Source organism: Eublepharis macularius, chromosome 2, assembly GCF_028583425.1.
Source record: "Eublepharis macularius isolate TG4126 chromosome 2, MPM_Emac_v1.0, whole genome shotgun sequence".
Lineage (NCBI taxonomy): Eukaryota > Metazoa > Chordata > Lepidosauria > Squamata > Eublepharidae > Eublepharis > Eublepharis macularius.
The window spans coordinates 68,497,170-68,641,348 of NC_072791.1; the positions used below are offsets into that span (position 1 = coordinate 68,497,170).

Below are 144,179 nucleotides of genomic sequence, written 5' to 3' on the forward strand. Positions count from 1 at the left end.
TGAAGTGGGAAACCCAAATTTTTTGGGCATGCACACCCCTAGCAGTAATAAAAAGGGCCAGTTAACCAGTTCACAGTTATGCTACATTTCTACTGATGCTAAACCATACCCTTTAACAAAAACTTGAATAAAATTCTGGCTGGGTTGAAACAATTTGGAGGTGGGGTACATATTTCTAATAAGGAGGGCCTGGCAGCCCACATAAATAAGCAGTGATACTCAGTGAGAGGACTGGTGCAATCTCTCTCTTTAGCCCCACATAATAGGAAGACATTACATTAATGGACAGAACTGTGGAAACAAACCTTTCTATGGACAAAATTATAATGCATTTTCACCATACATGACTTAGAGCACCTACATTTTGGAACTTACCTATATTGAACTTTATTTGCCACTTATCCAGTTTAAAGAGATCCTCGTGGAGCTCTTCAGAAACTGCCTTGGTTTTTATCATTCTGAATAATTTGGTATCATCTGCAAACTTGAGCAGTACATTGCTCACTAGAGGTGCACACTGAGAAAATTTTCATTCTAGTTTCAAATCTGGGCTTTCCAAACAAACTATTTACCATTATTAGTGTTTTCTGGACAAGGTATTATTACCTGTTCAGCTCAAATCCATTTGAGTTTGTTTTTGTTTTGTTTTGTTATCATGAGTTTTGGACTGTTTTTTACAATGAGGCCGTCAAGGCTTGGGCAGGGGGAAGGCAGCTGCTCTTGCACTTAACAGCACCAAAATTACACAGCTCCATCCAAACCATCAACCTACTGAGTCTGAGCACACACAACAATGGGGTTTGGGGTTTATGGAATCTGAAAAATGCTTAGGCGAGGCAAGTGTTGGCTTTTTCATGCTCACACTGTTCTTTTTAAGGGGGAGTGGGGAAATGAGGCTCTGGGACAGCTGTTTTCATACTGAATGGCACCAAAATTGCACAGACCTGTCTTTCCTCTAATCCATTGGTCCACTGAGTTTTTCCTCAAGTACACTACACAGACAAAAAACCAACAACAGACCACAAAGAAGGTGAGTATCAGCAGGCAACCACTATGGCAGGAAACTGGCAAGGCAGAAGTGAGTGACAGCTGGACAGCACTCAAGCAGGAGAGCCCTCCAGTGAGCGCAGTGAAGCAACATGGGTTTTTTGTTTTTGTTTTGTTTTTGCAGGGAGACTTAACTCTGGTTAACTCTGTTATACTGTTTAACTCTGGTTAAACAGTGTATCTGCATTTGTACATTGAAGGCAACTGGTAATAGCTTCTCACCAGGATTCTTTCATCACAGTCCATGAGAAAAGGTGCATGCACAAGCCCTACAACAAGCACCTTCAGAGGCTGAATGTTGGCTTGATGTAATATCTGAATGCAGCCTAATACATTTAGCATAGCATTTTATTTCTTCTGTTTTCGCTCTACAGCTCTTTGTAAAGCCCAGTGGATCATGTTTTTATTATTCTGGATGTTGTAGCTTGTCAGTTCCACCAGTTTATCAAACTCCTCCTCTGTGTATCTCAAGTTTTGTAATCCATATGGGGAAAGTGGACTAATCACATCAACTTCACCTTCTTTCAATTCCCAGGGGCTGCGTTTCACACCTGCAAAGCATTAAATAAATAGCACTGTAGGGCTGAGACAGTTCAAGACTCCATTACATTTGAAGTGTTTTTGCTCTGTGTTTCTATTCCTCACAGATTTTGCTGGCCATAAGAACATATTCCTCTTACATTGCTGAGAGCCTGCTGAAACCCACATTTCATCTCTCTTCTCATTTTGTGAAAGCTGACCAGTATAATTTTTGCTAATGATATAGGCAGTATAGCAGTTACAGAAAGAATAGAATTGTATGACCACTGTTCCATGTGGAAATTTCTGTGTGTGAAAGGGCTCCCTACATAGATATGGTGATTTTAACCACTACCATCCCAAAGAGCCAAAATTTCATGATTTTGTGAGTGGGTGGGTTTGAAGATATAAAATCACGTGGAGGACCATTCACACACCAACAGTGCAACCTTAAATAAATGGACCTTAATGGACTTAGAACAGCTTAGTGTTGTTTAGTATTGCATGGCTAATTTCCCACAAGAGGATGCTACCTGCATGGTTCAATTGTTCTGCGGCAATCATGCCCCAAGAGCATAATGAGTACTGGTCCTAGGTTCACACTGATACATTCTACTTAAGCTAACTGTATTGTAAACTTAGAATGTAAATTTATGCTATTGTTAATGTGCTTGATTTATTTTCAACCACCCAGAGTGGTGGGCAATCTTCAATTCTGACAATAGCTAAAATGAGATTTCTTAACCTCTGGAACGCAACACCTTAGACACCTATAGACTATTCTCTGTGCCAGACAACTTCAACAATGCTAGAGCTATCACTTGATCAAAAAAGGTGGCTAATCATTTGAATTTTAGGTGATTAATTAAAGTTGCCTTAATTTGCATATGTTAAAATAACCATTCTGAAGAAAAAGCATATTTTTAAAAAAATTTAAGCAGTGCAATCATGTATCACAGCAGTTCTTAGATTAGAAGTAGTATTCTTTCCCTTGTGAGAGAGGAAGGGGAATGCTTCTTCTAAGATGGCATTTGCTGTTTTATAAATTATTATAATAAAAATACATTTTTGTAAAAAAAAATCCAATAACAGAAACACCTTTTTTTGGTTGATATATCTCTTTGAATCAAACATCACAGCCTTAGTTTCTATCAGGGATGCCTGATCACTACCTGATTTGGCTCAGGGTCTGTCCGCTGGTTGTGATCAATACAGTAGGGTGTACAGCAAACACTGTAGCAATTTCCCAATAGTTTGAACATGCCCATATTCAAAGGAAGGATAGAAGAACTGGAAAATGATTTAATGTGCCGTCCTAAGCAGAGCTACACTTTTCTAAGGTCACTGAAGACTACTATTATGTTTGACATGCAGCTAGGAATAATAATAATTAATAATCTTGATAATTTACCTGGTGCTTTATATTTTCGGAAGGAGTCATTTATCAGAGGGAAAAAAACCACAATTGGGGCTCTTGAGTCTTCAGCATCTTCAAAGACATAGCACTCCTTGAGATCCTTGTCTTGAACATTACCCAAATCTATTTTGGGGAATGGAATTCCTTGCTTTGCAAAGTACTGAGAGGCTCTTAATAAAGACTGGGTTATTATGGGGGACGGGGAGAACAAAAAAAAAAGAGTAAGACTACATGCAATGCCTTTAATCATACCAAATACAGTTTAATTCATAATCATTTAAAACATTTTTTTTACTTAGAAGAAGAACCTTTGTTTTAAAATATTTGCAGGTTTGTATTCTTCCTAAAGAATAATCTGCAATGGGGAAAGAATTTGGGGGTGCAGAAGGTATGCATGTGGCAACATGAGAATCCTCCATACAAGGGTGCTTGCTGCTGCCATAGGACTGAATTGTGCTTCACATGTATATTATCTCAATAATCCTCAGAACAACCTCAAGGTAGGCCAGTATTATCTTTATAGTGCAGATGGGGAGCCAAGGTTGATAGAGTACTAGTTTGCCATTACCTAGTGAGTTAATAGTTGAGGTAACAATTAAATCAGGGAGTTGCTGGTACACAACTTTCTCTGCCACTATGTTGCACTAGCTTTCAACTAGTTAAAAAGGATGAATGGAATGAGGAAAGAGCATGATTTTTAAGGTGTTAGCTAAACAATCAAGGGAGAGACAGCCATTATGGATAAGAAATAGGAAAGATTTGTAGGGATTAATAAAGTTAGAAGAGGATGACTTAATACTGTCCCTTTCCACAGGTTTCAGAGTGGGACAAACCAGAAAGTTAGAAAAATAGAGCGGTTAGAGCATCTGTTTACTCCTTACTGCTCTGAACTATCCTTCAATGTACAGATTGCTAATTTCAGGACTTCCTCCTCATGACATTCTTCTCTTCCTCCCTTTGTCACACTACTATCTCTTCTCTCCATCTTGCACCATGGATGCACATCTTGTCCTGCCATCCATGTCCATCCATGTCCATCCTGCCATCTACCACTAGATAGGTAGATAGGAATCTATCTCTCCTTTTTCCTAAGAGTATGGAGTTCCTATAATAAAGGATTCTTATTTCTTTTCTAAACCTATGCTGAGTGTAAGCTTGTTATTTTCTCTCTCGGACTCACACCAGCCACCAAGCTCCAAACACCCATCATGTTTTCTCTGCAATTTGATACTACTCGGCTAAGGCCCAGTTATGGATACCTTTCTATGGGTTCTGGGCTTGGTTAATAAATAACACAATTCATGATCACTTTTCAACAGATATCTATGTGAAGAGCTAAGTTGCTGGGCAGGTGTATAAATAAAAGTGGCAGTCTTCTCTGTGTGGGTCTCTGGCCTGGAATTGTTAAACTGAGTTTCCAAAAAGACAGGAGGCTGATAAAGCCATTTCAGAACTCATCCAAAGGCTTAAAACATCATGTCACAACCCCTTTGCTTTTTCTAGCTGGTACTGTCCCTTCCCTACTCAGAGGCATAATTTTCCTCCCAAAGCGTATGAAGTTGTTTACTGTGCTCAGAAGACTTCAGTAGCATGCTTGTGTTGGTAGAGCTTTTACTTTCCTTATTGTTCCAACCTTAAGGAACGTATACGTTGTGATGTCACCTAGCCAAGTTTAAGTAGAGGGAAAACAGGGGTTTACACATCTCTTTGAAATCAAACTGGCACAGGAGGCTTGTTGACATTTAAAAGAAAGCAGAAGTTTTATTCAAAGGTAGGATGGATAGTTAGATAAGTAGGCAGATACTTAAAAGGTGAAGTAAAGTAGGAGGGTTTTGCACAGGTTACTTCACTGGCACAAGGCACAAAACCCTTGGTATGATTTATTAGGCTGCTGACTTAGATGAGAGGGCTTGGTGTTATCAGACCTGAACTCTTTAAAGTAAAGTTCTTTCTTTGTTGGACACCACTTCACAGGTTAGGTGCTCCAATTTATGCACACATACAACACGCCTTCCCTTTTACTGCAGTGCAGACCTCAGGGTACTCCAGAGAGACTGCATCTTTCAGAGATTTTTTTAAAGAGATAAATAGCTCAGAATCATCAACAGATTTATGGCATACAAACAATCCATATCATTATCTATACATTCTTATTCATTAGGTACTAAATAACATTAGAGAATGAGCAGAACCTTATGGAACACTACAACACAGTTCAATGATGCAGATATTACGTCCCTGATGGATATTCTGTGCCACCTATCAGATAGAAGCCATCTGAGAATTATACCCAAGATGTAAGACTCCAGTCCCAAACAGACCAATAAAATGGCATAGTCAACAACTCTCTCAAAAGCATGCTACAAATCTACAAATGTGCTGCCCTTATCAATCTATTAAACTGAGATAATCCACCGAAGCTACTAAAGTGGTTTCTGTCTCATAGGCTTGCCAGAAGCCAGAATGAAACTAATCTAGCTTTTCTTGAGGGTCTCTTGACATCAAATGTTGAACTACCTCCCCATCCCAGCAAAGAATGGAAATTGGGAAATTAGTTTCTAATTGGCCAGTTTAATAAACCCTCCTTAAAACCCTACAAAAAAGTTCCTACCAGAAAGCTATTAATAATTCTGGCTGCAAAAGGGGGCCATCAACCTATCTTAGAAAAATGTAACTAGCCAAGCAGGACAAGACAATGGGTTCACAAGAACTCTATAAACATCCATTAGAATGAGCCAAATGATCCTAACAATCTGGCTAAGCAGATGCATCTGATACCTCAAATGCTGGATCAATTAACTATACACCTGGCATTCAAACAGGAATAGATAATAGAACCACCAACAGCAAAAAAAAAAAAAAAGCATCATAGCATCAACCAAAGCTCCCCCTTGACAAGAACAGCAATTAGAAGTCAGGACGGAGCCTCCAAATGACTTAAACAGCTTTGCTGGTTGAGATTGCTTTGATGCAATGGAGGGGGAAAGATTTGTTTATCAGCATTACTGTCCCCTCATAGGTCCGTGCATGGACATCCTCTGCCTGGTTCCTCATGAGTCTTCTGCCAATGATGCCGTATCCACGCCTACTACAGCTTCTTGCTATACTTCAGGGCTGGTTATTGAAGAAGTGTTGGAAGGGGGAGCAGAAAATGATTTTATCTGCTTTCCTAGACAGCACCACATTCCAGGCTGCCTCAATGGACAAGAGTCATCCTTGAGATTCCCCACACCCTCAAGAAACCATTAGGATCCTGATGTCCCTGAGGGTGGCCACTCTAATGAGTCTGCTGCTCCTGCAGGACAGCCCGTCTAATACCTGTTGGGCCTCAGGCCAGTCTGAATTGTTTAACTCAAGCCCCTGAACCAGATCATCAGTATGCCACTCAGTGGAGAAATGTAAATATAGCACAGTGATACTCAGTGGCTCAGGAACCACATTTGACTATTTGACATGCATCACATTTCAGGAAAGTGGTGCATGTCCAATAGTGATTGCCCGGTGGACTTGGCAGGAGGCAGGTGGCTTCTATCCACCCCATCACTTGCAACACGAGTCCATAAGGACTTTAACATAAGGAAGCATTTATCTTTTAACACCCAGCCTAACAAGCTGTACTGAATAACCAGAAAGCCTGCAACAGATTTGTAACAACAACAACATTCAATTTATATACAACTCTTCAGGACAACTTAATGCCATACTCAGAACAGTTTTCCAAGTGTGTTACTATTATCCTCATGACAATCACCCTGTGAGGTAAGTGAGGCTGAGAGAGCTCCTAGAAGCTGTAACTGACTCAAGGTCACCCAGCTGGCTTCAAGTGGAGGAGTGGGGAATCAAACCCGTTTTTCCAGGTTAGAGTCCTGCCACTCTAAACTGCTACACCAAACTGGCTATGTCATAAGCCTGATGCATGCAAGCCCTTCCTTTCACTCCAGATATACAAGGGCTGGTCCTAGTTCAAAAGTGGATGGAAGGGACAACCCTACATACCCTGAGGTACTCTGGTAATTAAAAGATTATAGTTATACATTTAATATTCATAATTATATCTTATTGTATGTGGGTGTTTGGTGGGGTAGCATACAGGCCATATAGTAGTCATGTGGCTCTTTTGGTTGATGGCAGTTGTTAATGTGGCTCTAAATGAGCCGTGCAGTGAGTACCACTGATTTAGCATGTACTGTCATTACTTAGGTGTAACCTGGAATAATGGTTGTCATAGAAACCATAAAGTCCTGCGCATGTCCATACAAGGTTTATTTAGTATGGATGCTGAAATCTCTCACAACTACAAACTTTGGGGATTTCAACACCATGCTCAAGACCACCTCTGCCAGATGAGCCAGGTAATTCAAACTAGGTGGGTGGTGGTGGTAAACCAGCAAGATCTGTAACCCATCCCTGAACACATATAATCAAAGCCATCAGGATACCATAAAAGAATAATTATTCTCAGAGTATAATAGCCATATACATATGCACATGCATCCTCCTACTCAAGGCTGATGAAGGACTGAATAAGCAATCAGTTACCTGAGACTGAGACTGAACCTTCATCCAGACATGTTTAAGTCACATATGCCCGCTCAATACTCCCCTCCATAATAAAATTAGACAGATCTTGTCATTCAGATACTTGGAATTTAATAACATCAAGGTCAAAATAGAGACTTATCAGGGAACTCCCACACATGTACATGAGCCTGCTGTCGAGGCGAGGGCAGAATACAAATCTAATAAATTAAATTAAATAGGGAGAGATTGAGCCAAGTCCTTACATGACCTTACAGAGATGGACCAAGTCCCTATATGACTCACCCTATCATTACCTACACTCCTCCCTAGCTCCCACACTCAGTTGCCACAAAATATAATCATTCCCAAGCAAAGATAAAACCTTGTAAATATTCCCAGACACCTATCCCTCCATCATGAAAATAAAAATTACCAACCACCTCAAAACCCTCAGACAGACAAATTGGATTCTTAGACTCACTACAGTTATGACCTGCCAAATGCTATAAAACACACCAGAAAGACATTCCAGAGGCACTTCCAGCAACCTCTATGCAGCACTCATCATCATAACACAAGAACCTGTGCTTATTTAAATTGGCTCTTAGTATTCTTTTCTTTACAGTTTATAAAAATAGAAACTGTTAAGAGGGGAACCTGCAAGGAGCCGCAGTGGCCTGCATCCCCTTCCACACACTATTTCCTCTTACACTCCTCTTGGCATCCCCAGATCCTCTTTCCTTTTCCTGCTTTCCTCTCTCCTTCACCACTCACCAACCAACCTTTCTTTTCTCTCCACTATTTTCTCTTAACCTTTCCTGAAAGCCCTTATACCCTCTCCCTTTTCCTGATTCCTTCTTTCCTGCCCATCCACAGGCTAACCTACCTTTATCTGGCCCAGCTTCAGTTTTCCCTCATTTCCTCCCCTTGGCAGAGCCAAGCCCAGTTGCTCAGTGAGGAAACCTCAAAGACTTATGGTGGGCAACTGCATCCATCTTTCCCCTCTTTCCCTCCCCCTGGTAACTCCTACATCCTCACCTTTCTTGCTTTCCCACCCACCAACCTACCTCATCTTCAGCTATATTTATGTATTTAGTTTATACTTGGGGACCCAAAGCAGCTTACATCATTTTCCTCCTTTTTATCATCACAACTGGGGGTGTGCAATTCGGTTATCATTACCGAAACTTTTCTTGATTACCAAAACATTTCGGTAATACCGAAACAGCAATTACCAAAACGTTTTGGTATGTTTTGATAATCGTTTCGGTAAACCGAGAATAACCATTTTGATTTTGCTAGCCGTTTGCATTGCAAGCGTCTAGCAAAATCCTGCAGGAAGCCTGCAGGCTCTTTGAAGAGGGGAGGGGGGGGAGAAGGAGTGAGTGACTCACTACCTCCTTTCACCCCTCACCCCTCTTGCAAAGGAGGGAATCCTTTTGCTTTGCAAATGCAAGGTGCTTGATTGCTTGCTAGCATTGCACTTTGCATTTGAAAAGCAATGGAAGCAAGCAGATTCCCACCAAAATTCCCAGGTAGGGGAGGGGGAGCAGGAAGGAGTGATAGAGTAGGAGTGTGGGGGGGTAAGGCAAGGGAGGGGGGACTTAGGAGTGACCAATCCCACTGCTGCATCCTTCTTCCAGCCAATAGATTCAAATCTTTGGCAGAAGCTGCATCAGGGGATTTAAATTTGTGGCAGGACTGGGTCAGCCTCTGTTGCTGCTGAGAGAGGAGAGAGACTGCTTCTTTGCTGCCTGCCTTCGTGGACTTCTGGACTGCACCTGGTGGACATCTGCCTGGACTTCTGCCTGTGGAGGATCAACTGTGCTGGACATTCATCAGGAGAGGAGGACTGGTAGGATTTTTTTTTTCTTTAGGGGAATGATGGGAGGAAGGGAAGGCACAGATTTTGTTTAAATTAATTGATGCTGGGCCAATTTGCTGGCCTGGCCTCTGCTAAAAAATGTTTCAGTTTAGTCTTGTTTTCTTATGGCTTGGCTTGGGTTACTTTTTCAGGTTGAGAAAGAGGATAATTTTGGTGGATGGAGGGGTTTCAACACTGCTTGCTTGAATGTTTCCTGCCTTTTAAATCTCTGGCCTGGCTCTTCGCTGTGCTGCCTTTGGCCCACAAGCCTGCTCTGCAGGGTGGGCCTTTGTTTTTCCCATGGCTTGGCTTACTAGTTCTGCTTGAGAAACAGGATTATTTGCTTGCTTGAATGTTTCCTGCCTTTTAAATCTCTGGACTGGCTCTTCACTGTGCTGCCTTTGGCCTCCCTCTCTTCTTTTTCACCCCTCATAGGATATAATGGAGAAAAGGAGGGGGGCTGAGAGCACCTACTTGGGGAGGCCATAAAATGCCCCCCCCCAGATGGGAGCAGGCTGAGCCTTGGTGGAGGGTGGGAGGACAGGTGGGAGGAGGTCCCCTGAGGGTTGGGGGCATTTTGCATGCAAAATGCCACCCCCAGCCACACAAGCCTCTTCATTTTTCCCCCATAGGAAATAATGGAGATCAGCAGCAGCAAGCAAATAATAGGGAATAAGGGAGATCAGCAGCAGCAAGCAAAAAGCTTCCCGAGCTAGGTGAGGATAGGGGCACCTTGTTTGGGGGGCCATAACATGGCCCCCCAAAGTCCAATCTTTCTGAAACTTGGGGGGGGGGTAGTTAGAGGATAGTTAGAAAAAGGTCCCCACCTAGTTTGTCTTGATTCGATGGGAAAATGCTTCCCCCAGGCTTCCTGGAAGCCTGAGGAGGGTTTCCCCATTGAAATCTATTACCAAAACAAGCTGGAATACCGAAACAATTACCGAATTGTGAATACTGAAACGGCTTGCCGTTTCGATATTCGCGATTACTGAAACAGTTTCTTGTTTCGGTAATAACCGAAACAGGAATACCAAATCGGTCTGGGTTTGCACACCCCTAATCACAACTCTGTGAGGTAGGTTAGGTTGAGAATGTGTGACTGGCCCAAAGTCACTCAGTGATCACCATGACAGAATGGGGATTCAAACCCAGGTCTCCCAGATCCTAGTCTAAAACTCTAATCACTACAGAACACTACCATTCACGTGGTTTCTTTTGTTGAACAATAGTGAGCAGCTGGACCAGTGTGAGTAATGGAATTCACCCTGTAGTTGCTATTGGGTCTGGCCCCAATTAGTCCCAATGAGTTCTCCGAGGCCAAAATAGCCCTGCCCCCTCCCCTTGTCTTTTACTGACAAAAACCAAGGCTTCCACTGGCAGTACTGTTGTGGTTGCCTAGCAAAAGCTGCAGATGGCATTTGTTTCTTAAAGCTACAGGCATTGCTTCTATTATTTGGGGCGGCTAAACCTCCCTTTTTAAAATTTCAGATTTTTTTGCAAACCTGGGGCTTTTCTCAGGTTTATAGAAAGATATGTCTTGTCTATTCATGGTTCTAATCTCTGGAGTTTTAAATAATCACAGATATGGCAATTGAGAATTAGATATATTGATAGGTTAAAATGTATAATCTCACTAAATTTTGCGATCCTGAAGAATAATTTAAATGCACAATGATGTCCACTTTTCTTTCTGGCCTCATGAGTGGGGGGTAGCTGACGTCAATATAGGCTGCGGTATCTACAAGGGACAGGTATTCTGATGTTGTTGTCAGGTTGTTGGGAAGAGTATCGAATATAGTATCTGAAAAGCAAATACTATAGTTAGTAAAGGCCTGTTTTAAGAAGAAATCTGCTGCTTCTTTGAGATTATACATTGCACATAGGCTCTAACAAAGTTCAGGTTTTCAAAAATTCAGATCCAGTGCTGTTTTTTGTGTAGCTACCATGTTCAGAAATTCTACAAATGAACACCTTGGAATCCTGCAACCTGAACATAAAACTTGTTCTGCTGCAACATTGTCTCATTGAGCATATTGTGTCAATGTCAAAGAATTAAAAAATAGAGTGCGCATGTATTCATTTCTGGAAACGAGAAAATATGCAACTCATATTCTTTCTAAAAACATTCTCCTAGTGCCAAGCTGAAAAGAAAGGGGAATTTCTTGGAAATTTTTGTGAGAATCCTATTCAAAAACTTATATGTTGGGAAATGTCTACAGAAGTATTATTGTTTGAATAATCTTCTATCATCTAGGACTGCCCATGAAACCATTATAGGAAAATTATCCCCACTCAAAATGGAATTTGTTTGCCATTAATAACATTAGACATAAGGTTAATTTTATTGTCATAATGTCATCGTACCAGCTACATGATCCTTGACTGTTGTGTGTGTTGTGTGCTGTCAAGTTGCCTCCAACCTATAGCAACCCTATGAATAGATCCAGAGGAGTTAGCCGTGTTAGTCTGTAGTAGCAAAATCAAAAAGAGTCCAGTAGCACGATGTATTGTCGAAGGCTTTCACGGCCGGAGAACGATGGTTGTTGTGGGTTTTCCGGGCTGTATTGCCGTGATCTTGGCATTGTAGTTCCTGACGTTTCGCCAGCAGCTGTGGCTGGCATCTTCAGAGGTGTAGCACCAAAAGACAGAGATCTCTCAGTGTCATTTTACTTCCATAATTTTACTTATTAATTTCTTCTCTCTCTTTTTTTTCAATTGCCTCGTTAAATATTTCTTAGGTTTGTTGGCTCCTTCAAACGATTTTTGCTTCAATCTTTTCAATTCCCATTCCATTTCTTTATTTTCCATTGCTCTTATCTGCTCCTGTAAAATTCTAATCTCAAGTTGAAGTTTCTTCTTATCCGGTCTTTTCTTTAGTTGTTGCTCTTTTTGCTTTATTGTTTCTTGTGTTTCTTTCAATTTCATTTCTTTGCTTTTCTTATCCCTGGCATTTAAATCCATCAAAACTCCTCGAATGACCACTTTATAGGCATCCCAAACTTTTTGAATTGACACCCCTTGGTCCACATTATGTTGAATAAAACACTTTGTTTCTTTCTTCAGGACATCCAAATTTACTTGATTGTATAAAAGATCTTCATTTATTCTCCATCTCAGCTTTTTACGTCTCATTCCAAATCTCCAAAAAATAGGATTGTGATCTGAACTAACTCTTGGCATGATATCAATCTCCTTCGTCCAAACCGCTAGTTCCTTAGATGCCCAAATCATATCTATTCTTGATAACGATTGATGACTAGCCGAGAAATACGTATATTGTCTGATCTTCGAATTATATTTCCTCCAGATATCCTCAAGGCTTTCCTGCTTTTGAAGCTCAAAAAATACCTTTGGCAGTTTCCCTGTTTTATTTTTACTCACACTAGTTTTTTTGTCCAATTGCAAATCCACCACTCCATTAAAATCTCCTCCCACAATCACTTGATCATATGTCATTTGACCCAGTTGGGCCATAACTTCATTAAAAAATTGTTCTTTTGCTCCATTCGGAGCATAAATTCCCAAAATTAATGCCTTTTGGGTATTACATTTAAACTCCACAGCCAAATATCTGCCATTACTGTCACTCACAATCATCTTTGGTTGTAGCTCTTCTTTTATATAAATTGCAACTCCTCTCTTTTTCTGCTTTGCCGCTGCCACAAATTCTTGTCCCAATTTCTTATTTTTCAAATATTTAATATCTTGATCTTTTATGTGGGTCTCTTGTAGACAAATTATATTACATTTTTGTTTGGCCAACCAATGAAATAATGCCTTACTCTTTGAAGATGAATTAAGTCCATTTACATTCCATGATATTAATTTGTACTCCATATTTAAAGCCTACTTGTGTCAGGTAAGTCTTTCTCATTCTCTAACAAGAAAACCTCCATGTCATGCCTTGATTTAATCACTCTCCTTACCATTTGAAATTCGAAGCTCAGACCTTCAGGTATCTCCCATCTGTATCTTATATTCAAATTTTTCAACTTCTGTGTCAAATCTCTGTGTCAAATCTCTCTCTTGTGAAATTTTCCTCGGTAACTCTTTCATAATCCTGACCCGCTTCCCTTCAAGTACCAATGGGGTCTCAAAATGCTTTCCAATAATTTGTTCTTTCATTCTCTTTGTGGTTAATTGGACAATAATATCTCTTGTTAAGTCTTTTTGTTGAGTGTATCTTGAATTAACTCTATATGCTATATCCAGATTGGCTACCACCTCTTCTATCTCTATATTTAAAAAATCTGCTATTATTTCAGTAATTTGCTTCAGGAATGGTTGTGCCATTGTCTCCGGAATGCCTCTAAATCACAGTTGTTTTTCAGTAGCTTTACACTCCATAACAGCCATCCTGTCACTTAACACTGATGTCTCCGCTTTTAGGTTAGTGGCCAAATTCTCCGTTTTCGTCTCCACCTCTTGCACTTTCTGATGGGTAGACTGAAGCTCTTTTTTAATCTCAGCAATATTTTTTCACCAACTCTGCAACTCCTGACTTTATTGCCTCTTTAATATCTTTTAATAAATTCTGCTGTGACTCCAGTAAATTTTTCTGTGACTCCTGCAACCTTTCCTGTGTCTTTTGTATAGTCTCATTTAATTCTTTATTGCCCTCTGTCACTTTTTTATCCAAATTCTCAATTGCCATCTGCCAATCTTTATCCTTCTTCGACATCATTGGGCTTGCCTTAGCACCTGCCCACGAGTCCGCTTTCTTTCTCAACTCCGTTTTCACCTGTCACTTTTTGCGCTCGTGTCAGGTTTAAAGGTTACTAAAATCTGTACCTTTTCCAGCAATCAAAATGTCGGGCGTCTTTTCTCTATGGTGAACTCTATTGTGAAGTCTCCAGTCATTCCCTTATCCAAAATGGCGAATTTCCGCTTCCTCTTCAACTCCTCCTTGCCTCTTTGTTGTTTTTCTTCCGCTGCTACTCCGGCACACTTCCTGCCCTTCTATACGTGGCTCCCTGCTCCAACAAAAACTCCTTCTCGCGATATTTCCGCCGCTTCCCACACTCCTTCCCTCCGCGTCGCTTTCTCCAAACCACAGGTACGTAAACAAAAAGTTCCTTTTTGATCTTTTACGCTTTATATGTTAAACAGTCTCACAGTTCTCACTCCCAAACTCTTTACTGGCTCTTCTGCTTTAATTAACTCTGTCTCTCATTTAATAACTTTTGGTCTTTGTTTAAAAATCAAGCCCATTAGGGGAGATAGCAATCTTTACCTCCTCTTCTTTTCTTGGGGTTGTAATCACTGTTTCTTTTGCTAAATTCCGATCAAATCCGTAACTGAAGCTTGGGTACGATGATCCTTTGCCAATTCGTTGACTCCAAAGCTGCTGCAGAGTTATTGGCTCGCCCTTCTACAAAGGGACCTCAAGGCTGAGGGAGAATCCTTGATTCAGAACCCGCCCCCCTCAGCCAAGATCACTCACTCTTGGGGCTGCAGAGCGTTCCTGGCCAATTTCTCCCTGAAATCAGGGGCCTGTGGGTGGTTGAGGCACCTCACCAGCCTAAGAAACAGCAACTTGGATGATCCAGCTCCCTGGATCATGTCAGACTGCCATAACACCAAGCCGGAAGTCGGAAAGGAGAAGACTTTGAAGGGAAGAAGGTTTCCCGCACCACTTGCAAGCAACGCAGGGAGCCTCCTTCCCTTCAAAGTCTCTCACCCCTTCCTCCAGCTGCTGGGAAGGGGGAGACTTTGAAGGGAAGGAGGTTCCCCACACCTCTTGCAAGCAATGCGGGGAGCCTCCTTCCCATCAAAGCCTCTCACCCTTTCCTCCAGCTAGCTGGAGACTTTGAAGGGAAGGAGGTTCCCCACGCCGCTTGCAAGCGGCTGAGTTGGGAGTGAAATGTCCCTCTCCCTGTCGCTGAGCAGCAGCAGGGAGAATGGCATTTAACCCCAGCAGGCTGCACTCAGCCACTTGTCAGGGAAACCTCTGACAAGCGGCTGAGTTGGGGGTTTAAATGTCCCTTTTCCTGCCGCTGTGCAGCAGTATGGAGAGGGAAATTTAAAGTCCAGCAGGCTGTACTCAGCTGCTTGTTGGAAACCCTGACAAACAGCTGATTGGTGGTTTAAATGTCCCTCTCCCTCCTGCTGCACAGCGGCATGGAGAGGGACATTTCTTCAACCCCTTACCCCAAAGCTTCCCTAAGCTACACAAATAGCTCCAGGAATCTTTGATTCAGGGTTTCCGAAATGGCCCGGGTATGCTGGGGCTGTTTCAGAAATCTTGAATCTTTGCAAATTGGGTCCGATTCAGGTATTTTTCCTGAATTGGAAGCCCAAAGTGCACATCCCTAGTCATTACTTTTGTCTTCTTGTTGATCAGCTGTAGTCCTGCTTTGGCACTTTCTCCTTTAACCTTCATCAGTAGTCGTTTCAATAACGTGCTGTCATCCGTATATTTCAAATTGTTAATGTTCCTTCCACCAGTCTTCATTCCACCTTCTTATAGATCTAATCCAGCTTTCCTTATGATATACTCTACATAAACATTGAACCAGAAGGGAGATAATATGCATCCTTGACTGACACCCTTGCCAATTGGAAACCATTCTGTTTCCTCATATTCTATCCTGACAGCAGCCTCTTGTCCAGAGTACAGGTTGCGCATCAGAACAATCAGATGTTGAGGCTCCCCCATTTCTTTTAAGACTCTCCATTGGTTTTCATGATCCACATAGTCAAAAGCCTTGCTGTAATCTATAAAACACAAGCTGATTTTCTTCTGAAATTTCCTTATTCCATATATAGTAAGTCTTTGCTGAAGAATTTTGAGCATCACTTTGCTTGCATGGGAAATTAACATAATAGTCCAATAGTTGCTGCAGTCTTTGCCATCCCCTTTTTGGGAACTGGAATGTAAACTGAGTGTTTCCAGTCTGTGGGCCATTGTTCGATTTTCCATATTTGTTGACAGATTCTTATTATGATTCTGATGGACTCCATTTCTGTAGCTTGAAATAACTCTATTGATAGTCAGTCTACTCCAGGTGCTTTGTTTCTCCCAACTGCTGTGAGTGCAGCTTTACTTCATTTTCTAGGATTTCTAGTTCTCCCTCTTGGATACACACCTTAACGTGGTGAGTGGGACTGAGTGTGTCAATGAAGCTGAGAGCAACACCGTCAGGAGCACAGGCTTGGTCAAGAGTCTAAACTTCTGGAAGAGTCACTCAAGGCGGAATGGTCAAAACTGAGATACCAGACTAAGATGTATCCACCCCCTTCAATAATCAACAGTCACATCAGCAGAACAGAACTGAATGTTTCAATGGTGATGGGAGCGGAGGAATTCCTGAAGGTTAGCTATTGGGCAGCAGCAGTAGTGGAAGGTGACACTGGTGGAGGATCTTTCACAGACAATGGTAGTATCACTTCAACTAACCCTGGTTAGTACTGGGAAGCAGAAGAGGGCAGTGGTAAACCACTTCTGCTAATCTCTTACCTTGAAAATCATATGATGAGACAATCCTTGATTGACTTGGGATAATTTCAGAAGGAATGAAGTGTGTGAGGAGGGAGGGAAGGTGGTGGTAATGGCTGTGAACAGCAGTGAAAAGGTGGAATTAAAGGTTTGGGGGAAGTGATCACCTGGCAAGCACTGTTTTTAGGTGAAAAAGAAATAGAGATACATTTTGGCTAAAGTCTAAACTCTCATAGTACTGTTAAGCTCATATCCGCAAATTAGAGAAACAATCACACTTTGTGCCAGAGTACAGACTGAAGAAAATTATCAATGTGAAAGCTGAAGACAAAGAACTCCTAGGAAGGAAAAACATAAGAACAATAGCTTTGTGGGCTGTACAAAAACCTGTGGACTTTTGCACTTACCAGATGCCAAATTATCCACATAGTTTTAGAGCTGCTTACCTTTCCATATCTCAAAGTTCTTGTTATCAAGGTACCCATCATTCAGCTGCAATCCCTGTATGAAATTGTATATCTCTGATGTCAAACTTTTTGTTAGAACTTCACGAAGGAACTTAGAAAATTCACAGGCAGGGGCAACCAGATAAGTATCCAACTGATATGGTGTTAGTGGTTGAGGAGGCCTTTCTTCTGCAGATCAGAAGAAATTATGAGGTTAATTATTTGAAGCAGCTAAAATATGGAGTACCAATGATTTAAAAATTGTTTTTGGTTTATATCTTTGTTATATCATGAAAAATCTTATTTAAGCCAAATACATGCATGACTGAACCAAAAACCACAGCTTCACCTCTCCTCTTCCTTTCTCCCCTTTAATTTATAGCAGTAGAAAATGCATTATGTGACATCACATTGTGAATCTCCCTTCCTCTGGTCAACTTAAGTGGCTTAATCTTTTCAGAATTTTACCTTTAAGACAACAAATGCAATCAGTGAGGTGTGCCAGAAACTGCGGCCTTTGCTGAGATGCAACCTAGGGAAGGTCAGTAGCCACACTAGAAGAAGGCACTCAAGGAGGTAGCAGAGGTAGGTGGCAGTTTTACAAGTACCATTTAAGTGCACAGCTGCCAATAGTGCTAACGGGTCAGAAGTTTCAGCACAAATAGGGCACACTGACATTAGCTGGTTGTGCAAGGTGTTCTCTGCACAGAGAGATTGCTGGATTTGAGTTCATTCATAAATACAGAACAATGGATACCCCCTTTCCCAGACTGAATAGGTACATAGGATTCTCATCTCACTTCAGATGCTAATTTCTGTTCTAATCAAGCTGTATTGTAGCGTTGTACCTTTATATCCCTATTCCCTTTTTTGCTACATCCCTCCCATCTCCTGAATGGGATATAGAGTCTCAGGGATCTTTGTTGCTACTCGTTTTGGACAAAGGGAGCATTGACTCTCAAAAGTGTATACCCTGAAAATCTTGTTGGTTTAAGGTGCTGCTGGACTCAAATCTTGCTGTTCTTCTGCAGATTGACATGGCTACCCAACTGAAACTTGTCCGCACAGTGCTAATGATGAGAGCCAATGTATTGTCAGGAAGGCCCCTACATTTCTTTCATCCTGCAGAATGTGCAAAGCAGCCCAGGGCATTTTTTATGAAGGGATTAGAACTGTAGCAGATTGAAGCAGTCCAGGATGACATCTCTATAATGAAATAGTATTGTAGTCTACTGCAATGATTATTCTAGATATTATCCTGTTTTTACTGCATTCTCTTCTAACCTTATAATTCTACTAAGTACATTGGTTATAGTATACATTGCCCTAGACAGTTTGCTGTTTGCATTGTCTTTCAGTTCTCTAGTATTGCATTGTATGTTGGATGTCTTATGCTGCAAAAGTATGTTACCTCTATTCTATAGCCTGCCTTGAGTCTCAGTGAGAAAGGCAAGCTATAAATAAAACAAGTAAATAACTAAATGCCACCAAGTTTAAAGGCATCAGTCTGTTCATATCCATTCCTATCTGGTTTCAGGCCTGGCTATGGGGCTGAAACAGCCTTTTCACTCTAGCAGATTAGAGATGGGCACGAACAGCAAAACGAACTAAAAAAACCCACAAACAGCCCAATCTGCTGTTCGCGAACAAGCTGTTCATGAGGCCCCATTCTAAACGAACAGGTGGTCATTGCAAGCATTGTTCATTGCTGTTCGTTGCTGTTCGTCAAGCCAGACAGTCTGGCACCTGTAATCAATTCCCATGGCAACTCAGGCAGGGATTGTCTGAACTATGTCTGAACTCCTGCTGTTGCCCTGGAAACCCCAGTATAAGCCCAATTTAGCTTGATAGGCAGATCTTCCTTCCAAGTGTGGACTGGAACTCCAAATTTGTTACAAGAGGAAAAGACCAGGGGGGAGGCAGGCTTCCAGCTCTGGCTTTCAGGGAGGGACAGCTGCTGTTAGAGAGACAGGGTAAGTGGATTGGAGCTTGAATTTTCTTTGTGTGTGGTGGGAGAGGGATCTACCCCTTCAGGTTCCAGGGCTGCTGCCAGGCTCTGGGGCCAAGCTATTATTTATTATTGGTACATTTCCTGCTGCCTGCTCAGGTGGGGTTTCTCGGAGTGGTGCAGTAGGGATCTTGATGGCTGGAGGAGAGCCTGCTGGCCCCCATGAACAATGAACAATGAATATGTTCGTGACAGGATCATGTTCATCAGTGTTCGTTATTCGTTGTTAGTGGATGGCAATGAACAACGAACACCATGTTCAGGGTTTTTTTCTGTTCGTGCCCATGTCTATAGTGGATGACCTGCTTCTGGAAATGGACAGTGAGAGTTCAACCCTACTAATTCTTCTGGACCTCTTGGTGATATTCAATATCATGGTTTCCTTCTGGATTGTCTTTCAGGGTTAGGACTGAAAGGCAATGTTCTGTAATGGTTTCGGTTCTGCCAGGAAGGTAGGTTTTTGAGGGCATGCTGGAGGACTGCTACTCAGCAGCTTGACCTCTGGCTTATGGGGTCTGGCAAAATTTAACATGTTTTCCAATGTCTACATGAAGCTGCTGGGAGAGGACATCTGGAAATTTGGACTGGGTTATCACTGCTATGCAGATGATACTGAGCTCTATCTTGCACATGCAGTAGATGCCAAGGGGGCTGTAGAAACCATGAACTAGAGTCTGGTGGCAGTTTTGGAATGGGTGAAGGCTAATGAGCTTAAACTTAATCCTGAAAAATTGGGAAGAGCTAGCGGTGGGAGGAAAGTCTGAGTCAGGAGTTGAGGTATCTCCTGTTCTAGATAGGGTAGCAGTCCTCCTCATGGGGCAAGTTTGTAGCTTGGCAAGCTGCTGGACCGAGGCCTCCTGCTGGAAATGCAGATGGCAGTGGTAGTTAGGAGCACTTTTCATTAGTTTTGGCTGAACAAAAGGGATCTTGCTGCAATTGTGCATACACTGGTAATATCAAGATTAGACTACTGCTATCCACTGTGTGAGGGGCTGCCCTTGAAGAGTGTCCAAAAACTATAACTGGTTCAGAATGTTGTAGCCAAAATTCTGACTAGACTGGGTTAGAAGGACTGTATTATTCTAGCATTATTCCACCTACACTGGCCTGCTAATTTGCTTCTGGGCCTAATTCAAGGTGCTGCAATTGACTTTTATTTATTTTTATGTATGTACTTCTTTTATACCATTTTCCCCCAAAGGGATCCCAAAGTGACTTATCCTGTGGGATAGGTTAAGCTGAGAGTATGTGAATGGTCCAAGTCACCCAGCAAGCTTCCAAACTGGGTCTCCCAGATCTTAGTCTATCACTTTAACTACTACACCACATTGTTTCTCTTTTAAGGCCCTATAGGGCTTGGGGCCAGCATACCTTAAGGATCACCTACTGTCATGGGATTCTCATTGACTCATCCTTCTGTTCATGTGTTTTGTTTTATTTTTAAAATTATTTTAATGTACATTTATATGTGTTTTTAATCTTGTTTTAATGTTTTTATTATTCGCTACCTTGAAGAGCCTGTTAGATGGAAAGATAGATTAACAATGTTTTAAATCAATAAATAAACCCTAAATTCAGGGATTCTGCTTTCATTGCTTTTTTTCCATTGCTATAATATCTAGTCCCATCTCAAATAAGATCCGCCAAGACCAAAAGTAGTAACAAAATTTACCAAGACCAAGGGTAATAACAAAAATGAAAACAACCCAGTTATTCAGAATAATAAACCATGTTAAAATTGCATTGGATCCTATGAGCCTGAGGGTGCCCACAGATGGAGATTTTCCCCATCTTTCCCTTCCCCCATCAGCCTTGCCTTCAAAAAAGTTCTGTGTGCTTGGGCATAATGCCAAGGGGAGGCGGGGGGAGGGACTAGGTGAAATAACCTGCATGTATTGCTTGTGCTAACTAGGACTCTCGTGCCAGCAGAAGGCTCTCACCAGCCTTTTGATGTGTGAGATGGCTGCTAGGGAAACAGGAAGGTAGGAAATATCTGCCTCCAAGACATTATCTTGTATTCTAGGCCCTCACTGGATACAACAGCAGGAGATCTGCAAATGGATAGCAGAATGGATTCTAAAACAAGAAACTAGAAGAAACACAATTTATAAATATCTATATCCATAAATATAATGAATAATACTTGACCAACCAATGTTGCTTATACTGTCTCGGGTATTTCTGTGCCAGCAACTTTCTCCTGGAACATCACGTCCTTGCCAGGCATCCAGCAAGTTATAGGAAAATATATTACTCCACAAACCTGTGCAGAGAGATTATTTGTGTTAGGAGACTTGACTTGGACATTTACCAACTTGCATAAAGTGGTAAATCAAGATTCTGAAGAATCACCAAGGGAAGATGAAGTTTTTTAAAAAAGTATACACCTTCTTCTGCATACAAGGATACAATGCCAGGGTCAAACCCTGGCATCTAAGACTGAGAGCTCTCAGGTATCAGGACTGAAAAAGAACCCTACCTGAAAGCTTAGAGTGCTGCTGCTGCTAGTCTATGTTGAAATACTGGACTGGATGACTCAGATTTGCCACAGCTGATTTACGCAAAAGCCACATGTACATTGCATGGATTTTCAACAACTGTTTTCTGAGAATTTCCCACTAAGAGCTTAATTCACAGCTGTGTGCAGGTCTGATTTGCATCAGGAGAAGGGGCTTAAACCTCTCCTCTGTGCTGTAAGTAAGTAAGACTTACTTCTTAGGTGTTTGTGTGTGTCTTTGGAGTCTGCCCATAAACCTAACTAATATCCATTTCTTTCATTATTTCTCCATAGATGCTGCCAACTTTGGAGGAGACAAAAAGTGGACAACAGATCCATCAGACCATTTCCTTGGACAGAAGGACTTTCACTTACGAAGCATGACTTTCTCACCTCCCCCCTCCATCTATAGACCAAAATGCCCCTTGAAATGCTGTTCCCAGGAGCAGCATTTCAAGGGCAGCGTAGAAGGGGAGAAGGCAAGAAAGTTGTATTCCATAGGCAGAAAGCCTTCCATCTGCAGAACTGCAGAGCATCCAGGCCAATGTATCCCTTCTGTGGTGAAGCAGGGACATGAAACAGAGTTACCCAGATCCTTGTCCAATGCTATCCATGACATCACACTGACTTATTCTTAATGTGTTGGCTAAGCTTTGTAAGGAGATTAATATCAACATAATCAGATTAAATACACAGACCAACATTAGGGATATTATAGGAAGTGAATAACCCAGTTTGTGCTTTCATGCTTCACAAGCTTGGGATGATTTATCACAATATCATCTACAACAAATCATGATGAAGTAGATAAAATAAGTCACCTTTCATGTAGCAGATTCCAGATTCTGGAACTTTCTTCATCATCCGACCCATAAAGAATTTGCTTCCAAAATCCTCAGAACGAATATAGGCGCCATATTTTAGTAATCCAACCTCATAGGGAGTGAATTCCATCCATTCTACAAAACAGGCTCAAATTTTGCTTTTGTTGTGTAAAATCGTGTTTAGAGCCTAAATTAAAGAAAACTAAACTAAAGGAAAACTAACATGAATGTTACAAACAAAAAGAAAGTATGAATTGGTATCATAATACACAATGTTTAAGCATTCATCCTGCCACTTTAGTATCATGTTTTTTGTTGTTCACTTCTTGCTTGCCCATAGTATCAGGTTCTTTTAACATGCTATGGGGCTAATATGAGTTTTTTGGGCTTGGCTGAGAGAGAGCCTGCTCTTCAGGCATCAGTTTTCACTGATGCCGACATCACACCCCCTTTATAGTTAATATATTAAATATTTTATGGGTATGAATAGTTAAGCATATAAGCAGTAGTACAACAAAACACATAAGAAATGAAGTTAAACTAGATAAAAAGGAAAATAAATTCTCTCACTACACTTAAACAGTCCTCCTGTCAACCCACTGGTTCTGGGAGAGACTGGAGGCTCTTGTGGCATTTTCAACAGAGGTCTGATATGAGTTTTGAACTAATGGCCTTATATGCTATTGGTTTCAAAACAGCAGATTGCTACATTTCACTTGTGTTGTGACAGAAAATTCCTAAGATTCATTGCTTTGGATGTTATTTTCTTATCTCTTTTGGGCTGGCACTGAAAGCTCAGTATTGGACTGGAATTTTTTGATTTATGATTCTAGAAGTCAGATGTTTGGGGAGATAATGGCCTTGGTGTATCTCGAATCTCCAAATTGCTCCTAATTTTGATCATCTCGTCTCTGACTTTCTGTTTTCTTCTAGACTCAACTTCCCAAATGCCTTCAGACCTTTCTGTATCCTTGTTCTTTCAGTATCTCACTTCTCATGAGTTTTTCATATTTCTAAGCAGCTGCAATGGTATCACATGCTTCCTGTTAATTGTTCTTCTTAAACTGTCAGTTTTATGAAGAGAAAATATTTTAGGGAAAGCAGTATTGAGGCCCCACCTGATGAAAATAAGCTATCCTAGCCTGTTCTGTTGAGGAAACAGATGTTGTGGGTGTAAATACAGATCCAGGGTGTATGCACACAATATTTCATCAGTGTTTCATGACTAGACATGGTCACGAACAGGAAAAAATACCTGAACATGCTGTTTGTTGTTTGTTCCCGACAACGAAAATGAACAGAGGAATGGAATCGAACATGTCCCGTTAACTAAAGTGTTTGGTGTTCGGTGTTCGTCGGCACCAGAGTGGCCCCCTTAGCACTTAGAGAGCCCATATTCACAGGGAATGTGCAGCAGGCTGTTTTCCAGCCATCACCCAAGCTTGGTCAAGATTGCAATATGGATTTTGGAGTTATACATTTCCAAATTCAACTTCCCCAGGAAACTCCCATTCAACACAAAGGAAGCCACCTTCCCCAGTTCACCTTGGCCCCGTGTGGTGGTCCTGAAGGTGGGCTGCCTCCTCTCTTGGGGGTGGGGGGATCTGGCCGCCCACTGGCAGCACCCCCCATGTGCCTGCCCGCCAGGCCTCCAGGTTGGAGGCGGACAGATTATCCACTTATGCAGCAAGGTGGTTGATGACTTCACCACTGGGCCTGGCTGGCTCAGGGAGGTGGTGGTGGACTGCCTCCCCTCTTGGAGGCAGGGGATCTGTCTGCTTGCTGGCAGCAGCCCCTATGTGCCCGCCATTCTAAGCGGTGCTGTCCCAGACCCTGAGGGGACAACCTCCACGAGCGCTCTGCTCCCACCAGCATCACCCCCAGGGCAAAGATTCTTGCTTGGGGTGGATTCTGGTGACCCTCCAACTGATCCCCATTCAGAAGAGCTGGTTGCCTCCTTTCCCCCCCAACAGTTGTTTCACTGGGTGAGGATGGAGACCACAGGCTCGGGTGGTGTCTCTTCACATGCCAAGTCAGGGCCATCGATGACAGGTGCTTCAAGTTTTTGCCCCTGCACACCAGGACATCACAGGCACAGCACCACACCAGAGTCATTAGGAAGGGCTCGAAAGTGCCTCCATACAGAGGTGCTGAAATGTGGACCACTAACTGTCCCAGGGGAACGAGGACAAACTGTTACAGGGTGCGCTGCAGAGCTGGCCACAGATGATGGAGTGAGGGGTGGACTGCAGGCAGGGACACCACCGGGAGTTTGGGATGGGGATGGGAGGGATGTTTCATAAAACACAAACCATTCCTCCAGGGATCCGTCACCCACCCCCTCCTCAAAATGTTGAGAGAGATCCTCTCCCCCCAGTGGAAAGACCTCTTTGGCCTCCTCCACAGCCCCCACAGGTGAATATGGGGGAGCAAGAGTACTCTCTGCTGCCCCCAAGCCACACCTAGTACTGCTTTCCACAAGTAAACCAGGAGGACTGCCTTCGCACTTCACCCCATGACCACCCGTGGTGGCCACCACAACATGAAGACTCATTGTGCCATCAAACTAGAATTAAGAAGGACAGAAAAGGAGAGAACCCTGTGAGCCCTCAGCCAAGGTGCCCACACAGCTTGGCCCCAGGGCCTGGCAGCAGCCCTAGTACCAGAGGGAGGGGCTAGAGCCCTAGCCCAGCACTCCCAGAGACCTGACCAGATCAGGCACTAATAATCAGGGTGAGCCCTCAGCCGAGGTGCCCACTGAGCTTGGCCTCAGAGCCTGGCAGCAGCCCGGGAACCAGAGGCTGGGGCTAGAGTCCTAGCCCAGCACACCCAAAGGCCTGACCAGATCAGACACTGATACCAATAATAGTAATAGTCAAGGTGAGCCCTCAGCCAAGGTGCCCACTGTCGTGGCCTCTGAGTCCTCGGAGGACGAAGACCTTGGGGAGGACGACAGGAGTGGGAATACTCCAAGCTCCTCCAGCGTCAGCTGCTTGGAAAACCAGCAGGGACTGGAGCAGCAGGAATCCCTGCCAGAGCAGGTTGAGGAATCCAGGGCAGACTCAGGGACAGAAGCTGCCCCTTTACCTGCACCAGCTCCTGAGGCTAGGGCAACATCCCCACCTAGCTCCCCCGAACCTGATAGGCAGCGCAGAGGGAGGCAGCGGCTTGCTGCACAGGAAAGGAGGCGAAGTGCAAGGCTTCAGGCACTCAAGCAGCGTCGGAACGACCTTGAGTTGTAACAGAGTGCAGCCCCGTCCTGCAGGTGAGAACTCTTAAGCCAGGACGCCCTCCCCTTCAGTGCAGAAGCACCTGAGCACAGACCTGCCTGGTTCCACTGCGACTCCATTCTGCTCTGACTGCTTTTCGGCTCTGACCCCCACATTTCGGCTCCTTGGACTACGCTCCTGGCTCACTCCCTTATCGGCTTGTTTGAACTCGGACTGCTGGAGAGGCTCGTGGCTGTCTCCCTGCCTGCATTCCAGCACACCCACTGAGCTTGGCCCCAGGGCCTGGCAGCAGCCCTGGAAATAGAGGGAGGGGCTAGAGCCATAGTCCAGCACTCCCAGATACCTGACAAGATCAGGCACTAATAATAATGTGAGCCCTCAGCCAAGGTGCCCACTAAGCTTGGCCCCAGGGCTTGGCAGCAGCCCTAGAACCAGAGGGGATAGTTCCCTATCCCACCCAGCACACACAGAAAAAAGCCCAGCTCCAATGCACTCTCCCTCTCTCCCAAAAGTCTATCAACAGCTCTGTCCCACTCCAGTGCTTGCTGAAAGTGAAAGCAAGAACTGGGAGCGCAGTGCCCTTTTATAAGCAGAGGTCTCATTGAGAAACGCAGAACATCTGTGGTTGGCAGTCAGAACTGCCTAACAGGGTTTGCAGGGATGAGATTGGAGTTTCCATGGCCACAGAATAACCCCCTCCTCCCTCCCTCCCCCCGGTGTCTGCTCCCACGTTACCGATTGTAACAAATTTTGCAGCTCCACGCTTGGAAGGAAGACCTGCTCATCAAGCTAAGTTGGGTTTTGATTGGGGTGTCCAGGGCGACAGAGGGAGTGCAGACAGAGTTCAGGCAGTTCCTCCCTCCGTTGCCGAGGCAATTGATTGAAGGCGCCTGAGTGTCTAGCTTCCCAAACGGTGGCCAAGCGCAATGAACAAGGCTTGCGACAACCACCTGTTCAGCTGGAGTGGCGCCTCACGAACAGCCCGTTCGCAAGCATCCAAGCGGCCTGTTTGTTGTTTTCTTCCATTCTGAATGCTGTTCGTGCCCATGTCCATTCATGACTCAATCTCCAAGGCAGGGAAGAAGAGTACAACACCTAAAAGCACTGGTTCTCCTCACCATTTTATTTTCACAATATCTCTGTGAGGTAGGTGAAGCTGAGTAGCAGTAACTGGCTGAAGGTCAGCTAGTACACTTCATGGCAGAGTTGGGATTTGATCTCTTACCTCCTAGTATGTCATTCTAATCACTACTCCACACTTTATATTTCTGCTTTGTTCTATTAAAACTCATAGTCAATAATACCTCAGAAATTCTCTTACAATATCCAGTATTGGCCATATCTAGACACACGAAGGAAGAAAACATGTAAGCTCATTAGCTAGATTACTTCAGAGTGTGGTTGATGGAAGTGTTTGTGAGAGAGACACAGAGAAAGATGTCTGTATTGGCTAGCACATCACCTTATGAATGGGACTCTCTTCGTGTTCAAATCAAGTGTGATACACATAACATTACCTTTAAATTCTGAAAGGCTGTACTTGTCCCTCGTGTTGAGAATCATGTATATAGGTAGTGGGTTCTGACCATGATTCAGTGCAAGCTTCTGCCCTGAGAGTGTGCAGTTCGGCTTCTGTAAAAACCAAACATCAAGTTATTTCTGGGCACAATTGGTTGGTTCTTACCTTTAAAGCCCTAAATGGCTTGAAGCTTGGATACCTGAAGGACCTCCTTCTCCCATATTGTCCATCCCACTAGTTGAGATCTGCTTTACAAGCCCTGTTCTCTGTGCCCCCACCTTCAGAGTAGAGGTGGGTGGCAACCACAGACAGAGCTTTTTCAGTGGTAGCTCATTTGTGGAATGCCCTTCCTCTTGAGGCTTGCCTAGCGCCCACATTGCTTTCTTCTCAGCACCAGGCAAAAACATTTCTGTTCACCTAAGGTTTAAATTAATGATTTTTAGACGCTATTTTAGCCTGGAAACTATTGTTTGATACTCTTTGTGGTTCGTATTCATGATCTTTGCTTTTATGGTGGGATGGGATTTTAAAATGCTGAAATTTAATATCTTTTAATGTTTTCTTTTTATTGTTTTTATTTTTGTAAGCCTTGGACAGGTTCCTGAGGAAGTGACATCAAAAATATTCTAAATAAATAATAAATCATTAAAAGGACAAGTAGCTGTCCAGTTTTGTGGATAGCTAGAATTGCTGGAGAGAGAAGTTGAGGAGAGGTTTATGCCATAAACTGGATTCTACTAAAAACATATGTCCAACACACATGGACCATCTTAGCACTGACTCTCAGTAGGCCTTGTTCACACATTTAGCTTCATACAGTCTGGGGAAGGAAGAACTAGTAAGGTTTAAAATGAGAACCAGCAGTGGCTCGTGAGGTAATTCACTTGTGGAAATTGTAGAGTAATGCTGCAGGCCACTGAGAGGAGAAAGCTTGTTCCTTCTTGTATGACTACTGGTCTCCAGACTACAGAGGTCAGTTCCCTTGGAGAAAATGGCAGCTTCAGAAGGTGGACTCTGTGAAATCACATCCCTGCTGAATTGCCTCCTGTCCCCAAACTCTGCCCCAAATCATCTGGGATTTCCTAAGCCAGAGTTCACAACACGCCTATTCACCATAAAATCACATGCCTACTGCCTCATGCTTGCAGAGTACAGAAGTGCCCCCCTCTTCACTATCTCTTATCAATAATGATGGTGAACCTTCTTCTATGTCCCACAATCAACCCTTAGTGGCGGCAGGTGGGTCTCACCAGTCAAATACCTTACTGTCTACTGCCAGTGAACATTATAATCTTAAAGCTGATATAAATCAAGACAGCAAATCAATGCGAAGATTTAGGGAGAATGACATGAACACAGCATAGGGAGAGAAAGAACAATTTAGCAGAGCTGCTGTTCATTGGTTGGAGGGGCAACTGTAAGTAAAAGTTAGCAAAGTTAAAGTAGTGTGTAGACACAAAGTGACCCTGCCTGGGATAAGGGTTTTGCCTGTGGCTTAGAGTTGCCACCCCTCCCCCAAATAAAAAGTGGATTTTAATTTGGGTGAAGGAACATCTTGAACATGAACTTGCTTGCATTGTTCTGCCAAATCAATAATTATATGGATAATTCTACATGCATTTTGTCTTGGCAGCATTTCATAGTTTTATTTTCTGTAAGTCGGGAAATAGAGATCCATTACCCCATTGCCTAATGTTTTGTCAATGAAAAGTCCCCAAAGATCAGTAATACATGTTTTGTAGCCTTCCTTTTCCCGCTGCTCCAATGCTTTGTTGTACTCCTTTAAGTTTTCCAGGCAAAACACATTCCGCTCGCATTCAGTCATGTGCTTGCGAGCTTCTGCTATTGCTCCTGAAAGATCTTCCTGTGACCAATTAGCATTTTCATACAGATTTGACAGGGCCCTATAAAAAGGAAATGGGACTGTTTAAAAAAATAATTGTTGAACTACACTGTGAACATTAACCATAACATACCATGGAAGTGAAGGAAAAATTTAATAATTTAGTTATAAAAATCAGTGAGTCAGAATATTCATTTTGATGCTTTAAAAAGAATCGGAGATGTTAATACCAAACCAGCAAAAGAGCGCTACACTTTTCAAGCACATAATTTTTCTTGGGATTATTTGCTAATTTGTTAATAAATATTTTCCTATTCTTGTGTATTTCTGAAGGTAAACTGGAGAAGAGCAGCAATGGGGCAAAGAGAATCTAACAAATAAGCTATAAAGCTGTATTGTCGAAGGCTTTCACGGCCGGAGAACGATGGTTGTTGTGGGTTTTCCGGGCTGTATTGCCGTGGTCTTGGCATTGTAGTTCCTGACGTTTCGCCAGCAGCTGTGGCTGGCATCTTCAGAGGTGTAGCACCAAAAGACAGAGATCTCTCAGTGTCACAGTGTGGAGAAGATGTAGGTCATTTGTATCTACTCAGGAGGGGTGGGGTTGAGCTGAGTCTTACAGGATGACTGAGCTCAACCCCACCCCTCCTGAGTAGATACAAATGACCTACATCTTTTCCACACTGTGACACTGAGAGATCTCTGTCTTTTGGTGCTACACCTCTGAAGATGCCAGCCACAGCTGCTGGCGAAACGTCAGGAACTACAATGCCAAGACCACGGCAATACAGCCCGGAAAACCCACAACAACCAAGCTATAAAGCTATTCTGGGCTTTTTACATTCTGGAGCAGTTTTAGAAAAACAGAGCGGGGGTGGGAGCTCAAATTCCTATTCTTTCCTGTACATTTGGGTTTTTTTTAAAAAAAGTATTGCATTAGATGATCTTGCACTAGTGACTTGTTTGTTGATTCTAGTACAAATAAGTATTGCTTGCAGTTGGAAATAACTAACTGCACCATCACTTAAGGTGGACTAACTAAATTAACCAGCAGGAAAGTGAAAGAAAATATGCAAAAGGACAATTTTCTCAAAACTTATACTACACTGAAATAGTAATTTTGGCTGGTCCATCTCTCCAAAGCCATCGATGAAATGCCCCGTCACCCTTTCCACCTCCACATCAGATTAGTCCCTGGTATACAGAAGAGCTAAGATGGATAAAGTGGGAGCTGAGATGGCTCAAGCAAGTGTGGCAGCAATGTCGGGATGAAGAGGCAAGATCATCTTATACGGCATTTATGAAAGCCTATGAGGTGGCTGTGAAGATGGCAAAGAAGGACTTCTATGCTGTCTCCATAGCGTCTGCAAGCTCACGCCAAGCAAAATTATTCCAAGCAGTTCAGTCTTTGGTCTCCCTCTCCCAGGGAGATCGCCAAACTGGTAATTCAGACATTAGCTGCAAGGCTTTTGCGAGCTATTTTGCAGATAAAATCTTGTCACTCTGCTGTGACCTACCAGCCACAGTTGAATCAGTGAGTGAACTGGAGGACCATTGGCCATTTTCGGGTCCTATTTTAGATCACTTCAGTCCACTCTCCCAGGAAGAGTTTGACAGGAACCTGCGGCTGGTGAAGCCCACTACATGCTCCCTGGACCCCTGTCCTTTGTGGCTGGTAAAAGCCAGCATGGATAGACTGAGGGCCCCATTGGAGGCTATTATTAATCTATCATTGACCTCTGGTTTTGACCTTTAAAGCCCTTAGCGGACATACCTATGGGACTGCCTCTCATATGTGCACTGGAGAGGGCTGAGATCAGTAGACAAACATCTACTGGTGGTCCTGGGCCCCAGGGAGGCTAGACTGGCCTCAACCAGAGCCAGGGCCTTTTTGGTGCTAGCTCTGACGTGGTGTAACTCTGTATCAGTGGATACATGGCCCTGCCAGGATCTTCTATCCTTTCAGTGGGCCTGCACGACTGACATGTTCCACCAATCATCCAGAGAGCCTCTCACCTGGCCTCTTGCTGGGGGGGGGGGGCATTAGACCATCTGTCTCCCCCATATGAGTTACAACTTAAACTGAAAGGCCTATTCCCCTCCTCCTCCCACCGTTCCATGTTACTGGCAGGGGTGGATTGTAAGGTCACTGTCTGGGGGTGGTGTTTTATGGAAATCCTGTGTTTTTATTGTGAATTTTAATGTAAATTATATGTTTTACTGCTGTAACCCGCCCTGAGCCCACTTGTGAGGAGGGCGAGATAGACGCCCATTAAATAAAAAAATAAATTTTGAGAAACAGTTGAACCATATGATTTATAGTGCTATCCTAAATAGAATTACTTCCTTCTAAGCCCATTGACTACAATGGATGTAGAAGAGTCTAAATCTGCTTAGGAATGCATTGCAAGTCTCTCTTTTCTAATGGAAAATTTAGGTATTTTTAAAAATGCTAAAAAATAAAGAATTCTCATCTAGTCATATGCTCAATAGCATTAACCCATATTCATATTTAGATAATTTATAATTAAATCCCACCCGTCCTTCAGTGACCCCTGAGCATTGATTTACCTTTATAACAACCCTGGGTTGGTTGGTTAGTTGCCCAGAGCCAAGGACAAGCTTCATACAAAATTTCATCATACATGATCATTTAACACAGTCACACCCCTACTTCCACACATTGGCTCTTATTTCTTAATTCAATACACCCTAATTTTTTTTTCACCCCTAAAGCTCTGGCTTTGGCCTCACAGGTGAGCATATCTGTTACCTGGTCAAAAATGGGGTATGAATCATTAAAAAATAAATGTGAATAAATATCTGCTATGTGAGGAAAATAGACATGACAAGGGGATCCTCTGCAATGCTGTCCTTACCATGTGGAGCCCGAAGACCCAGAGATATATGTAAGACAATCTAAAAGATTCAGTTTTTGTAGACCAAATAGGTTGCCATGTAAAGCAGTGAAAGCTCTAGCACCACCCCCTGTTGACATGACAGCCACCACAGGTACCTGTTGGGCATAAAAAATTCAAGAATTATTGAACACTGTATTATTGAACATTTTTTAAAAAATAATAATAAAAAGGAAAACATGTAGATGGCTATAAGACAAGTGAAAACCAAATGATGAAGGAACTGACCACTGCTTGTTTCACTAGGAATACAGGAAGTTGAAGTAGAGAAGGTACTCTGATTTTTTTAAGAGAGTTTTTTCTGCTTAAATTGGGCCTATGTAACCAAATCTAGTTTGCTAAATTTGAATTTAAAAATGTGATTGGTACTCTGGCCCGTTTTTAAAAAAAATCTATATCAAATCAACAAACCACACCAATATTATCTCAGATCACCTTTATTCCCTTGATTAGACAGTAATCCAGATTTAATGTTTTTCTTCTGTGAAAAATATATGTGAAGAAACATAGGTATGAAAATATTACACTGGATTGGGATTCTTTCTCTCCCACAAAGGTTTTCAGTCCTCAGGACCAATAGTGTAGGGTTACCTGGCATGACTTGGCACTTAGTGGGAGACTGGTAGCAGGGACATAGAAGGCTGCTGTCAGTAACAGCATGACATCATTTCTAGGAAAACCCAGAAATGAGGTCATGCCCCTCTAGGAATTTCCAGAAACGCTATGATAAAACCTAGAGAGGACTGGCATCACTTTCAAGGTTTCCCCAGAAGTGACATTACCCCATTGGCCTGACTACCTTTTAAAAAAATTTTCTCATGCCATCGCTCTGAGTGGTGGTGGGAAACAGGAGCTGGGTTGAGGATTCCCTGACTCCACAAGGAGGTTGGCAATCTTGAAAAGTTACCATGCATAATATGTCTGAATACAAATCAGAAGATAGTAGGTTTAACTTCTGCCTAGATTCCTGCTTTCGTGGGGAGGACCCATAGCTCAGTGGTAAAGCAAATGATTGACAAGAAGAAGTTTCAAGCTGCAATTCCTGTTGTAGCAGAAAGCAGTACTTGGAGAGGCAAGCACCATCAGTGAGAGTAGAAGACACTGGGTCAAATGAACCAAGGGTAAGACCAAGTAGGAGGAAATTTCATACGCTCATATATGTTCCAGTGCATCCTTCTATGATACAGTTATCAATTAAGATACATTTAGAGTAAAAATAGAGGTTAAATTGTTCAGTAGGGTTTAATTTTGTATCAATATATGGTTAAGAGCATAAGTAGAGCTCTGCTGGATCAGACCAGAGAGTGGTCCATGAAGTCCACCATCCTGTTTCACACAGTGGCCAACCAGTTGACCTGGAGGGCCAAACAAACAGGGCATACAGGCCAAGGTCCTCCCCTGATGCCACCTCCCAGCTCCGAGAGTCAGAGGTTTGCTGCCTGTATATGGAGACTAGCCGTTATTAATGGACTCCTCCTTCGTGTATCTGCCTAACCCCCTTTTAAAGTTTACACTGAATACTTACGGGCACTGTACGTACACACACCTACATACCTCATGGTCCTCCAGATCCTGTTCTAAGCAGAGAACCTTTTTCAGGGTAGCTGCAGCAAGCCTCTTCCGCTTCTGTACCAGTATTTTTTCCTCCATACATAATTCATACCCCAAACGTACATCTAGGCCTCTTGGCCTTACATAGAATCCAAGGACAGAACAAACAACAGGTCAATGTACTGCATTTTATTAATAATTCACAGTATATTATAAAGCTACTTAATCATGCCCATGGCTTTACACAGACATAAGATGTGTATGACAGACTGAATGAAAAGCCACAAGTAATCTTAGGACACACAAATCTTAATATTCACTGCATATCTTTTTATGAATCCTACAATGTTTGTACACAGTTAATAAGCTACACTGCAATCTTTGTAGCCTACAGACAGTGTTCTAAGTCCCTCTCATTTCAGTGAAGCTTCTTCAGACTGTACCATCCACTTCAGCGCAGTACAGATACACTTCCTCCTATCCTCCTTGTTATCATGCTTGCTTGCAGAAGAACCTCACAGTCTCTCAGCTTCACTGCTGACTTTGGTTGTTGCCAGGAGTGGACTGGGCATTGAACTCACCAGGACATTTCCAGGCAGGCCACTGTCCTGCAGAGGGAGTGGGAAAGAAAGTCCCTTCCTACGGGCCAGGCATCTTAAGAGCCAGCCAACCCAACTGACTGTTGCATGCACTAAAAGGCCTGGAGCCACCTGTATTCAAGTCTCAAACAACCTGTCAAACAAGCAGCTGCAGATCAGCTTCTCAGGGCCAAGCTACACATGACGAAAGACACTTGCCTGGCAAGTGGATTGAGTGGAGGGCAAGTGAACAGGGAGAAATACACTTGCCGTTCAAGTGTCATTTGTCACTTGTAGCTTGGCCCTCAGACAGGGATTTTGGCAGTGGAGAACTTGCTGATCCAGAAGCTGAAGCCTTGCCAATTAGGCAAAGTTTCTCATGCACACCCAAAGCCCTGCTTTGGCCTGCAGTCCTGATTCAAAGAGCAGAGTCAGCAAACACTTGCAAGGAGCTCAGAAACTGGCAGAGCATGAGGGGGGGGGAGTGGTAAAATTAGTTTACTGTGCCATGCACAATAATAGCTTGACCATTAGCTGCTCCCAGGACTTCACCTGCAGGTGGGGGTGCCTGTTCCATTGCAGTGCCATTTCCCCAACACCCTATGAATCCTGAGCTCCCTTCACTTGCACTCTAAAAAGGATCAAGAAGACCTCACATATATATATTCAGAAGTCCCACTCTTCAGTGGGGTTTACTCTCACACAAGAGTGCAATAAATGGCAGTCATATAAAGCAATCCTTAATTACAGGTGGGCGTGGACCGGGAAAATGCCATGGTCCACTAGCCCATGGTCTATCAAATCAAATCAAATTTATTATTACAGTCCTAGACCAGCAAAAGAATTACAGGAATGATCAGTATTACAGAGATAAACAAGAGAATACAGATTAAAAGATACCTCAGTAACATAATAGATTACATTGCCTTACATTGCCTTAAAATATTTAAAATATTTAAAATATTTAAAATATTTAAAAATATTTAAAATTTAAATTTCAGCATATCATAAAAACCAGGTACCATAAAACCATAAGACAAAACTGTCTTTAGTTGGTAATGAACAAACTCCTGTTCTTTATTACCATCCAACCAAACTTAGCAACCTTATATGTTATATCCTAGGATCTATCCGAGATCATTTTTGAAAGTAGAAAAGCTCTATGTCTACCTGGATGGGCAGAAAGTATAGGCCTTATGTAAACTTCTTGTAGTGGGTCAGGATCAAACAGTAACACCTTGAATCTGTTTAAGTCGTGTTGTCTCTCTCAACCTCTATTATTCTCTGCTTAATGGCCTTTTTGGCTTGATTATAACCCATACTGAGCAGTAATTGCTGTGATAAGCCATAGGAGGCTAGTTTACTATCTATCTTGCTAGCCCAAGATGGTGTACAATGATCAGTTAGCATTAGATTTACAAGTCCTTTAGGGAAAACAGTTAGCTTTAACCAATGAAGAATTGCTGCAATCCATAATCTGGCCCCTACTGTTATCAGGCCTGCGTCCAGTCAGATTGCAGCATTTGTAGTACAAGGGGGGACCTGAAAAATACCTCTCAGAAATTTTGACTGTGTTATTTCCATCGAGGTACAGTTGGATTTAATACTCTGGTTTCTCTTCAGATTGCATAAATCTTTCGCCCATGGTCTATCAATTTTCACAGACCATGGACCACAAATTTTTCACGGACCAGCCCGTTCATGGACCAGTTTGTCAGTCCATGGTCTATCACTTCCAGGGGCCCTAAGACCACCCCCTTCACATTCAGAGATGCCAAACTCACAGCAAGACTTCAACAGGTTCTCCTCCAGCCACCCTCCAAGTTTGGCCAAGATTGCATTTTGGAGGTCTGAGTTACAGACCCCCAAAGTGGCCACCCCCAGGAAACTTCCAGTAGATACTAGGAGTTGTAAATGCCAATTGACATGCATTGGCTTGCAGCACCAAAAACTTGCAATGAAGCAAAATCAAACAGAAACATGGGGGGAAGAACCCCCTCACTCTCCAAACAGACACTTCCCAGCTGTTGCCTAGGAAATTAATTCTTCCTCCTTGCTCGCATAGAGAAGAATGGGAGCTCTCTGCTTGGCAGGCAGAGCTGCCTATCAAGGTTTTGAGGGCTAAGATTGGTGTTCCCATGGCTGCAGAACATCCACCCCTCCATTTCCCAGGGAATTAAGTCTTCCTCCTTGCTCACATAGAGAAGAATGGGAGCTCTCTGCTTGGCAGGCAGAGCTGCCTATCAAGGTTTTGAGGGCTAAGATTGGTGTTCCCACGGCTGCAGAACATCCACCCCTCCATTTCCCAGGGAATTAAGTCTTCCTCCTTGCTCGCATAGAGAAGAATGGGAGCTCTCTGCTTGGCAGGCAGAGCTGCCTATCACGGTTTTGAGGGCTAAGATTGGCGTTCCCGTGACTGCAGAACATCCACCCTCCGTTGCCTAGGGAATTAATTCTTCCTCCTTGCTCACATAGAACAGAATGGGAGCTCTCTGGTTGACAGGCATAGCTGCCTATCAAGGTTTTGAGGGCTAAGACTGGTGTTCCCATGGCTGCAGAATGTCCACCCCTCCTTTGCCTAGATAATTAATTCTTCATCCTTGTTCACATAAAGAAGAATGGGAGCTCTCTGGCAGAGCTGCCTATCAAGTTTGTAAGGGCTGCAGAAGGTCTGTGGACATCCCCTCCATTGCCTAGGGAATTGATAGATCAGAGCCAGGATGTCAGGACTCATGGACCACAGACCAATGGACTGACCCAAACAGACCAAAGTTTGTGAAAAAGGTGAATCCTATGAACCATGTGTTCGCAAACCACAAACCAGGCTGGGCCATGTCACATTTAGGTCCATTTTCTGGACTGTGCCCAGCTCTATCCTTAATATATCTCAATAAATCATAAGTGGATGTAAGTGTATTTAAGAAAGCAGCTTAACCTCATCTGTGTTACTAAGAAGTAAGAGCCACTGACTTCTCAGGGACTGACTTCACCCAGTAAGTATGATGAATAAATTGCACCCTCAAATCTCTTTTATCCAGAGATCACACAATGCCCACCTATTTTGGTTTGTAGCCTGTGTCAGAACTTAATTTCAGCTTGATCTTAGATCTGGATTGAACTGAATGGAATCTGGGTTACCAACTCCATGTTGGGAAACTCCTGGAGATTCAGGGGCAGAGCATGGAGGGGGGCCTAAATAGGGCATAATCCCATAGAGTCCACCCCCCAAAGCAGCCATTCTCTCCAGAGGAAATGATCTCTGTGGTCATCAGTTGAAATTGTGGGAGATCTATAATAATGATGATAATAACATTTGATTTATATACCCCCCCTTCAGGATAACTTAACACCCACTCAAAGCAATTTACAAAGTATGTTATTATTATCCTCAGAACAATTACCCCGTGAGGTGGGTGGGGCTGAGAGAGCTCTGTAAGAGCCATGGCTGACTCAAGGTCACCCAGCTGGCTTCAAGTGGAGGAGTGAGGAATGGAACTTGCTTCTCCAGATTAGAGTCCCACCACTCATAACCATCACACCAAACTGGCTCTAGGCCCTACCTGGAGGCTAGCAACCCTAGTTCTGATTAGACAGCATAGGCTTGAGAAGTCAAGTATAAAGACAGGGTGTCTTTGCAGTGTGGTGCTTTTTGTCACAACCATTTTAGCTTCCCAATCCACCTGTAGTTACTGCCATAACATGCCATAACATATCAGTCAAAATTCTTCAGTGAGAGATTTTTAAAAAAAAGACAGCTGACCACCTGTTGAACTTGTCTAATCACCAACTCCTCTAGGGGATCTCTCCCATATATTTCCTTCTTTTACACACACAAGGAATTCACATATAAATGTATGTATGGGAGTCTCATATAATTCTTAAGGATCCATTTATTTAAAGAGCTCAGTAGTCTCTTTTCAAGGATTTCAAAGCAATATATGATGTAGTAAAAATACCTAGACAAGGTGGACATTATCTAAATAAACAATCATAAGAATCTTAAAATATTAAAATTATTATTGAACAAAACCAGATGACAGCAATATAAAAGCTTGAACAAGTATTAAAAAGCCATCAGAACAAAAAAAACCTTTTAAAGGAATACCTTCAATGATGGCTCTAGTTGAACCACACAAAGTAAGGCATTCTAAAGCTCTGGGGCAGCTACAGAGAAGGTCCTGCTGCAAATGGAGGTCAACTTAGCCTTCCTGTGAGACAGAACCTCAATTCAAAGGGAGAGGGGATATATAGAAGAAGATGCTGTCTGTGATAAACTTTACCTAGGACATTTAGGGCTCTATAGGCTAAATCGAGCACCTTCAACCAAAAACACACAGAAAACCAGTGACACTGGCTTTAACACTGACATAATGTATGTTCAGTAACACTCCAGCTGTGGAATTTTGCATCTGCTGAAGTTTCTGACTAATATTTAAGGGTAGCCCCACATAAAGCACATTATAGTAACAGACTAAAGATAATTAAGGGATGGATGATAGTGACAAAGTCTTGATTTTCCAGCAGAGGACATAGATGATGAGTCAGCCAAAGGTGAAAAACCACTGCCACTACTACTACCTGAGAATCCAGGGGCATAGAAGAATCCAAGGACAGCCTCAAGCTGCAAACTTCATCTGTCAAGGAGAGTGAATTTTAGCTTATAGAGCCTTTTCCTGGATTGATCATCCAACCCACCAGAATCACTTCAATTTTATCTGGACTGACTGGTGCATTTCTGACGCAAGAAAAAACCCAGATAGGCTAAGTCCTCTAAGTGAAAAAGAATGATATAAAATTATATCTTACCAATCTTGTACCTTCATATTTAAATCAATAGTTTTGTTCTGAGGATTAAATCAAAATGAAATATTGTTAGTGTGGAAGAGATTTTCAGATGGCTTGAACCCAGAGGGGACCCATACCTTCATAGGCTGTCCCAGTCATCATTGTATCACAATTTCTACAAGGCCTTAGCATCTAGTGCTGGACCATTCCCCATCTCCAGGATTTAAATGTACCTCCTTTACAACAAGGGTGGCCTGAACACAATGTTTTCATACTTTCTACAACCACAGACAGACCCAGAGCTCTTGTTCATCTCTTCATTAGAAACACACACACACAAAAACTCCTACTATATTAGATAAATATAAATAAATGGCTCAATTGTACTGGCCACCACATTGACAAACATATAGGCTCAAGGAGAGCTGTGGTGGAATGATGTCCGATGGTATAGTTTGTAGACACATGATGCAGCAGCTTGCTAAAGCTACGCATGTCTTGTGTGGTCAGGATAGATGATCTTCTGATCCTATATCACCTTTAGTTCCATAGAAGAAAGGCTGGATAAAAAGGCAAGTAATAAAATACATAAATAAATGTTGCAACTTTTGATGTTAGCTTGGTCCACAGTAAAAAAAAAAATTATCAGCATAATGGGGCTTCCCTGCCTTGTATCTTCCAGAGCAGCCCAGAATAATGCCTAAAATGTTGCTCCTGGGAGGGGAGGCTGTAGGAACATCTTGAGGAAGGAAATCACCCAAAATCAGCCCCCTTTCCATTAGCAGACATTTTCCAAGGGACTCAACAACACACTGTGCTGGCACGTCAGTGTGGTTTGGTGCTACTATGATAGTAACAGCCCTTTCAACTTATTTAGGGAACTTATTTATTAAGGATATTATACACCACCTCTTCAGATACCTGTTTGAGCACAAATAAAAACAAAATGATAAAACAGTATAATTAAAACATGCTATTAAAAGCAAGCCATGATCATAAAAAAACCATTCTAACAATATCCATTAAACACACCACAACTAAAAAGAGAGGGGGGACTTATTTAAAGGGTACAAAGAAATTTTTTGGACTGGTCACTAAAAGACAATACGTGTTGGGTGTACCTCAAAGACACTGCTTAGAAGAGGCACCACCACTGAAAATGCCCTCTTTTTAGTCACCACTCACCTCATGTCTGCCAGTGGGTACACAGACAGGGCTTAACAGGTGGTGGCAGTCCTTAAATTATTCCAGTTCCAAATGTTTGGGGCCTTAAACATAATAAACCAGCAGTTGAATTGATTCAGCAACCAATCAGAAATATTTTATGTCAGTAAAGAGGTTTGGCAGTCAGAAATGGTCTAATAACAAGCTGGCTTACACTTACAACATAAATGGCTCTCTGGCCACTATAACGCCATTTGGGTCTGTGTGACAGTTTACATCAGAGTTATATTACTAACTGAATGCAATGTAGTTCCATTGACAAGCAGCACTGGAGAAAAACCTATCTCACCTAGGATACCACTTGAGTTGCATCATCATAAGGTACACAAGGACTACAATGATCAGTATCTATAACATCAAATCACTATGAAATACATGGAGTTGCAGGTGATTCCATTCTACCTTTAGAAAAAAATAACTGGGGGGAAAGACTAAAATAGGAAGGAGTGGCATAGTGGAATGCAAGTAACATAACAAGATGACTCAGAAAAAAATGCTTATGCATTGGGCAAGAGGAGATTTGGACAGGTACAGTTTTTTTTATAGATGTGTTCTGGATGACTCTGGTCAGGCCTAATTCAGATATAAATGTGCACTTAAGAAGCCCTAAGCATCTAGTTAGCTTCCCTGTATCAAATCATTTAACTGCTGGCAAGAGGTACACCACAAATAATGTAATAGGTTTGTTACTAGATGAATCTCTGCTTCCATTCTATGCCTGTATTATTAAAACATGATTATTCAGCATTCTTTATATTCAGCATTCATATTTATATTTGTTTATAATTTATATTCAGCCTTTATATTCAGCCTTCAATCAACAGAAAATCATACCATCCGTTATAACTACATAGATCATTAAAGGAGAGCAATTACGTAAGTCTGAGAAAGTATCTTACCCAAAGATAAGCAGGTCACAGGCAAAGAGCTCCTTCTAGGAAGCAGCTCCCCATCAATTCAGCGTCTCATATTTATAGGGTTTCAGAATCAACTCCTAACAATAACTGACTGTCCTGCTACAAAAGGGCTCACATTCTTGGCTAACTAATGAGCTTATCACTTCAAACACCAGCCAAAGTTATCTATGAAACATCTTCTTAAAGTATATACAAATTGTTAGTTCATTCTTACCACATTTATCTTAACAAAGTCTATGTAAAATTAGTGATTACAAGTTTCTCATTCATATGAGTATCTTTTAGCTCTCAACTAGTACACCCATCCTTTTATTGTACCTCCAACTGTATCTCAGTTTCAGATGTTCTCTGCACCTGGGCCTCAAAATATGTTATCTATTGATATGGGTTAAACAGCTCTCCTAATCTACACCCGGCCTTAAACTGTGTTACACTTGTTTCATGCCCCTCTCCAAGGCTGTTCTATTCTAGACCTCTGGACGTCCTTCACGGCATGTCTAGCCATGGGGCCAGGCTAGCCCTGTTTCTATGTGCAAAGACATCTATGATTTTCTTGGTCAAATCTAGCAACACTTCCCCTATATTTCTAGCTATATCCATGACAGATGGATGAGAAAAGATATACTGGCTGAGGTTTTCATTCTGTACAATTATTAAAAGTACAGGAGTTCTCTTCTGCATTAGGTCACCTATTGGAACATTTAAAATCTACATTTTAAAAAGCATCTAATTAAATAATTATCAATAGATAGCTGACCTTGGTTTCTAAGCAACTATAATTTAGCTGTTCTTCTTTCTGCCTGTATCTTGAAAGCCTAGCATACTGTTGCATCAACAGGAGTTGCTCTAATAAAACACAGTATATCATGTTTTAGAACTCTGGCGTAGTTGGTAATTAGATCCTTTCCTAGTCAGCTTACTTTCAAAGTGTGTTACACTGCAACTGAAACAGAGTCACAATTTTCTTTTTTTTTCTTTTTTTCTTTTTTTTAGAAAATTTTTATTAGGTGAGAATATTAATATACAACTTTCAAATAGCATCTCATTATCCTTTCCCCCACCCTTTCCCTCCCCCCCTTTTCCAAGACTTCCAACAGCTTTCCAACCCTATAACCTAATCTATTCCCAATCTGTCCCCTTTTTCTGTAACTCCTTATCTCCTGTTTACTTACCCTTTTATTCAACTAAGCCCTATCTATTAACTTCAAAAATATTGTTATAAACTTAAAATCTATTATCAGTTGGATAATATATCTACTCAGAGTCACACTTTTCTGAGTCCATGAACTTCAATGAGGTTAGAACTACACATGGACACAAACAGTATTACGAACGGAAAAAACCCACAAACAGCCCGTCCATCTGTTCGCGAACAAGCTGTTCATGAGGCTCCATTCTAAACGAACAAGTGGTCCTTGCAAGCCTCGTTCATTGCCTTTGTCAGCCGTTTGTCAAGCCAGACAGTCTGGGGCCTTTCAATCAATTCCCCTGGCAACGGCAGGGACTGAACTCTGTCTGAACTCCTTCTGGCTTTCCTTCTGGCTTTAACCCTTCAAAGTACTTCCAGCAGAAAGTCCCATTTTTGCCACTGTGAAGAGAAAATGACAACAAAGGGGGAGAGCCATGCATCATGCCTTTCCCAGGGTGCAATCTCTCTGAAACTTGGGGGAGGGGGTCTTTGAAGGACAGTGAGGACTATGTTCCCTGCAAATTTGGTGTGTACTGGATATTGGGAAGGTCAGTTCGTAACTCCTCAAAGTAGCTGCCTTCCAACAGGCAGTTCCGTTTTTGCCACTGTGAACAGAAAATGACAGCAAAGGGGGAAACACATGGATCATGCCTTTCCTGGTGTGCAATCTCTCTGAAACTTGGGGAGTCTTCACAGGACAGTGAGGACTATGTCCTCCGCAAATTTGGTGGGTATTGGACACTGGGAAGGTCAGTTTGTAACCCCTCAAAGCAGCTTCCACCAGAGAGTCCCATTTTTGCCACTGTGAAGAGAAAATGACAACAAAGGGAAGGACCCATGGATCATGCCTTTCCTGGGGTGCAATCTCTCTGAAACTTGGGGGGTCTTCAGAGGACAGTGAGGACTATGTCCCCTGCAAACTTGATGGGTGTTGGACATTGGGAAGGTCAGTTTGTAACCCCTTTAAGTAGCTGCCTTCCAACAGGCAGTCCCATTTTTGCTACTGTGAAAAGAAAATGCCAGCAAGGGGGGGCATATGGATCATGCCTTTTCCGAGGTGCAATCTCTCTGAATCTTGGGGGTCTTCGGAGGACAGTGAAGATTATGTCCTCTGCAAATTTGGTGGGTATTGGATATTGGGAAGGTCAGTTTGTGGGGTGTTTAAAGGGTCCTGCCCCTTGCACGGGGCAGGAAAGGGCCCTTTAAACTATCAGCTGGCAGGCAGCAGGGGGGAATTCCCCCTGCCACCTGCCAGCTGATAGTTTAAAGGGATCTTTAAGGGGCCACGAACAACGAACATGTTTGTGAACAGGGTCATCGTCGTTACTGTTCATTGTTCGTTGTTCATGGATGGCAACGAACAACGAACAGCTTGTTCAGGGTTTTTTTTCTGTTCGTGCCCACCTAGTTAGAACTATGTAACTCTAGTTAGGATAGCAGCGTACAGCACCCAGGTACTGATAGCAACACAAGTTTCAGTACCTGTGGAGACAATCAAAATGATGTAGCATCTTTATCTTGCATGTCCTCCCTAAACAGCTCATATGATGGGCCACTGAAGTTGAGATGCCACATCACATAAATATCATAGATGTTATTGGGGGGGGGCAAAGAGAATGGTGCAGAAGCAGCTACATATCTCTTACAACATCTTGTTCTGCTCTGAAAATGCATGGAAACTTCCTGACAACTGTAGTGAACAAGACTCTGTGTGTCATGAGTCAGTCTCAGCCTCGACTGGCCACCTTACCTCTTGCCCCAGAGTCCTCCTTAGAGGATGAGCAGGAAGAGCCAGCAGGGGCTACTCTAGAGCCAGAGCCAGCCATGGAGGAGCCAGCAGGATCTACTCTGGAGTCAGAGCCAGCCGTGACAGCTGCTGCTCTGAAGGAAACTCAGCAGAAGCAGCCAGAAGCCTCTGCAGAGGCTGTTGGAGATGAGGAGCAGCCAGAAACCTCTCAAGAGGCTGTTGGAGACAAAGACTCCCCCAGAGCAAAAGAGAAATCTTGGCGCCCTGGGCAAGCTGAGAAGAGGAAAAATAAAGCAAAGACAGCTCTGTTGGAGAGGAGAAAAAGTGCTTGTTTGCAGGCACAGCATTGGCTGGGGCTATTAGGCAAAGAGACAACACCTGCTCCTCGTTAGGACAGTATAAGAGAGAGAAGCTGAAGAAGCCAAGTGTGGAAGCAATTCAGCTTACCACTCCCTGTGACCAGAGCTCTGCTCCTGGAAGCGCCTGACCTGTCCTTGGCTTGTGCCCTGACCAGCTCTGTTTCTTGATTGATTGGACTCTGACCTCAGCCTGCCTTCTGACTTCCCTTCTGCCTGCTCCCCTCTCTGATTGACATATTGGCTTTGACACTTGGCCTGACTTCTGGACTCTCGTTTGCTGGCTCCTTGACTACTGACTTCCTGGCAACTAACCTTGGGACCATCTGCAGTACCAGTGAGCCACCTGCCTGTCGTGGCCAGCCCTGAGCATGACACTGTGTAAGAATAATAGTAATAACTGTGCTTATATAGCACTCTTCCATCAAGAGCCATGAACAAAGGTGATGATATTATTATCCCCACAATGCAGCTGGGGAGCTGGGGCTGAGAGGAGTGGCTTACCAAAGGCCACCTAGTAAGTGTTGGTAATGCAGGATAAGTAAGTAAGCAGTGCAATTCAGAGAGCTCAGCTAAGCATTTATGCATGTGCACTGATGAGGCAATAAATTCACACAGAGCTCACTTATTTCAGTAAAGCAAATAAGAGTCCTTTTATTTAGAAACTCCACTCAGGATAGGAAAGAGGAGAGAGAGAATCTAATCTATCTAAGCTAGGATGCTGGTGGATACAGGGAGCAAGCCCTGCGTCCTCCATGGTGGCAAGATGGAGAGAGTGTGTGTGTGTTTGTACTTGAGGGAGATGGAGGAGGAGGAAGGAAGTTCCCTGAGAATAGCAGATAGAGCAGTACAGTGAGTCTTCTTCTCTATGTCTCTAATTATATTGTAAGCCACTTGTTATGACCCTTTGCTTTCTCTTGGGTAGATTTTGCCTTTAATCTTTCCCTTACACCCTCTAGGTAGACTGCTTCCACCAGGAATATTATATTCCAAGATATTTTATTTAAATTTTCCCTTTGGTAATGTGCTTAAGCGTCAGGCTCCTTCGTGGTTCTATGTGGCCCTGAGGATAAGAATGGGATATAGCAATGACAGCCACACTGAGATATAACAAAACAAAATAAACTTTTATTTTTTCAAGAAGCGTATCGGTTTCATAAAAGTAGTTCTCAGTTCTTAAAGTTACTTCAGTTAAATTCATTCACACAGATCTCTTCTAAGGCTTCACACACAGTTAGCCTCTTTCTCTAACTCAATATTTCTCACAGATGTGCTTAAAGTTACTCAGGCTGCACACAGCTTGCCTGCTTTCCTCTGACTCAATATTTCTCTTACAGAAATGCTTAAAACTCCTCAGGCAGCACACAACTAGCCTCTCTTTCTCTAACTCTCATTCACAGAAATATTAAACCTGCTCAAGCAGCACACAGCTGGCCTCTCTTTCCCTGACTGAGTGTTCTTTCACAAACATGCTCAGTTCAGGTTCCACACAGGTTATATTTCTCTCATAAATACTTCAACATACTCAGGCAGCACATAGCTAGCCTGCTTTCTTCTGACTGAAACCTTTCTCTCTGCACTGTCAGTCTCAAACTGCATTCACTCCGCCTACACTCTCAGTCATCAACCAATCATATCTTTTCTTTTTTGTAGATGCGGAAAAAGCATTTGACAATTTGAACTGGGATTTTATGTTTGCCACTATGGAAAAGCTGCAAATGGGAGAAAAGTTCACACAAGCAGTTAAAGGAATTTACAAAGACCAGTGTGCAGCGATTGTAGTTAATTATGATTTGACTAAAAAATTGAAAATAGGTAAAGGTACAAGACAAGGTTGCCCATTATCTCCATTGTTGTTCATTTTGATTTTGGAAATTTTGTTGATTCAAATTCGAGAGGACGATACAATCCGTGGCATAAAAATAAAGGAATTTTCCTACAAAGTCAGGGCATTTGTGGATGATGTAATGTTGATAGTGGAAGAGCCAATAGACAATATGCCAAAAATAATGGATAAAATAAAGGAATTTGGTGATTTGACGGGATTTTATGTGAACAAAAAGAAGTCGAAGATACTGTGTAAGAACATGACGAAGCAAAAACAGCAAGAACTAATGGATATAACGGACTGTGAGGTAGCTAATAAAGTGAAATATTTAGGAATTGAGTTGACTGCAAAAAATATAGATTTATTTAAAAATAATTATGAGAAACTGTGGCAATAAATAGAAAGAGATTTGATAAAATGGAATAAATCAAATTTGTCATGGTTGGGAAGAATAGCAGCAGTGAAGATGAATGTGCTACCACGTGTGATGTTTTTGCTGCAAACTATTCCAGTTATCCGAGACTTCAAACAATTTGACAAATGGCAAAGAAAAATTTCAGACTTTGTGTGGGCAGGCAGGAAACCCCGAGTGAAAATGAAGGTATTACAAGACTCGAAAGAAAAAGGGGGGCTGCAACTGCCAAACATAAGATTATATTACGAAGCAATTTGTCTGACATGGTTAAAAGATTGGATAACGTTAAAAGACCGTAAACTGATGACTTTGGAGGGACATAAAAAGTTGTTTGAATGGCATGCCTATTTGTGGTATGATAAAGTTAAAGCGGACTCTATGTTTTTGCATCACTATATCAGAAGAAGCCTTTTCACAATCTGGAAGAAATATAAGAATTACATGGAAAGTGGTATCCCTTCATGGGTGGTACCATATGAAGTAATAGATCCGAGAACTGTTTATAATGAACAACAATGTTTAACTTATAAAGAGATAATGTCGATAGAACATAGAATACCAAAAATAAAGACACAAGAAGAGTTATCTCCTCACTATGGATGGTTTCAATATAGACAAATTAGGGATCTTTACAACTCGGACTGTCTAAAGGGAGAAATAAGACTAAAAAACTCGGAGTTAGAAGAAGTGATTCTACAAGAAGGCAAAAAAGATATTTCGAAAATATACAAAATACTTTAAAAATGATATACGGAAGACGAGACAGTCAAAGTCCTGATGGTGAAATGGGCAATAAACCTTCATAAAAAAATAACAATGGAATCATGGGAATACTTGTGGAAAAATACTTTGAAGATTTCAACTTGTACCAACATTAAAGAGAATGTATACAAAATGATGTATAGGTGGTATTTAACGCCTAAGAAGATTGCGCATGGAAATGCAAATATGTCAGATAAATGCTGGAAATGTAAAAAGCATGAAGGATCATTTTATCATATGTGGTGGACGTGTGAGGTAGCTAAGCAATACTGGGGAGATATAATAGAAATAATTAATGAGGTTTTGCAAACCCAAATAAATAAGAACCCAGAGTTGTTGCTACTGAACTTGGGAATGGAAGAAGTTCCAAGGCAGTACAGAACATTGTTATTTTACATGACTACAGCAGCAAGACTTTTGTATGTGCAGAAATGGAAAGTGCAAGAAATACCAACTATAGAAGATTGGATTTACAAATTGCTGTACATGGCTGAGATGGACAAAATGACAAGAAAACTTAAAGATCTTGATCCAGGAGAATATATTGCAGACTGGGAGAAATTGAAACAATATCTAGAAAAAAATGGGATGTGAAAGGAGGATTGTGGCAGTTTGAGAATTATTAATATGTGACTTTATAAAGGGGAGAGAGAAGTAACTTTACCATTAATGGGGAAACTTAGCTATTAATAAATCTAAGCTAATATTAGTAATAAGGAGATTGTATTAAAAATAGATAGTTTAAACAGTGAAATGTAGATTGATATATTAGAAAATTGGAGATATAGAAGAATTTGAACATGCTTAGAATAAGTGATATAACATATATAGGATTTAGAAAAATTATGGTTAAGAGTAATTTGAGTAATAAGAGGGGTTTGGGGTTGGAAAGCTGTTGGAAGTCAGTAAGGAGGGGGGGGAAAGGGGGGGCTGATATAATTTAGATAAGACGGGGAAATTGTGTACTGAATAACATTGTATATACTCACCAATAAAAAATTTTTTAAAACCAATCATATCACTCACTCTTCCCTCTCTCTCACCCCCACTCTTCACCGATCTCACACCAATCATTTAAAGATACATGCACACATTTACTTGAAATCATTACACCCCTTCTGTAACCTGAGACCAGAAAAAAGGGACAATATACAAGTCCTTCATTTCTTACAGTAAGCTCATGGCAATAGTGGGATTCGAACCAGCAGAATGATGGCTCACAACCCAATCATTTAACCACTATACTACAGTAGTTAACAACAGTAAATATAAAGGGCTTTTTTGGTCCTGGCTCCAACCTGGTGGAACTCTCTGTCTACTGAGACCAGGGCCTGGCAGGACCTACTATCTTTCCTCCGGGAATGTGAGGCTGGGCCAGGTCTCCACTGGCCTGGAAAAAGAAGAGAAAAATCTGAACCCTCCTCACTAGAGCTATCCACCATCCGGCCTTTTAAATTAGTGAATACTGACTGCTGCCATCTTGCCATTTATTATATTATATTATATGATGTGTTGTTTGGAATTTTTAAAACATTTTACTGCTTTTATGATGTATAAATTGTATGATGTGTTTTAACTGATGTAATCCACCCTGAGCCTGCTTGCAGAGAAGGCAAAATAAAAGTTCAAAGTAAATAAAATAAATAAAATAAGAAACCATGAGGATTGAAACAATGCCACATGACCTTTCCATATGATATGTATCTTCCTCTCTCCCACACAATCCCTGGAGTATCATATTGGGTGAGATTCTGCTAATTTCCCCCCATATCTAATTATGTAATCACTAGTTTTTCCACATCCCATATAGCAAAATGTTTGCCTGCCCACTCCTAAGTTTTTTACAGTTCTGTGTATTATTGTAAAAATAATCTTAAATAACATTATCTTTACCAGGGCTTTTTTTCAGCTGGAACGCGGTGGAACGCAGTTCCGGAACCTCTTGAAAATGGTCACATGGCTGGTGGCCCCTCCCCCATCTCCAGACAGAGGGGAGTTGAGATTGCCCTCCGCGCCGCTCAGCGGCGCAGAGGGCAATCTCAACTCCCCTCTGTCTGAGATGAGGGGGCGGGGCCACCAGCCATGTGACCATTTTCTCCGAGGGCAACCCACTGAGTTCCATCACCTCTTTTCCCAGAAAAAAAGCCCCGATCTTTACTTTGTACAATAATAAATTGATGTCTTCCAAGTTTTATGTTCTAGGTGCTCTCCAACTTATTTATTCCACACTGTGACAAATATTTACCTTGTCTATGGGTACTTCCTTTTTGATAGAAACAGGGTCCAGAGGCAAAGTGAAGCAAACTTTTTCTTCTGTGTTAGCATTTCCACAAGGAGTAGGCTAAAAGAAAAGCACACACACCAAGATGCGCTAAATTGTTCAGCACAGAAATACTTCCAGTTAACTGTTCATCAACTAAAATATGTAATTGCTTTCTATTGGAAGTTTTACAATCTCTACAAGATCTACTGAGACACGGTGTTAAATTTAGTAATGAATTCCAGTTTGAAATTACCTTCCACAGCTGCTAGCATTCCATGTAGTGATGTGTGGGAACATCTGGGAGAGATTTCCAAATGGGGCTTCTTTAGCAAATTTGATAATGAGCAGATCTTGGGATATTGCACCACACTGAAGGAAGTAATTCGCCTCCTTCTAGAGCTACCCGAATTGCTATACATGTAAAAAGAAGAGGCATCCTTTTGCTGGCCCAGAACACCACATGTATTGCAGGGTGTCAGTCCTTGGCAGATAGATTCCCCAAGTTCTCCACAGTGAACACTGTATTGGTTGAAGTAACTTTATTAGAGATCCATCAAGTTCAAGGTGCTCAGACAACTGAATTGGCAGAAGTGACGTGAATGGGGTCAGTTGTGTTAGTTATAGGAAAGGTTCCCGCCATTGGGATAGGGACCGTTAAAGTTTGGGTGCGAAAGAGCTGGGGGGCGGGGTGAAGAGGAGAAGCTTGGTTTAGGCTAGACAGAACAAAGAATGAAATCATCTCAGTTCCCAAGAAGGATACATTTCGAGCCAGCCACAGCCAGCCTTCAAGGATGCTTGCTGGAGGCAGCAAGGAAAGAGAAAGTAAATACTTGCAAGATAACCTTCTGCCTTAACATCATTAAGGAACTTTTCATGCCCTCAAAGGACCAGTACATAACACATAATACATTCATGGCAGATATGCAGACAGGCATATATGACACAGGGTATTTAAAACAACATTTTGAGATCTTTGTATACCAAGTTCTACATACAACCCAGAACTCAGAATAACTAGGGGGAATAAGCACTCTTAAAATGAAAAGGGTTTTTATTGAGATGACATAAGCCAAATTAAACAACTGTTACAAGAAAAGAACATGGGTGGGGAACAGGGTCTGCCATCAGTGCGGTATGCTTTTGGCGGCTACCATAACATGGGCACACGCCTGCTGGGATCCCCAGGTACAAGGCCTTCCCTCATGCTAGACGGCTGGGGCGGTAGGTACTTGATGGGGGGATCCATGGCCTGGCTGGCCAGGTTGCAGTCATTCGAGAGATAGCCTACACCCAGGGCTTTGGGGCTCGCCCAGGCAGGTCAAGGCGGAGGTCCAGAGTTGATCCCATGGCTTGACCTGTACCGCTTAGTTAGCCCTTGCCGTGGTTTATGTTTAATGGTCATGTTAATAAATGGCCCTTTAATTCCAAGCCTGTGTCCTGTCTCTTCATTCTGGCTGGGGTTGCAAAGGGTTTTTAATGAGATGACATAAGCCAAATTAAACAACTGTTATAAGAAAAGAGAGTTTGCAAAGCAACAAATCAAAAACCTCTCTCTAACAGCTACCTGTTTATAAGGGAAAACAAAGGCGGGAGGGAGCATACGACCTGTCCTGTAGAGTATGGAAATCCTGTAGAATCCTGATGTTAAAAGCAGAAGAGTGAGTGTAGCGACAGAGACCAGCTTGTCTCTCCAAGGAACCTATGCCACATAGGAGCAGTAGCTGGAGAAACTGCTGCAAAGTATTGAGAATTCATGGACTATATTTATAATACAGATGTTCATGATCTGGAACGTGCTGGTCATACGTTGAGACAATAAGTGAACAAAAGACCAGGAGAGACGGCTGTCTCTGGGAAGATGATGACTCTATGATAAGGCTAATCACCTGCTAGACCCTGCCCTGCATTAAGGCTATCAGAAAACCTAAGCACCCAAATTTAAAGTGGCGAGGAAGCTGATATTGAAAAGAGGAGTTTTCCATGTTTGCGTGAAAGTTTAAAAAATGTATCCTGGAGGACATTTGGAGAAACACAGACCAAAGGCTGGGTGAATAACAAGAATAAGGAGAGGGCAGAAATCTTCATGTACAGTCACTAAGATAAGGGGAGGAACTAGCTGGGGCCAGTCCATTGCTCATTGTCTTGGAGACCTGGGTTGTTCATTAACCTTTTGGCTCCACTTTGAAAAAATCCTCCTGACTCTATATACTTAAAGTATATTCCTACCTATTTATGGTGACCATCTAATGTATGTGATAAAGTAAACTCTGGCCCACAAAAATGTACGCCACAATAACTGTTTTGTCTTTAGAGTGCCACAAGACTCTTTGTGGTGTCCAAGAGAGAAAGAATCCAAAGGTGCTCTTCCATAGGCACAATAGTACTTATGCCCTAAGTTCAGCACTACCACTGGGTGAGGAGGATAGGTTATTTTTGCTTATTCTCTTCTTCCATTGCAAACTCCACTTCGTCTCCATGCTATTCATAAGGATTCCCCAATCCCCAGAATCAGAATGGGAGACGCTTCCACAGAAGAGGGAAGGGGATAAAGTCATGTTCAGTGAGCTTCATTCTAATCATGAAAATTTGAAGCCAACTTTTTTGAGAAATTTATTTCCTAAAATTGCACCGAAATGCCACTTGAATCCAAACTAGTGGTCAGACTTCATCTGACTCCATGAACTACATCAACAACTACAATGGTCAAGAGAGAAAAATGTTCTAGATTTGCCTCTCTACTGAGCAATCCCTGGCTCCTAAGCCTTTGTTTTATCTGAGTCTGTGCCAGGATAAGGCCAGCCTCTGTGGCTCTGATGGAACACCCCAATCGACTGAATGTACATAATAGGTCTTGAATAGAATTCATGCCATTCCTTCTCCCCATGGCAGTTTTGAGAAGCAATTTTGAGTAAAAGGAAAGCAAGTTAAGGGAAACTGTGGAAGAGTTTAAATGGCTGCTGCTTACAGTCATAGGACTGCAAGAGGTGAAGTGTTGCTACAATGCCTGCATCAGGACCAATGTGCTCAGTCTTACAAGTTATAGCTGTATTGGTCAGAAAGAGATCATGGATAATATTTTGTCGAAGGCTTTCATGGCCGGAGAGCAATGGTTGTTGTGGATTTTCCGGGCTGTATAGCCGTGGTCTTGGCATTGTAGTTCCTGACGTTTCGCCAGCAGCTGTGGCTGGCATCTTCAGAGGTGTAGCACCAAAAGACACAGATCTCTCAGTGTCACAGAAAAAACTGATGCACTTAAATAGCTTTATGAATTTTAAAAAAATGAATGGAATACATACAAAGCATGTGGTATATAATTTCTTTGATGAGTCAATTTCCAACACAGATTGCTGATATTTTACGTAGTGAAACACAACAGGATCAGTGGAATGCATAGCAGAGCTCAGTGAGAAGTTCTCTGTTTCTTCACAGGATCCTTGCACAGTAAATGTTAAGCTTTTATCTACACGGAAAAAACAAAAAAAAAACCCTACCGTTATTCCTCTTGTTCATAAACCTGAATCCCCTATGTAAAATTTTACTCAGTTCATAAACCTGAATTTCCTATGTAAAATAAAACAAAATTAACCACAATATGTAATTTGGACTAATGAAGAATGTAGCTTTATTTCTACACTTTTATTCTAGCACTGCCACATCTTGAATGTCCAGGAAGGCATCATAGCTATGGCTGAAAAATAATGGTGTTTCCCAGTGCCCAATATTCTATAGAACATTGCCCCTCCCCCATGTTACACCCTGAGGTATACACCAGAAATGAAAAGGGTAGACACATGAATAGCTATTCGGGAGTGAGGAGGTTGGCTGAATAACAGTTGTGGAACCTCAATTTGAATTGGGATCCTGGTGCAGGAGAGAGACCTATAATCTTTGTATCCCATTTTCCTTATATAAATAATTCCTCAGCCCTACCCCAACTATGTAAAATACACAGGTATTTGTAAGGTGCCTATCAATAGTTACTTGGGCTAAGGTTGCCAGTCCCCTGCTGGGGGCAGGAATCCCCCACTCCCACCCTCCACTCCCTCCCCTGCTTACCTGGCCAGAGGGGGAGGCATGGGCCTCCCAGGGGTGCACTCTCAGGCACTCTCCTGCACACCCTATCCAGCCTGAACTGGTCCAAATCAGGCCACTGTGGAGTGGGGGAGCACTCCATAGCGGCCCAATCCAGGCCGAATTGGCCCAAATCTGGCCTGATTTGGGCCTGATCCAGCCCAATTTGTGCCGAATCTAGCCCAATTTCCCCCACCCCCACAGAGTGTGGGAGCACTTTCAGGGCAGCCACGGCCTGCACGATGATGGCACTTCCCAGAAGTGACATCATCGTGCAGGCCCAGGAGCATGCCTGCACACGAAAAACAGCAGAGCAAGTAGGTGCTGGGTCCCCTACCTCTGGCCAGGAGGACAGGGGGACCTGGCAACCCTACTTGGGGCAAATGACATCCACATGTATATGTTTGAAAAAAATGGGATAAGAAAGGTTAAATTCCTCCTTTTCCATTTTCATGGCCTTTGTCTGAATCCTATCCTACAGTTTTTAAAGCATCGGATTTCCTAATCACAGATTGACAGGGTCATGCCTAACTGGGCCCATGAAAGGGGGCACATCCTTATAATTGCCCTCTGTTGCACGTGAAATTGTAGATCATTGACAGTTTTCTTTTTCTGTTAAAAGCATTGATGAAGAGGATGAGATGTTTTTCAACAGATACAAATAAAGGAAATTCACATAATTCCATATTATTCCAAGGGCCTAAAAAAAGGCATCCTCATCACCATCACCATATTTCATATACTGTGATATACCCAACAAGTTGCATAGCTCAGGAGGGATTTTGCTGTGGGTTTCCCATATCCAAATTCTCTCGTCATTATAAACTGTGATTGCTGCCTCTTATGGATTTCATCAAGGATTATATACTTTTAAAAACACGAAGTGTTACTGTCATGAATCAGCCTCAACCTGACGTGCAGCAGCCTCGACCTGCCACCTTGCCGCTTGCCCCAGAGTCCTCCTCAGAGGGCAAGGATCTGGAAGAGCCAGCAGGGTCTACAATAGAGCCAGCTGTAGCACCAGAAGGAGCTGCCAGGGACCTCGGGGGAGGCTGTTGTACATGAAGACTCCCACAAAGCAAAGGAGAAAACTGAGCCTCCCAAGCCAGCTGAGAAAAGGAAGAATAAGGCAAAGGCAGCTGTGTGGGAAAGGAGGAGTGATTGCTTGCAGGCACAGCAGGGACTTCTGAGAATGAGGCAAGACTATCAGAGGAAGAGACAACACCTGCATCTCATTAGAGCAACATATAAAGGGAGACACTGTGCAGAGCTCAGCTTGGAAGCAACTTCATTTACCACTCCCTGTGACCAGCAGCTCTGTGCTTGGAAGCTCCAGACCTGACCTTGCCTAGTACCGTGCCCTGCCTGGAATTGACTTACTGGATTCTGACCTTGGCCTGTCTCTTGGACTCTCTCTCTTGCCTGCTCCTCTATCTGACTGATGTTCTGGCAACTGACCTCAGAGTGGCTTGGGAACTCTTAGTAAAGCTGCACTTAGGTTCACTACTGGTGAGCCACCCGCCTGCCTCGGTGCCCAGGACGGGCGCTCATGCCTTGAGCATGACAGTTACTTTCAGAAAAGCTACTTTCATCATTATTGTTTTTATGTATCAATCCAACGCAATATAAGTCAACTGCATACTTGGAATTCAGGTTACTAGATCATTAAATGATTAAGAAGGTAGAGCTCACATAATTTCACCCCCTTTTGATACGTCATTCATTGATGGCACAATCCTAAACATGAATACTTGGAAGTAAGCACCATTGTGGTCAGTGTGGCTTACAATCAGAGACGTGTATTTAGCATTGCATCCATATGAGAATACTAACATGAAGCAGTACAACTTCTGGGTGGAAACTCACACAGTTCAATCCTGCCAACTATCAAAATGTGCAAAGTACTAATTTTTCCACTTCAACATTCACATGAGACCATTGCTGAGACCCATGTGCTTCCCTGATCACATGTTCATTTGTGCAATTGAGTATTTTTGTAAGTGAAGAAAGCAGTCTACTATGTGAACCAGTCAACGGCTTTAATAGGGTACAACTCTGATCAAAATGAATGCACTGTTGGTATTTAGGAGAAACTATAGCAACAACTCACCATAGTTACATAGTAGTTAGTGTTTAACAATGCAACCTAAAGAAATTATAAATTGGATGAAAATATCAAAGCAAATGGGGGGGGGGACAATGGTCCAAAACATATATCTAGAAATGTTTAAAAAGCAGACTTCAAAAAGTGAAAAATGTTTTGAAATAAAGGTCTATGTATATTTGAGAGAAATAACAACCTGTTGGCTCCTTCTTCATCTTTTCCATGTCTACCTGTACCTCCAAGCAGGAAATTTCACGAGACTATAATAAGAAGAAAAAAAGACAACAAAGAAATCAAACAATTGAATCTCATTTTATGTTATTAATCAGAATAGCCAGCTGTGGAGAAATAGGTCATTATTTCACTTAAGCTCAGGGCAACTAAACAACAGAACTATAACCACTCTGCAATATACTATTAGCTGTAGTACATTAGTAAACTGTAGAAAGCTGTAGTACTCCCAATATTTGTCTAAATAGCCTGCTCCTGGACTATTTTAATGATTTTTTAAAAATTATTGTTGATTTTATGTTTTTGTGATTTTAGTGTATTTTTTAATGTTGGTAGCCGCCCTGAGCCCATTTGTGGGGAGGGCAGGGTATACATTGAATAAAATAAATGAATAAATAATAAATAAATTAGCTGTAGAGCCAGAACTAAATTTGCCTGGTTTACTGTGCAATCCTAAACAGAATTACTCCACTCTAAGACCATTAAATCAATGGGCTTAGACTGGAGTAATTCTGTTTAAGGTTTCACTGTTAATTACATGTAATTAATATCATTTTCAGAAGCATCTTTGATGCATTCCTTCTGGGATATTTTGTTGTAAAATTGTCTAGCCTACTCAGATATGAAAGTCTTGATTTAGCTTCTTAAAAAAATTTATTATAAACTGGACATCAGAACACCCATTTATGTATGAATGGTATATCAAATATTTCTTTAAAATTTATTTTTCCAAAACCTTTCAATACTTTAATGCAGAATGTTAATTCCTCTATTAATGCCAAGTCCTGATTTCAGTCACACCAATCATTAACATTTAATATACTGGCAAACTTCCACTCCTTTGTTCTCCCTTTTGGGGACACAAAAAACAGAAAGGGATAATTTAACATTTATCATGCTGACCTTTAATTTAATCTACAAACAAGACTCATAATGCCAGATTGGGAGCAAGAGATATTTTTAATCAAATGATAGTGCTTATTTCTTCATATACTTATTCCCAGATGGCATAAACTATACTGCCTACCACCACGTGGCAAAGAAGCACACTGTAAGCCTCATCATCATCATCATCATCATCAACAACAACAACAACAACAGCAATGTGGCAAACCTGAATGGCATCTGTAGCACCCACCTTGTGGAACAGTCTGCCTGAGGTGGCCAGAAATGGCAAATCTGAACGGCTTGTGTAATATAATTTAACTGTTGTTAACAGGAGTAGCAAACACCCAAGAAGATAGAATTAAAATTCAACAAGACCTGAATACTCTGGAGAAGTGGGCAGCTGTGAATAGGATGCAATTCAACAAAGACAAGTGTACACTATTACATCTGGGCCACAAAAATGGGAAGCACAAATACTGGATGGGGATACACTTCTGGGCAGTAGTATATGTGAAAGGGATCTTGGGGTAAGAGTGGACTGTAAACTAAATATGAGCAGTCAGTGTGATGCGGTGGCACAAAAGGCTAATTCAATCTTGGGTTGTATCAAAGGGGCTATAGCGTCGAAATCGCAGGAGGTCATAGCCCCTCTCTATACTGCCTTGGTCAGGCCACACCTGGAGTATTGTGTGCAGTTCTGGAGGCCTCACTTCAAAAAGGATGATCAGGGGTCTGGAGACTGAGCCCTATGAGGTAAGGCTGAGGGCCTTGGGAATGTTTAGTTTGGAGAAGAGGAGGTTGAGGGGAGACATGATTGCTCTCTTTAAATATTTGATAGGCTGTCATTTGGAGGAGGGCAAGGAGCTGTTCCAGTTGGCAGCAGAGGGTAGGACCCGAAGCAACGGGCTTACATTTCATGCACAAAAGTACCAGCTGGATATTAGGAAAAACTTTTTCACGGTCAGAGTAGTCCAAAAGTGGAATCAGCTGCCTAGGGATGTGGTGAGCTCCCCCTCACTGGCAGTTTTCAAGAAGAGGCTGGATGAATACTTGTCAGAGATGCTTTAGGCAAAGCAGAGATGCTTTAGGCAGGATCAGCTTTAGGCTGATCCTGCACTGGGCAGGGAGTTGGACTAGATGGTCTATATGGCCCCTTCCAACTCTATGATTCTATGATTCTATGAACTATAAAACAGTAAGCTTTAATACAATTTTCCTTACTTGGAAAGAAATGCACCTAAGAGGAAACTTTTGCCAGAATGAAAACCAAGAGTTTTATTCTACTTAGTTCAGCAGAAAGCACTTAAATGTTTCATTTTGTTTATGCACTTTTAACTTTTCCCATCAGTCATAAAGACTCTTTGGGGGCATAATGGGTTTTATTATTTGCATCTTTAATACAGTAAAGGTTGCATTGTTTCCATTGCTGAAATTGTTTATCATAGTCATGAAATAGAAGATGACTCTAATATCATAAGTTTATCAGTTCTCCCATTATTTATTTATTTATTTATTTATTTATTTATTTATTTATTTATTTATTTATTTATTTATTCAATTTATATACCGCCCATCCCAGGGGCTCTGGGCGGTGAACAGTTAAAATTGATAAAAACAAAAACTAAAATCAATATACAAATAATAAAACAAATTAACAAGGTGCAGTGGTGGGGAGAACCTTCCCCACCCCAAAGGTGGGAGGCCGACATGGCACCGCCCCCTTCAATCACCAAACGCCTGGCGGAACAGCTCTGTCTTACATATGTCCCGCTGGGCCCGGGTTTCCATTGACAGAGCGTTTCACCAGGCTGGGGCCAGGACTGAATAAGCCCTGGCCCTGGTTGAAGCGAGGCGGGCTTCCTTAGGGCCGGGGACCACAAGTAAATATTTATTCACTGATCGGAGCGATCTCCGGGGAACGTACAGGGAGAGGCGGTCCCGAAGATATGCCGGTCCCAACCCACTCAGGGCTTTAAAGGTAAGAACCAACACTTTGAATCTGATTCGGAATTCAACTGGAAGCCAGTGCAGCTGGTGCAGGACAGGTGTGATGTGTGACTGGTAAGGTATACCAGTCAGGACCCGTGCCGCCGCATTCTGGACCAGTTGTAGTTTCTGGATCAGGCCCAGGGGTAGCCCAGCGTAGAGTGAGTTACAGTAATCTAGCCTGGAGGTGACCGTTGCATGGATCACTGTAGCCAGGTCCTGGGGCGTCAGGTAGGGGGCAAGTTGCCTGATCTGACGAAGATGGAAAAATGCAGACTTGGCAACCGCCGTGACCTGGGCCTCCATCGATAGGGAGGCATCCAGGAACACACCCAGACTCTTTACCACTGGCAAAGTTGCCAGTGGTGTCCCATCCAGGGCAGGGAGCTGGATCCCAACATCTGGCAGCCCCCGTCCCAGCTGCAGGACCTCCGTCTTCACTGGGTTCAATTTCAGCCTGCTCTGTTTCAACCATGCCGTCACAGCCTCCAAAGCTCTGGCCAGATTGTCTGGGGCCGTGTCTGGCCGGCCGTCCATCAACAGAAAAAGTTGGGTGTCATCCGCGTATTGATGACAACCCAGCCCAAACCTCCGCACCAACTGGGCGAGGGGGCGCATATAGATGTTAAATAACATTGGGGAGAGTATCGCCCCTTGGGGAACCCCGCACACCAAAGGGTGACGGGCCGATAGATCTCCCCCGAGCGCCACCCTCTGTCCCCGACCCTGGAGAAAGGAGACCAGCCACTGTAAGACTGTCCCCCTAATCCCCACGTCGGCAAGGCGGCTGGCCAACAAATCATAGTCAACCGTGTCAAACGCTGCTGTGAGATCAAGTAACACAAGCAGCGCTGACCCGCCTCGATCCAGATGCCTGCGAAGGTCGTCTGTGAGGGCAACCAAGGCTGTCTCTGTCCCATGGCCAGGACGGAAGCCAGACTGGAATGGGTCCAGGACTAGAGCATCATTCAGGAATTCCTGCAGTTGTACCGCCACCCGCCCGCTCAATCACCTTGCCCAGGAACGGGAGGTTCGACACTGGGCGGTAACTGGACGGGTCGGTGGGGTCCAAAGATGGTTTTTTCAGGAGGGGCCGCACTACCGCCTCCTTTAACACTCCTGGAAAAACCCCAGAGCTCAGGGAGATGTCAACAATGGCCTCCAGATGGTCCCGTAGCCCCTCCGAGCTGGCCTTCACCAGCCAGGATGGGCAGGGGTCCAGAGGACAGGTGGTTGGCCTCATCCCCTGCAGGATCCTGTCAACATCGTCCTGAGAGAGCAGGCTGAAATGGTCTAATACGGACCCAGAAGACGGCCAAGGGGTCTCCAGTTCCCTTACTGTATCAACAGTGGGTGGCAGGCCACGGCGAAGGGACAAGATTTTACCCGCAAAATAGCTCGCAAAAGCCTCGCAGCCAATAGTTGAATTAAGAATTTGGTGGTCTCCCTGAGAGAGGGAGACCAAGGACCGAACTGTTTGAAATAATTGAGCCGGGCGTGAGCTAGTGGATGCAATGGAAGCAGCAAAGAAATCCCTCTTTGCTGCTTTCACTGCCACCTCGTAGGCTTTCATAAACGTCCTATAAGATGTTCTTGCCTCTTCGTCGCGCCCCCGCCTCCACACTCGCTCTAGTCGTCTCAGAGACTGCTTCATCTGGCGAAGCTCCTCGGTAAACCAAGGAGCTACCCGTTTGCGGGCTCGGAGAGGACGGCAGGGGGCAATAGCGTCGATGGCTTCGGAAAGACGGCCATGCCAATCATCCACCAGCTCATCTAACGTACTGCCAGGGGGCATCGGATCCCGCAGAGCCGCCTGGAAACCAATTGGATCCATAAGCCTCCGCGGGCAAGCGTAAATCCGCTCACCGCCCACCCGGGAAAGGAGCGGCATGCTCAGACGAGCCTTCAGAACAAAGTGATCTGACCATGGCACTGCATCATAGGCATCCAGGACCACCATCATCCCTGCCCCAAAAATCAAATCCAGCGTGTGACCTGCTTGATGCGTGGGAGCCGAAACAAACTGGGAGAGTCCTAGGGCTGCCATGGAGGACACCAGGTCAATGGCCTGCATGGAGGCATCATCGTCAGCATGGACGTTGAAATCCCCGAGAACCAAAAGTTTCGGGAATTCCAAGGCCCAGCTGGCCACCGCCTCCAAGAGACCAGACAGGGAAGATGCAGGTGCAGTAGGCGGTCGGTACACCACGCATATTGCCAACCTCTCCTCGGCGTCCAACACTAGGCCCACACGATCAATGCCAGTAATTTTTGGGGTGGGGAGTGGTCTGAAGGAGAAAGACTCCCGAATGAGCAAAGCCACGCCTCCCCCCCGACCACTTGTCCGGGACTGGTGGAGGACCGTATAACCTGGGGGGGCTAGTTCTTTCAAAGCGACCGTCTCGCCCTCCCTCACCCATGTCTCGGTCACGCAAGCCAGGTCCACATTCAATGCTGCAAGATAATCTTGCAGCGTTTTGGTCTTATTATTTATGGACCTGGCATTGCACAGCGCCAGTGTCGGAGAGTGGTTTAATATCCTAGCCCCACAACAGGTATATCTTGGGATGGGACGCAGATTGGAAGGGCACCGAGCCCTACCATGTCTCAATGCCCTTCCCTTCCATAATCTGCTCCCACCACCATACCTCCCGCGTCCCCGGATCACTGGGATCCCCGACCCCAAGCCGGCCTCCTCACCAATGAACATAGTGCTAACCCACCACCCTCACAAAATCAACAGCCCACCAACTATCACAGACTAAGCTATCAAACATACACAACCCCAATACCCTACCAAATTAACAACATAGACTACAGTAACTAATACACATAGTATAAAAACAATAAACAGTAACAAGGCGAGCAGTCCCCTAGCAGCAATCTTATAGGCTGGAGCAACAAGGGGCGGGGCCGGGCAGATGGAAAGCCCAGCCCTTGATGGAAGCAGCTCCCTTAGCAGCAGCAGCAGCAGCAGCAGTGCAGGCTACAACAACCTTTGTAGGCTGGAGCAACAAGGGGCGGGGCCAGGCAGATGGAAAGCCCAGCCCTTGATGGAAGCAGCTCCCTTGGCAGCAGCAGCAGCAGCAGCAGTGCAGGCTACAACAACCTTTGTAGGCTGAAGCAACAAGGGGCGGGGCCAGGCAGATGGAAAGCCCAGCCCTTGATGGAAGCAGCTCCCTTGGCAGCAGCAGCAGCAGCAGTGCAGGCTACAACAACCTTTGTAGGCTGGAGCAACAAGGGGCGGGGCCGGGCAGATGGAAAGCCCAGCCCTTGATGGAAACAGCTCCCTTGGCAGCAGCAGCAGCAGCAGTGCAGGCTACAACAACCTTTGTAGGCTGGAGCAACAAGGGGCGGGGCCAGGCAGATGGAAAGCCCAGCCCTTGATGGAAGCAGCTCCCTTGGCAGCAGCAGCAGCAGCAGCAGTGCAGGCTACAACAACCTTTGTAGGCTGGAGCAACAAGGGGCGGGGCCGGGCAGATGGAAAGCCCAGCCCTTGATGGAAGCAGCTCCCTTGGCGGCAGCAGCAGCAGCAGTGCAGGCTACAACAACCTTTGTAGACTGGAGCAACAAGGGGCGGGGCCAGGCAGATGGAAAGCCCAGCCCTTGATGGAAGCAGCTCCCTTGGCGGCAGCAGCAGCAGCAGTGCAGGCTACAACAACCTTTGTAGGCTGGAGCAACAAGGGGCGGGGCCGGGCAGATGGAAAGCCCAGCCCTTGATGGAAACAGCTCCCTTGGCAGCAGCAGCAGCAGCAGTGCAGGCTACAACAACCTTTGTAGGCTGGAGCAACAAGGGGCGGGGCCAGGCAGATGGAAAGCCCAGCCCTTGATGGAAGCAGCTCCCTTGGCAGCATTAGCTGATAGACTTTGCAGCTGTGACACAGGGAGCCTTGACACTGCTCTATTGTTTGTTCAATTGCCCAAAATTCCATAGGTAGAGGACTAAGTTTGTTTCTCCCTTTGTAAAGGATCTGGCCTGTGTCCCAGCCCGTTATAAGCTACAGATCCTTTTAGCTGGAAATGATCATAATATTACTCTAGCAGTAGCCAAATTCTTCTCCTATTTGATTAAATCTAATAGATAGCCCGATCTGGACAACTCGATGTTCCAGCTGGAAGAAGTAGATCCCTATCCCACCACACACAAAGAGATGGGCATGAACAGCAATACGAACTAAAAAAAACCCCATGAACAGCCCAATCTGCTGTTTGCGAACAAGCTGTTCGTGAGGACCCATTCTAAACTAACAGGTGGTAGTTGCAAGCCTCGTTCGTTGTTGTTCGTTGCTGTTCGTCAAGCCAGACAGCTTTTATAAAGGGAACAGGACTGTAGTTTATGCCACTGTTTATGGTATGTATTATGTTTATGATATATATTATGCTGTTCATTCTTCATAGTTCTTCATTCTAATTCTGTACTTCCATTCTCTGCATTGTTTGACATATCATGTCTGATACTTTTTTGTATTGTTTCTAATTTTCTGTAATTGTACTTCTATTGCACTGCTTATTAGATTTCATGCTTTTTCATTACATTGTGTTATACCATGTAATGGTGTAAAATCTGCCTTGAATATCAGTGAGAAAGGCAGTCTGTAAATAAATGCACATTATTTTATATATTGCGTTATTGTCCTTGATTCTGGGTTTTATGCTAATCAGAAGTGCTACCAAGAAAAACAGATATGTAATTGAGTGGGATTCTGCAAAATTCAGACTCTGTCCTATGTGCTAACTCTTCTAATACCCCAAGCTATTGACTGGAATAACAATATAACAGTGATATCCTAAGCAGAGGTATACCCTTCTAAATCCACTTAATTCACTGGGGTTAGAAGGTGGTCACATTTTATTTCTTAAAATATTTATACTATGCCTTATTTCCTTGGACTAAATGTGGCTAAGGATGCATTCTAAGAAAACTAAGCCATGGGACAAATGGCTTATGTGTTTTCAGTATGTTGAAATAGGCACCTGAATCCTTTAATAACCTCCATATAGAAAGGTCCTATGTTTGACTATTTTGTTTTCTCCTAACCGTATAGCTTGATGGGCTGCAAGCTCCCTTGGCACATAAAGCAAAGTGGTAACAGAACCCAGAAAAGTCATAGCCATATGCCCACAGCCACAATATGATAGAAGAGGGAATCATTTTTAAAAATGAAATTACCACTAATACGCCATTAGTAACAATTTTTTCAAGAGGAACTGGGCTGCAAGACAAAATGAAAACATTTGACATGTTATAACTGGCCTGCAATAACTCAACTGGCATATTTAGTTGTTAACATTTTCCACCTAGGTTAAAGTTCTATCATCCTTTCTGATACAAACAAATACTAGAAATTATTTAAATCCTAGTAATCTGATAATTATTGCACTAGGTTTTCACAGCACAGAATTTTGCCAGTTCATAAGAAATCTAGAATGCCATTTTTTTGGTCTGACATGTAACATAATTCTGCTAATTTACTTTTATGATAATATATATTTTGGAAAATGTGGTATAGCTGCATTTACTTACTTGGTCTCCAGTCTAAACTCCACCTCTAGCTCTTCTTGAATCTGCAAAAAGAAAAAAAGTGGGATGCTCTGGGATTCCCTCCAGCTAACAGTATGAGAGGCAAGAAATCATAACCACTGGAGTGTTGATTTGAATCTCTGCTTTTCAAACTGTGTTCTGAGAAATTATGGAGCTTTTATGGAAAATTCCACAGTAATGTGAATTAGCTTCCCTGAAAATCATTGCTCACAACCAACTTCCTTTAGAATATCCAGCTATAGGGGAGTGCCGGGTATGGTCTGGGATCTATTGGTCATATAGAGCAATAGTGAGACTAGCCTTCCATACAAACGGACACTAACACTAGAATGTTCTCAATGTAAATGAATTTCAAAGGTAGATGTGTAGGATTTCCTACACAAACTAGTATGGAAAGGACGCCCATAAGTTTGAAAACAACTGGGTTGCTGTGGAAAATGTATGTTCAGATCCCAGGTCAACAGCCTTGGGTGGTGTATTGTCGAAGGCTTTCACGGCCGGAGAACGATGGTTGTTGTGGGTTTTCCGGGCTGTATTGCCGTGGTCTTGGCATTGTAGTTCCTGATGTTTCGCCAGCAGCTGTGGCTGGCATCTTCAGAGGTGTAGCACCAAAAGCCTTGGGTGGCTTCAGACAAAATCACTTTTAACTTTCAGTTGTTGAGAGAAAATTGATACATCTCCCTCAAATATAGATATAACAAACAACAAATACATCTTTCATCATCAGAAGTGAGCATGTACATATTCATATAATGATAGATTTAACTTCTTGGAGAAATGGTAGGAAGTAGAAGTAAAAATATACCAGAAACATTGTACCAATGAATGTTTGTTTGATAATCCATGCTGTGCTATTGCTGTTAGGACAAATACTCATTCCAGTAGTTGCTTCCTCCATCAACAATACCTGTATTACATTTAATCTGTTCCCTTGTATTTGAGATCCTAGAATTAAGTTTTAAGAATACCAGGGCAAGGCAACTAGAATCTCTGGCCTTCATGCCAACCCTTGACTCCAGCTCTAATGGTGGCAAAACAGCAGCCATTGGCTTAAATGATCTCTCTAATGTTCTTTAACATCTCTACATGAAGTACCTGGAGATTTGGAGTATAGTGCCATCAGTATGGCTTGCTAACTAAGCCTAGGAGAGATTGAAAACCCAAAACTATTGTTTGGAAGCAATGAAGAATTGGATACTGACAAACAAACTGAACCTTAATTGAATTAAGATAGGTGCAAAGTTGGCTGGGGGTGAAGCCCAGCCAGCATTAGATGTAGAGCTCGCTCTACATGGAGAAGCACTGCTGCCACCTGTTTATCCAATAGGAGGCCTATGTCCAAGAGAATCCTCTGTTCGTATCTCAAGACTGTAACGTCATCCAGAACAGAAGATAAACTATTTCCCGAGTCAGACCTTCCCTCACCAGTAGCATCTCTGTTTTGTTGGGATTAACTTTCAGTTTGTTAACCCTCATCCATTCTGAAATTACATCGAGGCACCTGTTCAGAGTTTCCACAGCCCCCCTTTGGTGCTGAGTAGAGATAGGCACGAACCAAAATACAAACCAAAGTTCGTGATGAACCAGGACAGTTCATGGTTCACAAACTAGTGGTTCATCAGAGCCCATTTCTGATGAACCACCATGAACTTTAGACTGGGTCATTTGGTTCGTTTTTTGCTTTGTCACTGCACCGATCAGTCAGTTTCCTAGGCAACAGGGGATGAACTTCCTGCAAACCTTCTGCTGGCCCAGAAGCGATGGTTTGCTGACCTGGATGTGACATTTTCACGAACCAAATGAACCAGTTCACAAACCAGGGCAGGTTCATGAAAGTTCATGGTTCGTGGTTCGTGAAATGCGACAAACCACGAACTGCACGGTTCTTTTTTTCCCGGTTCATGCCCATCTCTAGTGCTGAGTCTATTAATGTTGTTCTGTTTCTCAGGAACTTTTCACATTGCTGATTTATTAGGGTAGACTGGGTTATGGCTTGTATTGCAACTGCTGCTTTTTACTCATATTTTCCCATTGTTTTATCCTTGATTTTATTTAATTTTTTCATATTTCATTTTATCTCAACTTGCCTTACAAAACAGCAGATTTTAAGAACCTTAAAAACATCCTAGCAGTCCATTAACAAGATAAATACAACAGTCAGGTTAAAATCTGCAAACCCTCCTTCCCCACCCAGTTTATCTTCCTCCAAACTCACTTTGTAACAGAACTGGTTTGATTAGTTGTGTTTTAATTATTTTTGTGTCGAGGCCATAGTATGTATTATTTTTACTTACTATAATCTCCTTGAGTGATTTTCAAGTAAAATGTCAGGGAATAAATGTTCTAAAAATAAAATTACTACCTCATTTGTTGCTTCCAAAGACCATTCAAATACTATATTAAATATGTGCCCACCAACCAAAATTTCCCTCAACTAGTGATACTAAGGCAGTATTGTTCTGACATCTGGGAACACATTTTCAAAATATGTTTCAAGCTTACATCTTCATTACTACAATATTTTATGAATTTGGGTTTTTTAAAAAAAAGATAAAATCTCTGTTCACAGGGAACAGAATATATATAGAACATGGTAGGTGGGTATTGAGGGTACCTCAGTTCAAGCATCCTGTTTACAGTAGTGGCTGACTAGGTCCTTCTGAGAAGCCTACATACAGGGCATGAAATCAACAGCCCTTTCCCATTATATGTCCCCTACATCAGCTCTCCAGAAGTATACCGCCTCTGACCTTAGAAATTCCATTGAGCTATAATGTCCATTCTAGCCCATTCTTTGTGTGATACATTTGACTATTTGAGTGTCTGTAGAGTGAAATGAATCAACCAAAAACTTTGTGTTGAGGAATTCCTACTCATTCTTAGTGAGCACAACTCACTACTCAGCAAACAAAAAAATGCAAGATGATTCCAGAGAAGCTGGAGCCATAGCTTGTGAGCTCTTGCACATGTTGCTGGCCTCTCCAGAATCCTTCCACATACCAGTTCCCTCTTTTCTCTATCCTAATTCTTCTTCACCCACCAGATGTAAATTCCTTTCAGCCCCCCTTGATTGATTTGGGATGACTGACTATCCTCAGTCTATGACCAGATACAATGGATAAGGTTAAGGGGGAGGGAACAAGGTGAATTGGGAGATTTGGGTGTAGGATGAGGAGAGGTGAGGAGGGCAAATAAGGCAGGGAGATATAGTTGGGAGAACGAAAAGTATTTTTCTCTTCACTTTTGGTCTACTATCATTGCCCCACCATTCTTTGTGAGTCCCCACTTAATAACATCTTTCTAATGCTGCGTAATTTCTTACTTTTGGGTCCAATGGAAATGTGAGGCAAATAGTTTCTCCAAGCTGAATTTTAGAAACATCAAAAAGAATAGTGAGAAGGTGATCATCCAGGAAGCAGTTATCTTCATCATGAACCATCAACTCTAAAACATTCTGAGAAAATAAGTAAATTTACTTTTAATGTTTTGATCATGGATCACAAAGCCCAATTAATTCAATTTTGTTCTCTGCATAAATTAGAGAGGAAGGATTTGGCATTATATGTGAACTGGCCCACAGAGTTTATGCCTTACTTTGACTGCCTTCTGTATCCTAAAGGTGAAGGTTTCATTCCACAATGGATCCTGGCAGTCCTTGATAGTCTTGGTCTGAACCCTTTCAAATGAAGCCGTTGGCAGGAACAAGCTCACATAGCAATTAGACTGGATAACTGTTTCCAAAAGCAAAATATAACAATCATTTTTCAGGATATATTAAATCATACATCTTTAACTTTTACCAATATCAAGATAATACTAATATATAAATGGAAAATACATAGAAAACATCACTTGTTCTTTATTTCAAACCACCTCAGTTTTCCTCATGAATTTGTAGTTAGAGTGCGATAATGAAAATCTATAATATCATCTTGAGAAAAGCACAAGGCAACTTGATGTAACTACAATGGAATCCTTGAAGGACAAATGGGAAAATGTTTTTATTAAAATATTTATATCCCACCTTACCTCCATAGACTCAAGGTGGCTAACAAAGCAACAAGCATAAAATGCAACAGAACAATCGGCAATATAAAAGCACCACAGCCTGATCTAAAACCAATTTACCTTCTACTAAATGCCCTTTAGAAATAGGACAGTTGTACACACTTTCCTGAATGCAGAAAATGAGAGTGCTCTCTGGATCCACTTTGGTAAATCATTCCTGCAACCCAAAAGGCCCACAACTCGATTGTTATCAGATGGACAGTTCTCAGACAGAGCATCACTAGAGATGGGTACAAACAGGAAAAAAAATGTACATGATGTTCGTTGTTCATTGCCATCCACGAACAGGGACTCACGAACAACCATGAACATGGCCCTGTTAATGAACATATTCGTGGTTGGCTGTTCATGGGGGCCAGCAGGCTCTCCTCCAGCCATCATCCAAGTCAAGACCCCTACTGCACCACTCCCAGAAACCTGACCTAAGCAGGCAGCAGGAAATGTACCAATAATAAATAATAGCTTGGCCCCAGAGCCTGGCAGCAGCCCTGGAACTTGAAGAGGTAAATCCCTACTGCACCACTCCCAGAAACCTGACCTGAGCAGGCACCAGGAAAGGTACCAATAATAAATAATAGCTTGGCCCAGAGCCTGGCAGCAGCCCTGGGACTTGAAGGGGTAGATCCCTATCCCACCACACACAAAGAAAATTTAAGCTCCAATGCACTCTTTCTATCAAAATGCCAACAGCAGCTGTCTCTCCCTCCACATTTGGAGCTCCACACTTGAAAGTAAGACCTGCCTATCAAGCTAAATTGGGCTTAGATTGGGGTTTCCAGGGAAACAGCAGGAGTTCAGACAGAGTTCAGACAACCCCTGCCTAAGTTGCCAAGGGAATTGATTGCAGGTGCCAGACTGTCTGGCTTGACGAACAGCAATGAACAGCAGTGAACGAGGCTTGCAATGACCACCTATTTGTTTAGAATGGGACCTTGTGAACAGCTTGTTTGCGAACAGCAGATTGGGCTTTCCGTGGCTTTTTTTTGGTTCGTATTGCTGTTCGTGCCCATCTCTAAGCATCACTAGGAGCTATTATGGTGGCTATGGATCCCACCCATGGCTGTCTGAACCTCCAGAATTGCCCACAATTTTAGAGTGCTGTAGATGAATGTGTAAACTAGAGTTACAGGAGAGACGCCAGAGTGCACACCTCCTGGCCCAACGCCAGCTGCTTTAGGATAGCAACAGTGAGAAGCTGAAGGACAAACCCCGAGCAGCTGGCTACAAATGCAGCCCTTCTACACAGGGCAGTAAAACCAGCCAAGGGGAAGCAACACATTGGAATCCTGCTGCTACTGCGACCTCTCCATTGAACCTTGCCTTGTTACTGTGACCTTCGGAACATGCCCTGACTCTGCCTTCATCTAGCCATCGAACTTACGGTAACTGACCTTCAGTCCTCCAGACTTGGCTATTCAGACTCACCCTTGGCTTGTGACTCAGTGCTCTGACCTTGGAACGGATTTTGACCGCTCTGCTTGGTCTGGCACTTTGGCCTGGCCCCTGACACGTGTTCTGCTCCCCCCCCCCCCGTCTTTTCAAGTGCTGAAATAATAGCAAGAGGTTTGAAAAGTTGTATAAGGAACAAGATTCCATGGTGCCACAGCAGCTATTTTTAAATAGCTAAATTCGCATCTAAAATCATGTAGGTAGCTATGGGTTGGAGCTACGGCCATCTTAACATGTACTTTAGCTCTAGGAAAAGGTTCTCTGAACAGCACATAAGCTGTGGTTAATAATAGTATGAGGGCCTGAAAGTAGCAAGCAGTGCTTTGATTTAAGTCAGAAGCAAGTAAGTAATCAGTGCAATTGATGAAGCATGGATGATATATGTTTGTTTAAAATATTTGTTAGCTAGCTTTCTACTATGCAGGAACTCAAGGTGGCTTACAATATAAATAAGGTGGGTAACCATGTTAGTCTGTCTGTAGCAACAGAAAAGAGCACGAGTCCAGTAGCACCTATACGACTAACAAGATTAGTGGTAGGGTATGAGCTTTCGTGAGCCATAGCACACTTCTTCAGATAGTATCTGAAGAAGTGAGCTGTGACTCAAGAAAGCTCATATCTGAAGACATGAGCTGTGGCTCTTGAAAGCTCATATCCTACCACTAATTTTGTTAGTCTTATAGGTGCTACTGGACTCTTGCTCTTTTCTATTAATATAAATAAAATTAATCACATATTAAAACAAAGTTTAAAAACAACGCAGTTTAGGACTACCAGTAACATAACATCAAAATTATGTTCCAAGTAGGTAAGCCCATTCAGAAATCTTGCTGCCTGAAATAGGTTCGTGAAAATTTTTCACCCAGAAATACTTACAGCTGCTCTGTCCAAACCTTCTCAGTCACCTGCCCCAAAAGAAGAGACTGGACATAGGTCAGTAATTGCCAACATCTATTTTTCCCAAACATGACTTCTTAAGAAAAGGTCTAATCATGCTTACAGATGCTGCTGGTTCCATTCATTCCATTTTGCTCCTGATAACAATCTAACTGCAGCATTTTGCAGAAGTTGACTTTTCTTCCTGAGTGGTCCCCTGTCCATTCTTGAGATTCCTGTGACATGGGTTCACATAACCAGAGCAGCTGGGTCAAACTATGGAAACAACCTCTAAGCCAGATGTGTCATCCAGGGAATACTATGATATTTTCAGTCAGCTAGTACCAGTTCAGTACTATAAATGCATCCACGCAAGTATAGCAGTAGCTGCACAGTATCCAAACAACTTATTTGCCAGTGCTTCATTTTACATTGATTGCCCATTATCACATGCATAATTAGAAATAACTGTTTTGGTTCACAAGTATTTCCTGCAAGTCAAGGAAGCAAATACTGGTTTTGTTACAGGATCTAATTTGATTAATAGATACCTCTGGTCCACTAACTTTGTTTCCATAATATCTGCAGACAATGATGCTGATGTTTGCCTGCAATATGCCTTCAGGGATAGGGTGGTTTAAAATTTTAGCAAATGAATAAACTATTATTTTCCCATTGATATCTCAAGAGTGGGAGTGAATCAGGATATTTTTCTGACAGTCCATTGAGTCACTGATATATTGACTCCATGAGTCATAGATATAGTGACTTCTGCATTTTTTAGAACACACACACAAACATGCGCAAACACATACTGTTGAATAATTGGCTGCTGTAAGCAAATAATATTAACGTGGCCGTGATCAGTAATCTGACAAGATGCTTTGTTTCCAAGAGTGCCATCCTAAGTAGAGATGGGCACGAACCTGAATACAACCCAAAAAACACCAGTAGTTTGTGCGAACCAGTAGTTTGTGGAAGCTCCTTTCCACGAACTTCCAAGAACTGGTTACTGGTTTGTTTGGGTTGTATTGGTTTTGGAGAGGGGCAGTTTAAATGGCCACTTCCCCAAGGAAATGGCCATTTAAACTTTTCCTGCTGGTTGCAAGCAGGTCCCTTTAAACTATCAGCTGGCAGGTGGCGGGGGGGGGATCCCCCCTTCACCACCTGCCAGCTGATAGTTTAAAGGAATCTGTTGCTTGCAAGTGGCAGGGCCCTTTAAACAGCCCACAAACCCCAGCCCCACCAGCAGGTCCCTTTAAACTATCAGCTGGCAGGCAGCGAGGGGGGTTCTCCCCCTGCCATCTGCCAGCTGATAGTTTAAAGGGACCTGCCACTTGCAAGGCAGGAAAGGGCCCTTTAAACTATTAAATGCCCCTTTCCCTGCTGCTGCTAAGCGGCCAGAAAGGGGCATTTAAACCCCACAAACCATGAACTGGTTCGTAACTGGCCCCAGTTCCGTGCCAGTTCGTGAAAACCCAAGAACCACAAAGCTCATGGTTCGGGGGGGTTTTGGTTCATGCCCATGTCTAATTTTAAGTAAAGTGATACCCTTCTACGCCTGTATACGTATCTAAAGGAGATTTCCTAGCTGCATATAATAGTTTAAAACCAACTCTTCAGAGGACCCAAGATATTAATAAACCTAATCAGCCTCCCCCGCGCGCCCCCCTCATGCGCGCGCACACACACTTTTTGTAATATTGGGAATTCTCAGCACATCAGAATAAAGCACTAAATTGTCTATATAATTTACAGCAGAAGGCACCTTGTCTGCTATTGCAAGGCTAAGGGCAACTTTAAAATGTACCATAGCAAGTGAGATCTGCAGAATTGCAGAATTGATTTCCCCCATTATGTAAAAAAGTTCTCTGCACCTGAAAAGCTATCACATTATACGGAAGGCCAATGCTCTCCTTCAATGGTCAGCATTTCCCTTGCTTTGCTAGCTTTCTATGTACATTTTTTTTAACATAGGGAGCCACTCATAGATTTATTTTCTAGAGAAGCTTGAGAGACGAACCTGAAGAATTATAATCTGCACTCACAAAATTATTACAAGGCATCTCCGGAAGACAAAAAAAAGGACAAAAAACAGGAGCTGTTTAACCATTGTTTGTGGCCATTGACAAACTTGAAGGTAAGCACATTTCTGCCCAAATAGTGGCAGAGGCAGTTTTGTACCCATCTCTGTCAGAGAATTGGAGGCACCAGACACTGGGGGTGGGGAAAGAGGGAAGTCTGCCTTGTACAATGCAGCTAATGAAAGGGCTGAGGCTACTTAAAGCAATTCTCTCATTGTTTAGCCAGGATAACGGACCTTTTTCACCTGCTTCATGTTGTTGAGAGGTTGGGTATTATAAATAGGCCTGATCCAAGGGGTTGGTGAGACTCTAACTGGGGTTGGTAGGATTAGCGTGGGTGAGGTACTTGTTACTTAATTAGACTGGCAAGCAGTCTGAGGAATGCATGGATACAGGGAGGCAAACCAGCCACTGAAGGCTGCATGGTCCCAGAGGACTGCTGGGGGTTAATATTAAGATTCAGTGCTCGAATCTTGACATTGCATGACATGGAAAGATGGGACTGAGGGGCAACATCTGCACAAGTTTGGTCCAGGCAAGGAAAAACCATCATGGCCTGTGTCCATGTGAACTTAGAGCCAAGGCAGGTTGCCCAAATGCTGGCAAACCCACTGGGCAGCCTCTTCAGGAGTGGGAGAGTTTAATGTGCAGTTCATATTGTAATTAATAAAATCTGTTTTAACCCACACATTTTGTCTGGTGTATTCATTTCAGGGTATGAGGCAAGGACAGTTGCTGTACAGAATCCCTTAAGAAGTAAGTGTTATCAGGGATTTTGTGAAAACACAAGGATACTCACATATCTCAGCCCTTTGTAGATTTTTTATTTGTATGATTTTCACAGACAGCAAGTTGCAGGGAAATTCCATCTGCAAAATAATGTCAAAAATGTTTTATTGAACTAGGTGTAATTGTCCAAAGATATATTACTTATTGGTTCAGCTTCCAAAGCACTGCAAGAGATTACAGAGAACAAGGACCAATGTGGTATAGTGTTTGAAGTGTTCGGCTAGGACTGATGACATTGGACCAGTCATTCTCTTTCAGCCTCAGGAACTTCATAGGATTGTTGTAAGGATAAAATATGGAAGGGTAAGCCCAAGCTCCTTAGAGGAAGATAAAAAATGTACTAGAGTGATAAATGCTTACAAATGTGATCATAGTGAGCCGTTTTTTGGTTGGAGCTGCCTTATTAACCTGAGAAGAAGACTAGGTTTTTCCAAGAAGTGTCAGTAAAAAAAATAGGGTGAGGTTCTTAAATTTTCATGTTACAGATATGTACAGTAATAAAAAACCCTTTTTTGTGTAACTTTTTAAAGAGGTAGAGTCATCTACCAATCCTTTGAGGTAAATATTATACAGTTAGAAAAACAATGAGGTGTCATGGAAAATGGCTATCTGCTTCAAGCTACGCCATCACCTCCAAAATACCTATTACAACTTAATCCACATAACAACAACATTCAATTTATACTCTGCCCTTCAGGTCAACTTAATGCTAGATAAGATCTCTAAGGATCTTATATAGCTCCCTCACAGCTGCTCTTCCAAATCTCAATCTCCTTCTGATTTCCTCGTTACAGTCTCCCTGTTGGTTGATGATTGAGCCAAGGAATAGAAAATCTTGGACAATATCTCGTCCAACTTTGTTTCCAATGTCTTATCAACTTTAAAATTGTGTAACTCTTCAGTAATAATAATAATAATAACATTCGATTTATATACCGCCCTTCAGGACAACTTAATGCCCACTCAGAGCAGTTTACAAAGTGTTATTATTATTACCATGGCCAAGTAATGGCCAAGCCAGGAAACGGTTAAAATGCTGCCACTTCATTCCCTCCTGGCAGCTTTCCTGCTGATTTGTTTTGCAAAATTGCTTGGTGTTTTTTACTCTTTGACATTAGGAAGGGGAAAACAGCCATTTAACCCTTTCCTGGCTTTTAAAGCCAGCAGGGAATAAGCAGCAATGTTAGGAGTAGTTCCTAGCTTTGAAAAAAGAGAGAGTGCATGCATACCCCGGAGGAAGGAAATGAATAGAGAAGCAGCCTTGCATCACTTTACTGATAAAAATGGTGGAAAAGAAGTTCAGAGAGCTGAGGACGGTGGGAGTGGTTGCTGGTGGACAGACCAATCAGCTTCTAGGGGAAAGGAAGGGGGGCATGAGGAGCATAATGGGAGTTTTTTACTCTGCACAGATATAACACGCTCCAGCAGTGACTGGACATCAGCTTTAAAAAAATCACAGCATGTGCACAGGGCAAAAACTGGGAGAAAGATGGACAAAACCCATTTCTGCTTCCCATGGCTCCCTTGCACATGTGGAACTCTGGAGAACATGGGAAGCAGAATAGATTTAGAAATGCTCTAAAATGACCATGCAGAAAACACCAGGGGGTGGGGAAGGAGTTAGAGAGGCCAGGGGCTGCCTCATACTCTACAGGAGATATGGGACATGGGGAGAGCTAAAGTTTTTAGGGTGCTTCTTCATTGTTGGGCATTCCTTCTTAGTGTTTTTGCAGTTCTGATGACTGCCCACTGTATGTTGTTATGTGAGGGGGTAGTGATCTGCTGAGTTTGGATGGAGCTTCTTTGCAAGTAGCAAGGATTAGAATGATTTTATTCTGGTCTTTTGTGGGGAGATACTTGGTGCGGCAGCCATAAGCACAGCTTGGGTCTCTACCAAGCTCAAGTGTCTCCACTCTACCTTCAAAAATCTCTATACTCTGTACAGTCTCACCTTCTCCCACCTATCAATGCAATGATAGGAAAAAGGAGGAAATACACAGGAACAAGCCCTTCCATACCTCCCATTCCGTCCCAACACAGCAACGAAGTCTATCATTGTCTCTCAGCCCCCTGTGGGGACTAAGTGGGAACAGAGGTATTGTGTTGCATCCAAATCTTTCCAGATAAGTATTCCATGTGGAAGGACCAATCTGGTCAGATTTTCAGACTTCACAGCAATTGAACCACCATATCGTTTGCTTTGCCTCTTCTGTTTCATTAAACGTTGGATTAACAGTTTTAACCTGTCCAGTCTCCCACTTTTACTAGTAGAAAATAGAGAAAAGAAAGACTAAGGTGATACCCTCCCCACACTTCTGATGAACAAAACTAAAAGATCCCCTACCCCCTCCTCCCTTTGAGATCTGAGACCCATTGATGGAAACCATGTGCCAATGGGTAAGTAGGGCCCAATGAAAAGCATCATGGAATGCAAAGTTGTAGTCTACTTTTTTTGTCTAACACATTTGACATTAAGAACTTTAGGAGAACTGCAGGCACTCAGGTGCAGAGGGCATTAAGGCAAATGCCTGTGTTAGCAGTCAACCCTGACCCTTATGCTAATAGGGAAGCTTGACTAAGGCGATATCATAAGCCTCTTTCCTCAAGTGTTTTAAACACAGAAACACTGCCTGGCGAGGCAGGAAATAGCTGCCAACCCCCAGCCAGGAGCTGAAAAATTACTGGCACGTGAGTCATGAGGCAAGATTAGCTTTCAGCCCCAAACCTTCAGAGATGTGCAAAGATCTTAAGACGAAGGGTCCTCCAGAAGTTCCTGATCACCTCCATACCCTGCTGATCTTCCCTTATCCACTCTCCCCATCTGGGCTATTCAGGGATCTGATAAGCCCCAGCCCTCCGGCCACCATGGGTTATCGAGCAGCTTCTACCTTTAGTAACACCCAGGAAGGTTTAATCAAGATTGGAGAAGAGCAAATGTTATCCCAATCTTGAAGAAAGGGAGGAAGGATGACCCAGGAAACTACAGGCCGGTCAGTCTGACTTCTGTTGCTGGGAAGATATTAGAACAGATTTTAAAGGGATCCTGCCAGACCAACCTGGTTTCCTTCTTTGATCGAGTGACCAGCTTACTGGATCGGGGGAACTCTGTTGACGTGATTTATCTGGATTTCAGTAAAGCTTTTGATAAGGTCCCCTATGACATTCTGATGGGCAAACTGGAAGACTGTGGAGTAGACTATAGGACAGTTCAGTGGATAGGGAACTGGTTGGAGGACCGCACTCAAAGAGTGGTGGTCAACAGCGTTTCATCAGATTGGAGGGAGGTGTCCAGTGGGGTGCCGCAGGGCTCGGTTTTGGGCCCGATACTTTTCAATATTTTTACCAATGATCTGGATGAAGGAGTGGAAGGGCTGCTCATTAAATTTGCTGATGATACCAAATTGGGAGCGGTAGCAAACACCCAAGAAGATAGAATTAAAATTCAACAAGACCTGAATACTCTGGAGAAGTGGGCAGCTGTGAATAGGATGCAAGTCAACAAAGACAAGTGCACAGTATTACATCTGGGCCACAAAAATGGGAAGCACAAATACTGGATGGGGGATACACTTCTGGGCAGTAGTATATGTGAAAGGGATCTTGGGGTAAGAGTGGACTGTAAACTGAATATGAGCAGTCAGTGTGATGCGGTGGCAAAAAAGGCTAATTCAATCCTGGGTTGTATCAAAGGGGCCATAGCATCGAAATCGCAGGAGGTCATAGCCCCTCTCTATACTGCCTTGGTCAGGCCACACCTGGAGTATTGTGTGCAGTTCTGGAGGCCTCACTTCAAAAAGGATGTGGACAAAATCGAGAGGGTGCAGAGGAGAGCGACGAGGATGATCAGGGGTCTGGAGACTGAGCCCTACAAGGAAAGGCTGAGGGCCTTGGGAATGTTTAGTTTGGAGAAGAGGAGGTTGAGGGGCAACATGATTGCTCTCTTTGAAAATTTGAAAGGCTGTCATTTGGAGGAGGGCAGGGAGCTGTTCCAGTTGGCAGCAGAGGGTAGGACCCGAAGCAATGGGCTAAAACTACATGCACAAAGGTACCGACTGGATATTAGGAAAAGCTTTTTCACCGTCAGAGTAGTTCAAAAGTGGACTCAGCTGCCTAGGGAGGTGGTGAGCTCCCCCTCACTGGCAGTTTTCAAGAAGAGGCTGGATGAATACTTATCAGAGATGCTTTAGGCTGATCCTGCACTGGGCAGGGGGTTGGACTAGATGGTTTGTATGGCCCCTTCCAACTCTATGATTCTATGATTCTATGAAACCTTTTCCATTTTTAATGTCTTATCCCGAGACAGCCATTAAGTTATTGTTTGGGGGCAGAAGATGTCATCCTGCCCCAGGGCACATTCCACAATATAATTGAGCTTCCCTTCACCATTGTTGTTTATGCATGTTCTTGGATCCAACGCCCACCCACCAATGTGTGCCTGAGCCTCTCTTCATGCCGCGGAGCACTGGTCGCTCAACACTGCTACCTCACGGACATCCCCTCTTCTAGACTGGCAGTTATCATTCAATCCTGCATTCCTCTCCATTTTCCCTCCCTGTTTCTTAACTAGCTCTGTGTGTATGCTGTGCGTGTTCTTTGCATGTTTGCCTTTCTACTTCCCCTTAATAAAACCATTTTTTGGGAACATCTACTTGTCTTTATTAAGAGTTCTCTAGTGGAATGATCCTCATATAGGTGGAGAAATCTCACATAGTTACCCCCAACACACACGGCTTCTCCTTGTATGCTAATTCCCCCAAATCACAAGGATACCACCTTTAGGGCAACACCAGTCACTTCCTTTTGCAGTCTGTCCAACTGGTCCACTGAGAGTGAAGATGCTGTGAATAAGGGCATTAGACAAACTACACCTCACATTAAGCCCAGAAAGAATTCTCCTCTGTTTCTGGGATTTTCAGTTCTGAAGTTCAAAGCAAGATAAAAGATCAGCGCTGAGATGACAGAGCTGAGACTGATCCCACTGGCTCCTTCCCTTTCTTCCATTCACAGGTTAACTTAAAAAAGAAAAACAGGAAATCCTCCAGGATGAGTGCAAATGATTATTAATGGAAATAAAGGGAGAATTATAGCCTGAAAAAAAATCTTAGGAAAAGATTTGGTCTGGAATGAAAATCTCCTGGAGGAAAGACACAGATTATCCAGGTTATCCAGCAGCAACATGGCACTGATCGACCTTCCCTGCCCCTCCCTTCAAGGCGGAATGGACAGTTGGTCACTGTGAGAATAAGTGTCACTGGAAGGGGTGGAAGAAGAAGTTGTCTGTTGACCAATCAAACTTCGATAAAGCCCTGGAAGACTTCACTCATTGTCTTTCAGGGCTAGATGTTCTCTCTTTCTGTGTAAATGGTAAACACAATAATAAATGAAGCTATTATTTATTATTGGTACCTTTCCTGCTGCCTGCTCAGGTAGGGTTTCTGGGAGTGGTGCAGTAGGGATATACCCTTTCAAGTTCCAGGGCTGTTGCCAGGCTCTGGGGCCAAGCTATTATTTATTATTGATACATTTCCTATTGCCTGCTCAGGTAGGGTTTCTGGGAGTGGTGCAGTAGGGATCTTGATGGCTGGAGGAGAGCCTTCTGGCCCCCACGAACAACGAACATGTTCATGACAGGATCATGTTTGTCAGTGTTCCTTGTTCATTGTTCGTGGATGGCAATGAACAACGAACAACATTGTTCATTTTTTTTCTGTTCATGCCCATTTCTAGTCATGACTTTCCAGAGGAATTTACCTTTGCCGCTAGACAAGGGTGTAGAGTGGTAAACTATATGTTGATTCCCCCATTTCTTATGAGACAGGTGAGTTCATTCAAAATCAGGGAGCATTCAGAAAGTGATCATTTCCCCTTGATACTGTTTTTTGGCCAGTTTTTCCCCCTCAGGAGTTTGGACACTGATGTAGCCAATTATGGGAATGAAAAAAATTGGTCGTGTAAAGCGGCTTGCAAGGCTGCAAGATTTCTCAACTCGGATATTTTAGCAGAATATAAGGCATTGTCAAGGAAGTCATCCCAAACTTCAAAGTTAATTCATTTATACGATAGAATCATGATTCAGCTTGTGGGTGCTCTTGGGGTGTAACCATCACAACAGCCAGTTCATAAGCAGTTAGGTACTCCAAGGTGGTTTGATAATGAATGTCAAAGGATGAAAGCTCAGGCATTTGCTATAAGCAGTATAGCAAATTGAACTTATCAAGACCACCACTGATATATTTGAGCTAAAGTATCAATTAAATCAAACTGTTAAAAACAAAGAGCTTTTATGCAAAAACATTGGGATCTTCTTCTTCAGGCCACAATAAATAATTACACAAAGAAATACTGGGCTTTGATCTCAGACTCATTGAATAAGAAGGTGGCCTTAAACAGTCCTATTATAGCAAATAAGTGGTATGGTTGCTTCTCATCTATCTTCCATAAGAATGGAGTTAGCCTGTCAGAGGAAACCCTTCTCAATCTGGCTGATTGTCCTGAATGGCCCCCGGTACAGGCTGAGGAGGTAGAATCCCTTATTGAGCACCTTAAGGTCAGAAAGGCTCCTGGGCCTAATGCAATTCCACCTGAATTGTTCAAGGCATTCTCAGAGTAGTGGGCTCCCTTTTTGGCCACTCTGTTTACTGAAATAGACAAGACAAGGTTAATGGCCGATGCTTGGACAAACGCGATATTGGTGTCAATATCTTAAAAAAGGGAATTGTCAACTTCCAACTAATTACAGACCCATCAGGAATTTCCTGTCTATTGCAGGAAAACTCTATGCAGGATACCTAGCAAATAAACTTAGTGCATGGGTGTCAGAGTGGCAAATTTTGGAATCAGAAGAAGTTGGATTCTGTCATGAGAATTCTACCTTAGATCATTATGTAGTGCTTAGCCATCTTGTGAATAAATATAAGAAAATGAAAGGCTCCAAATTGTTTGTGGCCTTTCTAGATCTTAAGGGAGCTTTTGATTCTGTTTCAAGAGAATTACTTTGGAAGAAGCTTATAAGTGCTGGGACAGGTAAGAGATTGTTATTTTTGATTTAAAAGTTACATCAAAACACTACTTGTCAGGTTAGATGCTCTTGTGAAGATCTAACCAAAAATTCCAATAAATACTAGGGTGAAACAAGGTTGTATCTTAGCCCCACTATTATTCAACCTCTTTATAAATGATCTGGCTCCCTTCTTAGAGGATATAGATGGCCACAGTCCCAGACTTAGGGCAATCCATGTTCCACTGCTTTTATACACAGATAATGCCGTTTTACTTTCCCTCTCACAAATTGGTATGAAACGACTACTATCACACTTTTATGATTACTGTGAAATGAACAAATTGGCCCTGAATTTTGAGAAATTGAAAATGATGATTTTCACAAAAGCGTGGAAACCCTTAAAATGGAAGATAAGAGGTAATAGGGTTGAACAGGCCAAAAGTTTTTGTTATTTAGGAATCCATTTCAATTACAGAGACAGCTGGGTTCCTCATAGAATGGAATTGACAAAGTCTATGAACTGCAATGTACTTGCACTCACTCACTTCTATTTTACCAAGGGTAATCAATTTGTGCCTGCTGCTATTAGAGTAATCACCTACAAAATTAGTGCAGGATTGTGTTATGGAATACCTATATGGATTATGGCTTTCAATAAGAAGTGAAGAGAATACAATCTAACTTCCCATGTGTGTCTTATGCAGCTGTCTGTGTTGAAACCAATCAAAGACTGCTTGAGACTAAAGCATGGATTAATACTATCAAATTTTGGTTACACCTACATTTTAAGAATAATGAGGATAGCCTCATCTTTCATATGCTGATGGAGTCTCAGCCATCTATGTGGCTAAACCACATAGAAGAGAAAATTAACTTAATAGGGATTAATATCGAAGATTTATTTTCCCTTACAGAAAAATCAGCTTATGCACTAATTAGACAAAGTCTCCTTGACACTGAGATTCAGAATCTTAGGAGTCTTGCAAAAGGCAGACTCTTACCTCTGGGGTTGAGGTTTTTACCCCATGGGTATAGGGCAGAGTACCTTACCTGTTTAATGGTCCCACATTATCACAGAGCTTATTTGCTAGCTCGGTTTAATGTGCTACACTCGACAATACTTTATGGGCAATTTCACAAAACGCCATACACTAACAGGTTATGTACTTGTGCTCAGCGGGACATAGAAACTCTGGAACATGTTTTCCTGTACTGTACTTAATATTGTGATATACACCCAATTTATTGATCCGTTGCTGAGAGAGCAAATAGGGAAACCTGATGAATGTCAAATTATTTTCCTGTTGGCTAATCAGAACTAAAAAGTCATCAAAACTGTAGTTAAATTTTTGTATCTTGTGTCTATGATGTGAGCTATGTATTTGTAGACCGAACTGTGATTGTGTGGAGTGTTTCTGTCATTAATATGGATGTAATGCCAATTAAAGTCGCTGCTGCTGACTTAAGCATTTCTTTTTTTTAAAAAAATATTTTTATTAATATTTCTGAAAGGTTACAACTTATCCTAATAATGGAAATGTTTCATTTAGTTCACAACAAATCAAAGTGAGAAATACAGGCATCTCAACAATGTCAAAAAAATTTAAGCTAGTTAACTTTAAATAACATAACATATAAATGCTAGCAGATTTAGTCATTCTAATCTGTGAGATAACTTGAGGTTGTATATAGATATGGGCAAAAATAGAAAAAAAGAACCACGTAATTTGTAGTTCATCGCGTTCCACGAACCATAAACCATGAGCATCCATGAACTTTTCCCTGGTTCATGAATCGGTTTGTGGTTCGTGGTTCGTGGCATTTCAAATGCCCAGTGCTGGCTGCTGAAGCCGGCGCGGGGTGTTTGAAACTGACAGCCCCCTTCTTCTGTCGCCCTGAATGGGGCTGTCAGTTTCACACATTTCGTGTGGGAATAAATGGATTGGCAGCACCAGCCTGTCTGGCTTCACAAACCGCTCACAACTCTCATGAACTGGGAAAAAAAGTCATGGAGTTAGTGGAAAACGCAGCCTCATGAACCGTGTTTTCATGAACCATGAAACAGCCTGGTTCATGCATTTTTTAAATTCATATTATGATTTGTGCCTAGCTCTAGTTGTATATGTAGATATTATATGCATTTTCACCTTATAAATAACAATGTTATTGTGACTATATTGAATAAAATTAACTAGGATACTCTATAAAGTTTCATACTGTTATTGAATCCCTTCCTTCCCTATTTTCCCACCCTCCCCTACTAAAGAGGTTGTAAATTCCGATAAATAAAATTCAGCAGAACTTTGTTATATTTAAATCTCCCCCTTTAACCTCCCAAATAGAGTTACTAACTAGAATTTTTCAATTTAATTCAACATACACACATCCTCCCATCCACCCCACATTATTAAACACAAAGGTATTATTTGTTACTTCCTTAGGTATATAGTACACCCATAAGAAAAAGGAAAAAAGAAAGGGAAAGAAGTTCTAATGAAATAATCTGCTTAAACAGTCTTCTGGACCATTATGAGGTTTTTGTGTCTCACACAGGTCATTGGAATTAGTTCCAATAAGGAAAGGATATTAGTAATCTAGAAGGCAAGAGAAAATAAGCCCTCCCCTCCTTTCTCCCTAAACCTCAGCTAGATGTAAAAGGTAAAGGTAGTCCCCTGTGCAGGCACCAAGTCATTACTGACCCATGGGAAGATGTCTAGATGTGTTGTATATTAAAAGTCTAAGCCATAACTTCTTTGAAAGAAATTCAAGAAGATCTTGTCATAGGTAATAGTAGGTTTTTTAATATATAAATAAGCAATAGCGCAGTCAGGCACGTCAAACTGGGATTTTGCTGCCCTTTGGAGGAATCAGTCTGCGTCATCTTTCTTTTCTGTGATGATTTATTAGGGTCAGTGAGTAAAGGGATGTGAATGTCTTGCAACAAGGCTAGACCCAATTCCTGATCTTCTGCATAATAACTTCATCTTTATATCTTACTGGTAATTTTATTAAGTTTGTCCATTTATAGTTCACGTTTGCTTGCCTAAGTGCTTCCATGATTGCTTTGAGATCTTGACATTTATTCATTATTTCAGATGGAATATCAGAAAATATTAAGATCATTTCACCTTGAAAGGAGAACGAGCCTCGGGATCTGGCTGTTTCTAATATTATCTTTCTTGTTCTCTAGTCAGGGAAAACTGCCAGAATGTCTCTGGGGTGATTAAGGGATCCTAGATGGAAAGCTTTAGAGATCAAAGAGGCCACTCTGTCTTCTAACTGTAGTTCCTGAGCAAGCCAGTTTGCAAGGAAGATTGCTGATCTTTATTAAAGCCTCTAAATTTTAGGTGAAGTTGCCAAGCTGAGACTTCTAAGTTTAGAACTCTGTCATGGAAGAGGCCATTTTCTTTTTCAAGAGAACAGAACTCTTCTTGTAAAGTTGTACCAAGCTTTAATGCACTCTCTGCCTTTTGAGTGACTCTTATCAAAGAGTTTTTAAGTTCGGCAAATTTCTCAAGTAAGGGATTCATAAGAGCTGTCATGTTTTCTATTATTATCTGTTCCATATTCCCAAGTAGAGAAGTTAACATAGAATCATGGGGGGGAGGGCAGTCTGCGTGCTTACCTTGCTTCCCTCGCTTCCCTCGGTCACCATTTTGTCTGCACTGTTGATTGGGAATGCTGTAGCTTTAGATGATGAAAAAAGTCCTGTAGTTGTTTTGAAGCTTTTGGTTTTGATTTGCTTTTGTCGAGCCCTTGTTTACCTATAATTTTCTGCTTTTGAAAGTAGTTTTGGCAATGTTTAAAGAGGTTTAGGGATCAAAGACAGATGGAGCTCACTCCTCAGGAATCCTCCTGAGGATTCCTGAGGAGCCATGCCCCCTCAAGCATTTCTGATACTGTTATTTAATTGAATGTCAAGTGATAATCTTTTAATTGCCATTTCATTTGGGCTGGTTTCAGAAACAGGAAGCAGATTGACACATGCATGCATGCTGAATAAACAATTTTAAATTTGACAGTGATGAATTTGTAGCATACTGATTCATCACACTTGGAACTCAATGACGTATTTAAAAGTCTGGTGACTGAGAGCATAATCCACTTGCATGTCTTCATCTGCAAAAGCTTCCTTGCATTTAGTGGGACTTATGCAAGAGCTTGGTATGATAAGCAAGAGCTTGGTATGGTAAGTACACATTGTAAGTTTCCATAGCCTTGAGATCGCACCAAGCATCTCTTGCTTGGTTTTTATAAAGTGCATTGTCTCATTAACCTTGTCGCAAAAAAAGGAATTGTATACTACTGTTTTAGACATATTTTGACAAGATCCTGTCAATTTATCATGATGCTGTCATTCTAAAAAAGGAATTGTGAAATAATAACATACAAAAAAGACAATCCCCATCCATTAACAATTTCTACAATTTATATAATATCATTACAAATACTAAATTCAGGATTTACAGCAGTATAACCTAATTGTTTCTGTTCAACACCACAGAGATAAGACTATATCCATATAATTAATCAGATCAGATCAGATCAGATCAGATTATTTATTTACAGTTAATAACCAGTACAGACTTATAAAAGCGTAAGTATCATACACAAAATACACCACTTTGTAAAAATAATTATATAAAAACTTGGCAATATAAATACAAAAGTGTGGGCTTTCAGGATTAAAAATAAAAGCAGATGTTACTCCTTTGCACATTCCCTGCGGATTCTACAAGTCGCGGCTAAAAATCTGGCACTAGCCAATGTGATCTGGGGATCGGCACCTAACAGGAGCTTACTAGTTAGCTCTGTGTCAGGGAGGCTCGAAAGCTTCTTCAGTACAGGTTGGATATGTTTTATACGTATTTCGTGGTAGAATTTACAGGCAAGCATAACATGCTCAATATAATTAATCCAAAATAGTAACTCTTCCTGCTTTCTTCCGTTATATTTATATTCTTTAAGAAACACACAGATAAGCAGCTTTATTTGAATCATATATTATAAGAGTAGTTTAAACAGGAATTGTTTCTTAGAGACTCTAAAAGCTATTGAAATGGAACTAACACAATACACATTCACCAAAATAATGACTGAGGTTTATAAAAAATATAGAATAGAATGTTGTTTTTAGCTATGTTTCCTTACCATTTTTACATGGTCAGAAGATTCCATTGTAGTCACTGTAGTGTGGAAGCCAGATATGAGTGGCACTTGCACATTAATACTTTGCAAAACTCCTTCTAGAAATATTTGCAGCTTGCAAACTGACAAATATTTATGAGTTAGTGCCTGAGGAATACTCCCATAACCCCACCCTCTTTGATGTTCAAACAAAAAGAGTGAAGATCCAGAAGTGAGGAAATGAAGGCTGAACTACAGGTTATGTGTGGTTCCATTATTCTTATTCCCAAGAGCTTTTAAAAATCAAGTACATCATCTACAGATGACTTTATACAGAGCAAGGAACAAGCTATTCTTTCTGCCCATAATTGTGTCCCTCTCCCAAGCTCCGTTTATCACCAAGAGATCAAAAACAGGATCTAAGCTCTAGAGAGAAAAGTATTAAAGAACAGAGGGGGCAGGGGGAAATCTTCAGCAGATAAACTGATAAATAAATCATTATGTAGGACCCAGAAACCTAATTAAAGGATTCCATGTTTGGGCCATTAGCAGCATCTATCGTATGGCATAGGAAGCATGATTATAGGTGATTGTGAGCTCGTTCTGCTGGCTAGTGTTTGTGCAGGAGTGAAAACAACAAAAGCATACACTTGGTTTATATGTTGAAAAGAAATAAGAGTTCTTTATTGCAGGAACTCCATACTCTGATAGGAAAGGAGGAGAGATAGATCCTATCTAGTCTAAGGATGGACATGGATGGCAAGACAAGGCCTGCATCCATGCTGCCAAGATGGCAGGAGAAGAAGGAGAGAGGTGTTGCCTGAAACAAAGCCAGGAAGAGGAGTGAGAGGAAGTTAGGAGGAGGAAATCCTGAGAATAGCAATCTGCAAATTAAAGGACGGTCAGAGCAGTAAACAATAGTAAACAGAAAATAGAGTGCCCTGACCACTCTATCTTTGGTTTGTCCCCCTCTGAAACCTGAGGAGACAGCACAAAATCCTCCCCTTCCAACATAAACAGCTAAGGGAAGGGTTAAATAGTGCTTCCCCCCCTCTCCTTTCCTGATGGCTGTCTGCTTAGTCTGGATAAGAGCTCTGTAAATGTTACCTACACCTCCAAATATGAGAGCTGAAAGAAAGACAAGTACTAAGAAACAAAGCTTGGAGATCAGTGAACATATTTCTGAACCATTCTAATTAGTAAATAACAATAGCAGGCGAGGGGGCTGATTGTATTTAGGGGATATAATAAGAGATGGTTAACATTTCTCCATGCACCATTTTCCCAAATGCTTCCACTACAGCTATTTGGGAAAACACAAGTGTGATGTGCATGCTTGTCCCCCTCCTCATTCAGTGGGGAAGAGGGTTGCTTTTCTTTTTGCTGCCAAGGAGTCACCCTGCATTCCTCTCCTCAGAAAAGGGGGGGACACAAAACCCCAGAACTGGAAGTTGTTTAGCATCACCTGGTTCCTTCTTTGCTTAGCAGACACTTCCTTCACAGGCTGGGGGTGTTCTACTCATTCTTCTTTGGCCATTGCCTCTGGCTCCCTTTTAAAACTGTCACATCCATGGCCAGCCCATGGGTGGTCCTAGCCTCAGGTGTGGCAAACAAGATCTTGTAAGAGGTCAGCCCACAGTCCAAGGATTGCCACACTTCAGCCTTTTCTTCTTCTCTCCTTGCCCCCTTGTCACCAATTACTGGCTTCTTCTGCTCACACTGCAGCTTTATTTGGCCTTCCCTTACCCCCTCCCCCATGCCTGCACAGCTAATTGCTGGTGCTGGTTGTGTGTGTGTATATCCCAAATCTGGTGCATCACCATTTGCAGTTAGTGTCAAGACACATACATGGATAGTGTTGCCAACAATGTGGAGAAAAAGATGTCTTGTCCCTTTAACAGAGGCTCAATGGGATGTTACTTGTCAAGTGATGTTATTTAGATGAAAAGTTCTGGAGATTGCCCAGATGTTCTGATGTTCTGATTCCCCTCATTTTTGATAGTGTAACTTCCATGATCATCTTGAAGCTGGTGGCCAATTTTAAGGCTCCTAACTTTATTTTCTGATGTTATGCTTGCCAAAGATGGGCAAATGAACAGATACATCCTTTTATAATAATAATAACGTTTGATTTATATACCACCCTTCAGGACAACTTAATGCCCACTCAGAGTGGTTTACAAAGTATGCCATTATTATCCCCACAACAAAACACCCTGTGAGGTGGGTGGGGGTGAGAGAGCTCCAGAGAGCCGTGACTGACCCAAGGTCACCCAGCTGGCTTCAAGTGGAGGAGTGAGGAATCAAACCCAGCTCTCCAGATTAGAGTCCTGCGCTCATAACCAGTACACCAAACTGGCTCTTTTTATCATTATAGATTGACCCTGGTCTGCTCTGCTTAATATCACCTCAATGTACTCTGTAATTCCAGTGTCCTGAAAAATAGCTTGATCTTTTTACTTTTCCCAGAATGCCAGAATGGTGTTAAAAAGCTACACTTCAGATCACAACATTATTACAAAGGAAGCAGACAAAGGGGATGCAATTGTAATACGGAACAGACAGGATTATGAATCTGAAGTATATAGATAGCTTAACAACAGACTATATTATACTCCATATAATATGACCCGGTTAAATATATTCAAAATGAGATCAGGATTGTGTCAGAGGATGGTGAAAGTAAGGGCAACAACTCACCACATGAGACAAATCCAGCCCTAGAGCATTGGTCTTTTACATCTTCTTTCACAAGACTATCTCCCCCGCCCCCAGCAGACCCATTGTCTTGGGCAATGATTTGGTCTGGGAATCAATCTCCAAATACATGGGCTTTTTCCCTCAGGCTATTTGTTTCCTAGATATTATATTTTCTATGCACTGCTGACTGCATAAAAAAATTGGCTGAAATAACACATTGACACAGATGTCCTTTTGACGACCCTCAATGTAACCTTTGTATAATATCATTCAAGTGGAGCCATTTTCTATTATAGAAAATACTTTAAATGAAAAACAGACAACTTCCTATATTTTTTCTTATGGGATTATCAGAGATAGCATTGAAAAAAAAATTAAAAGTGTTGCCATGGCACCTGAAATAGCCAACCTATATATGGTCACTTTGAAGAATGCTTTGTATACTCCACTGCCAATCCGTTTTTGGAGTTCATTATTACTTCGTAGTGCTTCATTGATGACATTGTCTTGCTATAGAAAGGTAGCCAGGATAATTTATTGGCATTCCATAACTTGCTTGATATGCAGTATCAAGTTTTAAACTACATGCAAATGAGAGACCAATTAATTTCTTCAAAGTCATGGTTATCTTAAAGTATAGAGATTTTTATGAATTTATATAAGAAACTCACAGATAAAAATTCATTCCTTAGATATAGTAGCTGTCATCCACTTAATTTAAAGAGACATTTGCCTTACAGACAGCTTTTGAGGATTTGGAGAAACAGTACCAATGTACAGGACTTTCACAGAAAGGCCACTCTTTTAAAAGAGAATCTGGCAACCAGAGGTTTCCCATAACCGGCACTGTGATCAGCATATTCCAAGGCCACTGCTTGTAATTAGAGATGGGCACGAAATGGGAAAAACCAAAACAAGCATTTCGTGTTTCGTTGCATTCCACAAATCATGAATCATGAACTTTCATGGAATTGTCCCGTTTTGCAAAACGATTCGTTAGTTTTGTGATTCATCAGAACCCAGGGCACTTCAATGGACCCCTTCATACCCAGAGATAACAAAATCGCAGGGAAACTTCAGCAGGCTCTCCTCCACCTACCTGCACCCAATAAGCCAGCAAGAACAAATGCTCTAAATAAGAATATAAGCAAAGAAAATTAAAGGGGAAAAAGGTAGGCCTCAGTCAAGCTAGGCCCCAGAGCCAGGCAATGCCCTGAGACTGGGGTTGGGTGGGGTGGAAGAAAGAAGGCACCCTCACCCAATAACCTTCCCAGCAAGGCCAAGAGCTGAAAATAAGAAAGAGGCTTTTCAATCTCTTTTAAAGCAGCAGCAAATCCAGCCAAAAGCTCCCAAATCCACTCTCTCACTCCAAGCAACAGGTCCTCCCTCTCCATCTGTCTACTGGAACTGAAAAGCACGAGGCAGAGAGCTGTGCCTTATATAAGAAATGCTCACATGGAGCAAAACAGGAGGTCTCTGGTTGGGAGACAGACCTGCCTAACAGGGTTTGGAGAGATGAGACTGGTGTTTCCATGGGCCATCTCCTCAGTTGCCTAGGGGATTAACCCCCCTGCTACTTGCTGTGTATGGCAGAATGGAAGCTCTCCAGTTGGCAGGGAGAGCTGCCTATCAAGGTTATGTGGGCTAAGATTGGGGTTTCCAATGGCAACAAAAAGGTCTGCAGACATTCCAGGCCTATGTTGCCTAGGGAATCAATGAATTGGTGCCAGCCTGTCTGGCATCACAAATCATTCATGAATTGAACGAATCAGCCCCCAAAGTCATGAATTTTGTGAAAACTGCGGCCCCATGAAAAGTGTTTCGCAAAACGAATCAGCCCAATTCATCATGAAATTTAATTTGTATTTCGATTTGTGCCCATATCTACTTGTAATAGGCAAGATTTGGGTAGACTAGGTCCTTAAAAGTCCAACTAGATTTCCAGGGTATGAGCTTTCAAGAGTCAGGGCTCCCTTGATCAGATACGAGGACAGGAAAAAGGAAGGAGCCCTTATAATTCAGACAGAGGGTGGGAGGGGTAAAGTAGAATGTCAGGAAGCTAGTTATAATAAACTATCTAGCCTTGAGAATTATTGCTAAGCAAGAAAAAAAACTGGCCTTGCAAGACTGACAAGACTTCAGCCAATTAAGCATTAATCTTAAGAAGAGTATATATAGAAATTGGAACATATTTAGATGCTATTCCTATAATTTCATTTAAAAGAACATCTAATTTAAAAGATCAATTGGAACCTAGCAACATATACTAACCTGTAAATTCATAATGTATTTTTCTGGGATCTAATCCACAAACAGAACATTTTCCTTGTGATAACTGCAAAATCACCAGCCGCATGAAAAATTTCACTAATCCACTGGACAAGAAATTATACACTTTGAACAATTTTACCACATGTAAGTCAGACGGGAAAGTTTATATTATATTAAACATTCACGTGAGAAGGTTTATGTTGGCAAAACAAATTTAAAAATAAAAGGCTCCCTCTTGTTCAATACTTTTTAGAACACAACTGGAGCTCAACAGACTTCTTATTCTGGGCTACTTTTAAATCTGAAAGCCACAGGGACAGAGTGTTATTGAAAAAAGAAGCTCAGTTGATTCTTCTATTGAATGCTGTGGTATCTCATGGGTTAACAGGAGTCTTAAATTGCTGTTTCTCATTTGAGACAAAAAGCCGAGTCAGACCAGCATACTTCACTCTCAGAGAAACTGCTGCTGCGGAAAGCACATGATATTATTATACACATCAGTTGTTTATATACTTGTCCAACTTGCCTATAAAAAAAGTGTAGTGTTGTATATAATATTGTTTTAAGATCTATGTTAATACCTTAGTACTGCACCTGCAATATAATTGTACATTCCATGTCTCTATGATTCTAGATGATGATGATGATGATGATAAAATTTGATTTATATACCACCCTTCAGGACAACTTAATGCCCACTCAGAGCGGTTTACAACATATGTTATTATTATCCTCACAACAATCATCCTGTGAGGTAGATGAGGCTGAGAGAGCTCCTAGAAGCTGTGACTGACCCAAGGTCACCCAGAAGGCTTCAAGTGGAGGAGCGGATATATTTTTACACTCTGCACATGCTCAGTATTTACTGTCTTTTAATAATTTTTTTAATTCCATTTTTAATGGCATATGTTTTATCAATCACAGACCCCCCCCCTGCAGAAGCATCAGCAAAATGCATAGAGGCAGTATATTGGAATAAAAATAATTTTTTCCACTGTACCACTGTTTTTTGTTTCTTGTACTTTACATACTTGCCATATATAAATTCTCCCTCTTCCTCCCTCTTCTACACATCTTCCTGTATGTCAACACATTCAGCCTCTCTTTTCTTCTATCTCTTTGGAATGGATTTTCAAATAGATATTCTCATGCATTCTGGATGAACTGTCTGGTTTGCTTTACTAAATCATTTCCTTAATAATCAAGCAATCTCAAGCTAGTTGCTTTTATTCATCTACTCCACCAACAGTGCATTAATCTGAATAATGTATCATTATTTCAACAATAATATTAATACAGAACCACTAACTGCATGATACCTTATGGAGTGGCAACAGACACATTTCTGTTGCATGGAGTTTACAATCTAAAATTCAGCACAAGGGAGTCTGACCCAAGCCTGAATCTGCAGGACAGATGAGAAAGGCTTTCATTTACTATTCACCAGTGACAATGTAGCTTAAAACCTCCCTGAGCCCGTCTGACAGGGAGGGTGGTCTAAAAATGTAATTAAATAAATAAATAAATAAATAAAAAACCACCCAGAGGCTATATAATTGGAGACTGGTGAACACCCCAGAATATGACTTGTAAATATTTCAGGGTCTGTGAACTAACTTCTGGCATGATTCTGAATGTCTGACAAGATAATCTGCTCTGAATTAGGTTTAGATCCCTCATTGAGCAACATTATTACATACGATATTTCTGAAAGTAGCATTTCCTTTGCATTAGGAGGACCTCAAATCTTAGAGTTTCAGACCCTACTATAGCCTTCATGCAGTTATTCTTCAACTTTTTATAAATGAAGACAGGAATATGGTAAGTTAGTCACTTTTTTTCTCCACTATACTTAAGTTAATGTACTTCTCTAAATAAATAGACCACTGTTGGTTCTTTAACTCAAAGGAGAGGCTCTGTTAGTTTAGGCCACACTGCTGTGCTGAAGCTCAGGAGGAGCACTCTGTTAATAAAGAAAGGAAGGGCTGTCTGACTGGTCCAGCCATCCTTAACTAAACACAACATTGGAGGGAAAGTCTGCCTCACATTGGGGGAGTAATTGGGGCTTCCGACATTTCACGAACTGCTTTTGAAATTCCTTTTGTTTTAAGTAATTGTTGTAATGTGGCATGGGAAGCTGCTAGTTGAGAAACAGCACAATGTAGCCTGTTTGGGCATATAAAACTAGTTGCACAAGCTTTTTTGGATCTACATTCCTAAGTCTTGCATAAGCTACATCTTCCAAAATTAACTTCTGCATTAATGTTCTCCATCCCATGTTTCTTTGCTGTACTTTTTTTGTTCCATTTGGCAGTCCCTTGGTGATCCCTCCTTCCAGCCCAATGTTTTAATTGTTGTGTTTAAGTCTTTGTATGTGTTTTAGCTCTGGTTTCAATTGTTTTATGAGGTGTTGGGGTTTGGGTTGGTTTTAATCATATAAAATTTATTTATTTACTTAAATTTATAGTCCGCCCTGCCCAACCAGGTAGGCTCAGGGCGGATCACAACAATTTAAACACACTACACAATTCATCAGCAGTAGCCATTAAAAATATAAACAATACATAACATTCATTTAAAACATATATTACCACCATATAAATACAGCTATAACAATAAAAACATAGCAGCACGTTATACATTCACCTATCACCATCTATAGAGCACATTACAGCAATCATATAAAGATGTGAGGTGTCTTTGGGCGGAAGGGCACAAAATCTCACCCCTCCACTAGGGGGGAGGGGCACCGCCCAGCATCTCCCATATGCCTGGCGGAACAGCTCCGTCTTGCAGGCCCCACGAAATGATAACAAGTCCTGCCGGGTCCTGGTCTCGCAAGACAGAGGGTTCCACCAGGTTGAGGCCAGGGCCGAAAATGCCCTGGCCCTGGTCAATGCTAGGCAGGCCTCCCTAGGGCCAGGGATCTTTAACAGATGTTTGTCACTTGAGCGAAGGGTCCTCTGGGGCTCATATCTGGAGAGGCAGTCCCGCAGGTATGATGGTCCCAGTCCACTTAGGGCTTTATAGGTTAGTACCAAAACCTTGAACTTGATTCGGGACTCCACCAGTAACCAATGCAGCTGGTGCAGTACCGGTGTTATATGTTCCCATATTGGTGTTCTGGTAATAACTTGCGCCACTGCATTCTGCACCAGTTGTAACCGCCGGATCAGGCTCAAGGGAAGCCCAGCGTAGAGTGCGTTACAGTAGTCGAGTCTAGAGGTGACCATCGCTTGGACCACTGTAGTTAAGTCGTGGGATGATAGATAGGGGGCAAGCTGCCTGGCCTGGCGAAGATAGTAAAAAGAGGCAACCGCTGAGACCTGATCCTCCATTGTTAAGGATCACCCCCAGGGTCCTAACTCTCAGAGCCAGTGTAAGCACTGCCCCATCGAGTACAGGAAGCTGGGGTCCCGAATCCACATTTCCATGACTCAAGTACATGATCTCCGTCTTTGTAGGGTTCAGTTTCAGCCAACTTTGTCTCAATCATCCAGCCACAGCTTCAAAAACACACTCCAGGACATCCGGGGCCGATCCAGGTCAGCCATCCATCAACAGATAAAGCTGGGTGTCATCCGCATATTGGTGACACCGAAGCCCGAAACTCCGCACCAACTGGGCGAGGGGGGGCATATAGATATTGAATAATAATGGGGAGAGTATCGCTCCTTGTGGCACACCACATTTTAGTGGCCTACGAGATGATAACCTCTCCCCTAGCGCCACCCTCTGTCCCCGATTGTGGAGAAAGGAGACTAGCCACTGCAGTGCTGTCCCCCGTATCCCCACATCGGCAAGGCTGTGGGTCAGAAGGTAATGGTCGACCGTATCAAACGCTGCTGACAGATCCAATAAAATCAGCAGCGCCAATCCGCCCTGATCCAGCTGCCTGCGGAGATCATCTGTGAGGGCGACCAACAACATTCCCACCCCATGTCCTGGGCGGAAACCGGACTGGAAGGGGTCTAGGGCCGAGGTCTCCTTCAGGAAATTTTGCAGTTGTCTCTTTGCCACCTGCTCAACCACCTTACCCAGAAATGGCAAATTCAAGACTGGGCGGTAGCTGAGCAGATCGGCAGGATCCAGTGGTGATTTCATCAGGACAGGCCGTACCACAGCTTCCTTTAACGCCCTAGGCAAAACTCCAGAGCTTAAGGACAAGTTAACAATTGCCTCCAAGGAATCCCATAGTCCACCAACACTGGCTTTTACTAGCCACGACAGACACGGGTCCAAGGGGCATGTGGTAGGTCGCACCACCTGCAGAACCCTGTCCACCTCCTCCCTGAAAAGTGGGCTGAAATGATCAAATGTCTGCCCCGAAGACAGCCAAGGGGCCTCTAGTTCACATACTGTATCAACTGTGGCTGGTAAGTTGCAGCAGAGAAACAAGATTTTATCAGCAAAAAAACTCGCAAAGTCCTCACAGCTTAACTCCAAATCCAAATTTTGATGGTCTTGGCCTGATGGGGTGACCAATGAATGGACCACATTAAATAATTTAGCCAGGCGTGAGCTAGCTGATGTAATGGAAGCTGTGCAGTATTCCTTCTTCACAGCCTTCACTGCCATCTCATAGGATCTCATAAACAACCTAGAAGATGTTCTTGTCTCTTCATCACGAGATCACAGCCCACGCGCTCAAGTTGTTTTAGTTCCCGTTTTTGTCGCCTTAGCTCCTCTGTGTACCAGGGTGCTCAGCGATTTCGACAACAAAGAGGACGACGGGGAGTGATTTCATCGATGGCCTCAGAGAGCTGCACCTGCCAGTCCTCCACCAGCTCATCCAATGAACTGCCATGGAGCATCGGTTCCCGTAGAGCATTCTGGAAACCAATTGGATCCATGAGTCTCTGCGGGTGAGTATAAATTTGCTCACCGCCCTTGCAGGGGGGGGGTGGCACCCCCAGCCGAACCTCCAAAACCATGTGGTCTGACCATGGCACTAACTAATTTTATCATGTATGTTTTGATTTGCTATCTAGCTTGGTGACTCTTGTGATGGTAGAAAGGTAGAATATAAATTTTGTAAAATAAATAATTATTCCATTACATTTCCACACACCCAGTTTTGCCCTGAATCCCCCCAAAAAACAGATTTAAACAGACTTTCAAATGTCGTTGGAGCCTGGAATTTAGTGAATCTGCAATGAGAATTCTGTAATTTTGAACAGTCACTTAGAATTTAATTGATATTTAATGTAGCCTTTTAATAATTTTAAGTGCTGCTATCTACTTGGGCCTATAATCAGCCTTGTCTTTATTTAAAATCATAGAACTGGAACGGACCTCCAGGGTCATCTAGTCCAACCCCCTGCACAATGCAGGAAATTCACAACTACCCTCCCCAGAACCCCAGTGACCCTACTTCAGAGATAAAAACCAATAACTTCTGACTGATCCCTTTACATGTTTAATCACCAGTGTATGGATCTGGATTTGTAATATAAGAAATCAAGGCCCCTGAGAAATAGCAGGCCCTTTATACAGTGTTCTTGATTTATGATGAAAGTGAATTCCTGAGCCACGTTGTGTTAGGTTCCACCCATAGCAAGCTAATATAGAATAAATGATAGTCCAGTTCTTCATAAAACATGTTCTAACGAGTAAGGTGAAGCTTCTCATTTAAATAGTGTGTCCCTTGCTTTTGAGGGAATGCTTAAAATTAGCTTGGGAGAGTTAACTGGTGGCAACAATTGTTTCTGAAATTTGGCTGATACAAGTTTCTCAATATGTAATGGGGCACTTTGTTTAAGCCAATGTATGGAATCTGCAGAAATGCAAACTTTGTAAATTACAAAATTTTCTTCAAACTAAGAACAGGCAAGGGTTTTTTTGTTTGTTTGTTTCACATCTGAAAGATATTTCAGACCCTTGATGATATAGAAAGAGGTTTTTGCAGCAAAGACTGGTTTTGGTAAAGCAACTGTGGAAGAAGCAAATGTATAGACTTAGACCTATCCTTCATGGCTACCTGGTCATATTACCAGATACTACCAATTTAGAGCCCTTGCCTTCAAATCTTTTATTCCTACCTCAGAATTTTCATGCAGATGAGAGGGGTATAAGAGAAAGCCTTCTCCACTCCCACTTCACAATAGCATCATTAAGCCATTTCACTTCAAGAAAGTATCTTAAAGCTGCCTTATTACTTATGTTCAGGAATTTATTTCATATTCATATTCTTCCTATTTAAATATTTGTTCATTTTGGTGGTTTCTTTTGTGATGATTTTCTTATTTGCTTTCTGACTGTTTAATATATGTTTTATATAAGGAAGCTGCCGACTCACCGGCAAGCTGGGTTGGCACCTGGGGCAGGACAGAGTGGAGGCGGGACGAAGAGTGGAGGAGGAACGTCCATCCAACGCTGGTCCAGCTGCGTGGTCAGAGCCATTACTTCTTGAGCATCTGCAGGAGCAGCTTGTCACCCTCCCACCCTCCGCAGTTCAGAGCTATCGAGGGGGCTCTGTCACAACTTTATGGGTTGGCGGTTTTTTAGGCATTGGGCCAGATCCCAACAGGGTGAGTGGGCCTGTGGGACTGCTCACCCCGACGGAACTGGAAGCAAGGGTCGCCAGGCAGAGCCGGCAATGGAACAATATGTGCAGAGGTGCCAGCGGCAGGCTGGCGGGTGATGCATCGGTTGGCATCCAGGCCTACGATGCCAACGGGGATCCTGCCCAGATGCCAGACCAATGCTCCATACAGCTGTAATCAATAAAGTTGTGGCCATTTCTAACCCATACAAGTGTCTGGTGTGATTACTTAGCCGCAACGCAGTCCGACATAGCACCTAGGTGGCAACTGCTTTTATTAAATACATACGAGAAAAATCAGCTAGTTTTCATTTACAACTCAGTAATAACAGTACCGTTTGATCTCTTTTTCAAAAACAAATTTTATATCCTTTATTTTCTCTATTTTTTCCAGTTACTCATGTTGGTCAGACTTTTAAGTCAGCTCAGCTGTTATGCTCTACAAAGACCAGTTCCAGTTATGAAGTATGACTTGCCTTTGAAGATCTGAGGACATAACTTACTTTGGAAAACAGACATACAAGATCGAGGAGTTTGTTCTCTTGATAGAACTGAATTATGGCATTTTTGTAATATTAGCATTATTTACAAATATGCAAATAAAGCACATGCCGCAGCAGACTTGGTTTGCCATTCTCTCACTCACTTCTGATCTTAAGCCTGCTATAGCATCAATATTATTTCATATACAAATAGCCAGATGGCTCTAGTCTATGGATACTTAAATCTGGAGAGTGGAGCAATAGACAGACAAAACAGATCTTCCTACACACCTGGAAAATGCCCCAGGTTTTCAGAAAATCTGAAATCTTAAAAAAAAAAAGGTTAAAAAAAAACCAAAATGATTCAAGGAACGTCTGTAGTTTTAACCAGATGCCTTCAGTGGCTGTTGCTAGGCAACCATAACAGTTTAACCAGTATTTGAGGTTTGGTTGCTGTTATTAAAAGGTAGGGAGAGGGGTTACTGCTGTCCCTGAGCCTGGCACAGCTCTCTGCCCTCCACATCATCTGTACTGCTGCTCCTGGGCCTGGTGTGGATCCAAGTGTTGCTGCTGCATTTACCATTGCCACCACCCCTGGGCTCACAAGTTTCTCACAGGTCCCAGCTTGTATTTCTAAATTTACACGATGGCCAAAACTGTGCATACTTTAACCAGATATTGGAGCTAGGGATAGAAAACACAGATCTTTCTACAAACTTGTGAAAAGCCCCACCCGTAACGGAGAACTGGCAACTGTAGGTATAGTGAGGGTAGACTCAAAGAGGCTGAAGATCCACTACCCACTTCAGATCCCCAAAGAGAGAGACCCCCTGCAAACCCCCAACATTTAAGCCAGTTCAGCACAATGTTTGTTGTATTGTGTGTGTGTGTGTGTGCGTGCGTGCATGCACACACGTGTGTGTGTGTGTGCACAAGTGAACAGATGAGCATCCTTTTCACACAGACTCCCATCTTCCCCTTTTTCCAGCTGTTGGAAATTGCAATGTCTGGTGTACTGCAGCAGCAAAAAGGGAAGAAGTGCCTTCTATGCAGTGGGCAGCAAAGATCACTTAGTTTAGACAGTGAGAGCAGCATCTCTCTTGTTTCCTGGGGGTCATTTCCTTGTCTTGTCTCCTACTGGGCTAAATAGATCAATATCCTGCTTCTTCTCTCTCCTGCTTTAATCACTCTTCTACAAGATGTAGTCAAATAGCAAGGACCTTATCTCTCTTCTTCACTCTCAAGTATGTATTTCTTAAATAAACTTTTTAGCCTCTTTAATCAGCACAGTGTAACTTCCCTGCTTTATTTGAACTCTGCCAACTCCAGCTAGGCAGGAAGCTTACTTATGCGCTTACTTATGCCCTGACGCACATTTGGCTTCAGCCATCTCCATTGAGGGATACAGCTATAATCATTAAGAAGCATTACTATTCCTTTTGCCATGAGCGCTGAATCCTTCAGGCACATTACTTTACGTCAGGGCTTTTTTTCAGGGGGAATGTGGGGGAACGGAGTTCTGGAACCTCTTGAAAATGGTCACATGGCTGGTGGCCCCGCCCCCTGATCTCCAGACAGAGGGGAGTTTAGATTGCCCTCCATGCCGCTCAGCAGCGCGGAGGGCAATCTAAACTCTCCTCTGTCTGGAGATTAGGGAGCGGGGCCACCAGCCATGTGACCATTTTCTCTGAGGGCAACCCACTGAGTTCCACCACCTCTTTTTCCAGAAAAAAAGCCCTGCTTTACGTTATATCTTTAGAACAGAGCCATTCACAGACCTCAAGCTCATTCCAGAATGCTACTGGTTTTGTTGGTGTTTAAAAATTGTAAATCACTTTGGGATCTCTGTGAAGCCAAAAATGATGGGTTGTACAAAATAATTAATAATGTCTCTCTCTGTTAAGCTGTCAGGCATTTTGAGCTACAGAATACATTCATAATTAAATATCTCAATCATTGGCATTCATACAAAAACAGCGCTCAATAAAAAATGAACTACCAGAGTGATGAATTTGCTTGTTTATTCATGAGCTTGCCTATAGCATTTCTTTCAGGAAAGCCAACTAAGGAGCTATTTTGCAAATGATTATCTAGTACATGTAAAACACAATTTCCAAAAATAAAGGAGACATGAGTAGGTGATAACTGTAAGTTATTATGAATAAAATGATGCAACATTTTCTTTTGCCTACCTACAATAAAATAATATTATCTAAGAACAAAGAAACACACACAAAAACTACAAGTTGGAGACCAGAATAATATGAATCTGACATTTAAAAATATAACATCATTGCTCAACTGTGATTTTAAATCCTGAACTGTCTTGTGTACTCTAGTCCATAGTTACCAGTTTCTTTAATCTTAAAATTACAAAAATGAAAGCCTGATAATCATTTGAGAAAAATACATTGGCTTATTTTTTTTAACCAATACATCTATTTCAATTGCACATTCTGGAATACAAGAGGAAGGCAATGGCAAACCACCTCAGTTCATCTCTTGTCTTGACTTGACGGTACTTTACACACACACACAATCTGGAATACAGAATCAGGTGCAATACTATGTGCAATCTAGATACATAAAAATATTTGGCTAATATGGGCTTGGATCTGATTCTGCCATTTTGCCCACACAGCAGTAGCTCCTCCAATGGTTTAGCTTTTCCATCTGTGGAAGAGGGGAGGGAAGCTTGTTCTGATTCCTTCTCCTACTGAAGACTCCCAAATTGCTCCTCCATATTGTTCCTTTGGGTCATTGATCAAAACTAATACAATTTCAGGGGCAAAGAAATCTGCAGTGAGACGGAGAGAGGCAGAGAAGTTGCATTCCTCTAGCATGACTCTGCACATGCTGCTTAGGGGATCTATGGTACGGTATATATGCCATTATCCAGAATTCCTCAGCATGGGCTTCACTGGTATGCAGAGGCAGTCTCTACTTGCTCATAGAAATCCTGTTTAATTACTGCTAAATTGTTGGGACTCTTAAGATAAGTGAGAGGAGGGTCAGATGTATCATTTCCCTCCCACTAAGTGGATCCTTTAATCTTTGGACTGGATTTTGCTTTCATCTGTAATCTCTACGCTTCAATGTAATGGTATACACCTTGCCCTTGGAAACTGGGCCTCCTGGGATCCTCTTCCAGCACTATAATTGTAATTTATTATTATATTGTTCGGCTGTATTATTATATATACACTGACAGCTTTTGTTTTTACTTTTATTTTATTATGCTGTTTTTACTTTTAGTTTTATTTTAGGGAGTTTTAGGTAGTGTCTGCTTATGCTTATTTTAATGGAAACAAATATAGTATATTTTTCAAAGTTTTATGGAGCTCCTATGAACACATGGAACTTCACTCTGCTAATTTCATATGGACAATCAGGAATAACTTTGAGCAGCCAAAATTCAAGTAGCTTGGATTCTTTATACCAGCTGTTCTTTGGGCCAGTTATTAGAACTCTTCTAGTCCCTCTTCCCCTACCTAGTTCTTCTTAAAGAACAAAGAAGAAATATTCATGATTGTTATGTCTGAGAAGACTGACTATGTTTTTTCCGTTCTACTGCCTTTTGTAAAACACGAAAGATTGTGTTGGCATTATTCTGTACATTGTAATGAGTTAGATTTAGGAGCTTGTTGAAATCCTCCTCTTGCAGTGAGACCTGCCTTGTGGAATATGGAGAAAAGGCACTAGAGATATCGATATCACCCAGTGACATTTCAGCAGCACTTCGCTCTATTCCTGCAGAAGAAAAGAAAGGAATGTCATCATCACACCCAAGTCATCTTCAAGACATAGACTGTGACAGAGGTGAAATGGCTGGACCCACTGTGTTTTTGTGTGGTTCAATGGAGTGTTGTGGTTGTATTGGGAAGCCCAGATTCCACTCTGAAGTGTTAGACCAGTTACTATGACTCAGTACAGACATAAGGCAAAGCTGTGGCTTATTTTAACTGTTAGTAGTTTGTGAGACCAGGATTCTGGTCACAGATTATACTATTTATTTGTTTAGAAAATATATATGACACCTCTACAGAGATCTGCTTGAGGCAGTGTACAATAAAACATAACCGTTATAACCCAGTCATTAAAAACAAGCTTATGCCATTAAAATAAGCCACCACAACAAGTCACTTAAAACAAGCCAATACCATTAAAACAAACCTGGGCATAACAGCAAAAAAAATACACATTGAGCACCCTAAAAGGATGTAGATAAAATGGACAGAAGCGGACCATAAAATGTTTAAAATGTTTTTTTAAAAAACCCTTACTTTTTAACCTAAAAAGAAATAAAGGAAAAAGGAATATTGTAGCCTGGCATCTGAAAGACAAAATGATAATCTGATTCTGGTTTGTACTGCAAGTCCTGGTTGTAGCTTCTTTATTTGTTGTCCCCTGATTGTCCACTTTCCAGGTTTACCTCAGTTCACTAAAATCTTTCCCAAACCTGGTTTGGTACAATTTTTTTTAGAACGACCACAGTCAAAGTATCTTTGTATGTCATGTGGATGGGATGGTGTGCATTTTGGTAGAGCTTGCCACTAGACATGGACACAAACCCAAAAAATTTAATGGACCAGCGGTTCGTGGTTCAGTGCCACCAACGAACCCAAACTAATGAACCGAAACAAACATTTCTGGCTGATGAACCGGTTCGAGGTTCGTGGTTCATGGGTGTCAGAATGGCCCCCATTGGACTTAGAGAGCCCATATTCCCAGGGAGTGTTTAGCAGGCTCTCCTTCAGCCAGCAACCAAGTTTGGTCAAGATTGCAATAGGGATCTTGGAGTTATACCCTCTCCAATCTGAGGCCCCCAGGAAACTCCCATTCGATACAATTAGAGCCACCAGTTGATGTTGGCCCAGTGTACAAGGGGTTGGCCGTCAGAACTGCCTATCAGGGTTTGCAGGGATGAGATTGGAGTGCCCATGGCTACAGAACACCCCCCTTCGCCCTCCCCCTAGGTGTCTTCTCCCATGTAACCAATTGTAACCAATTTGCAGCTCCATGGTTGGAAGGAAGACCTGCCGATCAAGGTAAGCTGGGCTTCGAATTGGGTTTCCAGGGCAACAGAAGGAGTGCAGACAGAGTTCAGGCATTCCCCCAGCTCCATTTCCAAGGGAATTGATTGATGGTGCCTGACTGTCTGGCTTCATGAACCGTGGGCGAACACAACGAACTGGGCTTCCAACGAATGCTGGTTCATTGGCCATGGACCCTCACGAACCACTGGTCCATGAACAGAAGATCAGGCGGTTCGTGGGGGGGTTGGTTCATAATGCGGTTCGTGCCCATATGACTCAGTTCCCACAGAGCTGCCACTTGCTGTTTTTTTTTTTTTAAACAAAACTGGCAATTGAGATATCACTATAGTGTTATAACATTATAACTATCTATCTACCAGGGCCTCTGAATTCCCAGCTTCTTCTTTTAAAAAAATCTCTTATCTGTTTTTGTTGTAGAGATGGTCTTTCTCCTTTTATTTCTACAATGCACAGGGCTAGAGACTTACCTTTAAATGAAAATTGGGAATTCAGAGGACCTACTGGACAGCTGGTTGTAATGCTGTAGTGATATGTCAACTGCAAATCTCTCTGTTTACAACACAACCTACCTTAGGCTCTTTCTACAGGTGCACATTTTTTCCTGTGCTGGTTTCTGCAGCCATACAGCAGTTAAAAAGTAAATGGCTGTCAAGAAAAATTAGGAGAACCCAAATGACCTCAGAATGCCTTGGGGGAGGGGATCCCCCTCAAGCCATTTTCCCCATGTCACAACAGCAAGGGGGACTCCCCCCACCATTTTTACTGCTCCTCATGCACAGAATACTCCACATGGAGCAGAAACAACAGAGAAGGGAAACATCCCTTCCCTGCTATTTTGACATAGGGAAATGGCTTGAAGTGAAAGGGAAGAACCCTTTGGCTCTCTGTTATTTTTAACAGCTATTCCTCAAAACTACTGTGTAGCTGCAGGGAAACATCCGGCTTGGCCTCTAGACAGCGCATTCCAAGTTCTTCAGAGGAAGAACAGCCAAAGCAAACAGGAATCTTGTGCCCCCATGTGGCACAAGCTGATCCTAGCATACCTTTTTGGGACTAGAGTCCCTAATCATCAGATGCATGAGGTCATCATCACCAATTATTCTGAGTATGAATGGTCTCTTGTATTTTTTCTTGATTACATTTGAATATTAGATCATAACACCTTGCCCTATGCTTTCCCCATTTTGTGATGATTTGATCCTGCATTTTTTTTTCTTTTCATAACCTCAAATATATCTGCCAGATGAAGACTCAGCATCATAAGGGCATGGATGTTCCATGATTAAGCTCTTCCATTGTTTTAAATTTTAAGCAGCTGCTTTGGGCAGCTAATTTGGTCAAAGACATAGCACTGAGGGACAGGAGATACAGCCTTTTTTCTTCTGCACCATTTCCTCAATCTAAACTGTATCCCTACCAGTATGGTTCATGCAAAAGAAGAGTGCGGTAGGAAAAGAGTACCTACTCTGCTCTTCTAGGACTGCTTCCATGAACCGTCATGAGGCCACACTTGAAGGAAACAAACCACTGGAGGTACTGGTCACAGATCTTCCATACGATGGCCAGTCAAGCCCTAAAGTTGTGACCTTAACCAAGTTTACTATGAAATAGGAGGGATGTGATTAAGCAGCAGAGAACACACTTTGCATATGGAAGATCCCAGGCTCAGTCTCCAGTTCAAGGATCTCAAGTAGCAGGTATTGAGAAAGGCCATTATCTGGCTGATACCCTGGAGAGCAGATGCCAGTCAAAATAGGCAGTACTGAGCTATATGGCCACCTGTGCATCTGAAAATATAAGGTAGCTTCATATATATGTATGTATTGTGTGTGTGTAAGTTCTATTGAACCCAGTCACTCTTTTTCTGAAAACATATTTAGAATTAAACTGTACGGTGACAATCAAAGTGTGCTCATTTGAAATGCCAACAAAATCAATTGGCTTGCATCCAAGTAAAGGATGCAAGAGGATCTAAACATAAGTACAAGTACTGTTTTGTAATGGTACTGTTAACTCACCAGGTGCAACGTATCTCTGGAAGGTGTCATTCACTAGTGGGAAATAAATCACTGTGGGGACATCTGGGTTGTCTGCGTCTTCAAACACATAGCATTCCTTTAAGTTTTTCTTTTCTTCATCATTTAGCAGGGTCTTGGGAAATGGAATTCCTTGCTCTGAGAAGTATTTGGAAGCCTGCTCCAGTGGCTAAGGGATGCAAATTGGAAAAATATTTTTAAAGGAGACCAAATTAGGATTTCCAGTAAACAACAATTATATTTAAATTGCACTGAGCAATTCTGACATGTCTTTAATTTTTTATATGCATGATTATCGGTTAAAAACTAAATTTGACATGATTTTGAAATCCATTAACACAACACTTAAATGTTGAACTCTTTCAAACTCAGCTATGAGAACTCTTTTTTGAAAACCCCAAACCTTCAAATAAAAGGAATTGCTGATGAATTTTTAAGCAGAAATATTAGATATGGCAACTTGCCATATTAAAAATGTAATTTTTTTAAAAAAAATCTTTAAATCTGACAGCATCCATAATTGAGAATGATTTGATTTATTTGATTTGATTTATTTGATTTGATTTATTTATGGTCTGCCTTGCTCACTGAGATCCAAGGCAGATTACAACAATGCAAGTGACCATACAATATAATCAACATCTAGGACATTCACTGAGCAAAGTATAATAGTGAAGAACAGTTAGGACTAGAGATGGGCACAAAACGAACCACGGAACAAAATTTCGTACGGAACAGCCGGTTCATAGTCAAAGAACCATGTGTTCCGTGGGACCGCGTTTTTCTGAACCAAACGAACTTTTCTTACCGTTCCGTTGCTGGTTCAGACACTTTTGGCTCCAAATACCCCCTCGCCCAGGCAACGGTGGCAGTCTTTAGCTTGCCACCAATCTGAGGCCTCCAGGCTTGATTGGCAGCTGTCCCTGCCAACTAGAGAGCTCCCACTCTGGCCTATCCAGCCAGGAAAAGGGGAGGAGGGTTAGAATCTCCAAGGCAACTGAGGAGATGGGCCTTCAGCAGCCATGGTAACACCAATCTCTTCCTTCCGAAACCATGCTAGGCAGGTTTTTCTTCCAACCAGAGTGCTCCTGTGTTGTTCAATCTCTTGGCTTTTTCCATAAATAGGGGAAGCCATGTGATTTCTTGAGTGGGAGAGGGAGGAGAGCTTGGTGGCTGGCTGTGATGTTGGGATTGGGATTGAAACTTGGATCTTTGGCCTGCACTTCGGGCTGCTGGAAAGGGGGCTGAAAAGCCTCCTTTCTTTTCTCTTGCTTTCCTGTTTTTCTTACTGACTGGGGACTGGGGAGGTGTTTGGGGAAAGGGTGCTTTTTTCTTTCTCTCCCCCCCATCCTAGTCTTCCCCTCAAACCCTGAACCTCAAACCGGTTTGGAAATTGGGTGAGTTCGTTAAGTTCATGTTTCATGTTCCATGGAAATTAATTAACCATGAACTGAATGGTTCAGGTTTTTTTGGTCCATGCACATCTCTAGTTAGAACATTCAGGGAAACAAATACAATAGGGAATGGTAGTAGAATTTGATTAAAACAAGCATAAAGCCGGGCACAGAGATGAAATCTATCTGAAACAAAGCATAACTAATTTCCATAGCATGTATAGCAGTGTGGAAACTCACTAGTAGAAGCATATCTACATCAGCAGACAGTACCCAATAGTGAAGTGTTCACTCCTCGTCCCTACAAAGACATCTTTCTGAGCTATTTCTCATGGCACGGCCCTATAATCTGAGTAGAAAACCCTCCTGAATAATACAGTCTTGTATAATTTGTGGAAAGACAGGAAAGTGTGAACTTTCCTGGTCTCTTCAGGTAACCCATAAGTGGAAGCTACCACAGAGAAAGCACATGTGCAGACAGCTGTTTGCCCAGCTATAGGGTGGTATCTTCAGAAGACCCTGTTCCAGTAAGCAAAGCTGCTGTGGTGGAATATAGGGAGAGAGTTAGTCACAGAGATATGAGGGGCCAAGGCCATGAAGGGCTTTGAATGTGATAGTTATGACCTTGAATTGAGCCCAGTAACTGATAGGAAGCCAATGGAGTGACTGCAGAATGGGAGTGCTGCACATGCTACATCTAGCTCCTGAGAGTAAACATGCTGCAGCATTCTGCACCAGCTGAAGTCTTCAAGTTGACTTTGAAGAGAGACCAATGTAGAGTGCATTACAGTAGTCTAGTCTGGCTGTTATTGTGCCATGAATCCAGGTGGCCAGATCAGCTGTGCCAAGGTAAGGGACCATTTTCCAGGCTAGAAGGAATACTTTGCTGCCTCCATAGCGTCTGCAAGCTCACACCCGGCAAAATTGTTCCAGGTAGTTCGGTCCTTGGTTTCCCTATTGAAGGGAGGCCAACAAACTGGAAATTCGGCTATTAGCTGTGAGGCTTTTTGGAGCTTTTTTGCAGATAAAATCTCATCCCTCCATCGTAATCTTCTGGCTACGATTGATACAGTAAGGGAACTGGAGGCCCCTTGGCCATCTTCTGGCCCACTTTTTGATCACTTCAGCCTGGTCTCCCGGGAAGAGGTGGACAGGATCTTGTGGCTGGTGAGGCTCCCTAGACCCCTGCCCTTTGTGGCTGGTGAAAGCCAGTGCCGATGGGTTGGGGGGCCAATTGGAGGTTATTATTAATACATAATTGAGCTCCAAGGTTTTTCCCAGGGCACTAAAGGAAGCTGTAGTGAGGCCAATTTTGAAAAAATCATCTTTGGACCCCACTGACCCTTCCAGTTACCGCCTGGTATCGAACCTCCCGTTCTTGAGAAAGGTGATTGAGTGGGCAGTGGGGGATCAGCTACAGGTGTTCCTGGAAAAGACCTCTGTCCTAGACCCATACCAGTCTGGGTTCCATTGGCGTCATGGGGTGGAGACAGTGTTGGTTGCCCTCACGGATGATCTCCATAGGCACCTGGGTTGGAGTGGGTCAGCGCTGCTCATCTTGTTAGACCTTTCAGCAGCGTTCGACACGTTCGACCATGAGTTGTCGGCCCACAGCCTTGCCGATGTGGGGATTCATGGGATGGCCTTGCAGTGGCTTGTCTCTTTTCTCCACAGCTGGGGACAGAGGGTAGCGCTGCGGGAGAGACTGTCTGCACACCAACCTTTGGAGTGCAGCGTCCCACAGGGGGCAATACTCTCTCCCCTGTTGTTCAATCTTTATATGCGCCCCCTTGCCCAGTTGGTGCAGAGTTTTGGACTGGGTTGTCATCAATATACAGATAACACCCAGTTGTATCTGCTGATGGGAGGCCGATCTGATTCTGCCCCGACACCCTGTTGAGAGTCCTGGAGGCTGTGTCTGGGTGGGTAGAACAGAGCAGGCTGAAGTTGAATCCCAAGAAGACGGAGGTCCTGTACTTGGACCATGGACTGTTGGAGGCAGGGATCCTTCTCCTGACCTTTGGGGGGACACCACTTGTACCCGTACCATCAGTTTGGAGTTTGAGCATGATTCTGGATTCCTCCTTGTCTATGGAGGGCCAGATCGTGGCTGTGGCTCGGGCGGCCTTTTCCCACCTTCGGCAGGCCCAGCAACTGGCACCCTACCTCTTGGCCCAGGACCTAACGACTGTGATCCATGCAATGGTCACCTCCAGGTTAGACTACTGGAGTGATGGGATCAGGGCCAGCCCTTCAATTGAGGCAGAGCCAGCCCCTGCCTCAGGCGTTGAACTCTGAAGGAGGCGCTGTGCCGGGCACCCAACAACCGGAGTTCCCTGCAGTGTGTGCACTCCCGTGCACTTGCGCAGGAATTCTCCTCTCTTGGCGCAAGGCATTTCTTCTGGAGTGCAGAAGGACAGCCCTGTCTTCCTGCTCAGCCAGTGCTTGAGGAGCTTTGAGTTCAGCCCCATCAGCAGGGACATTTTTCTCTCTGCCTTCCCCCCCCCCCTCAATTTAAGCCTTTGATGAAGCTTCCGGGAGCAAAAAACACTCTAGCTAGCAGGGGAGCAGTGAGCTCCCATCTGACCTTTTGTCCCCCTTGTTCCCTCCTTTCTTTCTTGACCCCCCCCACCATGTATTAAAAGGAATGACAGTGGGATTGCCCATTGGAAATAATAGGAGAGGCTTGAAGGCCCATTGGAGATAATGGGAGCCAGGGATGCCAATTTACTTGCCTGGGCTCCATTAAAATGCATCACAACACAAAAAATGTTGCAAAGAAAATGTGGAATGGATTTTCCATAAAGGTCTCTGGGACCAGATGGAATACTCTGGGAGTGGAATGACAACCCCCAGAGTGCAATGATGGTCTCTAGCTGTAGAGTTTGTGCTCTAGGACCAGAAGGACAGGTTTCAGAGTGGAATGACAGTCCTTGGAATAGGTTCAGTGCTCTGGGACTGGAAGGACATTGCAGTGCAATGACAGCCCCTGGGAGTAGAAGAAGCATTCTGGGACTGGAATGACAGGCACTAGACTGGAATGACAGACCCTGGGAGGAGCAGAAGTGTTCTGGGACTGGAATGACAACTCCCAGAGTGCAATGACAGCCCCTCAGAGCAGAATCTGAGTGCTGGGAAGGAATGACAGGTTGCAAAGTGGAATGACAACCCCTGGAAGTAAAGAAGCATTCTTGGAGTGGAATTACAGGCACCACAATGGAATGACAGCCCCTGAGAGTAGCAGAAGTTTTCTTGGACTGGAATGACAGCCCCTAGGAATAGAACCTGTGCTCAGGGACTGGAATGACAGGTCAAGGAGTGGAACGACTGCTCCTGGGAATAGGGTCAGGGCTCTGGGACTGGAATGACACCCCCTGTCATTCCACACCCACTGCCATTCCAGTCCCAGTCCACTGATTCTTCTCCCAGGGACTGTCATTCTACTCTGTGGCCTGTGTTGATAGATCAAGATGGGTAGCCATGTTTGTCTGTAGCAGCAGAAAAAAGCAAGAGTCCAGTAGCACCTATAAGACTAACAAAATTTGTGGTAGGGTATGAGCTTTCATGAGCCACAGCTTCACTATTGGAGTCTTGCACTTTTTTGTGTTGTAATGCATTTCAATGGAGCCCATGCAAGTAAATCGTCATTTCTGGCTCCCATTTTCTCTAATGAGCCTTCAAGCCTCTCCCATTATTTCCAACAGGCAATCCTGTAATTCCTTTTAGTACATCCCTTTCCCCCTCCCCAGCTGGCATCAATTCTACTTCTCATCTTTCCTCAGGCTTTGGGGGGGGGGCTGCTTTTGGTGAAAAGAGTGGCTGGTTGTGTGTGCACCACCACAGAGGAAGGAGGAAGTGAGGTGAGACACACACAATTCCCTTTCAGTCCCTGTGCGACAGGTAGGAGCATATCACTATTGTTTGGTTTAAAGTTGTTGTTTTAAATTCTATTACTTTCCTCCCCCCTTCTCCCTTTTGTTCTCCCTCCCCCTTGTTATTGTCTGATCTCAATGCTGCTCCCTCTTCACTCCAGCAGAGCAGCACCCCGCACTGCACCCCCTCTTTATCACCTTCCTTCTTTCATTCCCTAGTTTACATATATCACCCCACCTTCCCCCTCTCTCCCAATAGTTTATTTCAATATTTATACACCACATGCTTAGCTGTCAGCTGCCATTCGCTTTAAATCCAAGGGTGAGGGAGAAGGATGAGCATGGAGGGTAGTTCCTGAAAGGGATCTCTGACAAAGATGATCAATATTTTAAGGCTTGGAGAGGGTCAGAGAGAAAGAGAAGGCTTCAGCTCAGTCCCCCTTCCAAACATCTCTCTCCTCCAAACAGGCCCTGTAAGAGAAGCCCTCCTTCTACTGCCAAGAGTCTCTGGGTTCAGAGAAAGGTGGGAAGAAAGAGAGAGGGAAACTTTTTTACACACACACACACAAAAGGAGGTATATTGTCGAAGGCTTTCATGGCCGGAGAACGATGGTTGTTGTGGGTTTTCCGGGCTGTATTCCGAGCTGTATATGCCAAGACCACGGCAATACAGCCCGGAAAACCCACAACAACCAAAAGAAGGTGTGCTCAAAACTTCAATGCAAGTTGCTGTTTCTGCTCACAAAATAGATTTTTGGCTGACAATAAGAAAAACAAAGATTGTTGTTATTCTCACACTTATTTAAAAAAATAAAATTTAAATTTAAATTAAGAAATAAAAATTAAATGCAAAATGTAAAAAGTTTCAAGTTTTGTGCTTTTCATTTTTCCTACATTTGTTCTGTTTTTTAAAAAACTGGTTAGCCGGGGGGCGGGGGACGCAAGTAGGTATCTCGCCTCAGGCGCCAGAAACCCTGGCACTGGCCCTGGATGGGATATGCCCCATATTGAGGGTCACAGAGGTATCTCTTCCCCCTCACAGTAATAACATTCTCCTTCTAATATTAAATATTGGCAAACAAAAAGTGTATTATATGTGCTGAAGAAACTCTAACCTTGGTTTGTGATCCTCCAGTATAGTTGAAGTGCAGAATGACATCCACTTTCCTCTCAGGTCTCAGAAGAGGTGGGCAACTGGTGTCAAAGAAGAAGGCTGTATCAACCAGTTCCAGGTGTTCTTCGGGGTCTCTTAGTTGATTAGGGGTAGAATCAAGAACAGTATCTACAAAATAGGACACTTCTATCAAGATATAAAAATGGTAACAAGAAAGCTATGAATACCATTCTAGATCTTCAACAATACTAGTTTTCTTGTTCGGTAGAATAATTTCATCACTATTTATTACGTTCATATGTGTCACAACCAACTTATGGTGATCCTAGCAAGGGGCTTTCAAGGCAAATGAGGAACAGAGGTGGTTTGCCATTGCCTTCCACAGCAGAGTCTTCTATAGTGTTCTCCTATCCAAGTATTGACCTTGGATAGCTTCCAAAATCTGATGAGATCAGGTTATACCATGCTAATTTTTTCCATTAATTAACTATTATATTTGCAAGTCTACTAAGTTGGATTACCAGAAAGCCATCCCTGCAGGCTCTAACCAGTCTGATTAATTTTAGCAAGATTCAAGTGTCAGCGTACCACAACTGGGTACTCCTAAACAGACCCACAGAAGTTGTGAATCAACAGCCTAAACATGACCTACTGATGGATATAGAATTAAAGAAAAGGATTTTATATATTACTTTTATACAACACATATATGCCTTGCACTTTCTTCCTATGCTCAGGAGCCAATGTAGTACTTGTAATGCAACCTGTAAGAATATGACACTTGAAACAAGAAGACTTGAAACTGTGTAAGAACTGATATACTGCTTTTAGAGATGCACTTATAAAATGTTATGCATATGTTATATTATTCTATAAGATTCCAGAAGAAATCAGTACCAGAGAGCCTTTTAAAAAAAAAAAATCTGATTTGATGCAGCAAGCTGGTTTTGGCCTCCTGTGGCCTACTTTCCTTAAGGCAGAGAAGGAACTGGAGGAAAGGACACAGAGAAAATAAAACATCCTTTTTATCAGCAGAATTCAGTTATCAGAGGGTATCAAGGTTGCTAGATCGAGACGCATTGGCGCTGTTGAAGGTGGTGTTCCCAGAGGAAAGTGGGTGAGAGGTTAGCCTATGTCCTTCTGATTTTAGGACAAGATAAAGGATTTTGCAGGATTTGGAATTCTCCCCAGAAGAAGAGCCAACCCAGAATTGCATCTTCAAATCAGAACTAACCCTAGATACCTTATGAGCCAATAAGATAGCAAATATTAGAATATTGTAATATTGTTATGATTATCTGAAAGTATTAATTACTCTACACTTCTATTGTAAGGGGTTGAGCTTTTTACACACAAGGAGACCATCTACTTCTGTGTAAGGGAAGAAGCTCATCCCCCGGGTTAATAAAGAACCATCTGTTTTGCTTCAATTCAAGAAGGACTCCTGGATTTTATTTTAATTTTTATTGTGGTTGGTGGGGAAAAAGAGAACAACCACAGAGGCACAAATCTGTGCTCAACACTACCGACAAAACTCCCATGCTGACAAGAATCCTAGGGACAATCAATGTGTGGAATCGAAGAGGTGTATTACATCCACTGGACCTGCCCACTGATCTCCATCCACTGATCAACTCTTCTGCACAGAATCAATGCATCATGTGGTAAAGAGTTATGTACATGGACTCTTTGCAGACATAGTCATCAGTGAGTGCATGTTGGGACAGAAGAGGTGCCTGTGAGCACAATTCCCCCACAAGAATTATTTATTATCCCCTGAATTGTCCTCTGCACAAGGTTCACAGACTGTGGCCTTACAGGTGCAGGAAAACTTCAATTTTTGTTCCTGGTTTTGTAGCCCATGGAGGATAAGTAGCTATCACACTGGGTGGACTGCATTTGGATTGATTGCTCACCAGCTGTGCAACCTTAAATAAACTACTTAGTATGTTGTTCAGTGTATTACAATTGCTTTGTCTGCTTAAAAAGATTTGAAAATTACAGTTATACACATCTGGGACACAGGAGAATGGAATGGCACACTAAGGATTCCATGCAAAGTCGAACCTCTTTCAGTCTGGAGATACCAATGTATTCTACGTAGCATAACACAGTACTGTACAAGATGTTGGCCTGTTGCCCCCAAAGCTGATTCTCTTACACCAGTACTGGGAGCTGGCCTAACCTCTTGGAATCCCAGCAGCAACAGCTACGCTCAAAGTGAAGGAGAGTTTCTATGCCATTGGGGAACTCTGAGCAAGGGACATTTTCCTGGTAGTGAGAGGGAGCATAGCTTCCTTGCTGCCTCCTCTATTTCCTAAATGACACAATAGCTACAGCAGAACACAAGACCAGTCTGCTCAGTGAAGTAATTGATGATCCTCTCTTTAATAAGCAAAATGTAATTCTTTTAGCCTACAATTATACACACTGCTAATTTCCAAAAGGAATCAAAGGTACCTGAATGCTACTACTATACCTTTCCATTTAGAAAACTGTTGATGCTGCAAGTATTCATTGTGCATCTGGAACCCTTTTAGGAAATTGTCATACTTTGATACTGCTGGACGGTCTGTTAAAATGCCTCGTAGGGCATTGGAAAGGCTTCCTGCAGGAGTGAACATGCTAGTCGGCATCTCATGGGGCTTCTCTGGTAAATCAGGTACTTCCTCTGAAGAAAGATAAAAGAAATTAGCCTGTAGTCGTATATCAATGGGGTGCATGTTTGTCCCAGCCAATCAACATATTGGGCTTTTTAAAAAGTTCCTTTAGTTTATGCAAAGGAAAACTGACCAGGGAAGCAGTGAAATAAAGTATTATGGTTGAAGTATACTATAATAGTATATAACAGGTAAGGACAAACAGTGAGGTTCACTGGAGAACCCAAAGATACAATGGAATTTGGCCAGGGAATAACCCTAAAATACAACATTGTTATGTTTGTCATAGTTTTTCCCAAAGGGTTGACTAATTATCGGTATGAAATATCCTACCCTCAAGTCATAGTTGACTTATGGCAACCCCTGGTGGGGTTTTCATTTCAAGGAACGAACAGAGGTGGTTTACCGTGGCCTGCCTCTGCAACCCTCATCTTTGTTGGAGGTCTCCCATCCAATTACAAACCAAGGCGAACCTTTCTTAGCTTCTGAGATCAGACTCCCCGGGGCTATCCAGGTCAGGGCAATTATAAATTTAAGAATATTTAATTAATTTATGCAATGTTATAAATTTCTTTTCCTGTAGATACTAGCTGTGCATTAAAGAAGTCACTAACTTCTTTCATAGTGATACAATTAATAACATGGTGGTAGTTAATAAATTTATATCAACAAGTAGTTTCAGGTACCACCTCTTTCACGTACTGTGGGATCTATCTAGCCAATCAAGTTTTTCTCCTTGACTCACACCACTACAGTGAAGCAAATCATGCACTAAGGAAGAAGTTATTCCATAAAATAAAATGAGGCACTAAGATTTTAGAGTCTTATGTTGCTGGTCCCTACTAAAATGTATCTGGTTAGATCTGAAATCATTATGGGACTTTTAATATTAAAAACTTACCAATTTCAGTGACAGTATCTTGGGTCCATCTATTCCAGAAATCCTCTGAATTGTCAGCTGCATGCCATGCATCCAGTAGATTTTTGGAAAATATACTACTCCACATCCCTATGAAAATAAGAAATTAGTGAAGTAGAAGGTTTTTTCCCTTCTGGGCTGCATTTTGTCTTGGGAGATAAGAAAGTTTCCCAAATATTGTAATGTTCTACACAGTATTTCAGCTTCCTAAAGTGTTTTGAGAAGTAGGCTTGGTGATTGGTGCACACACACACAGGCTGACACAGGTTTGACTGACTGCATTTTTTAAAAGCTTCAAAGTGCTGTACAAACAGCTGAAGGACTATGAAGAGGTCATTCTTCCCAGAAACAGAGAGCCTTGAGTGACAGGCTACTCCAAGGAATCTTGGACTGGGTAGCATGAGCTGAACAGAGAAGGACTTCTGAACTGGATGCTGGGGAAAGGGGAGTCTGATTTCAGCCCTAGCTGAGAGGAGTCAGAGTCCGACAGTTTCGAAGTTCAGTAACACAGACAAGAGAACTGGTGGAAAGTTGGCCAAGGAAGTTTGGGAAGAAGGCAAAGACTTCTATTTGGGCCAATCTTTTAGTGAGAGGAAAATTTGCCTACCCAATCAAACAGGAAGTTAGCTCTGAAGAGTGAAGCAATTCCTGGTCTAGTGTGGTTAGAGACTGCTCTGGAGACCTTAAGAGTCAGTTAAAAACTGATGACAAGTACTGGTGTTTCAAGAGTAGGGGTTTGGATACTGGAAAGAGGGTACCAGCGAGAGAATATTCAAAGAAAGTATACTAGAGTGATTGGGAACATGCTGGAACAAAAGCATCTCAACATGTTAAGAGCTTAAGAAACTCTCATTAGTCAGACACATGAGAACTAAAGACTGTGCATGTACTGATTTTACCTCAGAGTTACTATAATGAGTAACTCAATTTGAGTTACCTCAAAAATTTCCAAACTCTGATTTCACATGTCCTTTCCCCTCTAGATTAAACAAAATATGTTGTTATTTTTGAATTTTAAAAAACCTCTAGTGCCATTTAAGTTAAGTCAAAGCCTACTTGACCAGCTAGCAGAATCTGCCACTACACAGGAAAAAAATAGATATAGCATAGAGGGTCCATAATCAGACCTTCTGGCTTTTAAAAAAATTGAAACTAAGGGATCTCTCAGTTTGACTGGAATAGTAGCATAAAGGAAAGAGGAGTTTTCTGCATTTTCCTGACTAACTCCGGCTGAAAAGTTGCCACTGTAGATAAACATGGGAACCTGTTTTTCCCCATTGTGGGGTAAGCAGCAGTTTCATTTGCAACTCAGATTAAGAAAATAGCAGAGGAAGAAAGGATTAGGTACCGCCCCCCCTCCCCCAATCTTCCAGCTCTGCTGTTCCTATCAAAATTAGAGCACTCCATGGTCTCACACCTGGAATCTCTCCTCACTTCAGACCTGTGAATAAAGATGCTTGTTTCGCCTCTCCCCATAGAGATTTTGAATTAAATTGATACACTTGATAGCTCTTTATGCACTCATGTTACATCTGGAAGTTCTTGTTCTGTGCTCTGCTTACATTTATTTACATTTAATAATTGTTTTTCCCAGTGCAGATTGCAATACAATCTGAGTGGATACAATCTTTAAACCAGGATTACACTTATGGTAGATGTTCCAATGTATTTTCACCTGAATAGACACATTCAATTTAACCCCTTCTTTTCCTGCTATACTTCTATACTATGCATGTGACATTTAATATGTAGTTTACTGCTGAATTTAAAACAAATAATCGATGCTGCATTTAAGAGTCTGCAGTTTCTGTGCTATGTTGATGAGCATGTATCACAGTTTGATGAACTTCCAAGTCTTGCAGTATATACAAGGCACAAACAACAAATCAAATTATCATAATTTATACAATTTAGTACTTGCTTTTATCCCTGAGGATCATGCAGTGAACCTAGAAGATGCATGCTAGTTTAAACTTTCAGGAAGATTTGAAAATGCTTTATTTATAAACTTAAGGATATTGCTGTTTTCAAATAATTTAGGCTATAGCTTTACTATCAGCTATATGTTTCTGATTAGATCTATATAGTTATTCTCTCTATATATATCACCTTGCATGAAGCAGATCCTTGATTCTGGGAGTTTCTTCATCAGGTGCCCCATGTAAAACTGGCTTCCAAAATTTTCAGCACAAACAAAGGCTCCATATTTTGGGAATCCCACTTCATACGGTGTGAATTCCACCCACTCTGCAAGGTGAAAAAGATACCTACTATAACTTTAATATGAGAGTGTTAGAGCTGTTCTCTAAGTTGAAAACATTTAAAGCAAATCTCTGTGGGGATTTAACTTGTATTCTGTATTTTGATTTGCTTTGACATGATAATGTGTTTATCAGAAAGGATTAATTATTTAGGTCATAGTCTTCCAACCCTTTCCTGCGGATTACACTTGTAACACAAGGGTTGCTGTTTATGTTGCTGAACAATGCATATTATTTCCGATCAAAGATTATGTGAAGTGTCCCTTAATTTATGATCCTGATATAGAAGTCACAGAGAGAGAAATTACAAAGAAATTAAGAGCCTTAAAATCCTACAGTTTTTGTTGCTATTTTATGCTCTGAGTGCACTACATGCTCTAGAGGATGCAGCTTCAAGGGATGTCACCAACCATGTGCCAACACAATCCAGAAATTGTGATTGGCACAGTTGGGTCACAAAGAGAAAGAGCTGGGTGGCACATTAGTAAGACAGTTGTCCTAGTATTTGTGCTGTGGTTGAGCTTCCTGTAAAGTTTCAAGGGGATGAATTAGTCCCGTTTTAAAAGCCAGTATTGTAATATGTACGCTTTATCAAAGAAGCTGCTTTATGATTGGGATGGGGCTTCTTCCTCCCTCCTGGTCACTAATTTTCCTCTGGTAGGCTACCGCCACCCAAACTGAACAATTTTGATCCTTCACCAATGGTTTGGGAAGCTGGTGGGCCTCTGAGTGTATACAGATTTCTAGCAAGTGGCTCAAGCAGAAATCCCAAAGGTAATGACATATTGACACAGCTTATTTAACTAAAGAAAGAGTTTTACTGGTTTACAGAAGAATATAAAAGATATGGAGAAGGAGAGACAGAGCACACAATATAAAGGAAGTTACCATAAGCTAGGGTTGCAAAGAATACAAAAGAAATACAAGAGGCTAATCTGTTATACCTTGAAAACTACCAAACAGACCTGGACATTCCTTACTGTTCATCCTTGAGGGAGTAGGGGATAGAGACATGTCAGCCTCTAGCAGCCTCTTCCCAGCTCCATCCATTGAACAACAACCTCTTTCTTCTCATCCAAGATGATAGCCACCACCACCACCCCGCCCCGGTTAAATGAACATTCCAAAGAGGTGTCCGGCAGAGCAATTTGGAACAATGGTGGGGGTTTTTCCCTGCTGCCTACAGCCCTCTCTTCCCTGCTTTCCCAGGGCATGCTTAGAAAGGTGACTCACAAGACAGCTTAATATCTGAAAAGAGGCCTGCAGATATAAGCTCTTGTCATGTCAGCTACCATACTAAAAAGGCAGTAATTGAAAAGGTAAAAGAGATTGAGAAAGGCCTTACCTCTGAAATCTCTAGTGGTGACTTTATCTTTAACATTGAGTGCCAGGTAGATGGGCAGAGGATTCTGAGCTCGGTTCACTGCCTTTCGCTGATCAGAGAGTCTGTGGCGGTTGTTCTATTGGAAGAGGGGTGAAATATATACAATTCATTATCTGGGAAGAAATAGGAACCATAAGAAAGTCTACAACTGCATGAGAACCATCCTGCCTATAAGCTATAAACCACTCGAATAACAGCTTCTATGATACCAGACCACATTAATTTTGCCAGAATCTTTGCTGACTTTAAATTGCTCCCAGTATATCTATTGGCGATAATACTGTTGTTTCCACATTGATCCACAAGGTGGCCCATTAGCAATATATTATTAGTTAAAATGGTCAGGAAATGCATCTGAAGGATATTTCCAGATGCAGATTTTTACAGGTGATTACAGGGTAGACATCACTGATGTCAAGGGTAGACATCACTGAGCAGACATCTGTACCCCAAGGCTTTGGAAAGGTCTGCCACTGCAGCAGCAAGAAATTGCACACTGCCCTTTCTTTTGGGGAGGTAACAGTGGTGACATTGGCCCCTCCAGAAAGAGCCTTCTCTACCATGGCATGCATTCCACCTTTCTCTTCCTCCTTCCCTTCTCTGCCTGGCTGAAAGAGGCCAGGCAACAGTGGCTATGAAGGCTGCTGGACAGTGTTCACTCACCTGCCTGAGCGAGCAGTCCTCCTGGCTGCCAGGAGCAATTGCAGGTACCACCAGAGAGAAAGAGCAGGTGAGTAGTAGCTGCTATTTGTAGTTCACTTACAGCTAACTATTTTACCACTGAAAGAAGGAACAGGCTACCGCTGTTGTGGAATGCAGGTATGAAAACAATGCATAAGAAGCTTGAGTGAACAATAAGAAAGAGAGGCAGATTCACAAATATTTTGATTTGGAGCAGTTCTTGGGGACCAAACCAGATGTCTGGCAGAAGGTCTGGTTTTGGTAATCCAGATCACCACCAAAAAACTGAAAAACAATGTGAGGAAAGCACAACTTGGAGGAAGAAGTACCAGGTAGGACGCATGGAAGTGCTTAACCATGTTTCCTGGAGCTGGGGTGAAAAGCTACTGTGGAAGGGATGTGCAGGTAATGACAGCAGGCTGGCATCTAGGAGAGGCATGACTGAGCAGATGCTAATGTGTTAATGCTGGGCAAAGCATACGTTTCCTTGCCTGGTTATTGCTTCTTGCCTCCAAATGGTATTTTCACTGCCATTTTTCAATGATATGGTGGTATTCCAGGTTTCCAGACTTAAGTAGTTGCCAAACATCTGGTTCAGTTCTCACTGATACCTGACACTAGTGATTCCCAAAGCATGGTGTTAAAATAGATAAGCAGTCTGTGGGTGCTGTTTCACCACTTTCGTGATCATAGATACTATCTCTGAAAACAAACATAAAATACCCCATCATTCAGCATGGCTTCAATCATGAGCCCCCAAAGGTCTATAAAGGATGTCTTGTATCCTGCAGTTTTCCTCTGGCATAGCTCCTGCTGGTAGGTCTTTAAACTCTCAAAGGAAAAGGCACTCATTTTAGATTTGGCAGCTTGCTTCCGAGCATACTTGATTATCTCCCCTAGGTCTTTATTTGACCAATTGGCATCTTCATACAACTTCGTCATGGTCCTGAGAAAAGGTAGTGAAGGAAGTTCATGTTGAGCAAGTTTATGCTTTGCTTTTAGTTTTTCACTTATAACATACAGGATTCATACACTGAACTTCAGGCTGATGTGAATGTCAAATTACTAATCCTCATCAGTTGTTAAATTCTGTGGGATTAGACACATTGGTACTCTTTTAACCCACATAAGTTAAGTAGTAAAAAGCACTATTAAGGATCACAATACTAAGGATACTTTCCTGCGAGTAACCCTCATGGAATAGCTTCCAAAACCAATGCTTACTGCTTCCAAAATCTCATTGGCTAAGAAATTTCAGTTAATGGTAAGGAGCTATATCTGTAATACACTGCCTTACTTTTCAGAACCACACATTAAAACAATTTTTTCTTCTTCCCTAAATTCTACAGAAGTTGATATTCACATTACTTAGAAAAATTAAGAAGCTAACCAAAAATAGATAGTGTCATCAACATATACCTCATCATCTGGTATAAATGTCATAGGGGCAGCCATGCAGTTGACAACAATACTCTTGCATTGTAGCACTCATGCAGCAACCAGGCATTAGTAAGCCCTGCTACAAAAGAGCCATACCATATGAGGGTGGCCATAACCTACCACAAGGCAGGGATAATATCTAAAGGTAAATCAATGCAACCCACATACATTCCCCCCCCACCCCCATCCAACAGTTGTATCTTGTTGGTCTGTAATTTATGATTCTGCTTAAACTGTGGTGGGATAAAGTATTGTTTCTGCCACCAGAGATGCCATATAAAGCTGATTTATATAGTGGGTTGCCATATATTTTGTTGCTTATGATGACAATGGAACCATCACTTGTTATCTTACAATGAAAACCAAGAGATCTAAATATAATAATAATAATATTTGACTTATATACTGCCCTTCAGGACAACTTAACACCCACTCAGAGCACTATTATTATCCCCACAACAATAATTACCCTTTAGGTGGGTGGGGCTGAGAGAGCTCCTAGAAACTGTGACTGACCCAAGGTCACCCAGCTGGCTTCAAATGGAGGAGTGGGGAATCAAACCCAGTTCTCCAGATTACAGTCCCACACTCTTATCCACTACACCAAACTGGCACCACTGGCTAGTGGTACTCATGGGGTCATAAATGGAGGAAATAATGGCTTTGAAGGGAAACTATAGAATATAAATTCCAGCCAGTGAAAAGCGCGTTGAAGACTTTTTCCTCACTACAATTTCAAAACACTAAGCATTGATCTTAATACACAGTTAACTATAAACTAGCCCCTTACCATGTTGTACCTGAAGAACCAGTGATATAGGAGATACAGTCCAAAAGCTTCAGCCTCTGGAGACCCCAAAGGCTGCCATACATAGCTGTTAGTGCTCTCATCCCACCCCCTGTAGTTGTCATAGCAATGACAGGCACCTGTTCAACAACAAAAAATAATCAGCATGAAAGACTGCTCAAAAAACAAAATAATAAAATGTAGGGCACCTTTATATAAAATAACATACATTTTTAAGGCTTTCTTAACCTCCTCAAGAAAGAGAGAGTACATTTGTTTTAGAAAATAATACATTTGGTCCAGGGAATATTATAAATATACATATACGTATGTCTCTGTGGAGAGAACTGTCCCATAGGCAACTATGTGGATTCTGGAAGGTTATAATTTTTCTTGCCACACAATAAGATTTCATTCATTTGTTTGTTCGTTCATTCATTTGTTCGTTTGTTCATTTGTTCGTTTGTTCATTTGTTCGTTCGTTCGTTCGTTCATTCCTTGCCCTTTCTCCCCATGGAGACCCAAAGCATTCTTCCCTCTTCCATTTTATCTTCACAACAACTCTATGGAGTAAGTTAGGCAGAGTGTGTATTATTGGCCCCCAGTCAGCTTCCATGGCAGAGCTGGGATTTGAACTTGGTTGTCCCATGTCCAAGTCCAGCACTGTAACCACTACATAAGACTGCCTTACTACACCAGATTGCCATCTGTGATAATCAGAAGCATTTTGATATTATCAGTCATGGTATCATTCTGCTATGCCTGGGTGTGATGGGTTTTGGAGGGTTATTTTGCCATGGGTCAACTGCTTCTTAGCCAACAGGTTTTACCCTCATGCACAGTTCTTAAAAGGGGATTGTGTATCAAGTTAGGGAAAAGACCACTTTCCTCTTTTGCGGTTCCACTTACTTCATTTTCTTGCAGGAGATGCTCTAACTGAAGAATACCTTTCAGAGCAGCAGCAACCACTGTCCTCCGTTTCTGCAGGAAACTCTTTTCCTCTGAGCACAGATCATATCCTAGTCTCACATCAAGCTGTTTTGGTCTTTTACATAGCCAGCCTTGAGTCCTAAGGCCAAGGAGAACACATTAAGTTAGCTTTAGACATTGCTATACAATCATATAGCAAAAAATATTTGCACATGTGCACTCAAGTTTTTTCTTCACTTCTGGGTACAATAGTTCTCCTGCCCTACAAGCAGCTTTCTGAAGTAACCAAACTACTTATTGTTAAAAAGGATTGAAGCTATACAACTTTGCTTTTCAAAGATGAAAAATGTCTACATGTATGGACAGAGGAAATGTTTCTGGACAAAAGCCATAAAGTAGATACGTTAAAATTTAACATACCTAAGCACATCATGAACCAATGTTTGTTCCTGAACCTCATGAACCTGGTTAATTTCCAGACTAAATTCTCATTCTTTCCTCATTTCTCCCTTGCATGGCATGCCAAGATTAAAGATGAAAGTGTACAACTAACTTCTAATTAGCTATGCCCATATGGAAGCACCTTTACTAATCAATGTTTGTTTCTTTCCCAGCAATTGGTTAAGAATCCCAATTCTTTATACAGAAGCAAGCTTGTTAGTGAAAACATCTGTATTCAGATGTCATGACTAGACATGGGCACGAACGGGGGGGGGGGAATGAACAAGAACAAACGAACGGAAACGAACATGTCCCATTAACAAATGTATTCAGTGTTTGTTGTTTGTCCACACCAGAGTGACCCCCTTGGCACTTAGAGAGCCCATATTCACAGGGAATGTGCAGCAGGCTCTCCTCCAGCCATCGCCCAAGTTTGGTCAAGATTGCAGTATGGATCTCAGAGTTATACATTCCCAAATTCAACGCCCCCAGGAAACTCCCATTCAGTACAAATGGAGCCACCAGATCACTTTGGCCCCGTGTGGTGGACCTGAAGGCGAGCCGCCTTCCCTCTTGGGGGGGGGGTCTGGCTGCTCGCTGGCAGCACCCCCCATGTGCCTGCCAATGGTGGGGGCGGGGGGTCAGGCCACTGGCCTGCAGCACACCCCATGTGCCCATCCACCAGGCCTCCCGGTCAGAGGCTACTTTCTACTTCTGCAGCATGGTGGTTGATGTCTGCGGGCGCCAGGCCTGGTGGGCTCAGGGAGGTGGTGGAAGGCCTCCTCCCCTCTCAGGGGCAGGGGGTCAGGCCACTAGCTGGCGGCACCCCCCATGTGCCCGCCCACCAGGCCTCCCAGTCGAAGGCTACTGTCTGCTTTTGCAGTAAGGTGGGTGATGACATTGGCCACCACAGACCAAAATGACCCAGCCACAATCTGCTAAGAAAATCCTCCAACCAGACAAGATGTTGCACATGGAGGCCTTGCACACACAAACACACAACCTGGCGGGTGAGACACCGACATATGTCTCCAGATGGGGCACTTCACGGCATTGGGGCCAATGGTGTCGTCTGCACCTCACATGGTAAAATACACCAGCTGGACATGCATGGAGCATTGGACGCCCCTCCAGTGTCAAAGTGGAGGCTGCCTCCAAGATGACCCACAAGCCTGCCTTCGCGGAAAGGATGGGATGGATGGGACAGACAGGAGAGGTCACCGAAGGGTCGGAGTCCAGAGAGGGAGAGGGAGAAGCAGGGACTACGATTGATGCTCTGTGAGGACATAAGCCATCTTCCTGCCTACGCAGAAAGGAGGGAATGGGCAGGACAAGCCATGGGGAAGGGTCTGTCATGATCTGGCTGTGCCAGGAAGGCCTAGCAAGGCCTCAGAAGCCTGTAAGCAGTGGGAGCAAGCCTGCCTACAATTCGCAGGAGCCCCTGGGCCATTTTAGTGCCTTTTTGGCCAATCAGAACACAGGGGGCTGGTGTTATAGAAGTCCGGGAGGATAAAAGCCTGTGTTCTTTCTCCCAGGGAGCAGGCCAGAGGAGGTTTCTGCTAGGGAGAGAGGACCTCATCCAGGTAGGGTGAGAAGACAGGCCTGGCAGACAGAAGGACAGTGAGTTCAGTCATGCTAGGGCCATTTATTTTTTTTTACTTTCACCCATCGATTGTTGCTAATGCACCTTGTTTGCTTGTTTGTGTGTTGTTTGATTAACTGACCTCCTTGGAAATAAACCCTTTTGTTCCTCATGTCTGTTTATTAGCCAAGCTATGGAGATCAGAAGGGTTGGGAGGGTACCAAGTGACCCTAAATCCCAGAGTGGAGGCAGCATAAGGTGGCCCACCCCACCTGAGGCATGACAGGGTCGTATTGGTGCCATCCAGAGAGGGAGAGGTTGAAAGAGGGAGTGTCCGGGAACAATTCCACAATGTGGAATTGGCCCCAAGAACCGGCTGGAGACCACTTTACAGGAGCTTGGCCTAGAACCACAGTAGACTGGGGTGGCTCAGAGCTCAGTTACGTCCAGCTCCATGGAGGGATGTCCAAGCAGTTGGAGGTTGACCTTAATGAAGGTCAACATGTCCACCAGGTCTGGGTGCAGGCGTGTGTGGCAGAGACAGAGGTCTCCCAGGTAGGAGAACACCTGCTCGTTCTGCACGCTGGTGGGAGGGCAGGACAGGATGTTGGTTACCACAATGGACAGGTCTGGCCACAAGGCAGATTTACTCACCCAATACTCCAACGGGTCGGCCTGGAGGGGCTCGGTGGGCTCTAGAAGGTACTCTCGCACCATGGCCCTCACTGAGTCCTCCACTGCGAGACACACGCCCACTGTGCTGCGGCCAACCACATAGCCCACCGACGAGGCCCAGAGATCGAGTGGGCTCATCGTGGTGGGTCTCTCTTGGCATGGATCTCTAATTCCCAACTCCTGCCCCTCCTACTCCTCCAGCTCCTCCTCCTTCTCCACCACCTGCCCCTCACCCCTGCCCGTTTCCCTCTGTCCTGCCTTCTCCACCTGATGGAAACGGATCACCGCTCGGTGGAGCTCCTTTTTCCAGTGCTGTGTCTCACCCTCCTACATGGTGATGCTGCCCTTGATATGGGGGTCACACAGGGAGGCCACTTGGTACGGTGCCTCATGGCACAGAGGATGCAAGTGCTCGGCAATGCATGCCTGCATCCTCCTTGCAAAGTCCCTGACCCTGTGGAGCAGCTCTTACTCTTGCTCGAGATCTTTGGCCAGGAACTGGTCGAGTCCGTGGATCAGGGGGATGACCTGACTCAGGCTGGCCTCATAAGAGCACAGGAGCTTGGTGGCCTCCTCAAAGGGTTTCAACAACTGGCACATCTGGGAAAGGACTCTCCATTCCATGGAGCTGAGGCTCAGCTCCTCTCCCCTCCTCAGAACCTCTGCCGATGACAGGACGTCCTGCAACGGGCCCTTCTGCTCCAACAGACGACATATCATGTCATAGGTGGAGTTCCAGCGGGTGGGCAGGTCCTGATAGAGGTGGTGCTCGGGGTTCCCCCTCCCTCTGCCTCTGGAGCAGCTCGCGGGAAGAGTTGACACTGCGGGAGAAGTGGGAAGCGATGCGATGGCAGCTGTCCAGCATTTTGTGCATCGACAAAGTTCCCTCGTCCCAGCTGTCCCTTGGCTTGCTCCCCAGCCCAAACACGTCCCTCATTACCAGGTGCAGCTTGTGCGCCATGCACACCAGGCCCAGGAGGGATGCTTCTTTCAGGGCTGCCAACATGTTGCTTCCCGCGTCCGTTATCATGAAGCCACGGACAAATCTTTCCTCCCCTGGCTAGCATCCACTCCCTCAGAGCTGCCTTTATGGTGGTGGCGATGTTCTTCTGAGTATGAACCCTGTCCATCCCCCTGACCTGGAATAACTACCCTGTAGCCTGGCATCAAGCATGGCACCTTTCTTCAAGTGCCACTTCTTGGTCTGGGGCGGCGGAGGTCCTCTGGCTGCCACCAGTGGGCAGTGATGCCAAGGTAGCCATGATGGCATCCGCTGCAAAGGTCTGCCGTAAAGTGTATGGTACAGCCTTTGGCAGCCAACAGCTCACTGAGCACCATGTCTCACATGCACTGGTAGAGGGCAGGCAGGACTCGACGGCCAAAGGTGTGTCATGATGGCATGGAGAACCATGGGGCAAAATGCTGAAGCATCCTGCGGAATCCCACGCTCTTCACAACAGACAGGGGGAATCCTTGTAGGATAATCATCTCTGCCATGACGTGAACACCTGCCTCCTGAGCCCTCGACCTCACCCTTTTCAGCAGCACTGTCCCCGACCCCGAGGGAACAACCTCCGTGAGCGTGGCCTGCCTGAGCATTCTACTCCCACCGGCATCAACCTTGGGGCAAGGCTTCTTAATTGGGATGGATTCTGGTGACCCTCCCACTGATCCCTCGTCAGAAGAGAAGGTAGCCCTCTTTCTCTTTCTTCCCCCAAAGGATGTGTCGCTGGCTGAGGACAGAGACTACAGGTTTGGGTGGTGCGTCTTCAGGTACCTAGTCAGGACTATCAATGACAGGTGCTTCAGGTCATTGCCTCTGCGCACCAGGGCACCACAGACACAGCACCGCACCACACGGGGGTCATTAGGAAGGGCCTGAAAGTGCCTCCATATGGCAAGGTTGAAACGTGGTCCACTAACTGCTCCAGGGGAAGGAGGACGAAGGGTTACAGCAGGCCATGCTGTGGAGCTTACCGCGGAAGACAGAGTGAGGGGTGGACTGCAGCCAGGGACAGCAACAGCAGTTTGGGATGGGGACGGGCTGTATGTTTCGTTGAACCCAAACCATTCCTTCATGGATCCCTGCCTCTCCTCCTCCTTCTCAAAAAGTTTTAAGAGCCCCTCTTCCTCCAGCGGCAAGACCTCTTTGACCTCCTCATCAGCCACCACAGGTATATCTTGGGGAGGAGGAGTTTCAGTTGCCCCCAAGCCCCTCACAGTACTGCTTCCTGTGATGCAACCAGGACAATCTTTGCACTTCCCCCCAACACTCTTGGCCCCAGCCCGAAGCTTCATTGAGTGAGCAAACTACAATTGAGGACAGAGAACACTGTGAGCCCTCAGCAGAGGTGCCCACCACAGAGCTTGGCCCCAGGGCCTGGCAGCAGCCCTGGAACCAGAGGCAGGAAGGATAGATCCCTAGCCCAGCACTCCCAGAGACCTGACCAGATCAGGCACTAATAATCAGTGTGAGCCCTCAGCCGAGGTGCCCACTGAGCTTGGCCCCAGGGCCAGGCAGCAGCCCTGGAACCAGAGGGAGGTGCTAGAGCCCTATCCCAGCACTCCCAGAGACCTGACCAGATCAGGCACTAGTACTAATAATGTGAGCCCTCAGCCGAGGTGCCCACTGAGCTTGGCCCCAGGGCCAGGCAGCAACCCTGGAACCAGAGGGAGGGGCTACAGCCCTATCCCAGCACTCCCAGAGACCTGACCAGATCAGGCACTAGTACTAATAATGTGAGCCCTCAATCAAGGTGCCCACTGAGCTTGGCCCCAGAACCAGGCAGCAGCCCTGGAACCAGAAGGAGGGGGTAGAACCCTAGCCCCGCACTCCCAGAGACCTGACCAGATCAGGCACCAATAATCAGTGTGAGCCCTCAGCCGAGGTACCCACTGAGCTTGGCCCCAGGGCCAGGCAGCAGCCCTGGAACCAGAGGAGATGTCCCTATTCCCCCACACTTAAAAGTGTCAGGCTCCAATACACTCTCCCTTTCTCTCTCTCAAAAGAACACTAGCAAGTACAGCAACAGTTCTCTCTCCCACCCACTGCTTGCTGAAACTGAAAGTGAGAGCATGCAGCACACTCCCTTTTATAAGCAGAGGTCTCATAGGGAAAAGCAGGAGGTCCATGGTTGGCAGTCAGAACTGTCTAACAGGGTTTGCGGGGATGAGATTGGAGTTCTCATGGCTACAGAACACCCCCCTCCCCCCTCCCTGCTCTTTGCAGCCATGTATCCAATTTTGAGGTCCACACTTGGAAGGAAAACCTGCCCATCAAGGTATGTTGGTCTTAGATTGGAGTTTCCAGGGCAACAGAAGGAGTGCAGACAGTGTTCAGGCAGTCCCTGCCTCCATTGCCAAGGGAACTGATTGAAGGTGCCAGAATGTCTGGCTTCCCAAACAGAGGACAAATGCACGAACGAGGCTTAGAGACGACCACCTGTTCGTCCAAAATGGCACCACACGAATGGCTCATTCGCAAACAGCTGAGCGTGATGGTCGTAGCTTTTTTCCGTTCGTAATTCTGTTCATGCCCATGTCTAGTCATGACTATCTACACTTACACTGAAGGCATCAATTTTGGTGTACCACATGAAAGGAGCAGGGAGGGAGCATGCAAACTTGGTTTGTGCCTGTCCTAAGCAAACTGAGATGTGTTCCTGATATCTCAATGGAGCCTTAGATACATGACTATAATACAGTGAGTTAAGTGAATTTAATCTAGTGGAACTAATGGCTTTAAATACACTCAGCTCCTTGTGGACTGTGACCCATTTGATCCACACAGACATGGTACATTAATATTTGAATAAATCACAGATATACTAATCTTTCAGTATTTTAATGGGCGTTCCCTCACTCTGTTAGCCTTTTATTACAGATGAAGTACTCTTACAAACATGAATTCAGATCAGAATTGCAATTTTGTATTTCAAATGTGCTCTGCATGAAAAAAAGGTCTGCCTTAAATTCTAAACACTTTAACCATCATAACTGTATGAAGCAAAAGTAGCAAGGGATATATCTGTCAGGTTAAATGAACCTGGAGAAGGCCTCTAAATCCTAGTCTTCAAACTTCCTATTAGAGAAAGATGTTTCCTCCCCTCTCTGTCTCACCAAAGATGTTTTATATTGTCTAGAAAACCCAGAATGTCAGCCAAGATCCTGCAAGGTAGTTGTGTGATATCTCAGTCAACTTTTCTTCAAGGCAATCAAATAACCACTGATATTTTATATGATAGTCTAGTGGGATTCCAGCATTTATAACTTTTTAAATTTAATTTATTACCAATTTTAACACCTGATTTGCCTATAAGTTAGTCCTGGGTACCTTACCTTCCTAGCACAGACAGGTGCTTACAAGTTTAGAAACAGGGACCATTTAAGTGCATTTCTTCCAGTGTTCTGCTGAAGTATTTTAAGCATTCTAAACTGTTGCCTGATTAAATTTCTAGCTCCTTATCTTAGGATCCATTTTGTTCAAGGTAGCTCACCTGCCTAACTAAAAAGTGCTAAAAGGAATGTGATGGAAGGCAATGGTTTGAAACAGGTAGTGAATAGAAATGGGCATGAACCAAAAAAAAAACGAACCATGAGATTCATGGTTCGTGGATTTTAACAAACCCAAAACCACGAACTGGCACGGAACTGGGCCCAGTTACGACCCAGTTCGTGGTTCGTGGAGTTTAAATACCTCTTTCTGGCCGCTGAGCAGCGGCAGGGAAAGGGGCATTTGAAAGTTTAAAGGGCCTTTTCCTGCCTTGCAAGCAGCAGGTCCTTTTAAACTATCAGCTGGCAGGAGGCAGGGGGGGGGATTCCCCCAACTGCCAGTTGATAGTTTAAAGGGACCTGCTGGTGACAGGGCCTTTTACACTGCCCAAACCTGAGCCCCCCACCACCACCACTCCCCCACCCCCCAGCCCCAACCCCACACTTACCTTAAAGAGGCCTGCAGCATCCTCCTCCTCCTGTGAGGTGTGGCAAGGCTGGTTTTGGCCTCCTCCACCCCTGCGCAGGCCTGCAGAGGGATGGAGGAGGCTGAGAATGGCCTTGCTGCCCCTCTGCAGACCCATGCAAGGGCAGAGGAGACCAAAAACAACCTCCTCTGTCCCACTGCAGGCCCGCAGAGGGGCAGAGGAGACCAAAAATGGCCTTGCTGCCCCTCAAATGGCCACAACACGCCACAGCCATTTGAGGAGCGGCAAGGCCATTCTCAGCCTCCTCCATTCCTCTGTGGGCCTGTGCAGGGGTGAAGGCCTTGCCACCCCTCACAGGAGGAGGTGGAGTATGCAGTGGCCCTCCTTAAGGTAAGTGTGGGGTTGGGGCTGGGGCTGGGGGGCAGGGAGGTAGGGGGCTTGCAGCAGGTCCCTTTAAACTATCAGCTGGCAGGTGATAGTTTAAAGTGACCTGCCCTTGCAAGTCCCTTAAAGGGGCAGTTTAAATGTCCATTTGGCCATTTGGCCATTTAAACTGCCCCTGTAATATGACCCAACGAACCAGTATAAAGTTCGTGGAAGTTCTGTGAAATGAGTTTCCACGAACCCTGGTTCGCAAACCACAAACCAGCCTGTTTCGTGGATTTTTTTGGGTCGTAATTAGGCTCGTGCCCACCTCTAGTAGTGAACAGTTATTTCTACCAGGCCTTCTGTGCCACAAATGTTGAAGTACTTGAATGTTAAAGTTGAAGTGTTGAAAATTGATGCACTTTCTACAGTTACTGTAGATACTCTTGAGCTGGTAGAATAAATGTTCTCTCTCTCTCTCTTTTTTTTTTTTACTTTTATTCATATGATTTTTATTAGTGGAGCTGGTAGAATAAATGTTCTCAACTAACTTGATAGCAAATATGCAAATGCGAGACTGTATTTGTGGTGTTTGGAGGATGACTGAGGCTTTGGTTCCTTCCTACTTTTTTGAATGCAGCATTGGAAATATCAGTGATTCGAGGTCGTTTTCGTTTTCGCAGCCATGTCGGACACTCCTCTTGGCAGGTCCGAGAGGAAGCGGCCGAGCCGCCTGGCCGGGCGGCTGATCTGCAAAGGTTAGCCCCCAGACTCTCAGGCAGGGAGTCTGAGTCCGGGACGCGGCGGGAAGAGCCCTCTGACAGATCGAGGCAGGGGGTAAATCGCCCGTTTGTCCCTATGGAGGCCGGCAGACGAGCGCGGCACCCAGTGTGCTGCCGGGCTATGGAAAACGGCAAGGAGCAGGATTAGGCGAAAGCCTGCAAGTAAGCGAATCCCTTCTGTTGCTACAAGCGCATGTGAGGAGTGGTGGGGTCTGAAGGTTAGAAGACTCAGATTTTTCCCCCCTCATAGAGTCTCGGAAGATTGGCGCCCCCCCCCCCCTAAAATGGCAGCGAAAAAGCAGAGTCCTTCTCTTGGCAAGTCAGTTACGGCGGCCTTGCAGAGGGGCGAGACGCTTGAGGAACTGGTTAAAAGAGCGGTTATGGAAGCCATAAAACCCTTTGTTGACAAGCTGAATGAAACAGATCAAAGGGTGGGCTTAATTGAAAGCGATGTGAAAGCCATTAAAGAAGCAGCGGGGGGGGGGCAGAGAAGTCTGCCCGGGAAAGTGCGTCACTTACAAGAGCAGCGAACAGGGAATTAAAGTTGGTGGAAAATCAGCTGATCAGATTGCAAGTGGAGCGAACACAAACCATTTTGCGTCTCCAGAATGTTAAAGAGGAGGAAAAGGAGGATGTATGGGATCTCGCCTCGGAACTTTTAGCGACACCCGCGAGGGCAACTAAAGAAGAAGTGAAAAGCGCCATTTTGGGAGTCCGTCGGGCATCTTCAAAATATGCAACGAAGCGGCAGCTGCCTCGCGAGATTGTTATCGAGTTTTCATCTAGGAGGGTCCGGGACAGTATCCTATATAATTCATACAATGCAGAATTGGACTTTCTGGGAAATAAAGTCAAGATATTGAAGGACGTTCCATTTTTAGTGCGGAAGAAAAGATTTAAGTACAAGATGTTGGCAGCTCTTTTGAGGGAACGGGATATAAAGTACAAATGGCTACTCCCGGAAGGAATCGGGTTTAGTTATAAAGATAAAGCTTACAAGATTAATTCGGAAGATCAGCTAAGGGATTTTGTGGATAAAAATTCAGAATTTGGACCAGACACCAAGCAAAGAGAAGAGGATTCGAAGCCTGAAGGGAGGGGGGAAGCAATGAGCGCTCCGGCGGTAGCTGCGCAGAGGGAATTGCGCCCGAGGCCCAGGGGAGGGAAAAAGTTAATTTGAACTGTAATTTGTAATTTGTATGATCAACCACTCCGTCACTATTTTATTAAGCTATTTTTTACTATGGCAGTATGAAGGGAAAGCATTGAAATGTAGTGTTTAGTGTTTGTAGGTCACCTTCCCCTTTTTTCCACCCCTCCTTCCCTTTCTCTTTTTTCTCCCTTCTTTCCCATCCCTTGTGCTATTGTAGTTTTTTGTAGTTACTGTCTTGTAGGTTATGTATGTATGTAGTAGTTTTGTATGTTAGATATTGAAAAATAAAAAATATTATAAAAAAAAAATATCAGTGATTCAATGACAACATAAAGGACATTTCATTCTGAACATGGGCTTATAAATATGCTACACTTCAAGAAGTAACTAATGCTAGCAATCACATAGAACATAAGTATTTTTTCTTGACAATGTTAGGTAATCATGTCAATTAATCTCTTCTGTTTTATTGTTTCCAGAAAATGGTTACAATCACCTGTTGTTCCCAGATGAGAAAAAAGAAAATGATGAAATGACAAATATCTTAGGGTTGGGAGGAAGACGAACAGGGAAATGTGTGTTGATTTTTAGTTAGGCTTTAGGAAAGGTTCTCTTACCAGTCTTTGGACTTCACATTCAACTCAAATGTTTTGTTCTGGAAAAAAAAATCAAGAATGGGTACATATCTTCAGAGCTACTGGAACATTAAAGGTTTCATTAATTTCAGTTTTAGAAAGAATTTTACTATCTCTAAAATGTCTTGGCTCCTCCCAAATAAAATTGCTGGGGAAAACTTCTAGCTCCCTATATTAGGATCCATTTTAGACATACATTTATATGTATTTATGTATTTAATATTTCCCATATGCAACAATTTAAGAGGCAGTAACTGCACTCTTCCTTAAGCCATACAAAATAGAACCTGCAGATCAAACCTAGGCTGTTTTCACACAGCCTTATTTTAGTATCACGTTAGCACAATTCTACTGTTTTATTCGCATTTGTCCACACTGTTTTGCAATCGTGCTGTGCACATTCCTTTAACATTCCACTGTTCTGCCACTTTAACTGCTAAAGCTCTTGTTCCATTTTTTCCATGTTGTGATAGGAATTTACCGCTATTTCCCCCATGCATGAGAACACATGAAACTGCTTTTTCCCAAGTACCACCACAAATGGCTATTCGGCCACTCCCATTGTCGCTGACTCTCAGTTCAAACACTCCTCTGACCAATCTTGTCAGTCGTTTCCAAAACTGGTTTCGTACACAACTGGCTGTTGCTATTTTGCATTAAAAAAAAATGCTGCCTATGTTCCAGGGTAATGTTTTCCTGCCTACGTTTTTCTGCCTACATGCCTGGGCAACTCGGATGTGGACATAGGTGTTACGCTTTCACACAATGTTTTGGAGATATGCCAGGTACAGATGCATCGAGGTCTGGATCATGTGTAGAACCAATCAGGCAACCACAAGCAATACTGCAGCATGTGGTACCATGGTTGAGACTCTTTGGAGCTATGAATATCCTAACAGAAAAGCTCTTCCAAGTAGAAAAAACCTTTTAATCAGTTCAAACTAAGTCACCACAGAAAAGCTCCAATTTTTTTTGTGGAAAGCGGTGGACAAAGAGGCAGTCTATCATGAGATTGGTGGGTGGAGATCTGAACCATTTTAAGTTCAATGAAAGGTCAATATTCTGCCTTTAAGAAAGCAAAAAAGAGGAGTAGCATTACTTTGATTTTGTCAGCGCTGACATAACTGAATCCTCTAGAGGAAATGGTGCTCTTTTGAGCAAAGTGAGAACAGAGACAGAAGCAAGATATTCCTGAAGGCATGTGGACACGATCGCTAAAAAGGGGCATCGAGAATGGTGCAATACAAGTGATAAAATAAGGCAGTGTGGAAACGGCCCTAAATTAATCCAGATCTAAAGCTGTAAGTAACAAACGCATGAATAATAGACCAAGGAATGAAAGAAACAATCACTTGCTAATTGTACAGATATAACACACTGTTGGCAATAAACACCAAACATCTGGGCATTGGCCAGGGACTTGGAGTTGGATGCAAAATTATGCATGTTCAAACCAATCAGATCAGTTCTTATTCCTTTATTTCTTATGTAAGGGTTTGTATCATCATATTTGGACTTATTTGCTTCATTTACATCATAAAACAATTACAAAAAAAATAATTTGGTACAATAATTTATGGTAGGAAGAAATTAACCCAATGCATACCCACTTAATACTATATCATGCTAGCAAAACCAATATGTTTCAGACCATGATAAACGTGACAATGTGGGAGCACATTTACAGGAAAACTTTGTCACAAGTGTAGGTCAAGGAAGCGATAGTTGTTTGCTTTTCCTGTTGTAAATGATGGTATAACTGTACCCTGGATTCTATACATTGAAAAGTTTTTGGTGCATTACTTGATCCCAAAAGTCAACAATTAACTCTCACCGGTGCTATCGTTACAGTCTCTTGTATAGGAAGTGAATTCAGAGGAACAGTCTTCAGCTCATTTGGGTCCCTGGAAGCCTGCACAAAAATGACATTACCACAACAAAAACTTTATAAAGAAATCCATATTGGCTCCTAAGGCCAGCACGAGGCTCTGGCATACATGGGCAGTTGCTGAGGCCCCAGAGCTCTGGCAGGGTCCACCACCCAGAGCTCTGTCCTACTGTGCCCATTGTGCAGCTGCTATCATTCCTATCTGCCTCCTCTCCTTGAGTAGCAGGATTAGATGCATCTCCTCATCAGCACTTTCACTGTTCCATACTGAATCACAATGTCCTTCTCTTCTTCTGTTCTCTCTCCACCAGACAGGCAGAGATCAGAGAGCTGCTGTTTCCTACTACCTCTGTTCAATTACCAAAGCAAATGGTAATGGCACCTGGACATACCATTAGAGGGAAAGGGCAGGCAAGTGTTTCCTGCTTTCTCCTCCTATCACTCACCTAGCCCAACTCCTGTAAGCCAGTACCAATGGTGACTAGAAGAAATCACCACTCAAATTGCCTTCCCTCTCCCTCTGGGTGGAATCTGCTCCTCCTAACTGCTGATACTTCTCATGCAGGTTGGTGAGAAGGTGACAGCAGCAACCGTTTGCTCAGCATACTGGAAACAGGGAAAACCATAATGGGCTGCAGCATACCTCATATGCATGAAAAGGGGGCACAGGGTGACATTAAGGCCCCTCCCCACAAAAAAACCTGTTCCCTCTGTCTCCAACAGTTCCCTTTCAGAGATAGCATGTCAGACTCCTCATGAAGACAAGGAATAACATACCGAACAGAGCCAACTTGGGAGTTCAATGCCCAGTTCTGACTGGAAATATTTGATATAGTGAAATTTAGCAGGAGATGCAGGACAAAGCCAGTGGCGCAATGTGAGGTCCTGGTGTCCTTCATGGGACCCATCAACTGAAAAAGCAAATCTTCGTTCTAAAAGAAGGTTGAAAAAATCTATGTAATAATCTCTCAGAACACACTGCAATAAAGAGTTTCATTAAGTATTTTGTGAATGCTGGAAATGTAGGCCAGATAGCAGCCTGGATCGAGCGAATTCCAGCACCTTCTAGTAATCCCAGGATACAAGGCTTCCCACCATCCTCATTATGAACTAAGGAGTACCATTTCAATCTGTGTATAATACAAAAAGTCACTGTCAGAACAGCTAAATAGACTTGGCCACTAGAGTTTGTTTCATTTCTTTCATTTTTATGATTAATTCCTAAGGGGATGGTTTCATTATTGGATTGTTTCATATGGTTCTGTTGTGTTACTGTTACTTTAGTTATTATTTCATTTTCATAATGCTAACTTGTTACTATTTCCCAGAGGTTTCAATGGAAGTACCACCCCACCCCTTCTTGGGTTGGAACCTTCCTGGTTTTCTATCTGAATTGGACAACTCTCAGGGAGGTTGCCATACTCCACTAGGACATCTGCACTGCAAAATATCAGATAAATAGAATAAAGGGTCTCCCTTTTTGAGGCAATGAATGGTGCCCATTAGGGATGTGCGTTTCGGCTTTCAGAATGCCGAAAGAAAGCCGAAACAAAAGTGTTTCGGCTTCTTTCGGGTTAGCCGAAACGTTTAGGAGAAAGCCGAAATGTTTCGGCTAGCCGAAAGAAAAAAAGCCGAAACGTTTCGGCTTCTTTCGGCTTTCTTTCAGCTTTTCAATGGGAAAATGCCTCCATCTTCCCGGACGTCTGGGGGAGGCATTTTCCCACCGAATCAGCCCAAAATTGGTGGGGACTTTCCTCTAACCCCTCTCTAAAAACCCCCCACGTTTCAGACCGATTGGACTTTGGGGGGCCATGTTATGGCCCCCCAAAGCAGGTCCCCCTATCCTCCCATAAGAAAGCGAAGGAGCAGCATATTGTTAGCATGCTGCTGTTCATCTTCTTCATTATTTCCTATGGGGAAAAATGAAGAAGCAGGCTTCCTTTGCCAGGGGTGGCATTTTGCATGCAAAATGCCCCCTTACCCTCAGGGGCCTTTCTCCCACCCTTCCTCCCACCTCCCACCAAGGCTCAGCCTGCTCCCACTTGGGGGGGCCATTTCATGGCCTCCCCAAGTAGGTGCTCTGCTCTCATCTCTACCACTGACAGCTGGGGGAGGCTTGTCTTGCCAGGGGTGGCATTTTGCATGCAAAATGCCCCCCAGCCCTCAGGGGCCCTTCTCCCACCCCTCCTCCCACCCCCCACCAAGGCTCAGCCTGCTCCCACTCGGGGGGGGGCATTTCATGGCCTCCCCAAGTAGGTGCTCTAATCTCTACCACTGACAACTGGGGGAGGCTTGTCTTGCCAGGGGTGGCATTTTGCATGCAAAATGCCCCCCAACCCTCTGGGGCCCTTCTCCCACCCTTCCTCCCACCCCCACCAAGGCTCAGACTGCTCCCACTTGGGGGGGGGCATTTCATGGCCTCCCCAAGTAGGTGCTCTTTTCTCTACCACTGACAGCTGGGAGAGGCTTGTCTTGCCGGGGGTGGCATTTTGCATGCAAAATGCCCCCCAGCCCTCAGGGGCCCTTCTCCCACCCCTCCTCCCACCCCCCACCAAGGCTCAGCCTGCTCCCACTTGGGGGGGCCATTTCATGGCCTCCCCAAGTAGGTCCTCTCAGCCCCTAAAGTCCACCCCTTACAGCCCCACACAAACCCAATTCCCCCCCAGCTGCCACACACAGACCCAAATCCCCACATTAGCCCCTCACAGACCCAAATCCACCCCCACCTGCCCCACACCCATAACCCCAGGAACAGGCTGGCAAAGGCCAGCCCTCTCCCTTTGTTCCCTATGCTGGGAACTTCTAAACTCTCTTTCCCTGGGCAATTCTGCACAGCCCAGAGGTGCCACAATGGTGGGCACACTTCTGAGTGCCAGCTGGTCCCTGTGAAAGAGCACCTGAACCACAGACACCCTCCCTCAAATTCCCCCACCACCTACAGGGCGCACCAAAGGGCATGATAGAAGTGTACTACACAAAATAATACAACCCACTTCACCGTTTTTGACAGCAGTTGTGTTTGTGTGATTCTCTGATGTGAAGTGAGTTGTGTTATTTTTATGTAGTACACTGCTTTCATGCCCTGTTGTGCCTTCCTACTGTGTAACCTAAAGCAGTTAAGGAAATAAAGTGCTTTTGACAGCAATATTTTGGGGTGATTCTCTGATGTTAAGTGAGTTGTGTTATTTTTGTGTAAGATACTGCTGCCATGCCCTTTGGTGCGCCCCCCTGCTGTGTATCCTAAAGCTGTTCAAGAAATAAAGTGTTTTTGACAGGAATTGTGCTTTTGTGATTCTCTGATGTTAAGTGAGTTGTGTTATTTTTGTTTAAGATACTGCTGCCATGCCCTTTGGTGCGCCCCCCTGCTGTGTATCCTAAAGCTGTTCAAGAAATAAAGTGTGTTTGACAGGAATTGTGCTTTTGTGATTCTCTGATGTTAAGTGAGTTGTGTCATTTTTGTGTAAGATACTGCTGCCATGCCCTTTGGTGTGCCCCCCTGCTGTGTAACCTAAAGCTGTTCAAGAAATAAAGTGTTTTTGACAGGAATCGTGTTTTGTGATTCTCTGATGTTAAGTGAGTTGTGTTAATTTTTCTGTGTGGGGGACTGCTGGTGTAATGTGTCATAATGCTTTGCCTACTTGTACTTTGAAAGGGAGAAAATAATTTTTTAAAAAACTTTATTTTGTGTTGTTTGTGTTTTATTCTTTGTTGTGCAGTTGGTTCCCATCATAGGGAACAATGGGACTGGCTGGCCAGCCATCTCTGTAGGTGGTGGGGGAATTTGAGGGAGGGTGTCTGTGGTTCAGGTGCTCTTTCACAGGGACCAGCTGGCACTCAGAAGTGTGCCCACCATTGTGGCACCCCTGGGCTGTGCAGAATTGCCCAGGGAAAGAGAGTTTAGAAGTTCCCAGCATAGGGAACAAAGGGAGAGGACTGGCCTTTGCCAGCCTGTTCCTGGGGTTATGGGTGTGGGGCAGGTGGGGGTGGATTTGGGTCTGTGAGGGGCTAATGTGGGGATTTGGGTCTGTGTGTGGCAGCTGGGGGGGAATTGGGTTTGTGTGGGGCTGTAAGGGGTGGACTTTAGGGGCTGAGAGGACCTACTTGGGGAGGCCATGAAATGCCCCCCCCAAGTGGGAGCAGGCTGAGCCTTGGTGGGGGGTGGGAGGAGGGGTGGGAGAAGGGCCCCTGAGGGCTGGGGGGCATTTTGCATGCAAAATGCCACCCCTGGCAAGACAAGCCTCCCCCAGCTGTCAGTGGTAGAGAAAAGAGCACCTACTTGGGGAGGCCATGAAATGCCCCCCCCGAGTGGGAGCAGGCTGAGCCTTGGTGGGGGCGGGAGGAAGGGTGGGAGAAGGGCCCCAGAGGGTTGGGGGGCATTTTGCATGCAAAATGCCACCCCTGGCAAGACAAGCCTCCCCCAGCTGTCAGTGGTAGAGATTAGAGCACCTACTTGGGGAGGCCATGAAATGCCCCCCCCCTGAGTGGGAGCAGGCTGAGCCTTGGTGGGGGGTGGGAGGAGGGGTGGGAGAAGGGTCCCTGAGGGCTGGGGGGCATTTTGCATGCAAAATGCCACCCCTGGCAAGACAAGCCTCCCCCAGCTGTCAGTGGTAGAGATGAGAGCAGAGCACCTACTTGGGGAGGCCATGAAATGCCCCCCCCCCCTGAGTGGGAGCAGGCTGAGCCTTGGTGGGGGGTGGGAGGAGGGGTGGGAGAAGGGTCCCTGAGGGCTGGGGGGCATTTTGCATGCAAAATGCCACCCCTGGCAAGACAAGCCTCCCCCAGCTGTCAGTGGTAGAGATGAGAGCAGAGCACCTACTTGGGGAGGCCATGAAATGGCCCCCCCAAGTGGGAGCAGGCTGAGCCTTGGTGGGGGGTGGGAGGAAGGGTGGGAGAAGGGCCCCTGGCAAAGGAAGCCTGCTTCTTCATTTTTCCCCATAGGAAATAATGAAGAAGATGAGCAGCAGCATGCTAACAATATGCTGCTCCTTCGCTTTCTTATGGGAGGATAGGGGGACCTGCTTTGGGGGGCCATAACATGGCCCCCCCAAAGTCCAATCGGTCTGAAACTTGGGGTTTTTTTAGAGAGGGGTTAGAGGAAGGTCCCCACCAATTTTGGGCTGATTCGGTGGGAAAATGCCTCCCCCAGACGTCCGGGAAGACGGAGGCATTTTCCCATTGAAAAAGCCGAAAGCCGAAAGCCGAAAGAAAGCTGAAACAAAGCCGAAAGCCGAAAGCCGAAACGGCTGGCCGTTTTGGCTTTCGGCTTATTCGAAAGAGATTCTTCTTTTGGCTTTTGGCTTTAGCCGAAATTTTTTGGCTTGCACTCCCCTAGTGCCCATGTATAACATGAACATTTATGGGAGAATTGATAGGAAATAGTAGCACATAAAGCACCTTGAGAAACTGGCACTGCAGCCACTTAGCTTGAAGAACAGTAGCTTGAGCTACTGACAAATCCCAAATGAATTGTAATTCCCAAAGAACCACAGCAGCTTTGGGGGCGGGGGCACAGTTAAAATCAAAAGAGTTTGGCAGGAGGACACTGAGGCAGCACACAATCACAGGAAGTCACACAAAGAACCAGTGAAGCAAATAAGACTGAGGAAGGATTAAATTTAAAAAATAGGACTCTAAAGAGTAAGAAATGGCAGAAAGAAGCCAGAAAGCCAGTCATAAATCAAATAATAAGGCAGGGAAGAAGTGGGGGGACACCAACTAAAAACAATAAAATGCTTCAAAAAGAATTAGAGAGCCCACACATAAAACAGAAACTATATTCAAGAAGAAAGCTAAGAAAGTAAGACAGAAATATTATAGTCTAAAATACTACACTGCACTTTGGTATAAGAAAACTTGCAAATGATCTCTCTCTCTGAATTGGGTCACTCCAAACAGGTAGCTCCAGAATGTGAAACCAGCCCATTTAATTTAAAATCCCCGCCCCACATGCTTCAGAATTGGATTACCTCACATGTATATGTAATCTTAGTGGCTACAGTTTGCAATCAGTTAAGAAAACCCAGAGGTGCTCTCGCTCTCTCTCTCTCTCTCTCCCCCTCCCCTATGGAACACACCTTTGTAAGCCCCTATTAGGAAAACACAGCAGAGACAGAAAGAAACAGAAACTCTCTTCTACAATAACAAAAGCTACTAAAAAAAACCTCAAAAAATCATGGGTTTCTTTCATTATAGGCTGTTTAAGTAAGGAATTTGTTTCACTTTCATATTAATTACTATAATTACAAAACATCCAATTTTTGTAATTATTGTAATTAATAATGAAAGAAATGCACAAGCCTAAGATATTCCTATTTTGATAACATGCAACTAAGATTTCTGTAAGAACCATTCTCAAAATTCTAAATTTTTATGTAACATGATATCCCACCATTGAGGTTGCTTTTATTTTTGCATATACCTAACAGTTTTTTTACAATTTATAATCCATTCTGAATTGCTGGTACATTCACCATTAACAGTTAGAATGACTTATAGAGAGGCAGACAGTGGCTAGTTTTTAACATAGTATAACAAGTGGCTGAAATGACCTACGTGAACAACAATCCTTCATTCTCCCATTCTCCACTTGAACTTCCAAACAGGCAACTTCACGAGACTGTAACAGAGAAAAACAATGTAGGACACATAGTTTTGCCCCAGCCTGGCTCTACTACGAAAATGTAGGAAGTGAAGGTGACCCAAAGTCCCTAAACCAAGGTTTGATTTGAGTCTATAGTCACTAGAACCCTGTTTCCTGTACTAGAACACTGTTTTAGAATATGTGAAGAAATAATAAAGCAAACAGTCCATTTGAAGGTATACATTGGGGTATACTTTTGAGCAGCCAGAACAAGCAGCCACATATTGGGGATTAAATTTTAAGGTTCACTTCTACAGTTAAAAAAGTTAATGCACTGGGGACACTATTATAGGAAAAGGCAAAACTTCACACTAACAGTGAAATCCTAAACAGAGTTACTCCAGTCTAAGCCCATTGATTTCAGTGGGCTTAGATTAGAGTAACTCTGCTTAGGATTTCACCGTAAGTAGCCCAGTTGCCACTAAAAGGAGTCCCACAGAGGTCCTTCCCAAATATATAGGCCTTATCCATAATACCACAGAAAACGGATACTGACTGTAATAGGAATAGTTTAAGAAACTAGGATATGAATACAACATATAAATTCCCTGCTCGTTATAATGAAGGATGTTGGACTAAAAATAAATAAATAGAAAGGAAAGTGATTCATCTGAAAACTAATTATAGGAATGTATAGTGCGACAATCTACAAGCAGCAGCCACTTAGGACATAACAAGGAAAGAAATGTATTTTCTACAGCAACTGATTTTTGCATAAAATGAAAAAGAGAACAAGTTGGGGGGCCTGTGAGGAATGGCAGGAAAAGAGAAATCTCTTCTCTCCCCCACCCCTTGCCCCTGCTTGCCTCCAACCCTTTGTTCTGGCTCAAGATCTTTCCCCTCCCTTTACTGGTTCCCATTTTTCCACTCCCAGCTACTGTTCTTTCCTCTTCCTCTCCCACTTGTTTTACACCACTGGCTGCCACTTTCCTGCCTGTCATTCTGGTGTTGAGACCCAGTTTTGATAGGAAATTGAACAATACACTCTGTCTAAAACAAGGCTTCTCAGTAAGAGCCAGTTTGGTGTAATGGTTAAGAGTGATGGTTCTCGAATCTGGAGAACCAGGTTTGATTCCCCACTAGAGATGGGCATGAACCGAAATATGAACCAAAGTTCATGACGAACCAGGCCAGTTCGTGGTTCGCCAATCAATCAGTTTCCTAGGCAACAGGGAATAGACTTCCTGCAGACCTTCTGCTGACCTGGAAGTAGCCTTCTGCTGGCCTGGATGTGACCTTCTGCTGACCTGGAAGTGACGATTTGCTGACCTGGATGTGATGTTTTCACAATCACTTTCCTAGGCAACAGGGGATAGACTTCCTGCAGACCTGCTGACCTGGAAGTGGCCTTCTGCCAGCCCGGAAGTGACCTTCTGCTGACCTGGAAGTGATGATTTGCTGACCTGAATGTGACATTTTCACAAACCAAATGAACCAGTTCGCAAACTGGGGCAGGTTCATAAAAGTTCGTGGTTCATGAAATGCGACAAACCACAAATTGCACAGTTCATTTTTTTTCCAGTTCATGCCCATCTCTATTCCTTACTCCTCTGCTTGAAGCCAGCTGGGTGAGCCTCGGTTAGTCACAGCTCTCTCGAAGCTCTCTCAGCCCCACCCACCTCACAGGGTGATTGTTCTGGGTATAATAATAACATAAACTGCTCTAAGTGGGTGTTAAGTTGTCCTGAAGGGTGGTATATAAATTGAATGTGATGATGATGATGATGATGATAATGATGATGATGATGTTCTATGAAGTTGCCCAGCAACCCTGAAATGGTGGTGGAGACCTTACAAAGTAGTTTTGCAAGATCTCCATTGTCAGTGTACTGGTATAGTCTCCCCTCCCCCATTTTTTTCCACTTTGGGATTTTCCTGGTCTGTCTGGCCCCATTGTACAGATATTTTTGATCCAAATGGTAGACTATCATGGAAATTAGATTTATGATGACTGATAGAAAGCTCTTTTAACTAGGAGGAGGGCATATCTGCCATTATGAAGTTTTATAACTATGAATATTCTTCCACTACGTGTGAAGTCTGGTCAGACAATGGGAAGAATGCTGGCTGGTGATTGTAGTTTCCTAGCCTCAATGATTTAGGGAACCCAGAATGGGAAGAGATGTTTTACAATTTTTATTCTAGCCATTTGGTGGCACAGTCACATTCCAAAAGACCTGATGGTTTATGCAAGCTGAAATCTGCCAGCATCTCTTCTCCAGATCATGCTCTTCTCAGCATGAGTCATTTCAGGGAATTGTGTGCGTGATGTAAATATTGCTGGCAAGTATGAAATCCAGTTCCAGCTAGTCAGTCACAAGAATGCAGTTTAACTGTGCAGATTCCAAGCACGTTCGCTTTACAGACTAAGCCCTACTAATTAGTGCTGCTGAGCCATTCACAAATGTTTTTGCCAAGCAAGTTTTCATATTGCTTGGTGACGTGGTACATAATTGTTGGTAAGTGGTGGGTATCAGAAGGAAGAGGGAATGGGTGACTATCGCCGAGGAAATGTAACCTATTGCTTCCTTGTATTGGGAAATACATCCAAATGAGCACCCCACTAAAATAATGGAAGGCAGAGGAATGATACCCACATTTGGATGCTATTCTCTGAAACTGTAATGTTTTCAGTGAGACGCAGTTTG

The 144,179-nt window shown here is 43.2% G+C and overlaps 2 protein-coding genes across 5 annotated transcripts in view; both read right to left on the reverse strand.

Annotated features, from left to right (window-relative positions):
- Positions 1-1,377: 1,377 nt before the first annotated feature.
- On the reverse strand, positions 1,378-86,021 carry LOC129324358 (cytosolic phospholipase A2 epsilon-like). Of its 4 annotated transcripts, XM_054971584.1 has the most exons (21): positions 85,943-85,957; positions 73,802-73,871; positions 71,043-71,154; positions 68,120-68,256; positions 67,848-67,979; positions 64,508-64,548; positions 64,154-64,196; positions 56,075-56,138; positions 53,000-53,163; positions 49,686-49,781; positions 39,024-39,061; positions 33,643-33,778; positions 32,050-32,186; positions 29,012-29,234; positions 27,329-27,443; positions 22,579-22,716; positions 21,413-21,523; positions 17,253-17,441; positions 11,003-11,169; positions 2,978-3,164; positions 1,378-1,598 (listed from the first exon to the last, which is right to left on the reverse strand). In XM_054971584.1, the coding sequence occupies exons 3-21, from the start codon at positions 71,098-71,100 to the stop codon at positions 1,396-1,398; spliced, it is 2,379 nt and encodes a 792-aa protein (XP_054827559.1). In that variant the 5' UTR covers positions 71,101-71,154; positions 73,802-73,871; positions 85,943-85,957; the 3' UTR covers positions 1,378-1,395. The 4 variants fall into 4 exon arrangements, with proteins under 4 accessions (XP_054827559.1, XP_054827560.1, XP_054827558.1 ...); XM_054971585.1 differs by lacking the exon at positions 71,043-71,154 and having other exon boundaries at positions 67,848-67,889; positions 85,943-86,021; XM_054971583.1 differs by lacking the exon at positions 71,043-71,154 and having other exon boundaries at positions 85,943-86,021.
- A 13,898-nt stretch (positions 86,022-99,919) lies between these two features.
- LOC129324171 (cytosolic phospholipase A2 epsilon-like) overlaps positions 99,920-144,179 on the reverse strand; it is a 77,887-nt gene continuing 33,627 nt past the window's right edge. The window contains exons 7-20 of the mRNA XM_054971228.1: positions 141,444-141,507; positions 135,669-135,823; positions 134,838-134,915; positions 132,986-133,023; positions 122,430-122,589; positions 121,524-121,660; positions 120,017-120,239; positions 118,574-118,688; positions 117,077-117,214; positions 114,950-115,057; positions 113,868-114,059; positions 111,390-111,556; positions 104,991-105,177; positions 99,920-101,665 (exon numbers count right to left, since the gene is read on the reverse strand). Of these exons, the coding sequence (XP_054827203.1) occupies positions 101,448-101,665; positions 104,991-105,177; positions 111,390-111,556; positions 113,868-114,059; positions 114,950-115,057; positions 117,077-117,214; positions 118,574-118,688; positions 120,017-120,239; positions 121,524-121,660; positions 122,430-122,589; positions 132,986-133,023; positions 134,838-134,915; positions 135,669-135,823; positions 141,444-141,507 (1,980 nt within the window). The 3' untranslated portion in view covers positions 99,920-101,447. The remainder of the gene's footprint in view (positions 101,666-104,990; positions 105,178-111,389; positions 111,557-113,867; positions 114,060-114,949; positions 115,058-117,076; positions 117,215-118,573; positions 118,689-120,016; positions 120,240-121,523; positions 121,661-122,429; positions 122,590-132,985; positions 133,024-134,837; positions 134,916-135,668; positions 135,824-141,443; positions 141,508-144,179) is intronic.

Bases quoted from the DNA above. Each gene is read 5' to 3' on its own strand.
- LOC129324358 (XM_054971583.1), bottom strand. From the start codon at position 85,969: ATGGAATCTTCTGACCATGTAAAAATG. The intron at 56,139-64,153 runs GTAATTTCATTT...TTCTTATTATAG, and splicing joins TTACTAATGGCGTATTAGTG to TCTCGTGAAATTTCCTGCTT. The intron at 17,442-21,412 runs GTTGGTCAAGTA...TCTGATCTGCAG, and splicing joins AGACAGTATAAGCAACATTG to AAGAAAGGCCTCCTCAACCA.